This window comes from Balaenoptera physalus (assembly GCF_965194825.1).
Source record: "Balaenoptera physalus genome assembly, chromosome: 16".
Taxonomy (NCBI): domain Eukaryota; kingdom Metazoa; phylum Chordata; class Mammalia; order Artiodactyla; family Balaenopteridae; genus Balaenoptera; species Balaenoptera physalus.
In genome coordinates this window covers 35,548,167-35,692,345 of record NC_138898.1, presented here as the reverse complement: position 1 = coordinate 35,692,345, position 144,179 = coordinate 35,548,167, and the positions used below count along the sequence as shown (strand labels likewise).

The following is a 144,179-nucleotide window of genomic DNA, read 5'->3' as shown; positions in this document are numbered from 1 at the left end:
ATATTCTCAAACCCTGTCATACTGCTTTGAATGTATTAATTTTACTTATTTTTTAATTTTATTTCTTCCAGTTTTATTGAGATATAATTAACATACAGAACTGTATACGTTTAAAGTGTACAGTGTAATGATTTGACTTACATGCATCATAAAATGGTTTCTGCAATAAGTTTAGTGAACATCAATAATGTCACATAGATACAAAATTAAAGAATAGAAAAAAATTCCCTTATGATGGGAACTCAAGATTTACTGTCTTAATAGCTTCCATATATAACATAGAGCAGTGTTAATTATATTTATCATGTTGTACATTATATCCCTAGTACTTATTTACCTTACAACTGGAAGTTTTTACCTTTTGACTGCCTGCATCCAGCTCCCCCTTTCTCCACCCCCCTCCATTTTACTTATTTTAGATTCTTTTTCTGTCTAATACATTAATTCTATTTCATTTGCTATAAGCTGTTCAGGAGTTTTGCTTTTCTGGGTTTTTTTTCCATACATATAATCTCCATATATACATACACATATATTTAAGTATATATATTTCAATATAAGTTATATATATGTATGTATGTATGTGCGTGTGTGTATGTATATATATATATATCTCCTCTCTTCTGTGGTCATTTCCCTGGGGAGTATCAACAGTGTGTACTTAGGGGACGGGAGAAGGGCATGCCCTAGCTTGTATCCCTCCTAGTGATTTTAGAGTATGGACTGGGGGATGCATCTCAGAAAGGAGCCTGAAACCATGCCACCCTTCATTTGCCACCTCACCACCAGGTGATCTTGCCACTGGGATCTGCACTTTCTTTTCCAAGGTGCTTGTGAACGTCTGTTACTTCAATGTGTCTTGGGGGATGGGGGACAGGAGGAGAGAACATTCAGTGTCTGTAGGTCTGATTGAGGCTGCTATTAGTCATCTCTCATTTTGGCCCAGTTGAAGCCAATCTAGATTATGATGATGAGTTGTCCATTAATTTTTTTTAAATTTCTTGGTAAGTCAAGATTTTGGACTTTTTGGTGACTTGGTAATATCTTAGCAGGAAATTTGGAGAGTTTGCTTTAGGTGATGTAGTCAGAAACTAGAAGTATAGATACTTAGAATTTTCAACTACTTTTAAAATTTTGAAATCTGTACAATAGTTTTGCATATCTATGTTATTTAAATCAGATCTTTAGAATCCAGGAAAACATTGACTATTAAATCTTTTTCCATTAGAAAAAAAATTTTTATTTGGTGAAAACATTTTCAGGACCAGTAAATTAGTACATAGACATAAATTTCTCATACATGTCCAGAACAAGGAAATCAGTGAATGGGGAATTCCTGTTTGTGGAGGTGACAGGAGGGAGTGGTGGTTATTGAAGCAATGGAAGAATACAGATATGTTGGCATTATTTCCAGCCCTATTCCATGAATATAGGGCTAATCAGTTAACACCACTTTCCCTAACAGTGAAGCAATACAGACATAATTTATCACCTACAGGCTCATGCTGCTGTAATAGTTCTGATGACTTCTGGGAAGACACGGGAAATTGCTTAACCTTGTTAGTAAAGAGCTGATGCATATTTGATTCCCATATGTGCTTTGGACTTATAAATCACAGAAGTCCAAGTATCACAATTTTCTAATGGAGAACTTTGAAATGTTGCCAGACACACACACCATGATATTGAATGCAAGGGTGAATTCTCTGGGACAAGTGCTCAGGGCACCACACGCTCTCCGTTTAAACAGATTCATGATACAATGTTTCCTCTATCATATCAGGGCTGAGTGTGTTGTGTTTGTGGTAGATTGCAAAATCTTCTTCCACTTTGTGGTAGATGCAAAAAATAGCTACAAATTCCTCCCTGCTCCATATCCACATCTTTTGCAATGTTACTTTTGTAGCTCCTGCTATCAATGGTTGGAGTCTTCCATCAGCCCTGAAACTGGGATGGCCTCATGACTTGTTTTGGCCAATGGAAGAGTGGCAAGCATGATGCAAGTAAGGGCTTGAAAAACACTTATGCATTGAAGGTCGCTGTCTAGATTGTCTCAGCAACCCTGCCACCATGGGACCAAGACTCAGCTAGTCTACTGGAGAACAGGTGGCTACCTAGAGGAGAATTGAGGCACCCTAGCCAACAATCAACAAGGAAGTTAATGCACAAATGATCCCAGGAAGGATCAGCCAGACCTCATCCAGATCAATAAAACCAACCAGCTGAGCCCATCACAAATTTAAGACATGCAGAATCAGCTAAAAAAATAGTTTGAAGGCACTGTATTTAAAGTTATTTATTATGCAGCAAAAACTAACTGGGGACAGGAAAGCTAATATGGAGACAGAAATGTGCCTGTGAGAAATGTTTGAGATTTTTCTCCTTGGGGGACCCCTGAGAGCTCTAGGTTTTCTGAGAATATTGTATGTAACATTCAATAAATGCATGTCAACTAGAATGACATCTCTATGAGGATTGGATGCTTCCTTAATGTATAGGGCAAGGTTTTTGTGGGTCCTCTCTAAGTGTTTATTGAATGTGTATTAATGTGCGAATCTGTGTAGATATTGTCTTTTCCCTTACACTGTATAGAAGTTTCTTTAGTTAACCGCCCCACCCCCCCAACCTGCTGTAGCTCCTTGGAATTTAGTATTACCAGGCATACCAACCTAACGTCCAGCTGTCAGTACATGCAACTTTTTGCCTTAAGCTCTCTCTTGCCTCCAAACCTGCTCTGCCCATGTACAGGGAAGGCTAGAACTGCTGGGTAATCAGTGCCCCCAGAAGCACCCCTGTATGAATGATTAATGAGGGTTGGCAGGTAAGTATTCCATTTCCCCCATGGGAAGACTCTGAGTGCATGTTTTACAACATCTCCAGAATTCCCCAGGATTTTAATCTCGTTGCCCAGAGTATAACTTGTTTGATAATGTTTCCTTTATTGTCTTTTTTTTCTCCTACCAGTGTTTCTAGGGATCATTTCCAGATAAATTATTTGTGCTACAAACTTTGCTTCTGGATTCTACTAAACTAGAAACATGGAGACCCCTGGATCTCCAGGTTTGTTCTTTCCTATACTTAGGAGAATAGAAAGCTAAAGACTCTTATCTTTTGGAAATAGAAGGTACCTTAGGCATCTGTTATACATGGAAAGGATACACATCACAGGTATAATGAAGACATATAAAGGTCCCTCTGTGACCCCAGAAAACCAACAATGCAAAGACTCTTTTGTAATTATGAAAAGTTTGAAAGGTCCTTCAGGGGAAAAAGAAAGAAAGAAAGAAAGAAAGAAAGAAAGAAAGAAAGAAAGAAAGAAAGAAAGAAAGAAAGAAAGAAAGAAAGAAAGAAAGAAAGAAAGAAAGAAAGAAGGAAGGAAGGAAGGAAGGAAGGAAGGAAGGAAGGAAGGAAGGAAAGAAAGAAAGAAAGAAAGAAAGAAAGAAAGAAGAAAAAAGAAAGAAAGGAAGGAAGGAAGGAAGAAAGAAAGAAAGAAAGAGAGAGAGAGAAAGAGAGGAAGAGAGGAAGAGATAGAGAAAGAGAGAAAGAAAGAAAGAGAAAGAGAGAGAGAGGGAGGGAGGGAGGGGGAGGGGGAAGGGAGGGAGGGAGGAAGGAAGGAAGAGAAAGGAAGGAAAGAAAGAAGGAAAGAAAGAAAAGAAAAGAAACATTGATACATTGATGCTACCTAAAGAATATAGACTTTCAGAAAACAGTGATGTTTTCCAAAAAATATAGATCTCATTAAGAGAAAATAAGAGAAAGGAATATAACTTTATTGTATGCTAAGGTCAATGCAATAAAAGGCAACTGATTTTTTTCCTCAAAAAATTGTTTATAAGGTTCTTCATTTTATAATATATAGAACATCAACAATTTTTTGCTTGGTGGTGGTAGACATTTCATAATAGATCTTTGAAGATATACAGAGAGATGATTAGATATACCTATCGTATACAACAAGAACAAAAGTCAATTATAAATTTTTATTTTCGATTAATGAATTTGATGTAAGAGCTACTTTTTCCTTATCTCTCTAAAAAATGATCACCTGCCTGCCAATATCTTTAGTTTGTCCTATAGAGCTAAAATCCTCAAATGTTTTAATTAACCAGCTCTGATACTGATTTAAAGTTTCAGTTACTAAAGGAAAAAACAAATTGATTACTTTAACTTCATTGTGATTGTCAGATCTTAAGATCCCTAAACTTCATGCAGAAATAGGGAAGCCAAGTTGGATTTCATCATGGATCTACCCATATTGCTTTGGTTGTATAGGGCTGGAATCAGTAAACCAACCTTTGAAAGGCCTTAATTCCAAGGCCTCTATTCTCAAATAACATTATTTTTCACCAAATTGGCTATAATTAATTATTACCAACATGAGGGGTGAATATACTTTTCTTCCAAGGTATAATCTCTTTATAGATATAACCCATCTTTGTATTCTCCAACCTACCCATCCTCAGGCTCCAACAGAATTTATTTTCTACACACTCATTTGAGAACATAATCACTCATTACTTTATATTTTTATTCATCTCTTGCATGTCTAACCTTACCCAATGACATTTAAAGGTACTTAATAGAAAGACTATATTATATACATTTTTAAAAGTATCCCCTGATTGCACCATGAACAGTGCTGAATATACTGTGGTAATTCAAATTTTTTTCAATTGAGTTAAATAATATTTTCCATAATTCCCTGGCCAAGTGTGAAATATACACTAGGTGAAAAATTGCATTGATTGAATGATTGATTGATTAAAATACTGACAATATCTAAAAGTATTAACCTCATCATAATTTATCCCAGTGACATTTATTCTCATTAATTATAGCACCTTTCTGGGTAATGGAAATGTCATGTCCACTTCTTAAGCAATTCCAGCATAGCTGCATTAACTACCCTCCTTTAAATCATGCCAGAGCTTGTGTTGATCAAATAAATAATGGCCCACATGGACATGGCAAAGCAGCATGAAAATTCTACTGAGAAACACAAGTCAGTTATCAAATATTAGAAATGTTCAGTGAAGGGGAACAATGTTATGAAGCTACATATATGGCTTTTTTTAAAAGCAGAACAGAAAATTTATTTGTTGTTCAAGGAATGGGAAGGGAGAGCCCATGTCATCAGAATTGGGGAAAGGGGCAGCGATTTCCAGAAATAGCCAGAGCATGGGTAGTCCTTTGGGTTCCTTTGCATATGGCAATAATTGTGCCTAGCAAAGTGCAAGTCCCCTGTCTGGGTGGAGATCTCAGCATGCTAACAAGGCAAAGGTAACTTTCAGACACACTGGGTCTCATCTGTGCAGGTGCTGCCCTCTTGGTCAGGCTGGAACTGGTTCAGGGTCGTTGACTGTCACCATCTTGGCCCTATCTGGCTGTGGCTGGTTCTTCAGTTTTGCTTCTGTGGCATCTGCCTTAGTTTCTGTTAAGCCAGCACAGCTGTGGGCATGGAAGGACCAGCAAAGCCACTGCAAAGGACACAGAAGGGAAACAGGTAGGTTGTCCTGAGGCCTGACTGTAGAGACTCCAGCTTGGGCATACAGCAGGTGCTCACAAAGTGTCTAGGGATTTGGATGCTTTGACCTGAGCAAGTCTCACACACATTTTGATTTGCCTATCAATTTCTTTTTCAAACTCCCCTGTGAAGTGTTCAGTGTGAAAATTCTCTCTTTTTATGCTGTGTTTCAAGAGAATTTGGGAGGTGGGATGGAGAGACTAGGTGGAAGCCTACTTCTGAAATCTTTCGGAATTTCAAACTGCAAAAAAAAAAAAAAAAAAAATTGAATAAATTGACATCATTATACATCAGTATTAACTCTTCTTAAAAATACATAAAAACTTACAATCTTAGTAAGAATAGTGACACTCAGAAGCAGAAAATACATTTCCCTTTTAAACAAAAAGCAAAATTATTATCTAAACATTCAACAAATGACAATCTGATACATATACATTCTTATACAACTGATTATACAAGTAATTATAAATCAACTTAGCATTTCCAGATTAAGAACTGTCCAATAACAGTCCCTTTATTTCCTATACTAGTATTCTCTTTACTCAAACCATTAAATGTTCATTTTATAATAGTATGACAATATGAGCAAACATTTATTGTACAGTTATTAGACACCAAACTTTATTCTAAGTATTCTATAATGTATCTTAAATGAACATCTATATATATGAACACCCCAAGGAGGTAAATACTATTTTTTTTTAATTTTACATATGAGGAACTTGAGGCACAGAGAGGTTGGCTAATTGGCCCAAAGTCACTTAGCTGGTAGATGATGGAACCTTAGGGATATAATAGTCGGAAATCTATAAGCACTGCACGATTCAGAAACCAAGGTCTAAGGTCTAGTTAAAAACACTGAGCATACTGATGTGTAAACTAGGACAAGTTAACAACTCTGTGAAATTCATTCATCCTGCATCTACAGTTTAAGAGTGGGATGAGCTGAACTTCAGGGTCCATCTAGTACTAACATAAGATAAACCTCTATATACACAGTCTGTGCACACTGGGAGCATGAGCATCTACATCAGCAACAGTCACTGACCAGCCTTTGCATCCCTGAACAGACCCGCACTGTCCAACATGGTAGCCACGAGCCGCATGTGCTATGGAACAGTTGAAATGTGGCTAGTCTGATTGAGATGTGCTGTAAGTATAAACTATACACCAAATTTCAAAGATATATTACCAAAAAATGTAAAACTTCTCACTAATATTTTTATATGTTTTATGCTGAAATGATAATTTTTGGAAAAATCGAGTGAAATAAAATGTATGACTAAAATTAATATCTCCTGTTTCTTTTGACTTTATTATGAATTTAATTACTAGAAAATTTAAAATTGCATATGTGGCCCATGTTATCTTTCTGTTAAGCAGTAGTGGATTAGATGGTAAGTGATGAAGTGGAGGAGGGTCTGATGTATAAGTGTTACCACCGAGTCATTTTACTTGTGCTAATTTAGTTCAAGGTAAAATAAAGGGAGTTTTGGACTAAGAAATTCTGAGCGATTTCTTTTTCAAAAATGGCTTTTCTTTGGTAATAAACTGACTTTTAAAAGACTTGTGACAATATTAAGGCAATATAAAATATTGAGAAAGTATAATAGTCTCTCTCCCCCTCTCCTTCCTTCTCCATCTTCTTCTTCATCTTCTTTTCTCCCTCTCGCTCCCCCTCTCCCTCCACCCCAATTATCTTTCTTCTCTGTCCTCTGTCTTCTTCTTTCTTCTGTGTATGTGTGCTAATAAATATTAAACACTTGGCTCTGGGAAAAACCTGATTTATACAGTCTGCCAAGTTCCATAGTGTAAATACTCCCACCATGACAGATTTCAAACTGCCAATGCAATGTTGCTAAATGTGCAGTTGGGGAGAGATGTGCAGTATTGCACCATTGTATATCATTTCTACCATACAGATACAATAGATAGAAATAACCTCAAGAACACGTATAAAATTTAAATGTAGTAAATAATTATGAAGTGGTGAGTTATATGTATTTTGTAACTTTGTTTTTAATACAACTTATTTAATTGTAAATTTACCTAATTTAATTTTTAAGAACAGCTGTGTTTAACATTGACTTGCTAAAATAAAAAGAAAAGAAAAGAAAGAAATCCTAAACATTCAACAACTGACTGTCTTGGGAGCCAATAGCTGACTCCAGCCCATCACTGCTGTGGCATTTACTTGAAAATCAGATGCAAAGGAACAACACTTTTTCCAAGACTCAAAAAAATACCCTCAAATTTTCTTACTCCCAGTCACTCAACTATCCACAAAGGCCCAGCCTGGTTAATGGTTATCATTTATAGAGATACAGTAGTGGAAGGAACAGAAGCAAGTTGTTCAGCTGAGTCTAATCCTGTTAATCTTGGTCTCACATAATCCATCCCTGAGAGAAACAACAGCATACTCTTTAAGAGCCCTCCAGACCAGAGTCTCAGCCCTAGGTGGTAACTCTCTAAGGAAGTTCCTTCTTACAACTAACCCAAATCCTTTTTGCTGCAGTAGAGGCTCATTCACTCTTTAGTGAAGGTGAAAACAGCTGGTTGCCATCCCCTGTGTTATAACCTTTCATGTAAGGAAATGAAACACCCCAAACCAGCTTCCAAATCTGTTCAGCTGTAAAAACAGCCTCTTCTTGAGCAAAAACAAACAATAAATTAAATGGAATTGGGAGTTGAGAAGTGCTGCATATTTCACTCCAGGGAAACACCTCGGGCCAGGTTATACCCTCGTCAGCACCTAGTGATCAAAGGCACATTTTCCCTGGAAACAAGTTCAAGGAGTGAAACAGATGGGATTATTAATCAAGTTGCTGTTAGCCTTTTGGGCCATCTTAAAGAACATCCTTAAGCAGGGGGTGTCCTGGGCTTTATCTTGTAATAAGATTGTAAGATTGTAAGATCTTGGCAAGATGCATGTTGCCTTGTATGCTGATGCCTTGCTTGCTATGTCCAAGACATTTTTTACGAAAGAAAATGCAATAAATCAGAGTAGCTGCAGAAGCTACATCTTTGGCAGTACAAGTAGGCCAGTAGAAGCTAAAATTCCAACTAATATTAAAAGCTATGCACCTACATTTTAATGCTAAGGTTCTTATCTATCTGGAAGGAAGTAAAAAGGAGAGGCTGAAAAATTGATTCCGCAGTACAGAGCTGGCCTAGCAGGAAACAAAGGGGGCATCTGGAAAAGAAAGGAAACAGTAGCCGTCATTCATGTCCATTCATGGGAGAGCCATGGCATCAGGGAGAGAACAGAACCATGATGTTGTGAAACCAAGGACATACAGGAGATGAGTTTGTTGTTGTAGCTGCCCCGCACTCTGATCGCTGCCTTTGATTTCACTGCAACCTATGGCTGTGGTTATATTAGTGCCTGATTTATCTGCATGTTCTCAAGCAGATGTGGGCCTCTTTATTTTGTGCAACTCAAAGGGATCATGCCTTTTCCATCTCCACTTCTTACCCTACCTCATCATTACTTTTCTGGTCTGAGTCTAAAAGCTCAGATTTCAAAGCCAAAGTCAGTCCAGACCAGCCACATTTGTCCTTGGGCTGTGTCAAATCCACAGAAAGCAAGAATAGACGGAGTTTCTTTTGGTTGGATTCCCAAACTAGACACTGTTGGGAGTTGTTTACTGCAATCGAAGTTCAGCCCTGCTTCCATCCAAGGAGCCTGAGAAATTCTGTGATCCTGACCCACAGGTGACAATGTCACCTCCTCTGTGGACACTAATTTGCCCTCCATTTCTTGAAGGTTTCCAGTGTGCTAAGAGGAGGAAAGGGTGGAAACATCTTTTTCTAGGGCCACATAATTTAATGCCTGCTCAGCCACAGGGCACATCTATATACAATGAGCTAGGGTACCCAGCAACAGTTCCCACAGAAGTGCAAATCAAGCTCAAATGCTTCAATCAAGCACACACATCTGCTACAGCAGAAGTAAAAATGGCAGCCCACAGTCCAAGCCTGTGTTGGGTGGTGTTCACAGTATCTGTTTCTTTTTTTATTTGGATTCATTTAACAACATTTTAAAACTTGAAAGTTCCATTTATAAATCTCCATTTCTAGCTTCCCCAGAGGATCTTGCCACACTGTGCCACATTCCAACATAGTGAAAAGTGGTCACAGCTGAGTGGGCTTGCCCCCTCTAGACAGGATGTGCCTCGGTTCATTGCAGTCCTCACTGCTCCTTAGTATCAAAGTGTCCATTGCTATTTATCATTGCATTTGTTCTGCTAGGTCCCTGTTTCCAGACTTTCTTTAGTCTACGTATTTCCTACATGTGACTGGCCTGAACTATTTTAAGAAATGAGAAGCAAAGCCATGCCTTCTATGAGGCAATAATACAAACAAGAACCTGATTTTGAGACCAAAGAGATTTAATAAGGCCAACAAAGAAAGGGAATGTCCTGGAAATAGTGCTATTGCTTGGCCGTTGACTTTCTTGTTATCTCTGGAGTAAGGGTTGGCAGAATCTACTGATTATGAAGGTTTGAGGATTATGCAAGGAAATGAACTAATAGACTTGTCAGTAGTCTTCCGATGCCAGTCCAACGATGGCCTTTAGCTGCTTGTTTTTTCTTTTAGTATTTATTTTCCATCATTATTACAATGTAAGTTTGTTATAGAGTTTGGGGAAAAGAAAAGAAAGAAGTCTCCCTCTCATTATATCCTGCTACCTCTTCTTATGAACTACCATTGTCTGTTAATTATGAATCCTTCTGGAAAATGTCTAGTCATCTATATACATTTATATCCATTGTTTTACACAAATGGGTTTGTGCTGTGCTCATTTTTACTTAACAATATTAGTACATATATCCTTCATCATTCTCCTTGAAAGTGATCTTTATTGTTTTTGTAAAAATGGTACACATCTGTAGTAATTCATTCAAGTAATAAAAACAAAATAACAAAGAAATTTTTAAATTACTTATTATTTCACCCAGAAACAATGGTTACTAACATTTGAAGATCTTCATCATAGGCATCTTCCTACATATGTCTACAGGCTGAAGGATGGATGGACGGATGGATGGATGGATGGATGGATGGATGGAGAAATGGGAGGGACCGAAGAAGGAAGGCAGGGAGGAAGGAGGGCATCAGATTGGTAAATCAATCAATAGATAGGAAAATGGGATCATGTTATGATGGCATTTTGAAATAAAAGCTTTAACTGTAATTTTTCTTGATTAAAAAATGAAGAAAAACAAAGCTAAGGAACTATTTAACTTCAGAAAAGAATGTTTCTTTACAAAATGGATCAGTTCCTAAATTATTTCTCTAAAGAAACAATGTGAAAAACATTATGTTAGATAGTATCTATTGATTCTCCTTTGTGAAAAAATGTGGAAGCTAGCATTCCTAATGTTATTATGTACGTTGTTTTTTTATATTTGAGTTTTATAGTCTGTTCTGCAACAGTAATTTCAATAGTTGTTTAGTTTTATTTTATATTTAAATAGCACCAGTGCTCATCACCACCTATCTTTTATTGTGGCTGCTCCATTTCTAATTTTTTAAATATTGATTCTTTGATTTATTGACTGAATTAAATAATCCAATAGGTGGTCTTTTTTCAAGAAGGGCTCTTGGGTGTTCTATTATATGAATTATTGCCTATTTGAAAATGTTCCTGTGTTGACTTTATACTTGAAGGACAACTTCCTATAATTCTCAGCTCACATTTTTTTCTCAGAATCCTGTGGACTTTGTTCTACTATCTTCTGGCATTGAGCATTTTCTGTGTAGATTTTTTAAAATGATCTGACATCTCCCCAATTAGTGATTGCTTTTTCTGTCTAGATACCCATGAAAGTCTTTCCTTATATTTGTGTTTTAATAACTTCCCAATGATTTATCTTATTGTTGATTATTATATCATTTTTGTTTGGGACAATATGTACCCATTACATTTGAAGATTCAAAACTCATGGGAAATTTTCAGGAAACTAAAGACACACAGAGGTTAAGTAACTTGCTCAAGATCACATAGATCATAATAAATGGTAGGGTCTAGATCTAAATCCAGCTGTCTGATTCCAGAATCCAGTCCCCCAGCCACTACAGTACAGTTCATCCTGATGATGTAGTGTGCTGGATACGTCCTTTCTAAGCCAGTTAGTCAGCAGTTTACTTCAAGTATGTCTGCATTTGGCAGGTACTGAGCAACTTAGACAGTGCCCCACCGTTTGGAAGTCACTGTTTAGAGAAGGGATGGCACAGTAGGTTTCAATCATCGCAGTGCTTCCCCTCCCCCCATTTCTCTCACCCCAGCCTTGGGCAATGACAATTCTACTGTATTTCCACAAGTTTGGCTTCTTTAAAAAATTATTACATTTCATACCAGTAACGCATTTATTTTGCAACTGGAAGTTTGTACCCCTTAATTTCCCTCACCTATTTCTTTCCTCCCCCACCCACCTCCCTTCTAGCAACCACCTGTTTGTTGTCTGTATCTATAACTCTCTTTCTGTTTTGTTATGTTTGTTCATTTTTTCCCCCTCTTTTTGGAAGAAGAGAAAGGAGGTAAAGGGAAGAATGGAAAGACAAGGGTAACTGATCAAAAGGAAGCAGAGAGAAATAAGCAGAGGGGTCTGATGCAGACTGATACGGTTCCTGCTACTACACATGCCAAGGGCCGCAGAACAGAACTGGCTTCATCCTCTGACATCCCCTCCCCTGATCCCTAACAGTACCAGGTTTCCTTAAGTTCTGGACTCAGTACAGCAGCACCAAGAAGAGAGCAGATGGTGCATAGGTACCTGACAAGGTCAGCCCTCTAGAAAATCAGCCTAGGTGGCAAATCACACAGTGCGAAGAGCAGCACTGACCAGGTTCCACACCCTAACTCTCTCCTGACCTGTTTAGATGCCCTGAAACCTTGAGAATTACTCATTTGGGTTTACATTCTCTCTACAAAAGTCATTTATTATCAGGAAATGATAAACCTTTGCCACCCCTTGACCTATTAAAAGAACACATAGATTCACAAAGTTAGAAGAGGCTTTAGAAAACAACAAGTCTCTCCTCTCATTTTAGAGGCAAGGCAGTTGATGCTTGATTTTTAGATTAGTGAACTGTGAAATTAGAAAGCAAGGGACATAGAGGTATTGGATACAGGAGCCTGAAAAAATCTGAGTATGAACTGAGGAATAGCTGGTACAGGGTGGTGGTTGCTGTGAGTGCCCTAACCAGATCTCCTTTACTGGGTGGGCACACTCACCTCCCAGCTGCACTGAACATTGGCTGATAATGGCTCACCCTCTACCCCCTCATTCCACCTTCTCTAGAGAATTGCCATGAACCACAAGAAGCCACCTTGCCTAGGACACTACGTGCCCTTCCTAGGGCAGCCCACAGCTAATGACTGACTGACAGGGATACAAAAGATCAGCTTCCTTACATCAGGGTGGGAATATTTCTGTGGTATGATTGATGGCCCTGTTCTCCCCATGGAAAAACTGAATCAAAGCTTGTTCATGTCTCTGCTCAGCTCCTACCGCTGCCCATCCTGCTTCCTTTACTTTCTTTCTCTTCAGAGCACTCTCTCAGTAAATCATATGTCGCTGAATTTTTGTCTTGGACTCTGCTTCTAAGGAAGCCAACCTAAGACAAACAGGACACTGACAGGGAAGGGGGAGCAACTAAATTGTTGGCCAACTGAACAGTTATCCCGAAGGAAACTTACAGCTCCATCCAGTTTAGATTAAAATAATTCATTCATCTTTTCCTTTTCATTATCATTACTATCATTAATTCAATTCAATTAATAGCAGATCTTCTGACTCCAGACATTGCTACCAAAGATCACCATTGATTTAAGAGATAAGTAATACTGATCTTCTTTTTATTTTTTTGTATTTTGGTTACCAAGAATAAACATTAGTAAAATATAAGGTTTACAAAGCTAGAGCCACATCTCAAAACCCAATCTATAGTCAAAGAGCCATGCTCTTTTAGTCAGCAGGAGCAAGCACATATGGCAAGTTAGGGGCAAGTCAGCAGCATGTCTTGCTGCCATGACAAAGAATTCTGAAACCCAGTAGCTGAAAGCAACAAAGGATCATTTGTTGCTCAGGCTATGTGTCTATTGCAGGTCTGTTAGGGACCCAAGCTAACAGGAGCAGTCTCTACATGGAAGACAATTAATCAGTATGATGGATCACTCTGGAACTTAATTACTCAACTCAGAAGTGACAATGTCACTTTCACTCACAACTCATTGGCCAGAAATGGTCTCAAGGACAGTGAGACATATTCAGTGAGGAGACGTAGTAGCTACACCAAACCTACATTCTGACCCTTAGACCAGTCCCAAAAGAAATCTATCCATCTAGAAATTTCCCTGCCATTGAGTTGTACTCCACTAATAAGCACTGGTTGAATCCCTGTCATGTGCCCAGTATTGTGCTAGCTATAATATGGGTCATAGAAATGTTTAAAACATTTTATTTGTCTTCTAGAAGATCCCAGTATAACTGGAAGATGAAACAATAAAAAATATATAATAATACAAAATAGGGCAAAATTATATGCCGAATCATGTGATGCCCAAATCAAACCTATCACTTTGGCCTTTTTCTCCGCCTATATGTGGATAATTTGATCTACTACACCAGCACTGCCCAACAGAAATACAATGTGAGACATATTTGTAAATTTAATTCTTTTTAATCTTTTTTATTGAATTATAGTTGATTTACAGTGCTTCAGGTGTATAGCAAAGTGATTCAGAACATATATATATATATATATATATATATATATATAAAATCTGAAAAGGAATATATATATTCTTTATATCTATATATATATATATTCTTTTTCAGATTCTTTTCCATTATAGGTTATTAGAAGATATTGAATATAATTCCCTGTGCTACACAGTAGGTCCTTGTTGTTTATCTAGTTTATGTATAGTAGTGTGTATCTGTTAATCCCAAATTCCTAATTTATCCCTCCCTCACCCCTTTCCCCTTTGGTAACCATAAATTTGTTTTCTATGTCTGTGAGTCTGTTTCTGTTTTGTAAAAAAGTTCATTTGTACATTTTTTTAGATTCCACATATAAGTATTATCATATGGTATTTGTCTTTCTCTGTCTGACTTACTTCATTTAGTATGATAATCTCTGGGTCCAGCCATGTTGCTGCAAATGACATTATTTCATTCTTTTTTATGGCTGAGTAATATTCCATTGTGTGTATATGTGTGTGTGTGTGTGTGTGTGTGTGTGTGTGTGTGTATATGGAACATCTTTATCTGTTCCTGGACATTTAGGTTGATTCCATATTTTGGCTATTGTAAATAATGCTACTATGAACATAGGGGTGCATGTATCTTTTCAAATTAGTTTTCCCAGGAGGAGGATTTCTGGATCATATGTTAACTCTGTTTTTAATTTTTTTTAAGGAACCTCCATACTGGTCTCCATAGCGGCTGCACCAATTTACGCTCCCACCAACAGTGTTGGATGATTCACACTTGTAATTTTAAATTCTCAAATAGCCACTTTATAAAAAGCAAAAAGAACAAATGAAATCAAATTTAATCATACGTTTTATTTAACCCAATATATAAGAATATTATTATTTCAACATGTAATAAACATAAAAATTACTAATGAGATATTTTACATTATTTTTTTCATAATAAACCTTCAAAATCCAGGGTGTGTTTGACCCTGACATCATATCTCAGTTCAGACTAGCCCTCAATTGCTCACACAAATAATAGCTATTGTGCTAGACAGAGCATTTCTGTACAAAATCCAAAATTAACATAATTATTGCTAACCTGCTTGGCCAAGACTTTTTTTTTTTTAACTGCTGGTATATGCTTGACGATTTTTCTGGATGGGTAAAATGATGCTTTTTCTTTACGGCCTATATTTAGCTTACTTTTACTCTGCAAAGTGATACAGTTGCATAAACTTAAAGCAGTTAAGACCACTTAGATTGTACTGGGATGGGAACACTAATCCACCCAAAATTAAGGAATTGAAGCAACAAACCAAAAACATGTTCTACCAGGGCTGCAGGTGGGGGAAGGGGTTAAGAAGAAGGGCAGGCATGTCGAGGATGTGTTAATAAAAGGCTGCTTGTTGAGACTTGTGGGAGCGGAGCCCTTTTCTTAAAAGGTTAAACAAAAAGCAGAGCCACTGTATTTCAGCAGGCTAATTACCGAGGGTGACTTTGACCTTTTCCATTTCTGGAGATTTATGATAGAACATTTTCCTTTGACATGGCTCAGGCCCTTTGAATCCAGGTTGAGTGTGATTAGGTGTGCTGGTGGAACCCTTCCTTTGCATAAATGCACGTCTGTGTTCCCAAGCGTAGTTGGAGTATCCGCTATGGAGGACCTGACACCAGGGTGCTGGCCGTCAACTCCTTTGCAACAGCCTCACTCTTCTGAGAACCACGTTTACCTTCGAGTTGAAGAAACATAGAAATAGACCATTTTCACAACAGAAACTTTTGTTGACAATGAGGGCTGTGGAACATGAGCCTTGAAAATTCTACCAGAGGCCAGTTAATCTAATAAAACTCTTGACATTAATGGGCTTAGCTAGTGGGAAAGTCTGAAATTCCTTCTCAGAGCCAACAGGGTCCCTTGGTGAGTGAGTCTTTCTGGTGGTTTTCGCTTTGGGCCCCAACATGTAAATTTCACACTAGATGTTCCATCGCTTCAGGACAGTGATTTACACTTGAGTTTTTGTTAGTTCTGATCAGCTCACCCTTCCAAGCCACGTGTCCAAAGTCACTGGCCTTAGCTGGTCAGTGTTGCCTGTTGCCTGGCTCAGTTTCTTGGTGCCAATAGAGTAAAAGGTATCTTTATAATTCCCAAGCAGGGGTGCTAATTGACTGACTCCACTCACCTTGTCATGCTTGCGAAACTAACAAAGGAGGGGAATCTGGTAGAGAGGTCTCATTGACCCAAATGCTTTCCCACTCCCGAAAATACATCTTTATAACAAAAAGGTAGCACTATTAAATTTAAAGTCTTGCTTGCATCTGCCACTACAGATGCCAGATTTCCTTTTCTCTGAAAATTGCCCCTTTCAGATGGAGCCAGCAGATCTTAGTTTACCCTCATATACCTATAAACCATTGGTCAGTCTTGTCCCTTATAGCCACATTCTGAAACCCAGCCTCAGGTTAATTGGTTTGTATTAATAACCTTTCTTAGCCATAATGAGAAAGGTAAAAAATGCTTATTTGGAAAATCAGCTGGTGTGAGAGGCTGCCAATGGGTGAGTTGATGGAGGCAACAGTGATTTAGGATTCTTTTGATCCTCCTTACTTTTATTTTTTACTGAAATCCTGGGGTAAACATAGAACATGAAATAGAGCTAACTTCTGTGTTCATTATTCATTAATAAAGGGTCATCAAAGCTGATGGTAGGAAAGAAGCATGAACTTCCTTCTCTGATTTTGACTTTTAACATATCTAAGCTTTCGGAAAGATAAATGGAAGCAAATGTTACTTTGCTACTAGTTCCATTTCTCAGATCCACTTTTAAAAAGCTATTGAAAAGAAACTGAATCCAAATAAGAAATGAACGATGATGCCCGCATCCCCCCAGGGAGAAGCAGGGCATATGGCTATTTATAATAATGACAACTGACAGCAAGGGCTTTAGAAAAGGCTTTCTCTCCTGTTGTCAGTTTTGGAATGGAGTTGGAGGCAAACAAAGTCCTGATAACATTGGTGCATTGTTCCTATAGGTCCTAACCTCAGCAGGCTACATCAGTATCTTCTGTCTGAAGAAGTCACTTTCTTTTCATCAAACACATTCCAGAAGTCAGCGGTAAAAGCACTGACGGGGGAGAGCAGATTGATCCATTAACTCTCACCCAGTTCCTTGGCTGAACCCTCACTTTGCATTCCAGTTATAAAGACTTGGTAAGTTATCAAACAGGAAACAAGCTCTGAAAGGAATTGTGTCTTTCAAGCTTCTTGCCAAGGCTCCTTCTTGTTGCCTGTACATCCTGGAAAGAAAGAGAAACCTGCTTCCCAACAGTTCTCTGGTATTCTCAAACCTTGTGTGCCTAAATTATGAGGGACCTTGTTAAAATGCACATGCTGACTATGTTGTGGTGGAGTCTGAGAATCTGCATTTCTGTGCTTCCAATAAACTCCCAGGTGATACTAATACTTCTGGTACATGGGCCACATTTTGACTATCAAGGAGCTAAAAAACACTTTGGGAATCTGAAGTGTCAGAAGTCAAGATAGCTGAATTTCCACTCATTTGAGCTCTGGCTTCAAAAGTTATCCAACTATGCATTGCATATGCTTGCCCAATGACATCGGGTTGGATGCAGTGGGAATAAATACATAAGCAACTACAAAGTGGGTGGTTATTCAAACACCTACTGCTCAATTATTATGGCAAACAACACACTACAGCTTTAAACCCACAGGCCAAATGAGAAGGTGGAATCCAGGCAAGGAAGTTGCGTGTCTCCAAGGCGAAAAGATCACTTTTGTATGAGCTGTACTCAAATTCAAGGCTTAGAGAGGAATAATAATTATTATCTCTTTGCTAAACTCTGCTTCAGGGTGACTGGAAAGCTCAGGAGGTATTCCAGGTCCATCTGAGAGGACACCTCCACCTGGGGTGTAGCCTTTTAGGTGCCATTCCATGTGATGAAAATGAAGATCAAGTGTGATATTTAAAGCAAAACAAAGTTCTGCCTTAACAGAACCAAACTTGTGGCGAGTTGTAGCTCCTCCCCACAGTCCAGGGTGCACTTCTCTCTCGACTGAAGGGCCGGAGTGACTGCTGAATTGAGGTCTCATCTTCTCCAAGTAGAGTGATCTCCTTACCTTCAACTCTAAACTCGCTAAGAAGGTTTGATGTCAGACAGTCCTGGCCACAGTACCCTGCATACCAGCCATGTCATCTTGGACATCATACCTCCTTCAAATGTCATTTTCTCTTCTGTAAAATTGGAATGATGAAAACCTACCCCAGAACACAATTGTGAATCCTAAATAAACTAATGTACAGATCAAGTATGTCTAGCATAAATAAATTAATAAACCAATAAATGCACCTGTCCTCCAACTGTTGAAAAGAGGGGAAAATCTTTCAGTCTCCAGAGTGGCTTGAAATTCTGTTTGTAGTCCATTGCTACTAGGAGTAGAGCAAGGATTCGAAATGCTGAAGGATTCCATTCAGTGGCTAATTTGATGGCTGGGAAATATTTTTGGAGAGAGAAGACCATAATTTAAAGTATCCCGACATCAATAAATATTTCCTTAGCATTTAGCTGTAAGAGCTCTGAATCCTCCATCTATTCAGAAATTTCTAATTTCAAAATAATATAGTGCTTTGGGAGTTTGTGAATACACACAAATGTAAGAAAGACCAGGTGCCGTAGTAGTTTTCCACACTTCAGGGGAAGTGTACACTATTCATTTCTTTGTGAAATAAGGAAGACAGGTTGATCTCCAATACCCCTTCAGCCCTGCATCCCTCTGATTATATTTGGAAGAGGCTCCAAAAGGACATTAGTTCTGCCCATGGAGTGAGATTGGCATTAGCATGACCCACTGCCCACCCACCCAGATGACAACTTCCCTATTCACGAGGCTGTATTCCTAACTAGGTGCAACACACATCCACCTCGACCAACTGTTTTCAAGTTCAGATGATTCTGAGATTACAGAACTGGATGAAGGGCTAAATTGATATTGCTAAATTGATATTGCTAAATATCAATATTTGTTGAAGTGGCTAACAACTCCTCAAAATAACTTCCAGGTAAGTACTACATTGAAAGTAAAGTTTCACTTTTCTGCTCACATCTGACTCTGGCACAAACACAAATCCTTTGTGTAGATGGTCTGCCCCACCCCTTTTCACCCACTATTATAGAAAGATCCACTGTATTCACTCTACTTTCCTATGCCTACTCCAGACTTCACACTGAGATGACCAGGGGGACATCTGATTACCTAGGAAAAAGGACACTGAGATGATTTGCAAGTAAACATCTTAAAATGACAATAGCCTCAATTTTCTTCCACATAAACAGTCTCCTTACCTCCATTCCATTCCATCCTCCACCCTGTGGCCAGAATAATATTTTCAATAAGCAATGCTGATCATATCACTTTCTACTTAAAACCCTTCATTGGCCCCCTGGAATAAAGTTTGAATGGCACACAAATTTCGGCATGATCTGGCTTCTTTCTGTCTAGTCTCTCAAACACTGCCCACCCTTTCCCCTCCCCTGCCCAGCACCTGCTTCTCCACTGCTAAGCCCAGAGGCACTCTGGACTGCCCTCAACACACACCCAGTCTCCTGCCTGACAGAATCTTTCCTGTCCTGCCCTCTCCCCCAACATGGTCTTACCCTGTGGTTAATTCTGACTCATCTTTAAGGTTTCCCTTGGGACAGACATTCCCATTTCCTGGGATCAGTGCCTCTCCTATGCATTTTTTAATGTGTCCAGTGCTACCTACTTACTAGCTGTACACTCTCTTCCTATCTACTACTAAGGATCATGTCTTACTATCTATTATATTCCCAGCATCTAGGATGTTGTATGCCACATAGGGCTCTGCAAATATTTGTCAAATTACTGAATGAATGCATGAATGAGTGGAGTACTTTCTATAAACTAGAGCAGTGATTCTCAAAATATGAGCATCAGTTTCACCTGCATACTTGTTAGAAATGCAAATTCTCAGGCTCTGCCGATCTGGTGAATCAGAAATTTGGGGGGGTGGGGTCCAGCCATCTTTATTTTAACAAGCCCTCTAGGTGATTCTGAGGTGTGCTAAGGTGGGAGAACCACTGTTTGAGAGCAGTGGTACTCATGTCTGGCTGCACATTACAATCACCTGGGGTGTTTTGAAAAATGTTTGAACTGTCCTCCCTCAAGTTTTGTATTCAGTTAGGTTAGTGAGGATTCTAGAATACCTTTTTAAGGCTCATCAAGTGATTCTGATATGCAGATGGGATTGAGATGATCACTGTCCTAGATTTTCCCAGTTCCTCTTCTTTACACGAACATAAAATTACCTGTAAAATAGGCATTGGTCTGGTGCCACTCTGCCAGTGCCTCTGGCCTCCATCAAAACAATGCAGTGGCTTTCTGTGTCAGATCCAGCACAGCAGCCCAAATCTCAGGGTTCAAAGTGTGCTCCATGGGACCAACGTTTGCATACCGGGTAGCTTGTTAGAACACAGAATCTCAAGCTCCACCCAGACCTGCTGCATTTTAACAAGATCCCAGGTGATTTGTGTCGACATTAAATTTGAAAGGCACTCGCCTGAGAGAGGGTATTGAGCATGGGTTCAAGAGCACAGAATTAAAATCCCTTTCTGCAGGTCTGTGTAGTTCAGGTACACAAAGGCACATAGTCAAAGGTATTTTGTCATAGATTTTCAATAAAACTTCTGCTCAGGGCCAGAAATGAAACTCTCAAGGTCAAATGGCTTCACCAGTTAACAGCACGGAATGGACTTCATGAGTCATAGATTTTGTTGATGACTGTTGGGTAGAAAAGTCATTTCTACACAAGAGTTTTTGAAAAACTGGGTTATTTGGGAAGATCTACACATACACAACTCAAAATAATGAATCATGGGTGCTTCTAAACCAATCATATTTATTGAGTGCTTACTATGTACCAGGCGTCATACTAAGTACTCAACACATGTTAATTTATTTAATCTTCCCTAAATCCCCATGCAGCAGGTGCTGTTAATTATCCCCATTATGGAAATGAAGGAGGCAGAGGCATGGAGAAATCAAGCACAGCTTAGGAGTATAACCAGTATAACTGAAATCCAAACCCATCTTTGTCTGGAATCTGTGCTATTAACCACAACACTATGTTCAACAATTACTCTAAAGGAGAAGGAACAATGACCCCAAACAACTGCTTTTTTTTAAACATTAGTATAAAAGCCCCTGACTGTTCCTCCAACAATTAGAAGGGCCAGAATTAAATAGAATGGTTGCTGTGCCAACCCACAGAAGTCAAATATAACCAGGCAGCAAATTAGAGTAAACATTTAGGAATCCCTTGCATGTGGCACATGACTCCACCCACCCGTCTTGGCACAAGCAGGATGTTGATTATATGGATCCTGCTGGCATTTCATGTCCTCATGCGAGTCATACAGAGTATCCTCCTTACTGCTGAATGTGAACATGACCAGACTTATTTGAGTAATTTGGCACGTTATGCTGATGACTCAATAGTGCAGACCAGGGCAAGAGCTCCCACGCATGCATTCATTCCTCCATCCCCCTTACCCTTTTCATTCAGTCACCTGGTATACATGGATGGAAACAAGGTGTTTGGCATGATAGAGCTGAAGGGAATTTTCCCAAACCTGGGATTTCTTGAGGCTAGACGTAACCAATTGGCCTGGAGCCATCAACTGCAACTGGTGAATAAGCTCTGGGAATACAGCTCATCTAAACAGTTTTTGCCATGCAAGATAAGGCAGAGAAGGGAGGAGAAGGCACCGAGGTGCCTATATTTGGAGCAGAATTTATACCCTACATACGTCAATCAGTTTGTCTCATCTCTCCTAGCATTCCATTCTACTGACTGTCCCCCACTGATACAGTGGGGGTTTCACACGTTAACCCAATTTGTAAGCATGGGAGTTTCCCACGAAAACTCCCTGGGCACAGGCCAGAGGTGGGAGCCTAAATATTTGTATGGTCTTTCTTTGTATATGGTTATTTCTTTGTATTGGGTCGGAAACACTAAAGTTGCCAGGCAGCCTCTGTTAAGAGAACAGGGCTGTGGTCACAAGAACTCAGCTGATGTATGTGGATGGAGTAACTCAGACATTCATATCAGAGTTTGTGTCCCTGGGAGCATATTCTTAATTGAGAACATTATTATTAATGTTTCTAATTCATACCACAACTTTCTTTGGAATAACTGAAGGGATCACGTGTAAAATAATAAACATTATTACTGAAAGAAACAGAGATAATCTTGTCTAAGCCCTTTGTTTTGTAGATGAGGAAGTAGGGATCCAAATTACTTGGCCATTTTCCAATATTATGTCATAAATGGCATTGAGGGTAGAATTTGGGGTTTCTGATTTCCATGCCAAATACCAGTTTTTCAACTGGGTTAGACCAAATCTGGCTGCTCAGAATCATCTAGAGATCATTTCAAGGTACAGACCTCCTGGCCACACTTTCAGATGTGTTGATTTAGTAGGAATTTAGAATATGGTCCAGGAATCTGTATTTTAAGTAGCTTCCTGAATATTTTGTTGCACAGTCAAGAATGAGCTAGACTGTGCAAAATAAACCTCAGAATCAGACTTTTCCTAAATATAGGAACAAAAATCATGATGTATTCTTAGACCTTCAGGTTAGCAGCAGCTCTTTTGATTGGGTCTCCAAGCAAAGCTTCATAGAAGTTGACTTTCCCAACAGTGAATTTTTTTTTTCTTTTTATCAGAACATCTATGTGATCAACGTAGGGCCATTTCTGTACTCATAAGCTCAGAAAAGTAAAAAAATGATCTAAAATCCCATAGTTAATCAGCAATAAACCTAGAATTAAACCAAAATCTTCTGTGTATTCTTTTTCCCTCCCCTAAGCTAATTTAGAGGAGCCATCCTAGAGTTTATGATGCAAATACAAAATGGATGATAGAAGAAATCTCTCCAAGCCCCAGTGAATGAATACTCTCCAGTGTTAGGGACTTTCTTCCAACCCCCCTTTCTCCTTCCTCTCCCCTTCCTTCACAGGATGGTGAGGACTGCAGAAGGCATTCATAATAATTCTATTTATTTATTGGAAGGCCATAGCTCTGCCTTTAAATGACCATTGGTCAGTAAGTAGGTGGGTTAGGTAAAGGAGACCACCACCACTCATTGCCAAAAAGATATAATTTCAGTTTTCAAAGTCCAGAGACAACACTCCTAATGTCTTTAAGAAATGTAAGATCTTTAGTTATTTATTTCTATATATGATTTATGTGATAAACTTCACAGAGTTGGATTCTTAATAATGAAAACATCACACTTAAAAACAGAAGATTACACAATTAGTTCAGTAGTGTTTGTTATAGGAAAATATCTTAGGAAAAATTGTGGGATGTATAAAGCCTGTCTTTGGGGGCAGGGGCTCCAAATTCCCATTTCTGTTCAGGGAACTTCCTCTGCTCCATCTCCTTAGTCTTTAAGAACTTTTCCAAGAAAGACCAGAAACTCATTAACACCCAGGTGTCAGTGACTGACAACAGTTTGGAAGGCTATAGCACTTAAAGTAGCTTTGAGTTATGGATTATGAATATTCCATGCCCCTTTCTTTTCTGACTTTTTGCTTTCTTTTCCACTTCGGGATCCTATTGCTATTTAACAGTATCTTAGCAAGGAGTTAAAACCCAGCCTAGCTCATTTTTTCCTCTTTTGTTTCTGGTCTGGGGATTCAGGGGGCTCTGCCGACCCCAACTATCCATCCAGAGCTCCAGAATCAGAGAACACCACTGAAGCTGACCTAATCAGTTCATTCCCTTCCCTGGTCACAGTGATTGGTTCAGAGGTACTACTGCAACTAGGATGGGCCAAACAGAGTGAATCACAGGACTTTTTCGGAGGGCAGAGAGATGTGGAATTCTGGAGCAAAAGTCTTTCTCTTTTGTGCTGGACATGAATGATGAGGCATGTCGAGCTCCAAGAGCTGCTGGAATCCACTGGAACATATGGAGGGACAGAACACATCAGAATACAGATCGGTAGTAAACTTAACTTTTAAAAAACTCTTTATTTTAGCCTATTTGTATTATTATTTTTATTCTCTGTCTTTCTCTTTCTCCATCTCTTTGTCTCTCTGTCTCCCTTTCTCACGTCGTCTTTCAACTGCGTATCTATCCATCTATTTATCTATCTAACTAAATTATTTGAGAGTAGGTTATAGTCATGATGCCTCTTTACCTTAAAATACTTCATCAGATATCGCCTAAGAAAAAAGGCATTGTCTTATTCCCTTCTGTAACCACACTGCAATTAATAAAGTCAGGAAGTTTAACATTAATACAACACTAATATCTAAATCCACAGTTCATAATCAAATTTTGCCAATTGTCCAAATATCTTTCATAGATACATTATTTTTCCTGCTCTAGGCCCCAATCCAGGGTTATTGCACTTTATTGATATTGCTTTTATACTTCTTTCATCTGAAACAGTTTCTTGTTGTTGTTGTTGTCTTTTATAACATTGACATTTTTAAAGATTCTAGGTCAGTTTTTATTAGAGTGTCCCTCAGTTGGCATTTGAGGTAGGGATTATTTTAAACATGCATATGTTTAATGGAACTCAGTGCATTTGTGTATATTGCATGCAAGTTATGGATATAGGTATATTCTTCATGCACACTTTGATTATCAGCAGGATATACAGTTTGTAAAAGTAGGCATATTTTTGTAAAATATTACGTGAAGAAGGGAGAAACAAATTTGCAATTTTGAAAACAATGTAATTTGACAGCCTATTTTCTACATTTTCCCCCAAATACCAACAAATTGGGGAAGACCAGGAATAATTTAACGCCTATATTGAGTGTGACACACATTTACATGCAAATAATCAAGAAGTAGCTATAATTCACTGTACTCTCCAATGAAAGGGACAGGATCAAAATATTAGAAAAAGGGGATTATACAACCAAGAGGAGAGATCAGCAAGAAATATGAAACACAGGGAACAACATAGCATCCGAGTGGCCAAGTGGGAAGCGTTGTAGACTATGCGTCAAGAAGCCAGGATGCCGGTCCTAGCCTGGCCACTCACTCTCTGAGTGATCTTTGACAAGATGCCCTCACTCTGCAGCACAGCTTCTTTATCTAGAAAACAAGGGGGTTAGACTAGATGCTCTGTTATGCTCCAACTCAGTGGGTCCCTGACAGGTTCATATCTGCATTATTCAAACTCTGATCCAATGCCAGACTGGGCAGCAGTTCAGAGAAAGAAACTTATCAACGTGAGGAACAGTGATGGGAGGTTCCTGAGAGAGATGTGGGCGGGGACAGGGGCGGAGGCAGGAGGGGGCTCAGGAGGAATAGGAGGGCATTTGGTGAGTGGAAGGAGAAAGAGGGTGCGCTAAAATGGAAAGCAGTCCAAGTGAATGCACAGTCTCAGAAATGAGCACGGAATGCTCTTGAAACAGACCTGCCTGATTAGAGAATACGTGGGAACTAGAGACCTAAATGGACAGCCAGCTCACATTCAGCCGTCACCCTCTCTATTGTGACCACACATAGGACCAGGGAAATGTTCACTGATGCACTTTGTAATGATGCATATGTATGTAAAAGTGTCAGTGGATTCTGTATAACTATTAGCTTGCAATGACTTCATGAGAAATACTTTCACTACACTTTGTGCCTGTGTCTAAGTAGGAAGTTGCCTTATATGTAGATGGCAACATTTCCCACTACCCACGCCTCCCATCTGAGTCATCTATCTTTTCACTGATAAGAAATACAGTGCTGTCCAGACAATTTTGTCCTGTGCATTGTCATTGCTGCTGGTGATTGGTTTACTCAGCCATGGAGATTATGCCCTTTGTTGAAAACTGATCATAGGGACATTAGCTCCTGTAGTCTTTGTTAATTCTTTGAGAGTAGCTAGTATTTCCCCAATTTTACACATGCTAAAATTAGGCTCAAAAGGATTTTATGAACTTGCCAAGAGCTGAGATATGAATCTAAAATTATGCTTTTAACCTCCATGTTGATTTATATACAGTATTTCCCTTGATCCTTGTAAAAATGCTTTCTTTTGCTGAAATACCTTGATGGGGCGTGGACGCTGAGGAAAGGATCAGCTGTTCTCAGAGATGCCCTGTCTCCACAAGCAGGTCTGTCTAGCAGATTGTTGGTGCCAACTTCAGTCAAATACTGGGAAGGTGATTTCTACAGGGAAAAAGGTGATAATCAGAAAATGCCAATGAACTGGTTACAACTGTTGCCAACTAAACAATATTATCAAAACCGTTCTTGAAAACTATTTGCAGGTAGTTTGAGATGCCTTGACATGTATTGGGGACCAGAAAGGTGATTTTTATGTATCTTGGCAAAAAAAAAGTCTGTCCTACTTTACACAGAGATCATGAACCAAGGTTAGGCACAGGCAGCAGAAAGCATGAAGAAAAGGAAAGTATTTACTTAAAGGGGATAGGTGATAAATTCCACATGCCCCCTGCTGTAGTTTTTGAATGAGTATTATTTAATGGTTGCAGTGGTTATGGGCATGTGTGTACTTGGAGAATGTGCATGCATGTGCATACACTTGGAGGGCTTTTATTTTTAATGTTTCATATCCTTTGTAGTGTTTTAAACTTCTGTAGACTTAATGGAAGAAGATTATAAGTCTGCATGTATCTTGGGGTAGAGTTGTAAATTGTTGATGATGGTTGTAAAGTTTGTTCTTACTTGTAAACACTGTTCCCTTTCTTCCTTTCTCTTTCTTCCTTCCTTCCTTCCTTTCTTTCCTTCCTCCATCCTTCCTCCCTCCCTCCCTTCCTTCCTTCCTTCCTTCCTTTCTTCCTTCTCCCTCCCTTCCTCCTTCCTTCATTCCTTTTTCTTTGTTTCATTTTCCAAGGTGATGAATTCTATTCAGTGAAAGATAAAAGTGACCAGAAAGTATTCTGCAGTAATGCACAAAAGTAAAGCACCATTCAGTCTTTCAGAGGCATCAGACCAAATCCTGTGATGAAAAAAAAAAGGATTCAAAGATTTTATTTTATGTTTAATTAAATGGGGAAGACTTAATCATCTTCCCTATGGAACATTCTATTGTAATCAGAAGATGTGGGAATGCTATACTTATGTCTTCAATATAAAATGTCAACTTCAAAATACACATTACTGGGTTTTTAAAAATTTGATTTCTATCCACCAGAAACTGATGGGATTTTAAAAATGTATTTCAAATTGAATTTTTGTAAAAGGAGTTGTATTTTTCTACCGATTTTTATGGTAATATTGTAGATCTGTTCTTGCAGAATAATTTTGCCCATTATTAGGTGAACGTTATCAAAATCTGTATTAGTTTCCTATAGCTGCTGTAACAAATTACCACAAATTTAATGACGTAAAACAACATAAATTTATTCTCTTACAGTTCTAGGGGTCAGAATACCAAAAACAGATTTGCTGGGCTGAAGCTGAGGTATTGGCAGGGTGGCTTTCTTCTCGAGGCTCCAGGGAGAATCCGTTTCCTTGCCCTTTCAAACTATAACCTTTATACATCTCAAGTCATTTAATGCTCCCAGTAGCTGAGGTAGGTCAGTACATTTATTTCCACTGTTTACAGATGAGATAAATTAAGTACAAAATGGTAAAGTCACTTGTTCAGAGACATGCAGAAACGGGGCAGAGATGGAATTTGAATCCAGACAGCCAAGGTCCTAGAGTCTGTGCTCTGAACCCTACACCACACTTCCTTTTCATCATAAAATCTCACCAAATTTAAGACCATAGAAAACTTTTTAAATTGCTTATCTAAAGAAATACTACTTAGGACTAAATTAATATAATATTTTCAAATAATGCAGGGGATATTTTAAAATTTGACATAGTTGATTTAAATATGTAAGTGAAAAAAATCTAAATTCTAAAGGATAGAAAATATAGCAGCTGTAATAACATTAACCAACGAGTCATTTCCTCCTTAGCATCTATGATCATAAGAGTAAACTGCAAAAGGAATTTATTTGGAACAATTGGAGAAAAAATAAAAAGCTCCAATATAAAATATTGAAGGCATTACCTTCAAATAGACAAATGAGTGAGTAAATATAAATGTGCAAATAAAATTTGTGCATTATTATTTGTATACAAACTGGTACCATTAGTGTGTAATAAAGTACTTCATTTTCTTTACATAGGTCAGATTTTCTATATAAACCTGTTTTCACAGTTAATTTGACCTTGATTATTTTTTTTCTAAAAAGGATGGTAACATCAAACAGTGCTGGTTGAATTATCATGTATGCTAAATTCATGGGTCCTTATATTCTGGGTTACACTGAGGCCCTATTTGCCCATTGGGTTGTAAAGGAACTCTGATAAGGGCATCTTCAAACAACAACAAACCATGTAATCTCTTTGTTACTAAACTGGTTGACATAAAACGTTTTGGTTAACTATATATGTATATAGTTCTTTGTGAGGCAACAGTGGCTGTATTTGACTAAGTTCTCTGTAATAAATTTCTGAATCATCCCTTAGCTTCTTCATTTATGGCATTCTCTCACCTCCTAACAGTACAGTGCAACCCCAAACATCTTCTGCTATCCACTGATTCAGCATAGGAAGACCTGCTCTGGGGTCAGACACTAAGCTTGATGCTAAGGATGGGTAAGACGTGGTCTCTGTTCTCAAGCAACTCACAAGCAAGGGAGGAAGCTGGTGAGAAGACAAACACTGTGATATGGCCTATAACAGAATTATGCACAAAATGCTATGAATGTTTTCCAGGAGTATTGTTTAAGGAAAGTCCTGGAGCCATATTTTCCAGAATGAGTATGAATGTTGAGGGGCATGGCATCTTCAGTGGTATGCCAGGAGCACAGTGTACCCTCCAGGGTTTGAGGGGTCAAAGGGAGACAGATTATGAAGCTCCTTTATCTATGCTAATAAATCTGAACTTGATCCATTTGTCAATTAAGAACCATAAAAGTTTTTTTTTTAATTGGAATGTGACATCACCCACCCTAATATAACCCACACCAAGATAGCTTCTGCTACCCCAGATAAAAATTCCTCCCCACCTCCACTATATTCTCCTCCCTGAAAAATCTTCTCAAGGCAGCTGAAGAAAATCTGGTCTCAGGGGTCCCAGAATTCCTCGATGAGCATAAGTCAGTGCAGAACACATGAAGCTTCAAAGGCCCATTAGCAGGGCTGTTGCTTCCTCTCTCAGTGGTTTTACCCTGCTCCTTGAAGTCTTAGGGGCTGAGAGAGCTCAAGACTCTACCCTCCTTCAAACAGAGCAGCTTGCTTTGATTTGTTAAATGTATTGGTTTTCCTCCACAAGATTTCTTCTGGGAAGAAAAGAAACTTTGAGTGCTGAAATAGACCTTCTCCCACCATCCTCAGTCAGCAGCAAGGAGAAGTACCTTCCAGAGACCTGGTGTCTAGTTCTCACTCCATCACCAGCTAATGGTGTGTCCCTTGTCAAATGGTTTGAAAGCTACAACTGTAGATCATTTTTTTTTACCTGGATTCATAGAGTACTAGAGCAGGGAGGGACTTCAGAGACCCAGAGAAACTGAGAGTCTTGCAGAAGTTAGTGCACAGCAGTGGCGGGGGAGACTGTTTCGCAAGGTAACAAGCCTGAAGTGTGTCTACATCTCCCCATCTCCACACCACTTCTCCCCACTTCCACTCCCACCAGCCCATAGCCACCACCATCTCTTGCCTAGACCACTGCAAGAGCCTCCTATCTGGTCTTCCTGTTTCTAACCCTGACTGTTCTTAACGATGGCAGCCAGAGATATCCTATGACAACTTCAAGAGCTGAGATAAATGAGATCTGTATTATCAACCTCACAGGGTCAAAGGATCAAATGAGTTGGAATCATTCTTTGAAGTATGGAAAACACTTTCTGTTTTATCTCTAACCCATAGTTTAGAATAATAAAATAAACCTGCTTGAGAAGCAAGGGGAGGCTACTTGGCCTCCCCAAATGTTTCAAGGGGGGCCCTCTCATCACTCATCAGTTCTTTCCTTTATTTCCTCTTCTGTGATCACCTCTAGGGGAAAAAGGGACACAAGCTTTGCAGAATGGGTAGCAGACCAAGTCCCTCCAAGTAGGGGAAAGAATTATCACTGGGAAACAAAACTGAACACTGCCATCTACTGGGAAAAAAAGGCAGACGGTGGAGAAGGCTCATGAAGCAGGTGAGGATGAGAAGAAATCAGGAGAGAAAAGATATTGCTTAAGCTGAGTTGCTACAGGGGAACAGCCTGGAGAAATGAAAGGAAATAACAAAGGCACAGGAGGCACAGTGGAAGCAGAAAGTGCAATGGATAAACTTAAATGGTTCTTGGAGGGCACCTTTCCCACTTGTTTCATTTTGCAGGGGAGAAAGTAGAAGCCCAAGAGATTTAAGTGACTTGTTTGCAGTTATTCAATTACTAAGTAATACCACCAAGACTAGACCTTTTGCTCAATTGGTGCACTATTTTATATTACACTTCTAACTAAGCAAGCACATAAACAAATGCAGAGACTATTGTATCTACATTTATCTTACTTGGGAGTTATTCATCTATCTATCTATCTATCTATCATCTATCTGTCTATCTATCTATCTATCTATCAATCTATGTAATTACTCACATCCCAGTTTGTTGCAGAAGGCACTCAGTGGGTAAATGAGAAGTAGATGGTGACTGGCACCAAACTCATGTATGGATGAGATGTACAGAGAGGAACTGGGCATATAGACAGCATGAGTTCTGAGAGGGAAGGGCCACCTGAGCCTGGGAGTAGAGGAAGAGATGAAGAGCTGGGCCTCACACTAACCTCATAGTAAATAGTGTTCACTGGAGAAAGCAGCTTCCACTAGTTATTCTTTGTTCTTTGATGAGTACTAATGACTTGGACTAACCTCAGAGTGACTGCATTATCCCAAAGTGGAGAAAGCCAGAAAATTCCATTGAACCTATGTTCAGAATATATTCAGCTTCTGCCTACTTTTTCCCACCTACACTGTTACCACCCTGGCCTGTGCCACCCTTACCCCTTGCCTAGACCATTGCAATAGCTTCCTAACTGGTCCCCCTGCTTCTAATCTTGCCTATTCTTAACAATGGCAACCAGAGTCATCCTGCTACAACTACTGGGTTTAAGACCCTCCAGAGCCTCTCCCCTTCCACCTCACTCATCAGTGAGAGAAAGTTAAAGCCCTTATGAAGTCATGCAAAGTCCCACACATCTCATCCCCTATCGTCTCCTCATCGCTTACTCAGTTCCAAGTATACTGACCTCCCTGCTCTTTCTCTAACCAGATGAGCCCACAACTAAGGGATTTTGCACTGGTGTTTCCTCTCTCTGGAAGATTCTTCCCCTAGGTATCCACACAGGCAACCACCTTACTTTCTTTAGCTCTTCATTCAGATGTCATTTTTCTCAATAAAGCCTACCCACATTTAAAATTGCACACTCTCAATCTCTGTTACTGTGCTTATAGATTTTTATGGCACTTTCAAACATATAATTACTTACTATACTGCTTATTGTTCATCATCTGTCTCCCCCAGCTATAATGTCAGATTCTTGATGGGAGGGCTGTTTATCTCTTTTTTGACTAGTGTGTATCATGTGCTCAGAAGAGTGCCTGGCATATATCAGGCACTCAACACATTTTTGTTGAATGAATAAATGAAATATAACAATGATACTTGCATCAAGGTTAAATTTGCAAATGCTTCTCATCTACATCATTCTCCTCAAAGCTAAACTGTACAAGAAGTTATTTAATCAAAAGTCCTTTTATTTTGTTGAGAAGAAAACAGAGGCTCAGGAAGACTAAATGACTAGGATTCGGTGACAAGTCTTCTGACCCAACACCATATGTACTTCCATCCATTTTCCTTGTCTCTCCAATGATGTTATCAAGTTATGAAAGCAAAGATCACACATTTTGCTTTTGGTCCTCCATAGTATATACCAAATTCCATAACTTGGCCTCTAACAAGCTTGGTTAGTGGATACTCAGAAAAGTTTAAACTGTCTTCTTTATGTAATATTCCCATAGTCCAAAGGAAATACACCAGCAAAGTTCTTAGTATTGATCCCCTATACACTTGTCTTCCTCCTCAGAGGAAATGCTTCTTTCTTCAAAGCAAAATAATTTAAATTCCAGCCCAAACTCACAGGGTTGCTCTAGCCCCAGAGTTCATTGTCCTCCCCATACCAGGCCATCTGTGGTTTACTGCAGTCTTCAACAGGACATTCTACAAGGTGTGAGTTATTCAGTCAAGGGCAAGGTGGAGGGGGTGGTGAGGTTGGAGATTGACAGTCTAGGGTGGGCACTGGGATTCCATGTCTGGTCACTTCAAAATCTCTCAACCAATCAGAGAAGTCAAATAAGAATTACTTCTAGTCATTCAGGGATAAGACCAAATATCTCCCAAACCAATACCTCAGAGTTACTAAAATTATCTCTACATTAAGGAAGAAATACATTTCCCTAAATATAATGTAATTGGTCCAAGTGCTGCTCACAGTAGAAAGAAGCCTCCATCTGAAGATAAGTACACTCCATTTGTCGAGCCTCTGGCTTCTGGGCTGTGATCTGTAGCTGAGAATAAAGTCAGACTGCCTGGGTTTAATTCTTGTTTCTCAGTCTTACAACTGTGTGATCTTGGACAAGATATTTAATTCCTCTGTGCTTCAATACCTTCATTCTTCAGTGAGAATAAAGATGGCACCACCCCAAAGAGTTGTTGGGTAGATTAAATGAATTGATGCAGATCAAGTTCTTATGAGAGCAGCTGGTCACTGCTAAGTCTCCATAAATGTAGCCATTATTACAACTTGCATTAAGAAGTGGTAGCCCATTTCAGCACTGGTTCTCAAATCCTTTGGTTGATTCTTCTAAATTACCAGTTTTCTGCATTGTAGGCACAATTATATTCTAAATGAAGACTTCTCCTCATTATTCTCTGTAAGGAGAAGTGAACCCATAGGAGGATTCATGATTCTCCTTCATGAAGGGCAATTTTCTCTTTCAGTAATAATAATTTGAATAACAAAAAAGACAGTAATGCATCAAGCATGCATTGAGCACTTACTATGTATCAGGCCCTTGGCTAAGGGTATTACATTATCTCATGGCCTACGCTATGTAGCTTTATTACCCGCATTCCACAGAAAGGAAGACCAAGGCACACAGAGGTTATTCACCTAGACATGGAGTGGTGGGGCTGGCACTCCTGGAGCCTCAGGCTTCAGCTCCACAGGTACCGTTTAGTGACAAAGCTTCAGAAATGCTTCCAGATCTCACCCCTTCTCCTTAGGTTAGATAAAGGAGATTTCACTTTCTAATCATAATGAAAGCATTTTGATGTATGTCTAGAATTGATAGCCAAGAGGCCATTAATGAGAGTACTTGGAATTCAGCTAGTACCCCAACAATCAGTGACAGTTTTAGAGAGAAGCCAGGAGCTGGTGCTCCCCAGGAAAGCAAGAGAAAGGAGACAGAAGACCTGAGGGCAGAGAGCTTTACTGAGGTTGGAAACTGAGGCCAGTGCTGCTGAAACTTGGGTGAGAACTAGGGGGTACTTACACAGAGCCAGGTTCTGAGAGGTTCCCTGAGGGCTATCCCTGCCCATGGGAAACAAGAGGACAACAGAACTTCCTGGTCCCTGCCAACAACATAGTGAGAGCTGACTGCAGCCCAGAAAATTCAGTTCCCCCCCCCTCCAAAGCAGCCTAATCATGATGATGGTTGAGGTCCATGAAGACAAGCTCAAGGGGGCTTCGTGTTGGTGAAAAGAGATGAGTTTCAGTCTCAGGCCTCTTCTCCCTGGGCATGTAACCCAGGCTCTCAGTTGAGAAATAGATAGGTGAGGAAAAGAAAAAAGGGTCTGGGTTTCACCACCTTGAGTTGTGATTTTGGATGTATGAAGTTCCATGAGGGACTGAGCGTGTGTAATTAGTGACGGTCTGTGGCCTGGGTTGACTGAGTGTGGCTAAGGAGTAGTGACTACTCTGGAGAGAAACTATGAGCAGTAACAATGCCCTCCTCCAAGGGATGGAGAGATGGGGAGCCACTGAAATTACCTAGGACAATGAGGCAGGGCAGCTGCTCTGACTGTGGAAATGTAATGGGCCTTGGCCCATTTTCCTGGAGGATCTCTTCTCTACCTGAGGCCAAAGACTTCAAAGCCAGGGGCTCACAGCTCTTGCAGCAGAAGTGTCAGCAAGGAGAGAACAAATCCCTGTAGGCTTGGAAGTCTGTACTTCCAGGTGACTGATGTGCCCAGGAGAGGAAGGCAGAAACTGGATCAACACCATGACTGTCAGGAAAGACAGGAAAATATTACCTCCAGCAAGACAGTTACGACAAGTGGCTTTGACTTGCCACACAAACTCCTCTGTCCAAATTCCACTCACAATGTGGAGTAGAACTAGGAAAGCTGAAGGCTTGAGGGATGTCAGGTGACCTCCTCATTCTCAGAAGACACGGCAGCCACTTCAGGCATGTTTCTTTGCTGCCTGGGTCTTCCCTTTTAAGATCCCATTTTCTGGTCACAGAGTGTTCGGGCGTGGGAAGAAAAGGGTTTTGGAAGGAAGGTTGGTTTCAGATTGTGGATGGCCTAGTGGAGAAGCTGTGTTTCCATCAGAGGACAATGGGACCAATGAACACCTTTGATTGGATGACCCACAAATGACTTCAGTGGAAGAAAGAAGACACGAGAAACCAGGAGACCCCTTGGTAAGTTGGTGGTACCAAAGCTAGAGCAGGTGGTGGGTGCCTCGTCCTGGGTCCCCCCTCTTAAGGAGTTCAACTCTGGCCTTTCCCTGGCTGCACCCCTCGCCACAGGGCAAAGAATCTGCAGGCCAAGTGGATGTACCTTCCAGGGGCCTACACCCCTCCTTCTAGGCCACACCCTGAGAGGCATCGTGGGACCTGGGAATTCCCTGCCCAAATAAACCTGAGCCTGCATGTGAACCTGCAGGGTCTCTTTCTTGGTTCCGTCCCCCTGAGGGGTGACTGGTATGCACAGATACAGGACTAAGGAGTGGCAAGGGGCTGCTGTTTGTAGGGGGGATGGTAAAGTGGGTGGGGTGTCGATACATATTTGTGGTCCCTCACATGACGACAGAGCCAGGGGGGAGGAAGACAAGATGCCAGCCATGGGCTGGAGGGCTCCGTCTTACTCTTGCTCTGGGCCCAAAACTGTGAGGGGTAGGCCTGGCTGACACAGCCCCCTGTGGGAGGCAGTGAGTGGCTGATGCAGGATGGCCACAGTGAAGGGATGTTATAGAAAGAAACGCTAACAACTTGGCTGCCTGCTGGGGGCTGCCCTGCTCTGTGTGGTATCTCTGAGGCTGCTTTTCAGGTCCTGTAATTACAGGTCTGGCCAAGGGATGGGATGGGGTGGGGCTGAGGTAAAGTGGGTGAGGTACTTTCGGAAAAGGTGGTTAAGTGTCTGAGGCTGCAAAACACGGGCACTGGCCAGGTACACGGAACAATGTTTGGCAGAGAACAGGGGGTGGGGAGAGTCCGGGCTTCCAGCCCTGGCCAGGTGCTGGATCTGCTACAGACATGTGGGCATGCGTTCCCACACTTTCCATTCGTTGGTTCTCTGCGGGTGGGGGCTGAGGTAAGTGCACATCTGGGGATGCAGTTGACCTTTAGGGAGATGATCTCATCTCTGCCTCTTATTACTTGTGTTCAAAGCGGCTTTGGGAATCGCAGCCTTTTGCTCAGCAGCTATTTTAATAATATGATTCTTAGAAACATCCCTGGAGAATGCAACACACACCACCCCAGGCAAATTTCCCCTACCTTTTAGGAGACAAAATTCCTTACACCAGGGAGTGCAGGTTCAACGACAGTCCCTTGACTCCTTTCTAAGGATGCCAGGACATTGCTTTCTTGGCCTTACCTCCCCCACTGGTCAACATCTGTACAGTGTTTTTGTGCTGGATTAGCATGCTGCAGAAAGAGAGGAAGTCAGACTCTAGGAGTCATTGTGTTGCTGCTGAAAAAGCACCCTGATAAATCCTGTGATCAGAGGTGAAGTAAAATTTGGAGCATTTTTGTGGGTGCCAATTAGTCTAATTAGTACTTTTAGATCATTCTTTTTATTCATGACCGTGGATCATTATAATCATCTTCATTCTAGTTTGTGTTAAGATGCTGCACAAGGAGAAAATAAATTAAATCCTGAAAAATTAAGAACACAGGAGATTCTTTCTTTTGGAGAGATTATTATAGATTTGGCATTAAGTCATGTATTGAAACATCCCAGTGTCTTCAAGGGAGAATTCCCTGGGAACTCTCTCATTCCACGTGTGGCCCAGGATCCAAAAGCAAAAGGGCTAGCTGTATAGACTAACATAAAGACTCTGGTGAAGCGGGAGCAATAAGAGTATGCAGATTCAGCGTGGGGAAGTCCAACTTTAGGGGAGAGGACGGGGGAACAAAACTTCTCAAAAGAGGTAAATAGTGACAGGAGCTACTATCAGGTGGATGGGAAGGTTTTGGCCAAGCAAAGAGTTTCAGGGAGAAAGAGCAGGAGGTCTTAGTCACTAGAAGATAGCAAGATTGTTTCTTTCTGGTTCCACTAGATCTTCATGGTACAAATAAAAACAATAAAGAGATGGGGACACTGACCTAGGTAGCAGAGGAACAGTTGTTCCATTCCTGACACCTGGTACAGGCAAGGGGCAGGGGCTGCACAGTGGACCTGGGAAGGGACCAACAGAAGTCTTTTTCAGAGCAGTGGGGCACAGTGTAGCCTCCTCAGCAGCATGGTGGTAATTACAGTGTTCAAAGGAAGCAGCCATAGTGCATTGGCTGATAGAAGTTCCCAGAAAAGCACAACTGTGAGTGCACTGTGAGTTGTGCAAGGGCAAAGACTGTCTGAGTTTAGATTCCCTCAGAAACTGGTAATGAGAACAAGTAATTGAGTACAAGTAATTTATTTGGAAGATGACCTCAGAAAAGAGGAAAGTGATACAGGAAGGGAAGGTGGTCAGTTTGGGTGTGCTGTCAGGCCAGTTACCACTGTGGGCAACTGGAGCTCAATTCCACTGGGCATCTCTGGGATACAGTGCAGAACACAGGTCTCAGTGTTATCTTGCTCGAGGGGCAAGAGAATATCCACAAACTCCCATCAATTTTTGGTTGAAGGATTCTCCTAGAGAGTTTTGATTTCTTAGCACTTTTGCCCTGCTTTGCACAGGTGATATTTTTATCAAGCTCCTATGACCGCAGGCCAGAGTTCCCAGTCATGGTGGCATGCCTTCTTCTTCACCCAACACTTTCTCTCGCTCTCTCTCTTCCTTCCCTGCCTCGCCCAAAACAGATCTAATTTGATTTCTTAGGGATATCCACTCTGCCAAGTGAGTAATCATAATATTTCTGTAACTCAAAAAGGGTGCAGTCACAGAGACAGGGGCCTGAGGAAGGTTATTTTCAATTTCTCTTAGATACACAACTTTATTCTTGACCAAAAGTCCACCCCCACCTCCATGGGAACTCACAGGTATGGGCTAAGTACTTCAGATGGAGTCCCTTATTAACCCTCACTCACTTCTACAAGTTTTCTGCCACTGTAGTGATCACCTCAATTCAGATACGAGGAAAAAGCCACCCAGCAATTCACCTTCAAGGCTGTCTACTACCTGATCTGAGATTCTTAGTGACAACATTCTCCTGCCTCAAGTTACTCACAGAGAATTCACAGTGCCTTTGTAGGATGGCATAGACACATTTGATGGACTGACTCCAAACGAAGATGACAGAGAAACAATAAAAGAAATATTCTTCTTAATATTTCTTTTAAAGTAAAAGGTTTTATAAAACTGTTTACATAAGGAAAACTGCCCAAATCTCAAGTGTCCAGCAAGATGAATTGCCACAAAGCAAACACACAGTTCAGGCTTTGGCAACAAGGACAAGACCAGACCCAGTAAGACCGCTCCTTCCTCCTCCTATTTTCCATTGCCCTCAGAGGTAACCACTATCTTGACTTCTAACAAACACCATAGCTTACCTTTGCATGATTTCAGACTTTATGTAAGTGGGATATATCACACTCTATTTGTGAGGTTCATCCATGTTGTTGCCTGCAGCTATGATTAATTCATTCTCATCATCTCATGTGTGACTATACCACAATTTACTCATCCACTCTGTGATTTATGGACATTTGGGTAGTTTTCAGCTTAGGGCTCTTGAAAATAGTAAATTTATGAAACCCTTTGTACATGTCTTGGTGCATGTGTGAATGCATTGTTGTTAGGTATGTATATAAGAGTGAAATTGCTGGGTCATGGGTATGTTCACTTTCAGGAGAAACTTGGATGCAAAAGTTAGGCTTCCGTCAATGAGCTCCCTTCTTTCCAGGATCTGACTGCTTAGACAACCCTCAGAGACCTTAAAACATGTTTGTTTGTTTTTTTTGTATTTTATATAGCTTTTCCAGTTTTTCTGGGCAGGAGCATTTGTCTACTACAAGTTACTCTCATACAGGAAACAAAAGTGTATATTAGTGTATTTTAATAATCTCCTTATATACATTTATTTAATTTCATATCCTGCTTATTAATGTGAAAATAACTATATAGACTAGTCTTACAAGAAAAAAATCTGAGTCCAAGTGACATGACTATTATTGTTACTCTGTGACCAACATCTTTTCTAACTCTGGCTTGTTTTGTTTGGTTTGTATTGATATTTTCCACTGTCCTTAGAAGGAGTTTATAGTCTGTCTTTAAATTTCAGACTTAGACACAGATGCACATTGGAGTGTTAGGTGTTAAACATTTGATTAGCACCTTCCATAGTCACTTTTGATTATGAACTGTCCCCAAATCACTCCTTTCTGGCTTTTCAAGAGAGAAAATCCTGACTTTTCCCTCTCTCTTGCTACTCTTTCCCATGGCCTAGGTCTCATGTTTCGCCCCTTCATGTGTATCAGAATCCCTGGGGACTGCAAAAACACAGATTTCTGGGTGCTACTCTCAGAATTTCTAATTCAGTAGGTCAAGTGAGTCCCCAAAATTTGCATTTTGAACAAGTTCCCAGGTGATGCTGATGCTGCCAGTCCAGAAACCACATTTTGAGATATGCTGTTCTGGTGCCATCTCTATTTTTCTCAAGTAATTTTGAGCTGTCTTTTCAAAAGAAGTTATTGTGTCTACTCCAGCTGTTTCTAATTTCCTCATGCTGGATTGCGCCCATCAACTGGAGAGTGATAAAACATAGGGTTTTAAAGGAGCTGGACCCATGATCCTTCTGCATCAATTTTAGGAAAACAAAGCAATGTATAAATAGTTAAACAGGTTTTTCCCCAATAACTAGGAATCAAAAGCTCCTTTTCAACTGAGGGTTATATTTAGAGGAGTTTTCTTTAAATTTTGGACATATTTGGGAGGAAGGGAGTTAAACGGAAGGTTCCTGTACGACTCAATTCTCCCCCCTTCCATCATTTAAAGAAATGTCATTTATGACTGCAGGCCTGTGAAGCCAAATTTATTTATAATTCTCAGTAGCCCTCAGGTTCTGGGGCAATCTAAAGACACAAACCTTTCTTTGTTTTTAAGTGAAATATCTGTTGAATACACATTTTATGCATATTTGTCCAGATTTAGTCAAAACAACACAAACTTTCAGCTATCAGGAAGTGTACTGTGATGTACAGTAGGTAAAACAAACATGAGGTTGACTTCATACAATGGCATTCATGGCATTTTGTCAACTTTTAAACCTTTACAGCATGGAGTGTACAATAGCAGCCTGAGGTTTTTATATGCTGCCTTGTAATCAAAGCCCCTTCTACCTGCAATGGAAGGGGAGGGTGGAGGGACTTTTCCCTTGTGTCTGAGATGAACCAGGCAGGACTGTTTCTTGGTCTCACTGTGAATACTCAGGGCATGGCAGTTTCCATGTAAGGGCAAAATGACTGCTTTTCACAGAAGATAAATTAAGCACTTGGGTTAGAGTGAAAGCTTTAAGGTCAGAATTCAGATGATAAAAGAAAATGGAGGTTTCCCCAGTTGTGTTAGAGGCTGAGTAAGAGGTGAGGTTTATCAGCTTTCCTGCAATGGTGCTAATGAGTGACAAGGAGTCTCAGTGGAGACATCCCATGGCTGTTAAAGTGTGTGTGAAATGCAGACAATTCATCAGCAGAGTGATCATCTTCTCCCCACACAAATGGAAAAGCCATTTTGGTGTCTTTAGATTTCTGATTAAAGCCCAAGGGGAAAAAAATGAGAAAAATGAACTAAATTTTAGAACACCTAGTATGTGCCAGGAAATAATCTAATTTTTTGTCAAGGGTCATTCATCTGGTATAATTCCCATAATAACTTTCAAAACATGGTGCTTTGTTTTCAGGTGAGGAAACTGAGGCACAGAACAGTTAGATGACACAAGTCTGTGCCTTGGTTTCCTCATCTATAAACAAGGCTGATCAATGAAGAAATAGATGTTCAAACTCACAGCTGTCTGACTCCAACCCCCCACTTCCTCCGTTAGCATTGGCGATGTTTTTCAGGGAGTACACTTGGTGATTCTTTTCCCAAAATTGGTGATTTTTTTTTCAGGGAGTATATTTCAGAATTTCTAAGCCAAGCATATATAGATTCAGAAAAACCCAAGGTGATTCTGAACCAACCTGTAATCCAGGGCATGCCTTATTGTTTTCTTCTCCTCTGAACCAATTAAACAATCACTGGATAAATGACAAAAGTGCTTTAGCCTAGTGAAAAAACACTAGAGTGGGAATTTGGAGATTTGGGTCAGCTCCGCCACTGATAACTATCACTTTTAGACAAATGACTGAACATATGTCCTTCATTCAGTCAATATTCCTTTATTAAGCAAAAATTCAGTAATATTTCCAATGTTGTCAGCTCTGTACAGATAGAAGTTTGTCTAAACCATGCCCTCCACTCGGAAGTTGCCCACTAGTGAGGAATCCAGACCTGTAAACATGTTTGACATTCATAATGAAGTCTGATGGCATAAATTCCTATAAGGGGTTATGAGAATAAGGTTCCAAAAGCTCTTTCATCTGCCTAGATGGTCATAGGAGTCAGGAAAGCTTCAACAAGAAGGAAGAGGATTGAAGGAGTTTGTCAAGATAATATGTAGAAGCAGAGGGGAGATTCCAGGATAAGGGAACAACATATGCAAAGGCTTGAGGTTATGTTCATAGATCTGAATGTCTTGACTGAGCTGAATCATAAAGGACATGGCATGCCATGCTAAGGAGTTTGAACTGTCTTTTGTAAGTGACGGTGAGTTGTGAAAGGTTTTGTAGGGCCATCAGGTAGTTAAATTTTTGATTTAGGAAAAACAATTCTTAGTGTTATTTTGTGTGAAATGAGACTAGAGGCAAGGAAACCAATTTGAAAGCTGTTACAAAAGTTCAGATAAGAGATAATGTCAGCTTGATCTAGAAAAGGAGTGAAAGAGAGAAAGGTAGGTACCGCTCAAGAGACATTCTTAAAGCAGAATGAACATACAAGTCTTGGCAGTCAATATAATTAGAATTGTGAGAAAGATGATAGAATAAACTCCATGAGGACATGTATTATGTCTGTTTTGTTCACCATTATGTATGCTGTGATCCAGTGTGGAATTGCTCCATTAACAAATGAATGAATACATGAATGAATGAATGATGACTTCCTGGTCTTGGGCTTGAGTGACTTTGGTGAATGCTTGTACTATTATAAACAAAAAAAATTGGGTAATAACGGGGAAATTTGGAGGGTAAAAGAAATTGAGTTTAGTTTTGGATATTTGCAATACATATGTGAAATACACTTGGAAATTGTAATCTTGAGTTCCAGGGATGAAAATTCAAGACTGAAGATTATGGTTTGGAAGTCAGAAATATAGAGACAGTATTTCAATCCACTAGAAAAATGTATAATTACCCAGGCAAAATGCCCATCTCTCAAGCATTTGTTTAATGATCGACTCATTTATTCTACATATATTTACTGAGAGCCTACTTTGTATCGGGCTTTGGGCAAGGCTTAGGGAATAAATAGGTCTCATTTGTTCTCTTCCTTGAGAAGCATATCATACTTGGGGAGACACATAAAAAGTAAGAAAACAGACAAATGAGATAATTTCTGTTTGTCACAAGTACTATGAAAGAAACAAGTGGTTGAGCCAGAGAATAAAGACAAGAAGGCTTCTTAGAGGAGATGACATTTAAATTTAGCCTTGTGTTAGTCTGGGTTCCCCAGAAAAACAGAACCAATAGGAAGATAGAAAAATAGATGGATAGATAGATAGATAGACAGATAGATAATAAAGAATTGGTTCTCATATGGTTATAGATGCTGAGAAATCCCAAGATCTGCAGTTGGCAGGCTGGAGATCCAGGAGACCTGACAGTATAGTTCCAGTCCAAGCACAAGCTCAAAGGCAGCAGAAGACCAATGTCCCAGTTTGAAGACAGTCAAGCAAAGAGAGCAAACTCTCTCTTCCTCAGCCTCATTGATTTATGCCTTCAACAGATTAGATGAGGCCCACCCCCACTGGGAAGGGCAATCTGCTTTCCTCAGTATACTGATTCAAATGTCAATCTCATCCAAAAACACCTTCACAGATATACTCAGCAAGAATGTTTAATCAAATGTGGCTTTTTTTAATGAAAAATGTATCCTTTAAGTCTGTTCAGCAAGGCCTGTGGATTTTTATGAATGTTAGTCTCTATTTTACCCTCATCTTCAATAAGAGTTGTGGTCCAAGTAGAATCCAAGGTTAACAGTTAATTTTCTTTAGCACTTTGAATATATTACCCCATTATCCTCTAACATCATCTGTTGCTGATAAGAAATGCCTCTTATTTCATTTTTTTTTCCAAAACTAAAAACGAAAGTAAATCATAAAATTCTTTTGAAGATTGCCAAACTGGGCAACTGTGTCTTCTCTGAGCAAGGGAACAGTTATAATAAGTTTCAAAATTTATGGACTGCTTTGCTCAACCAACCTGCTGAGGGAAAACATGTGATTGTCTAAGATGCCTCTCTACCCTAATTGAAAGTCTTAGCAGGTGGTAGAATATGGACCTGGAGGTTTCCCTCCATATCACTGTGCTCACACCTTTTGAATTGGCTGCAAAACACTACTTGATCAAGCTCCCCATCACCTTGCACATCTAATCTTTGCTCCTCCTTGCTAACTGACCTTTAGAGAGTTCATCAAACTCATTAAACACGCTCCAACCCCAGGTCCTTTGCATCTGTTGTTTCCTCTTTTCTCTTTCCTTATCTTCACACCTTGCCCCATTAAGGTATTTTTTTAATCAAATTTACATTATCAGTGGGGCCTTCACAAAAAATCTCACTCCAGAATTTCCCATCCCCTCCCTCCCCAGTTTTAGTCTTCACCATAGAATATGAAAAACATACTGTATATTTTATTTAAATTGTCTCTTTCTACTAGAATGTAAGCAGACACATAGTAGGTACATGATAAATATTTGTTAAATGAATGGATAAATGACTGGATATTTTTTCCAAACAACACTGTGCTAAGTGGCTTATACACATCTCATTTAATGCTCAGAACAATTTTAACATGTAGACACTTCTATCTTCACTGTATAGATGGGGAAATTGAATAGCAGAGAAATCAAGTCACATCCCAAAATTCACTAAACCAGCAAAAGCTGGAGACTGACACCATGGCCCATGTTCTTCAAGTCTCTTCACCCTCATTTGAATTGAAAGGTTGAATGTCAAGGTTGTCCTCACAAACAGGGTGACACATAAAGCAAGACCAAATGAAGCACATTTCTAGAGGAGTATGTGAGTCTAAGAAACATGAATCATAGAACTCCACACTCAGCATAAAGGGAAGCAGATGTCTCTCCCTGGTTCTCAGTGCTATGCTGTAAAACTCCAAATATCCACAGTAATCTATGGTCAAACATTGACAGTGACATAAGTATATATTAATCATCTTAGAATTATATCAATTATAATATGTTATGTACACACTTTATAGTTGCATCCTTAGAAAATAACCATGAGAAATATATCAAATATTCACATTTCCCATATGTAACAACACACAGCCCTGATTGTGTGTTTTTTCTTCCATACCCATACACTATCTGTGATTTGATGGACACTTAATGGGGTCTTGCTCCTTGTTGAGGGAAAGATATCACAGACCTTTTCTAAGGTAGGAATGACCTTTACATCTTACCTGATTACAGACATCCTCTTGCCAACAATGTCTAAAGCTGACTCTAGGCAGGATGTGTTGGAAGAGGGGGGCAAGGGAGAGAATTCCTTTCCACACTTGGCTGTCCAACACCCTTGGGTCATACTGGGTCAAGGAAGTGAGCTGAAGAAGCGTATGACATTCCTGACCTCCTTTCATCTCAGAGACCCAGTAATGATGGCATCGAGGAAAATGAGATGTGCATTTATTCACACATTCAAGCGTATATCGAGCATCTTCTGTATGCTCTGCTGTGTGCCAGGCACAATGAAGGCTACACTGCAGTATATAAAACATGATCTATATCCTCAAGCAGTATGATTCTCAAACAAGAGTGTGATCTAGATAAGTTTGTCAACTGGTAATAGACAGAAATTAAGTGATAACTTGAATAATCCAATAACAAACTGCACAACCAAGATACACTTTGGGTAGTCAGAAAATAACAACATAATTGCAGAGTTTTTGGAAAAGTTTTCACGGTGAATGTTTGGCTGGAAAGACAGAAAAGTATGTGGATTTGCAAAATGGAGAAGTCGAGTTACTTCAAGAGAGAAATAGTTTGATAGGCAAAAATTTGATTATGAGAGGGAAATCCATTTACCTGCTGATGGAGAGATTATAGGGATGTTTAAATGTCTGCGTGAGAAACTGAACTCCCACATTTACACATTAATCTAGAAAATTATGAGAATTTTGTCTGAAGACAGGCAAAAGACTCATTAACCTTCACAATCAGGGTAGTTCTAAACTATGTTTCTAAATGTTTCACCTCAAGAAATAGTTCCATGTAGATATATCCACAGGAATTAATTAAAACACACCAATGATGTTATGTCTGATTCTTATTAAATATATTAATGAAACATTAATTCATTCCAGAACCTAAAGTGTTCTCATTGTCATAAGCCAAGAATGAACGTTATAAAAAACAAACAGAGGTTCCCTTTCTGACTGCACTCTAGAGATTCCTGTAGCAAACTGGGGGACATTCAGACTAAATCAATGGCATCCCAGATTGCTGCTGTGGGGAGTCATGATTTGAAGCTGACTCTGATGTTTTCAATCTTACTTCTGAGAAATGGGGCCAACTATGGCTCTCCTTTCCTATCTCAGGGGTTATACAGAAACAACAAAATCATAGGGGAACACTTTAGAATAAAAGTAAGAAAAACACAAACAGTTATGACCACTTTGCTATGTCCTGGACACTGAACTAACCTCCTGCTGAGGACCATATTTCATTTGATCCTCAGTTCACCTTGTGCTAATTGCTCATGGATGGGATGCTATGGCTCATTTGTATTTTTTGGTTAAGGAGGCTTCCCTGATGGTTAAAAATGTAAAAATATTTGCCCACCTCCCTCCTGCTTAGTATGTGGAAGAAAAAAAAAAACTATTGCTGACAATGGAGGATGACAAAAGGCTCCTAGGTACTTCTCAGTGTAAAGTCCTGAAATGTGGAAGATTTAGTAAATTAAAGAGTTTAACTGATGTGAGGAAAACTCTGGTATTTTATTTTTTGATGAAATTGCAGTTATGGCCCATTTTTTCACTCCTGAAAAAATGAAATACAGTAGAAGGGAATGCACGAAGATTACAGACAGTCTCTCAACTTTAGAAAGTAAGGTGACTCATGCTCTTAGGCCTGGTCCTTGAGAAGCAGAACCTAAAGCAGGGTTTCCAGTGCACAGAGTTTCTTGCAGGGTGGGGGAGGATGTGCTCAGAGAAGGAGAACGAGAGAAGCAGGACAGGGCAAGAAAGGAGTTGAGCTGGAGTTTAGCCTCAACCTAAGCCCATGGGGAGCTCTGGAGTGTGACCTGAAGAGCAGAGTTTGTCCTGCGTTGGGAATGGCCTCTTTTACTCACATGTCCATCAGTCATTGGCTGTCAGCTGTTCCCAGGGTCAGGGGAAGGTCCTGTAACCTCTAAGGTAAGGTGTCTCAATTTGGCTGAGGGCAGTTCCAGAGAAGGGAACAGCAATGAGCCTTTAGCTGCCAGTTCTCACAGCAACTAGGGGATGGGCACAGCCTGGTGATGGCAATCTGAGTGGGGAATGCACAGCACCCACGCAGTCACTATTCCCCAACAAGCAGGATGGGAAATACTTGTTGGGCCTAGGGAAGGCTCCATGGAAAAAGGAACACTTAAAAGTGAGTCTTGGGGCTTCCCTGGTGGTGCAGTGGTTAAGAATCCACCTGCCAATGCAGGGGACATGGGTTCGAGCCCTGGTCCGGGAAGATCCCACATGCCGTGGAGCAACTAAGCCCGTGCGCCACAACTACTGAGCCTGAGCTCTAGAGCCCACGAGCCATAACTACTGAGCCCGCGTGCCACAACTACTGAAGCCCGCACACCTAGAGCCCGTGCTCTGCAACAAGAGAAGCCACCGCAATGAGAAGCCCGTGCACCGCACGAAGAGTAGCCACCACTCGCCGCAACTAGAGAAAGCACGAGCGCAGCAACGAAGACCCAACGCAGCCAGAAATAAAAATAAAAAATAATTTTATAAAAAAAAAAAATGTGAGTCTTGATGGATAAGTAAAACTTCAGTAGGCGGAGATCTATCTGGACAGTTTCTTCCTTGTTCTTTTGACATTGGATGGTAAACCCCACAGACATCACACACGAAAATTCTGGTATTTGCAATTCCTCCTACGGCAGTGGCTAGTTACCCTCTTCTATCATTTCTCCTTTTCCATAGAACACAGTTGTAACCCGGAGGAGGCTGCCCGGCTGCAGGCCACATCCCTCCCCTTCCTTGCCGCTGGGTATGGCCACGTGATGAATTCTCATCAATGAGAAATACGTGGCAGTGATTTCCAGGCCAAGGCAGTTAGAAACAAATGTGCCTCTTCCATGCTCTCTTTCCCATTTCCCTCAACTGCCCTGTGGAAATTCAGAGCCGCAAAGTAGAGGGAGCCTGGTTCTCCATTCTCTGTGTTGAGAAGAACCAGCTGCTAATTAGAACCTTAGATGTGAGCCTTTATACATTCTATTGAATTTAAGCCTGTATTTGTCACATCAATATCTTAACTAATATTCCTCATCATTAAGAAATTAACAAAAATCATTTTGTCAGATGAAACTAGTTTCTCTTCTGATGCAATAGTATTTCTTTTCCAGTGGGATCTTGGATATTGCTCACTTTCTTCTGTGCATTTCCTAGAGTTTTGTCATGGACTGGTTACTTCCTTGTATTACATTTTAAGTTGCAGAAAATTCCATGTTCTATGTATGGTTGTTCACATTTTGTGATAAAAAGAATGACTATATCTATGGCATGTTAAGAAGGCTTCACTTTCTCTGATACCCTACAAATTCCTGTTGCCAGCCTTGGGGTTAGCCAGGCATGCATCGCTCTGTTTGTGTAGACTCGTAATGCTTTATGATACCAAGATAGTGGCTTCTGTGTTCTGACTCCAAGTTCTCCTGAATAAGGAGAGGATATTGGGAGACTGTCGAGGGGAGGGAGGCTGTTATCCTCTAGTATTTTGGCAAGAAGTGTTACTTCTTATTTGTGGATCCTACTAAAAATGCATGGCCACTTAGAGAGATGCATTTGGTCCATGATACTTGCAGAGAAAGAATTAGCTCAGGGATTTGACAGTTTATCAATTTCACACTCACTGTTGCACTGACCATGTTGACAAGCAGTGAATACTATCATTCTGTTAGACTTGATACAGAGTTTTAAAGTTCCTTTCAAATTCACAGCAATTCATCCCTATCATTCAGAGAAAGGAATGTGACAAAGTTGCCTTCAAGCTCAGGTACAAGCTAAGTAAACTGCATGCAAGAAAAATAATTAGAAATAGCTTAGAATGACAAATGTTTCACATTTATAAAGTTTGTGAGTAATTAAATGATAATGTCAATCTATCCATAAATATTAATTTTAAAGAATAGACTATACCTGTTATATATGCTCACTCTAATAAAACAGCATTTAATGGAGGTGGCATCTTTTTCCAGGTTTAGCTCAGATGGAAATGCAGTCAAAACATACTATGTAACACTAATAATCCTTGGAGATATAATTTCATATCTTATATTCAATCCTCATGTGAATTTCATATTTCATCCAGAAAGAGATAGGCACAGAGAAAGGAAATGAATCAAAGAAACCAAGCCAGTGCATATAACTGGAGTATGACATATACACATGAAAAACTGGCGATCCTGAGTCCAATGGATCTCAATTCCTACATTACTTTTAATATTTCTATTGGGTTCTAAAATATATCAATAAAATAAGCTACTACAGCTGACCTTTGAAAACGCAGGGGTTAAGGGTGCTGATCCTCCATCCAGTCCAAAGTCCACACAACTTTACAGTGGGACCCGCCCACCCCATATTCATGGTTCTTGCGCATCCACAGATTCAACCAAACTAGGATTGTGGAGCACTGTAGTATTTACTACTGAAAAAAATCTCCTTGGAAGGGGACCTGAGCTAGAAAAAAAGTCCAAAATCTTTTATAGTCTTCCAGGCTAGAAATTCTCAGTAAAACTAATTACATTTGAGTGACTTCTATTGAAGTTCTGAAAAAGAATTCTTTAACTGGAAGCAGATACTGTATTTTCTGCATCCCTTGAAGGAGGCTGTTATAATAACAATTTGCATTTCATAAGACACTGGAGTTTTGTCACAGTTTAACTTAACCACGAATCACTAAAAACAGGTTAATGTTCTTAACGTTCTCTCCCAGCTTCCACCCCTGCTTATCACATAAACCATTCCTTCAGACCTGTTTAGCTGTGAAAAACGTTTCCTAACACACAGCTTGTCTTCACAAAAGTCTCTCTGAGTAATCCGTGGTGTCTGAGAAATGTCCTATGACCGCTCTTTGACCCATTGACACAGCTGTAGGTTTTGCCATTTTCTTACTACAATGCCCTGGATAGCATTTCAAATGCACAGAGTCACGACCTCTATTGTTTGCCAGATGGGCTGTGAAATGTATGCTAATGTTCATAATAGGATTATACAAGGTTGTTTATTCTCTGAAAAATAATATGAGCATTATCCTCTATTTTTTTCCCCCAATGGGTTTGCCCTTTAATAGGAATTAGGAAGTCTAATTTTGATTAAGTAAATATCGGCTTTCAGCTTTACAAATGATGGTTCATACTTTAATGGTATTAAGGGTGGAAAACAAGAAGAATTAGCCAAGTAAACTAAAGTACAAAGAACACACTATAATACAGAACCATGCATGACAACTTGCAGCATGTACATATTTAATGCTAGACTTGTGTACAGTAATTCAACTTAATTCAAATATGGGAAAAAGAACTATATGTGTGCTGAGAAAGTAACACTTACAAATACAGAATACAGGGCATAACTATAGTGCCACTGTCCTTCAAACCTTCTGCTTTGTATATTCTCATTCAGGTATGATCCTATCTCTTTTCTTGGTCTGGGTCCCCACCAAAAACAGATGCTCAGTTTAGGATTTTGGTTCAGGCAGTTGATTTGGTAGGGGATCACAGGTCACACAGAAAAGGAGTGGGGAAGTAGACGGGTAAGAAAGACTGCCAATAAAGGGTGTGTGATGGAGTGGACACGGCTGTGGGCAACTGGGGTTCAATTTCACTGGCAATCATGTGAAAGGCTCTGTGCCTCCAATGCCTCCAAAGAGAGGACAGAAAAGGCAGGTATTTAGTCACCAATTACTTTGTCTCATTGTTTGAGGGCCTCATCTCCCCACGTGCAGTCCAAACATGGCCAAACTGCCATCAGGCCTAGAAATGCAGGAAGACACCGGCCTGCCTAGGAGCTCATGACAGTGAATGCGGTATGAGTTGAGGGGATGTGGGCAGGAAAACCACAGACTCTGCCACATATGCAATGGCCAATGTGTCCCCGGGAACGTGGCTACATCTTTGCTGTTGTATGCTGGAACGAGGGCTTGGGATCTCTTGCTACCATTCATTTATGGTGAAAGATTTTTGTATGCCTGGAGCTTTGGGCTGCACTTTATCAGTTTGGCCTCTTGGGGGCTGGAGCCTGGATATCCATTTTCTCTTCTGCAAGAGAGACATGAGAGATTTATTGCAAGGATTAAATCAGATAAAGCCTGCATGAAAAGCATCTAGAAAAGTGCCTGACATAATAAATGCACCAAAGACTTTCGGGTCCTATCCCCATGTTCCCACTCCTATTTCTGTGTTCCCTTTCCTTTATCAGTAACACTGTTGATGCATAATAGACAGTGTACCTATTTGGGTGTCACTCTCCCCAAATCACTCTCAAGTGGTTTGTGTCAGAGGTTCCCAACCACTCTTGTTTGATAAATTCACAAGAAAGATTCACAGAACTCAGAAAAGCTATTATACTCACGGTTATGGTTTACTATGGTGAAAGAATACAGGTTAAAATAGGCACAAGAAGAAGGCACATAGGGCAGAGTCCAGAAGAAACTAGTCACAAGCTTCCAGTTGTCCTCTCCCAATGGAGTCGTATGGACAGCACTTAATTCTCCCAGCAATGAAGTGTGGCAACATGTGAGAAATGTCGCTAACCAGGGAAGCTCACCCAAGCTTTGCTGTCCATGGTTTTTTGGGGGGAGGTCAATCACATAGGCATGGAATTGAACTTAGCTACTCCAAACTCCAGCCCCCAAGAGGTCAAACTGGTACAGTATGGTCCAAAGCTCCAGGCATATGAAAACCATTCACAATAAATCACATCACTAGCATAAACTATCTGGCATGGCCCAAAGCCTGAGATATGCAAAGACATTCTTATCAGGCAGGATACTCCAGGGACTCAGAGGTTATCTCCTAGGACCTTGTCAAGGGCCAGTGTGCAGACCCTTGGAATATGCAGGGTTTGGGTAATCCAAGTCTGCTGACTTGACCCTTTATGGCACAGGATGCCACATCTTCTCCCTGGCTCCATGGCATACTCCTTAATCCAGAGCCCATTAGTGCAGACAGTTCCCCAGAAGTCCAGAGGTCTCTGCAAAAGCCACTAGACTATGCTCCTCGGGTCATCCTAAGCCCTGTCTCAAGAATGACCAGAAGTATCTCAGCCCATAAGACCCTTATCAAGGCTCAGCACCTCTCACTGGTCCAACCTGCTCCACATCAAATGCAGCCAACCTGGACCGTCCTGGGATACAAAGGGTAGATAGATCACTCATGGACACACAGATGCTTCTAGGTCTACACTGTTCAAACAATAGCCACTAGCTATATGTCACTATTGCACACTTGAAACATCACTAGACTAAATTGACATGTGCTGTAAGGGGAAAATACACGCCAGATTTAAGACAGTACAAAAAAAAGTAAAATATATGAATAATATTTAATAGCGATTACATGTTAAAGTGATAATATTTCAGATAGATTAACTAAAATATATCATTAAAATCAATTTCACTTTTTTCTTTCCCTTTTCTTAATGTGGCTATGAGAAAATTTTAAATTACATATGGCTCACATTATATTTCTACTGGACAAAGTTGTTCTACATGAAAATATGAAATGTGGGATCCGAGACTCTAAGTACACTTACAGGTCTTTTGACTGCCTCTCTGAACGTGACCATGCAGCATGATTGTTTTACAGATATATCATGGAAAACCACAGGTGGAGACAAATTGTTTCAGCTGATGGCTCTCAATGGACACACTCCAAAATAGAAGCAGTTTTGCAGATTTGCGCATAGCTGACACATAGCAAGCACACATATCAGTTAGCATGATTCAGATCTTTAGCCCAACTATTGTACTCTAATGATTTCACAGCGGTTTCCACCAGGTATTTGTAAGGTGGCTGTGCATCAGGCCTCTCTATGACATCTGACTTTATTATTGCATAGCCTTGAGGAGCTCTTGAGTATAAAGCTATCACCAAAAAAACCACACTGCCAGCAAGATCCAGAGGCACTTCAGACTTCCACTTCCAGAAAGCTATTGTACTCTACTTGGTGCCATTTTTTCCCTTGTAAAATTAGATTGTTGCCATCCTGGTGGCAGTCATCCAAATCCCACATAGACACAGAACCACTCACTCTCCCTCAAGTATCCAATAAATTATAGGTAATATCTCAAATGATCCAGAGAGCAATCAAGGGTCTTTAAAAAGTGTCTTCAGTGAAAGAAGAAAAAAAATTGGAGCACAATCTGCCTTGTAAAATCTATCAGTTATATTGTTCACAATAAAGAAGAGTTTTATTTTATGAAAGAACCATGATGGTCTCTATTCAAGTATGCTTAATTTCTATAGCCCCAAACCAACACGGTTATAAGATGAAAGAAGTCCAAGAATGGAATCCCATATCATAGTGTCAGCAGGGCAAATGTATGAAAAAGCAAAAGACAAGGTGGTTTCCAGAAAATGTGATTTTTATGAGGTTTAATTTTTCCTATTAAATTGTATTTAAGATGAAGCTCTAGAACAGCACTATCAAACAGAAGTATAACACAAGGCACAAATGTGAGACATATTCAATTTTAAGTTTTCTATGAGCCACATTTTGTTTAAAAAAGTAAAAAGAGATATGTAAAACTAGTTTTAACAGTATATTTCATTTAATCCTATGAGTCCAAAATAAATCATGCAATCAACATAAAATGAATAACAAGATATTTTACATTCTCATTTCCATACTCTTTGAAATCCAGTGTATATTTACCTACAGCACGTTGTAATTCAGCCTAGTCACATTTCAAGTGGAGGGTGACTTCCATGTTGCACAGAACTGGAAAATAAGCACCCTTTTATCCTCTAGTCAGTGGATCTGGTCAGAGCCTTCTATCTATTTTAGTAAACACTATCATGTTTTTAGTTGAACACAGATTAGAAAAACTCTAGTTATCCTATTTGGTGCCATGATTTTCTTTCCCTAAATTGTGTTTGTTGAACATTTCATCAATTATTTTACATAAAACTTCTTGAATATATAGCATCTTATTAAACATTCTGATAATAGATTATCCCTACATTAAACACTAGGAAATGGGTTCACAAAAATTTGGCAACTTGCTTAGGGTCTCAGAGCTAGGAACAGGCTGAGGGTCAAAACTTTAGTCTGTTTGTCAGTTGAGCTTTCCTGTGCATCACCCCAAATAGTACAAGGGTGAAAAGAGTAGTGGCTTGCAGCCAAGGTGAATTGTAGGACCTAAAATGACTCAGAAAGGCCCAGAAATAAAGGAGCCAAGCTATAAGCCTTTCAGAGCTCTCTCCTCCACAGGGGAAAAGAATGAAAGCCCTAGGAAAGATTTGCACTTCCATCTGGGTCTTAGATCTTATGATGAGATGTAAGGCTACCACCTTACACTAGTGAAGAATTCCTGGGAACTTCAACCAGTCTCCAGTCATTTGGGGGAATTGCAGTTTTGGAACCTAGAACATCTCCTGAATCAGCCTAGTGTTCCCAGATATTTAAGGTCATCAATCCCATGGAATTTTTTTCACCCTTCACCAACCTGCAGTTCTGTGGCAAACTACTGAGGAAAGCAACTTGGTCACAGGCTTTGACTCTTGAAAATATGAGCAATTGATTGACTTCCCTGTAAACCTAGAAATAATAATTAAATTCCCCACTAATTTATCACACAGCCTATTGGTTTTAGTCACTCCTGGGCCCACTTTGCTGACTTCAGATATTTAATCAACTTCCCATAATACTAGCACTTTACATATTTATTGGTATATTATTTGATTGTAGCCCAGCACTTATCAAAATTTCCACTGAGAAAAAATGATATTTAAAAAGGGCAGACTAATGAACACAGTAACTACTCGGTCCTTTATATTGGTGGTTTTCAACCATGACTTCACACTGGAATCACCCAGGGAGCTTTAAGAAAATGCCTGGTCTCCCAGCAGAAATCCTGATTTAATTGGTCCAGGATGTGGTATGGGCATCAGGGATTTTAAAGCTCCCCAATGACTGTAACATACAGCCAGGGTTGAGAATCACTGCTCTATATTCTCTAAATATTATCCCTTAGTTATGTTAGCAATGTAAGCTTAAGCAAAGTAAATGGACCATATTTCCTAATATTCACATAAAAATGCCTTCAGAGAATAAATATGCAATGTTATGTCCTCAGGTTTAATGGAGAGTAAATAAAAACATCCAGTCAAACAATATTTCTGCTGTAGATGTTTTCTAACACCTTGAAGATATAAAATAACACATGATAAATTTTCCCTTTGATTAAATCCCAGGAAAAATTTTATTTTTTCCAGAAAATAGTATACTTTATTAAACAGATGAAATAAAATGAGTTTTCACTTCTGGCACTTGAAATATCTATACTTTTGCTTCTTGAAATTTTCTTCCCTTAGAAAAAATTGTCTTTACCACGTACTGTGCTCTAATTCATAAGCCACATCCACTTATTTTTGGAAGTGGATGGAGTATAATCAAGAATGAAAATACATGTTTTCCTCCACGGAATAGAATCATCTATTAACTTTTCACATCTGTTTTTTTCCTGACTTTTCCTGTGACCATATCTTTGTAACATTTTCTCCATCGTGCTGGAAGTTTACAAGGCCTAGTTCTTCTTCGACACTATGCCATGATCTGGATCTTTTTCTCTTTATCTCCCCCACCACCCATTAGAATTTATCTGTCCTAGATTTCAATTTCCTCCCTAATAGCCTCCTACACATTAAACTTCATGTCAGTCTGCTTTTTGTGGGACCCCATCTAAAGCACACCCATGAGGTTGGTTGCACATAATATACCCATTTTACAGATGAGTAAACTAACGCCTCGTGAGATGTTATCTCCCAAAGTCCTATAGTGAACAGATGAGAGAACCAGGATTTGAAGCCAGAAAGGTTTTACTTCCGAGCCTATAGCCACAAAAGCATCATTACCAAACCAAGACTACTGGATAGGGTGTTTTCGGATACTTTACAAATAAGCATCATTGTTTTGTTTTCACCTTTAGGAAACTTTTGGATAGCTCTTGGGAACCACACATGTAGAAGGAGGAGAAGGAAGCAGGATTGGACAGAAGGAGAAACCGAGCTGCAATGATGCTCTGACAGAGGTCTCAACCTTTGGGGATCTCAGGAGTTGAGGTGACCCTTTTGTTAGGGTGAGGGGTCTGGGCCCTTATTCCCCTCACAGTGATCAGTCATTGGATGCAGGCTGCCTTTCGATAGGGACCAGACCTTGGGAGAGATACCTAAGGGACCTTTTTTGTTATATCCCAGCAGCCAAGGAGTAAATTCCCCATTCCTGAAGGGGGTTGTTTGGGGAGGATCACAGCATTCACACCAGGTTTGTTCTAAGGTGACCACATCCCAGCGGTTAACCTAGAGATGCCTGCCCCAAAAACTACTGGCCAGGCTCAACATGATGAAGCCAAGCATATAGAACTTATAGAAAAACAGATCAATCCTGTTTTTAGTGGTGAGCTTGGTAGCAGTGATTCAGAGTGCCTGGGCATGCTGAAGAGACCCCAGGGAAAATGTACCACCCTACAACCTGACTGCCCATGGGCTGCCAGCCCCTTGTGAAACACCTGTTACCAAAGCACATCTATTTGTGATCTAGTCTCTCCCTAAATAACACACAACTATTCAAATAAGCAAAATATTTAAATGAATAGTAATGTTAAAAATATGTACATCTTATTTTTTTACTGTCAGCTCCCAATTCGTCTTACCAATGACCTATAAATTGATCCAGTGTGTGCTCTGGAGGTTCAGCCTCAGGACACATGTCCCAAGCTCCCCCATTCCCCTTTGTAAATAAAGAAGTAGTCATATCCAAGCATATCCTGATACCTGAAATAGCAGCTTAAATATGAAATAAATTTTTACTTAAATATTTAGTTTTCTTATTTTCCAGGAATATTTTCAACATCTGGCTCTTGCTGCTTCTGGGAATAAGAGTTCCAGGTAACAGCAGAGAATTTTGTAGACAGACATTTCATTTTTTGTGGAAGCAGCCTTGGGGGTCCTGGAAGACCACATCCCAGTGGGCATGAAACTTGCTTATCATTTGTCAAATGAAATTAGATAATAGGCTGCAACATTGCTTCTGGACAAAAAGCACACAGAGCCCCAGTTCCTTACTCATGAGCCACAGCACAGGTGGGCTTCCACAGTGATGAGTGATGGCCAGGAATTTTGGGGTGGGTGATGTGTATGGTCGTGGGGCAGCCTAACAGTCCACTGAGGGAGATTCCTGATCCCAAGGAGAGGTACTAGATGGGGGTGGCTTCTGGAGCCATTGCTACTATTCTTGGAATGGTGGTCAGGTTGATACTTGGGGAGGATAAAGTTAAACTATATGGATATGACAAAGCAAATGAAGATCATAAATTTAAAAAGATGTACTAAAAAGAAAATTTATGAAAAGATTTATAACCTACTGCTGTAGATAATGCGGTCCCCCTTCAAGGAAAGACTTGTCCAGCTCCTGGGAATGTGGTCATCAGAGGGTCTTCAGCTCTCTGGACCTTTAGGAATTGCCTCAGTTGCAGAAAACTGCCCTGTCCAAGGTCACAGTCCTTCTCAGGGCAGCTCACACCCAGTGAATAAACAATATGGGGGAATAAAGGCCTGGCCATCTCAGTTCAGTTTGGTACAACTCTGAATGGGCTCTCCAGCTCCAGAGTTCCCTGAAGGGTTGGCCAAGGCTGTTGCTGGGTCTGCATTACTCTTGACTCCTCCCTCTGCCCATTCCTGCTTCCTTCCCTTCCAATCAGAATGTCTGCTTCCTGGAAAACCCAACCTATGACAGGACCTAAGAAGATACAGTGCTCAGGAAAGGATAATTTCCTTTAGGTCATTTTCCAGCCAACACCAGAATCCCTTTTAACACTACTCTTGGGTGGAAACATCTCCATTTACCTTCTATCATTGGACAACTGTGATGAGACTGAATGCTCCCTGACAAGTTGAAATTGATATCCCTGACACTTTCAGCCCTTATGATCTGTTCTTCCTCTTGCAGTGATAAAGAACACAATGAATTTTTCTTTCAAAGCAATACTTCCTCAAACCTGTTGTGTAGGGTTTTCAACCTAAGTGTCACCATATTCTTTAAATCTTTCTCAAAGGTCAAGCTTTGAAAATCTATTAGCATCCTGGATGTTCTTTCCTGAACACACTCTAGGTGTTCCAAACCTTTCAGACAATGTACTGCTCAAAAAGAAATTAATGTCTCTCTGTAAGGTATAAACATCATAGAGAGGAGTGGGACTGTCACTCACTTTGTAATAATGCTATTAGTATGGATGCTTTGAATAGCATTAGCTATTTTAGCAACCACATCAAAATATTTACTCATATTGGCTCATGAAATTTTAAGAGTAAAGGAAAAATTAATAAATGAGACTGCATTAATATTTAAAACATCTGCTTGTCAAAAGACTTTATTAAGAAAATGAAAAAGCAAATAACAGAATGGGGCAAAACATAAATTATATATATATATATATATATATTACATATATATATATATACCTTATGTATATATGTAAATTTTATATACTGCTGATATGGTTCATGGTACAATCATTTAGGAAAGCTGAACATATATATGTCTATTATCTAACAACTCCATTGCAAGGAGTTTCTGTTCAACAGAAATGCATACATATGTTCATCAAAAGACACATATAGGAATATTTATAGAAGTACCATTCACAACAGCCAAAATATGAAAATAACCAAATACCCATCATAGTAGGATAGATAAATAAATTGTATAATTGTACCATGGAATACAACACATCAATGAAAATGAACAAACAATTGCTACACAGGACAGCATGGATGAATCTTATAAGCATAAGATTGAATGAGAGAAGCCATATTTTAAGTTCATACTGTATGATCCAATTATATAAAATTCAAAAACAGGCAAAACTAATTTATAGTGTTAGAGGTTGGGAGGAAGTAGTTCCTAGAAGGAAGTGTAAGAGGAGTTTCTACAGTATTAATAATATTCGGTTTCTTGATCTGGGTGCTGGTTACACATGTGTGCTCTCCTTGTGAAAATTCAGTGAGCTGTATTTACTATTATTATTATTTGTGCACTTTTCTGTAATATTTCAATAGAAAGCATTACTTCAGAATGAACTTGTAAGATAATTGATGTTTTGTTGCAGTGAATCTCTGTTCATTTCATAGCAATGGCTGTACCAGGTTGTTCCTCATTTGTGTTTCTTTCACAAAAATTGTTGATTTAATCAACACTCAGGTACTATAGTAACAAGAGTAAAGCAAATGGAGGGCCACTAATAATAAATAAATTCTTAGATATTTACCTATGCAGCTACCATTTCTGGTATCATTTTCCTTCTCATTTAAAGACTTCACCATTTCTCTTAGTGATGGGTCTGTTGTGTTGAATTAATTCAGCTTTTTTTTTTTTTTTTAAACATCTTTATTGAAGTATAATTGCGTTACAATGGTGTGTTAGCTTCTGCTTTATAGCAAAGTGAATCAGTTATACACATACAATATGTTCCCATATCTCTTCCCTCTTGCATCTCCCTCCCTCCCACCCTCCCCATCCCACCCCTCTAGGTGGTCACAAAGCACCGAGCAGATCTCCCTGTGCTATGTGGCTGCTTCCCACTAGCTATCTATTTTACATTTGGTAGTGTATATATGTCCATGACACTCTCTTACCCTGTCACATCTCACCCCACCCCCTCCCCATATCCTCAAGTCCATTCTCTAGTAGGTCTGTGTCTTTATTCCCATCTTGCCACTAGGTTCTTCATGGCCTTTTTTTTTTTTTTTTCCTTAGATTCCGTATATATGCGTTAGCATACTGTATTTGTTTTTCTCTTTCTGACTTACTTCACTCTGTATGACAGACTCTAACTCCATCCACCTCATTACAAATACCTCCATTTCATTTCTTTTTATGGCTGAGTAATATTACATTGTATATATGTGCCACATATTCTTTATCCATTCATCTGTTGATGGACATTTAGGTTGCTTCCATGTCCTGGCTATTGTAAATAGAGCTGCAATGAACATTTTGGTACATGACTCTTTTTGAACTATGGTTTTCTCAGGGTATATGCCCAGTAGTGGGATTGCTGGGTCGTATGGTAGTTCTATTTGTAGTTTTTTAAGGAACCTCCATACTGTTCTCCATAGTGGCTGTATCAATTTACATTCCCACCAACAGTGCAAGAGTGTTCCCTTTCCTCCACACCCTCTCCAGCATTTATTGTTTCTAGATTTTTTGATGATGGCCATTCTGATCGGTGTGAGATGATAGCTCATTGTAGTTTTGATTTGCATTTCTCTAATGATTAATGATGTTGAGCATTCTTTCATGTGTCTGTTGGCAATCTGTATATCTTCTTTGGAGAAATGTCTATTTAGGTCTTCTGCCCATTTTTGGATTGGGTTGTTCGTTTTTTTGTTATTGAGCTGCATGAGCTGCTTGTAAATCTTGGAGATTAATCCTTTGTCAGTTGCTTCATTTGCAAATATTTTCTCCCATTCTGAGGGTTGTCTTTTGGTCTTGTTTATGGTTTCCTTTGCTGTGCAAAAGCTTTTAAGTTTCATTAGGTCCCATTTGTTTATTTGTGTTCTTATTTCCATTTCTCTGGGAGCTGGGTCAAAAAGAATCTTGCTGTGATGTATGTCATAGAGTGTTCTGCCTATGTTTTCCTCTAAGAGTTTAATAGTGTCCAGTCTTACATTTAGGTCTTTAATCCATTTTGAGTTTATTTTTGTGCATGGTGTCAGGGAGTGTTCTAATTTCATACTTTTACATGTATCTGTCCAATTTTCCCAGCACCACTTATTGAAGAGGCTGTCTTTTCTCCACTGTATATGCTTGCCTCCTTTATCAAAGATAAGGTGACCATATGTGTGTGGGTTTATCTCTGGGCTTTCTATCCTGTTCCATTGATCTATATTTCTGTTTTTGTGCCAGTACCAAACTGTCTTGATTACTGTAGCTTTGTAATATAGTCTGAAGTCAGGGAGCCTGATTCCCCCAGCTCCATTTTTCGTTCTCAAGATTGCTTTGGCTATTCGGGGTCTTTTGTGTTTCCATACAAATTGTGAAATTTTTTGTTCTAGTTCTGTGAAAAATGCCATTGGTAGTTTGATAGGGATTGCATTGAATCTGTAGATTGCTTTGGGTAGTAGAGTCATTTTAACAATGTTGATTCTTCCAATCCAGGAACATGGTATATCTCTCCATCTATTTGTATCATCTTGAATTTCTTTCATCAGTGTCTTATAATTTTCTGCATACAGGTCTTTTGTCTCCTTAGGTAGGTTTATTCCTAGATATTTTATTCTTTTTGTTGCAATGGTAAACGGGAGTGTTTTCTTAATTTCACTTTCAGATTTTTCATCATTAGTGTATAGGAATGCAAGAGATTTCTGTGCATTAATTTTGTATCCTGCTACTTTACCAAATTCATTGATTAGCTCTAGGAGTTTTCCGGTAGCATCTTTAGGATTCTCTATGTATAGTATCATGTCATCTGCAAATAGTGACAGCTTTACTTCTTCTTTTCCGATTTGGATTCCTTTTATTTCTTTGTCTTCTCTGATTGCTGTGGCTAACACTTCCAAAACTATGTTGAATAATAGTGGTGAGAGTGGGCAACCTTGTCTTGTTCCTGATCTTAGTGGAAATGGTTTCAGGTTTTCACCATTGAGGACAATGTTGGCTGTGGGTTTGTCATATATGGCCTTTATTATGTTGAGGAAAGTTCCCTCTATGCCTACTTTCTGCAGGGCTTTTATCATAAATGGGTGTTGAATTTTGTCGAAAGCTTTCTCTGCATCTATTGAGATGATCATATGGTTTTTCTCCTTCAATTTGTTAATATGGTGTATCACATTGATTGATTTGCATATATTGAAGAATCCTTGCATTCCTGGGATAAACCCCACTTGATCATGGTGTATGATCCTATTAATGTGCTGTTGGATTCTGTTTGCTAGTATTTTGTTGAGGATTTTTGCATCTATGTTCATCAGTGATATTGGCCTGTAGTTTTTTCTTTGTGACATCTTTGTCTGGTTTTGGTATCAGGGTGATGGTGGCCTTGTAGAATGAGTTGGGGAGTGTTCCTCCCTCTGCAATATTTTGGAAGAGTTTGAGAAGGATAGGTGCTAGCTATTCTCTAAATGTTTGATAGAATTCACCTGTGAAGCCATCTGGTCCTGGGCTTTTGTTTGTTGGAAGGTTTTTAATCACAGTTTCAATTTCAGTGCTTGTGACTGGTCTGTTCATATTTTCTATTTCTTCCTGGTTCAGTCTCGGCAGTTTGTGCATTTCTAAGAATCTGTCCATTTCTTCCAGGTTGTCCATTTTATTGGCATAGAGTTGCTTGTAGTAATCTCTCATGATCGTTTGTATTTCTGCAGTGTCAGTGGTTACTTCTCCTTTTTCATTTCTAATTCTATTGATTTGAGTCTTCTCCCTTTTTCTCTTGATGAGTCTGGCTAATGGTTTATCAATTTTGTTTATCTTCTCAAAGAACCAGCTTTTAGTTTCATTGATTTTTGCTATTGTTTCCTTCATTTCTTTTTCATTTATTTCTGACCTGATCTTTATAATTTCTTTCCTTCTGCTGGCTTTGGGGTTTTTTTGTTCTTCTTTCTCTAATTGCTTTAGGTGCAAGGTTAGGTTGTTTATTCGAGATGTTTCCTGTTTCTTGAGGTAGGCTTGTATTGCTATAAACTTCCCTCTTAGCACTGCTTTTGCTGCGTCCCATAAGCTTTGGGTCATCGTATCTCCATTGTCATTTATTTCTAGGTATTTTTTGATTTCCCCTTTGATTTCTTTAGTGATCACTTCATTATTAAGTAGTGTATTGTGTAGCCTCCATGTGTTTGTATTTCTACAGATCTTTTCCTGTAATTGATATCTAGTCTCACAGCGTTGTGGTCGGAAAAGATACTTGATACAATTTCAATTTTCTTAAATTTACCAAGTCTTGATTTGTGACCCAAGATATGATCTATCCTGGAGAATGTTCCATGAGCACTTGAGAAAAATATGTATTCTGTTGTTTTTGGGTGGAATGTCCTATAAATATCAATTAAATCCACCTTGTTTAATGTATCATTTAAAGCTTGTGTTTCCTTATTTATTTTCATTTTGGATGATCTGTCCATTGGTGAAAGTGGGGTGTTAAAGTCCCCTACTATGATTGTGTTGCTGTCGATTTCCCCTTTTATGGCTGTTAGTATTTGCCTTATGTATTGAGGTGCTCCTATGTTGGGTGCATAAATATTTACAATTGTTATACCTTCCTCTTGGATCGATCCCTTGATCATTATATAGTGTCCTTCTTTGTCTCTTGTAATAGTCTTTATTTTAAAGTCTATTTTGTCTGATATGAGAATTGCTACTCCAGCTTTCTTTTGATTTCCATTTGCATGGAATATCTTTTTCTATCCCCTCACTTTCAGTTTGTATGTGTCCCTAGGTCTGAAGTGGATCTCCTGTAGACAGCATATATATGGGTCTTGTTTTTGTATCCATTCAGCCAGCCTGTGTCTTTTGGTGGGAGTATTTAATCCATTTACATTCAAGGTAATTATCGATATGTATGTTCCTATTCCCATTTTCTTAAATGTTTTGGGTTTGTTATTGTAGGTGTTTTCCTTCTCTTGTGTTTCTTGCCTAGAGAAGTTCCTTTAGCATTTGTTGTAAAGCTGGTTTGGTGGTGCTGAACTCTCTCAGCTTTTGCTTGTCTGTAAAAGTTTTAATTTCTCCATCGAATCTGAATGACATCCTTGCTGGGTAGAGTAATCTTGGTTGTAGGTTTTTCTCCTTCATCACTTTAAGTATATCCTGCCACTCGCTTCTGGCTTGCAGAGTTTCTGCTGAAAGATCAGCTGTTAACCTTATGGGGATTCCCTTGTGTGTTATTTGTTGTTTTTCCCTTGCTGCCTTTAATATGTTTTCCTTATATTTAATTTTTGACAGTTTGATTAATATGTGTCTTGGCGTTTTTCTCCTTGGGTTTATCCTGTATGGGACTCTCTGTGCTTCAAGGCCTTGATTAACTATTTCCTTTCCCATATTAGGGAAGTTTTCAACTATAATCTCTTCAAATATTTTCTCAGTCCCTTTCTTTCTCTCTTCTTCTTCTGGGACCCCTATAATTCGAATGTTGGTGCATTTAATGTTGTCCCAGAGGTCTCTGAGACTGTCCTCAGTTCTTTTCATTCTTTTTTCTTTATCCTGCTCTGTAGTAGTTATTTCCACCATTTTATCTTCCAGGTCACTTATCCTTTCTTCTGCCTCAGTTATTCTGCTATTGATCCCATCTAGAGTATTTTTAATTTCATTTATTTTGTTTTTCATCATTGCTTGGTTCCTCTTTACTTCTTCTAGGTCCTTGTTAAATGTTTCTTGCATTTTGTCTATTCTATTTCCAAGATTTTGGATCATCTTTACTATCATTATCCTGAATTCTTTTTCAGGTAGACTACCTATTTCCTCTTCATCTGTTAAGTCTGGTGTGTTTTGACCCTGCTCCTTCATCTGCTGTGTGTTTTTCTGTCATCTCATTTTGCTTATCTTACTGTGTTTGGGGTCTCCTTTTCACAGGCTGCAGGTTCGTAGTTCCCGTTGTTTTTGGTATCTGTCTCCAGTGGCTAAGGTTGGTTCAGTGGGTTGTGTAGGCTTCCTGGTGGAGGGAACTAGTGCCTGAGCTCTGGTGGATGAGGCTGGATCTTGTCTTTCTGGTGGGCACGTCCACGTCTGGTGGTGTATTTTGGGGTGTCTGTGGCCTTATTATAATTTTAGGCAGCCTCTCTGCTAATGGATGGGGCTGTGTTCCTGTCTTGTTAGTTGTTTGGCATAGGGTGTCCAGCACTGTAGCTTGCTGGTCGTTGAGTGAAGCTGGGTCTTGATGTTGAGATGGAGATCTCTGAGAGATTTTTGCCATTTGGTATTACGTGGAGCTGGGAGGTCTCTTGTGGACCAGTGTCCTGAAGTTGGCTCTCCCACCTCAGAGGCACGGCCCTGACGCCTGGCTGGAGCACCAAGAGCCTTTCGTCCACACGGCTCAGAGTAAAAGGGAGAAAAAATAGAAAGAAAGAAAGAAAGAGGCTATAATATAGTGAAGTAAAATAGAGCTATTATAAAGCAAAGGTATACAGACAAAATCTCACCCAGAAGCATATACATATACACTCACAAAAAATAGGAAAAGGGGAAAAATTAATATATCCTGCTCCCAAAGTCCACCTCCTGAATTTGGGATGATTCGTTGTCTATTCAGGTATTCAACAGATGCAGGCACATCAAGTTGTTTGTGGAGTTTTAATCCGCTGCTTCCGAGGCTGCTGGGAAAGATTTCCCCTTCTCTTCTCTGTTCGCACAGCTCCTGGGGTTCAGCTTTGGATTTGGCCCCGCCTCTGCGTGTAGGTCGCCTGACGGCGTCTATTCCCCGCCCAGACAGGACGGGGTTGAAGGAGTCACTGAATCGGGGGCTCTGGCTCACTCAGGCCATGGCGAGTGAGGGGTACAGAGGAGGCGGGGCGAGCCTGCGGCGGCAGAGGCCGGCGTGACGTTGCACCAGCCTGAGGCACGCCGTGCGTTCTCCCGGGGAAGTTGTCCCGGGATCACGGGACCCTGGCAGTGGCGGGCTGCACAGGCTACCGGGAGGGGCGGTGTGGAGAGTGACCTGTGCTCACACACAGGGTTTTTGGAGGCTCCAGCAGCAGCCCAAGCGTTTCATGCCCGTCTCTGGGGTCCGCGCTGATCGCCGCGGCTCGCGCCCGTCTCTGGAGCTCGTTTAGGCGGCGCTCTGAATCCCCTCTCCTCGCGCACCAGGAAACAAAGAGGGAAGAAAAAGTCTCTTGCCTCTTCGGCAGCTGCAGACTTTTTCCCCCAGACTCCCTCCCGGCTAGCTGTGGTGCACTAACCCCTTCAGGCTGTGTTCACGCCACCAACCCCAGTCCTCTCCCTGCGATCCGAATGAAGCTGAGCCTCAGCTCCCAGCCCCGCCCACCCCGGTGGCTGAGCAGACAAGCCTCTCGGGCTGGTGAGTGCTGGTCGGCACCGCTCCTCCGTGCGGGAACCTCTCCGCTTTGCCCTCCGCACCCCTGTGGCTGCGCTCTCCTCCGTGACTCCAAAGCTTCCCCCCTCTGCCACCCGCAGTCTCTGCCCGCGAAGGGGCTTCCTAGTGCGTGGAAATCTTTCCTCCTTCACAGCTCCCTCCCACTGGTGCAGGTGCCGTCCCTATTCTTTTGTCTCTGTTATTTCTTTTTTCTTTTGCCCTACCCAAGTACGGGGGGAGTTTCTTGCCTTTTTGGAGGTCGGACGTTTTCTGCCAGCGTTCAGTGGGTGTTCTGTAGGAGCAGTTCCACGTGTAGATGTATTTCTACTGTATCTGTGGGAAGGAAGGTGATCTCCGCATCTTACTCTTCCGCCATCTTCTCTCCTCCCCCCTATTTCAACTTTTACATGTCGGATAGAGTCTTTATTTAACTTTCATTTTTGGAAATAATCTCCTTTCCCTTCCACAGTATTTGACCCCAAATTTCTGAATAAAACAGAAACTAGGAGTTGACAAAAAAAGAAAAAAAAGACTGGGCAATATTTAAAATGCCTTCTTTAAATAAGAGAGGATTATGCAGTAAGTGACCTAGAATTTTCCAGGTTTTCACACCTGCCTACTGACTAGAAAGTAATTGTGTGACACATTTATAACTCAGGAAGATGATGTAATGGTTGTGCCTCTAGACCTAGGTCTATCTCATCTTAACCTCCAGCTTCTAGACTATGGAAACAGCATGTGTGCAGCTCCAAGAAAATAAGACAGGTTCATCTAAAAGTCCATGCAGCTGGACACCCTAGACTGTGGGCAGGAATGTCTCAAAATTATTTCAGGCAGAAAGAAAATATGGAAAAAATAATGAAGTAGATCCTGGGATCTGTCTGTAGACTGGGAAAGAGTATGGTCGTCTAGGAGACTGAGTCTAGTACTTCATGTCCAAAATGCTAATGACCACCAGCAGAAGTTATCACTCAGGGAAATATGGCATAAGAGCAAATTACATGGTGTGGGATTCACAGGATATTTTTATATAAATGAAATGTAGTTAAAATCAACAGCAGTGACTGTCTTCATAGGAAAAAAGGAGCAATGCAAAATAAGGCTGAGAGATGTCTTTTATCTGATTATAGTGAAAGAACTGTGTCTGTTCCTAACCAAGAATAAACCCTCTGTCCTCTGGCTCTCATCCCATCCCTCTACATTTTCCCTCAAGTCTATATTTTACCTTTTAACAGCTTGGAGATATAATTCACATACCATAAAAATCATTCATTTAAAGCATACAATTAAATGTTTTTAGTACATTCACAAAGTTGTGCAAATATCAGCACAATCTAATTTTAGAACACTTCATCACTCTAAAAAAGAAACCCCATGCCCATTGGCAAGCACTCCCTAAACCCCTTCACAAGCCTCTGGCAACACAACTAATCAACCTTCTGTCTTTATTGATTTGCCTGTTCTGGACTTTCATACAAATGGACTCATACAATATGTGGTGTTTTGTGACTGACTTCTTTCCTTTAACATGATGTTTTCAAGATTCATCCATGCTATATATGTGAACTCATATATCTCACTCTTTGATGATGTATGTACTTTATGATGATGTGTGTATGATATATATGTACATCAAATATGTGATGATATATGATACATATATGGCATATGTAATGATGAATTTATATATATATCTCATGTATATATGACAGTATATGTATATGTATGTTATAATATGTATACTACAGTTATAGATGTACATTACATATCTCACACTTAGCTGATGAATGTATTCTGTATGGACATATGTGAATTCACTTGACCCTTGAACAACGTGGGGATTAGATGAGTCAACACTCCATGCAGTCAAAAATCTGTGTATGACTTTAGAGTCAGCCCTCCACAGTCATGGTTCTGCATCCACAGATTCAACCAGTTGGAAATCATGTAATGTTGGAATATCTATTTAGTGGGAAAAAAATCCATGAGTATAAGTGGACCCACACTGCTCAAACCCATGTTGTTCAAGGGTCAACTGTACAGATACTTACCCTGCCATACCATATTCTGATATGATGGCAGGCTGGGTATACATATTTACCTCTCATCACTCCCAAGTCTCCAGGGAAATAAGACCGTAGACATGTAATGTAGAACAAATCTAAAACAATAAGGAGAAATGGAGATGAGTGAGTGGAGCAGTCATTGAAAGATAGATTTCAACACATTTCTGGAAGGAAAGAAGACAAAAACAAGTTTAAGACAATTAGAATGGGAACAACTTAACCAAGGTAGTAAAAAACTTACACACTGAAAACTACAAAACATTGCTGAAAGAAGACACAAATAAATGTAAAGACATCCTGTGTTCATGAATTGGAAGGCGTAATATTGTTATGATGTCAATACTATCCAAAGTCAACTACAGATGTAATTCAATTCCTATCAAAATCCAATGGCATTTTTGCAGAAACAGAATATTCATGCCAAAATGCATATGGGATCTCAAAAAACACTAAATAGCCAAAATAGTCTTGAAAAAGAGGAACAAAGTGGAGGTCTCACATTTCCTGATTTCAAAACTTATTAAGAAGCTACAGTAATCAAAACAGTGTGGTACTGTCCCAAAGACACATATAGACAATGGAATAGCATAGAAAACTCAGAAATAAACCCTCATATATCGGGTTGGCCAAAAATTTTGTTTGGGTTTTTCCGTAACATCTTACAGAAAACCTGAACAAACTTTTTGGCCAACCCAATATCTGTCAAATGATTTTTTATAAGGGCTCCAAGATCATTCGATAGAGAAAGAACAGTCTCTTCAAAAATGGTGTTGGGAAAACTAGGTATACACATGCAAAAGAATAAAGTTTGACCCTTTCCTTATACCAAAATTACCATATACAAAAATTAAATTAGATTAAGAACCTAAATGTAAAGCCTAAAACTATCAAAATTTTAGAAGAAAACACAGGATAAATACTTTATGACATTGGATTTGGAATGATTTCTTGGATATGACACCAAAAACACAGGCAACAAAAGTAAAAATAGATAAATTGGATTACATCAAAATTTATAACTTCTGTGCATCAAATGGCATGATCAACAGAATGAAAAGGCAGCTTACAGAATGGGAGAAAATATTTGCAAATCATGTATCTAATAAAGGAGTAATATAGAGAATATATAAAGAACTCTCCAGCTGAAAAACAAAAATAAAATGGGCAAAGGACTTGAATAGACATTTCTTGAAAGATAATATACAAGTGACTAACAAGCATATGAAAAGATGCTCAACATTACTAATCATCAGTGAAATGCAAATCAAAACCACAATGAGATATCACTTCACACCCATTAGGACAAGAAAGAAAGAGAGAGAGAGAAAGAATGGGGAGAGAGAGGGAAGAAAGTGAGGAAGAAAGTGGAGGGGAAGGGAGGGAGAGGAAAAATGTTGACAAGAATGTGGAAAAATTAGAAGCCTTGTGCACTGTTGATGGGAACGTAAAATGGTACAACAGCTATAGAGAAGAGTATGGCAGTCCCTCAACAAATTATAAATGGAATTAATATATGATTCAGCAATTCCACCTCTGGGTATATATTCAAAAGATTTAAAAGTAAGGTCTCAAAGAGATATTTGCACACCCATATTTGTAGCAGCATTATTTACAACAGCTAAAGGGTTGAAGCAGCCCAAGTTTCCATCAGTGGATGAATAACATATTAATTGTGATATATACATACAATGGAATATTATCAACCTTTAAAAAGAAGGAAATTCTGACACATGCTACAATATGAATGAACCTTGAGAACATTATGCTAAGTGCAATAAGCCAGTCACAGAAAGACAAATATTGTATGATTCCACATATATAAGGTAACTTGAGTAATCAAATTCATAGAAACAGAAAATGAATGGTGGTTTCTAGGGAGTTGGGGGAGGGGAAATGGGGAGTTGTTTAATGAGTATAGAGTTTTAGTTTTGTAAGATGAAAAAGTTCTGGAAATTGGTTATGCAACAATGTGACTGCACTTTACACTACAGAGTTGTATATTCTTAAATGGTTAAGATGGTAAATTTTATGTCATGTGTATTTTATCAAAATTTTTTAAAAATTAGGATGGGAGCAAGTGGTACAGAACAGGCTATGAAAGGGCTGCCTGAAAGTGGAAGACAGTCCATCAAGGGATCCGACAGAAACCCCAGTGCAGAATCAGTACTTGGGTCAAGAAGTATACTGAAAACAAAGGAATTAACATGATTACTATAATTCTGTATGCATAAAGCTGCACATATTGTCAGCCTATCACAGGAAGAAAACTCAGTATTTAGCCCCACTGAAATAAAGGGGACGGGTTCTCTGTAGAAATTGAATGGATGCCCTGGGGAGAGCTTGACCTTCTCTTGTGGATGTTGTTGCCCAAGATGAAAAATCTCCCATGCACACTTATTCTGGCATTTTGGTTGTTAGGAGCTTGAGAGCTGGCTGTCCCCTCACACGAGGACAGAACCACAAAATTAACATAACCTACAGATAGATGTAGAATGCTCCAACTTAGTCTCTACAATCAAGAGGCATACAGAGGATGCTTACATCCAAGCCTAGAATCATAAACCCAGGCTTTCACTTTACAAAGTGAAAACCAACATCACAAATAACAAAGACCAAGACAAAACACAGAAATTACAACCCTGGAGGACCAGATGTTACTATAAGAACAAAGCAGAATTTATCAACAACACTTGAATTGATATTGATAGATAGATAGTTTGGCCATAAGATAAGAACAAATGCTATGGAGAAGAAATGATCAAAAGCAAAGAAAAATGCTTATGAATAAAATTGTGACTTTTAAAAATAGAAACAATGGAAGAAGTTAAAGATAAGGTTGAGAAAATTTCAAAGAATGAAGAGCAAAATAAAAGTCAAAGTTATGAGTGAAAAGAAATGAGATATAGAGGTCCAATGGCCAACAAATGAGTCCAATAGAGATAGAGAAAATAGTAAAAGGAAATTTTCAAATAAACAATAGGAAAATCCCCTGGGTTGAAAAAAACTGAAGATTAAGAGAGTCCAATAAACCCCCAGAAAAACAAATGAGTAAAACCCCACACAACAAGCCCTGACTAAGGTATATTTTCAAGAAATTTCAGCACATCAATGAAAAAAAGATCCTAAAATCTTCTAAGTGGGAAACAATGCCCAGATCACCCATAACAGAAATAAACATCCTGAGTAATAAAAAACGGTGCCTTCAAGCCCCAAGCAAAACGACTTTTGATCTGTAATTCTACAGCCAATTTTATTCTCAATTGAGTGTGAGATCAGAACAAAGACATTTTGAACATATAAAGGCTCAGGAAGCAAATAGTTTCCATGTTCCTTTCTTAGGGAGTTACTTAAGGGCCAGAAGACCTAGAAAGAGAATACGGGATCCAAGGAACTATAGGACAATCCTGAAGAGAAGAAGAAAGGTAACATGATGAAATCTCTGAGCAGATCTAGAAAGATTTTCTTTTTAAAAAACAGAAAGATCTTTAAGGAACGTCCATACTGTTCTCCATAGTGGCTGTATCAATTTACATTCCCACCAACAGTGCAAGAGGGTTCCCTTTTCTCCACACCCTCTCCAGCATTTATTGTTTCTAGATTTTTTGATGATGGCCATTCTGACCAGTGTGAGATGATATCTCATTGTAGTTTTGATTTGCATTTCTCTAAGGATTAATGATGTTGAGCATCCTTTTATGTGTTTGTTGACAATCTGTATATCTTCTTTGGAGAAATGTCTATTTAGGTCTTCTGCCCATTTTTGGATTGGGTTGTTTGTTTTTTTGTTATTGAGCTGCATGAGCTGCTTGTAAATTTTGGAGATTAATCCTTTGTCAGTTGCTTCATTTGCCAATATTTTCTCCCATTCTGAGGGTTGTCTTTTGGTCTTGTTTATGGTTTCCTTTGCTGTGCAAAAGCTTTTAAGTTTCATTAGGTCCCATTTGTTTATTTTTGCTTTTATTTCCATTTCTCTAGAAGCTGGGTCATAAAGGATCTTGCTGTGATTTATGTCATAGAGTGTTCTGCCTATGTTTTCCTCTAAGAGTTTGATAGTGTCTGGCCTTACATTTAGGTCTTTAATCCATTTTGAGTTTATTTTTGTGTATGGTGTTAGGGAGTGTTCTAATTTTATACTTTTATATGTACCTGTCCAGTTTTCCCAGCACCACTTGAGGATATGGGGAGGGGGAAGGGTAAGCTGTGACAAAGTGAGAGAGTGGCATGGACATATATACACTACCAAACGTAAAATAGATAGCTAGTGGGAAGCAGCTGCATAGCACAGGGAGATCAGCTTGGTGCTTTGTGACCACCTAGAGGGGTGGGATAGGGAGTGTGGGAGGGAGGGAGATGCAAGAGGGAAGAGATATGGGAACATATGTATATGTATAACTGATTCACTTTGTTATAAAGCAGAAACTAACACACCACTGTAAAGCAATTATACTCCAATAAAGATGTTAAAAAAAAAACGGAGAAAGAAAAAGGGAATGAATAAAAAAAGGAGAAGAGGGGAGAGAAAGACAAAAGAAGAGCGTGAAAGAGAGTCTATAATATCCAAATATCCTGTATGATTAAAAGTTTACATTAACTTGAAGATATTATAAAGATACATTCTTCTCAAAAAATAATAAAGGAATTTAGAAGCTACAAGAAAAACAAAACACAATAATAAAATAATTATCACAATAATAAGAAAACTTTAAGTGGGTGATTTTAATTAATTAAATAAAATAAATAAAATATATTTGAGCTTGATGTTGAAAATATTCTCCTTTAAGTGACCCAACAGTAATACATGTTCTGAGATCTTAAATACAATGGAATTGTACTTGCTGTCACACTTGAATTATAGTTTAGTTATGGCAGTCTATATCCAAAAAATCCATTTTTCTTAGGTCTTTCAGGACATTTAAAATTTTCTCTTCCAGTTCTCATCTATTTCATATATTGTTTCTGCTTCATCCAGAGTCAGTTGTCTCACTCAACTATTTTTTCAGAATCCTCACCACCAGCTACCATTTTGTATTTTATTTGTCACCCTTGTCTGCAAGTAAGGCTGTAAAACATAGAATTTTCTGGGTACATTTCCACCATCAATAATATAAAGATTCTATTAGTCAAAAGGAAAGGGAAAATTAATATGTTTAGGCAGATGAAAGTTCACCCATCTATACACCACAAAATTAACTACAGATGTAGAAATAAAACTTACTGCATTACATTATAGTTTTTGAAAATTATATGTGCCATTATGAGCCTAGACCTTAAGTTTCAGAATCAAATACCATTCAGTGACTTGTCTCTAGTTCAGTGGCTTTTACATACATTATCTCACATAATCATTAAAGTAAAATAGTTCTGCATACTAGATATTATTACTATCAATTTACAGATTAAACACAGAGGTATAGCATGATAAAAGAACTTGTCCAAGGCTATAAGGCTAGGAAATAACAGATTTAGGACCCCAATGCAAATCACCTGATTCTGATTCGAGGGCTATTTCCTTGTTATCACCCCCTCCAGTAACGCTTCCTGCAACAGGTTAAATTTCCCTTTCAGGGTCAGTATTGCAAGGGTGATTATATATATATTTATGTCCAACTGCCGTCTTGTCCACCTGCCTTAGTTAGCTCAAGCCCATTAGCCAAAACAGAAAGTTTTCATCGATTTTACCCAATATTAAGAAAAACAATCAAAACGTCCATGTATCAAAATGGAGAACAATAAGCAAACATAAGCAGGAAATTAAAATTATGTCCTATAGCACTGAGAAATGCAGGAAGTAAGCACTTAATTCTTATTGACTTAAATGTCCTAGGTAATTCATTTAACATTTTTTATTCATTTATTCAACACATACTGCCTGTAAGGTGAATCCTTGTGAAGAAGCAGCCAGATATAAAGCAGCATGTCTCTGAAGTTTCTAGATATACCCTGAATGAATAGAGATTGAACTCCTTGCTCTTTAGTACCGAGAAGCATCTGAGGACTCAGATTTCATGAACACAACTTTCTTTGAAGCATTCCAATTTTTAACTCAAAAACCAAAGAGTCATGAGTATTTAGCCTGGTGCAGTTGTTGGGGATCATTAATTAAAGAAGCATATTAGATACAGTAGAATCCAGTCTCAGAACAGCTGTCTGTGAGGTTTGCTCTAAGATAGATCTAGATGTTAACTACAGGTGACTGCAATTAAATATGGGAAGCATGGCAAGATCTTAAGGGAAGGAGGATAATAATGTAAGATTGCTAGAGGCCTTGTCTCTTCAGAGATGTAATTAATACTGATTAACCTAAGATCAATAAGAAAAGTGTTAAGCAACTTAAGAGCAATGTCTAAGACAAAAGAAACAGAAAGACAGATCTCAAACACTAAACAAATACTGAATCAGCTGTTAAAGATAGTATAGAACTATCAAGAAAAGAGAGCAAATTTTAAAACTACAAACAAGATGTTAGAAAAGTGATCAAATATATCAGTTATAAACATAGATGTGATATCTATTGATATCTGGTTAAATATGGAAGATGAAAGACATTTTTACTTCTTGATATATGCTCAAAACAAGGAACAATAAAACATGTTTTTAAAAACTACTTTATCTTTAATATAATAAGAAAAAGGACACTACCAGAAATGAAAACTACAAAGCATATATACCCCCAAACAGTGATATTTGGATTTTAAGGCAGAACATTGGTGAGGGGAACACAGAATCCCTCAGACACTGATCAGGAAACAGGTTTCTTGCTTATTATGGCACAATATTGGAAGGCTTGTCCAGTGATTCTTTGTTAGCAATGAAATTGAAGTCTGTGGACTGGGCCTGGGAAAAGGCAGATAATATCCCTCAAGAGACCCAACCTGAAACCAAAGAACAGCAGGAGAAGTGAAGTTGAAGGAGAAATAGCCATTTCTAATTGTGTATGACCTATCCTGGGAGTCTGGGGAGACTTTTGGAGGTAAGGCCCAGCCAAGAAGGAAAAGAGAAAGTTATCCCCAGGTTACCAAACAGGGAGTGTGACTTGATGGACATTGCTCTGAGCCACACAGAAACTGAGATGTGCTCCCCAGCAAAAGATTTTTTAAAAAAGATCCAGTGAAGAGATATTCAGGAAAATAAATCTAAATAGAAATTTAAGGCTCTTCTACCTTCCTGCCCACCCTCAAAACACACTTGAAAATAGCCTCACTATTTCAGAGAGAAGTAATAAGGAGAAAAGAACCAGCTATGGACTTATGAATAGAAACTGTGGAGAACAAAAAGGAAAGGAATATAAATAAAAGACAGAGGAAGAACACACAGCCCAAGAGAAACTATTTAAGGAATCAGACAAATAATCTCTATACTCAAGCAGATTATAAACATAATTTCAAAAATTCAGAAAGGCACAAATTGTACATACAGGTACTCAAATAATAAGAGGAAGAAAGAAGAAAACCTTCCAAAAAGAAGATAAAGAGAAAAGAAATAGAATAAAAGAAAATGGAGCCACTCCCTAGCTCTATATAACTGAAACTGTGAAAAAAAAATTGTTTTAATTAAATTCTTTGGAAATTATCCTACAGGCATACAGCAAATGGCAAAACATTTATTCAAGAAAATCTAAATACTGATAAGCACAGTGAGAATTTGTGGCACTTGAGCCATGACCTGCTACCTTTCTACCCACCCCCAGTTCAATGTGACTGAAGCTCCACTCCAGCTCACAGTCAAGAACTACAGTATCTCTCAGAAATGTTGAAATATTGATGGCCAGCCCATCAATATTTCTCATCCCCTCCCAATTTCACATATCAGAAGCTAAACTGCAGGTGATTTCAGCCAAGGAGTCAGGGGTTTCCCTTGACTCCTCCCTGAGTAGAGAACTCAGCCACCAATCATAGGACATAGGCTCTTATAGAGTGTATCCAGGGACAGCAGGCTGAGAGTACTGGGACCCTGATCACTCTCATCCCAGTTCACTCATAGAGTGGAGGTTCCAGAGAAGCAAGCTGAGAAGACCAGATGCTACTGCTCTACCTAGTGTGCCACTGACAAATCACTCTAAGAAGAGAAAGACACTGTTCCCACTACCTGCTCTGGAGCAGTGGCTCAGAGAGTTACCACAGGGGAGAGACAAGCTATAAGAATAGAGAGCTTCTTGAAAGAGAGTATGGGAAAATTCAAGCCTAAGGTCACTCTCAAAAACAGTGGAAATTTTACTAGTAGACAATTCGGGGGAAGCTGATAGCTTCATGAGAGCAACAGGTCAGACTGTAGGTCAGCTGGATCACCAGAGAGAACCAAGGAAATAGCTAAGAAGAGCCCTCCTGCAGTCAGAACAACCTCAGAGACTGGCCTAAAAAATACTCCTGAAGTGGAGCCCAAAATTAATTGAATGAGACTGTGTGCAATTTATGCCCTGGGGCATTATTGAAAACAATATGGCAATCCCTCAGCAATTAGAGGAGCCTAACAACGGTGCATGACAACAATAGTTTAAACAGATTAGCTTAACAGAGAGACATAGTTGAAAACAGCCCTCCTAAAACCACCTGTCATCAGAGGGTAACTGTGTGCATACCCGAGGCTGTACCTTTAACACCAGAGGCTTCACACTGGGAGTAGGGGGAAAAAACTTCACCAAAATTGCCCAGCCAAGTCACTAAATAAATGAACACTCAAACAATAACAAACTCTGGAGGGGAATCAATATCCAAAGTTGCTAAAATATATTATCTAAAATGCCAGGTTTTTATCAAAAACTTATGAAACATGCAAAGAAACAGGAAAGTTTCTTTGTATGTACCCCAAACAAAAGGGGAAAAAATAGGCAACAGAAACTGCATGCAAAAGGGTCCAGATGTCTGACTTAACAAAGACTTCAAAAGTTTTCATAAATATGTTTAAAATGTATATAATATATTAATGTGTATATGAAGATTTAAAAATGTGCATTACAATATTGAAAGCCACACTTGAGACAAGAAGCAATACCAAAAAATCCTAATGTTTAAAATACTGTGGATGTACCGGACAACCTGATAAAATCACACTAAATGAAGAGAAAAAGAACAAAGATTAAAAATTAGGGCTTCCCTGGTGGTGCAGTGGTTGGGAACCCGCCTGCCAATGCAGGGGAGACGGGTTCAATCCTTGGTCCGGGAAGATCCCACATGCTGCAGAGCAACTAAGCCCATGCACCACAACTACTGAGCCTTGCAAGCCACAACTACTGAAGCCTGAGCACCTAGAGCCCATGCTCTGCAACGAGAGAAGTCACCACAATGAAAAGCCCGCGCACTGCCAGGAAGAGTAGCCCCCACTCGCAGCAACTAGAGAAAGCCCGTGTGCAACAACAAAGACCCAACGCAGCCAAAAATAAAATAAATTTTAAAAAAAATTAATAGAAGTAGAAGAAAGACAAGAGGTCTATTATACATACATAATTGAATTATCTGAAGAAGATAATAGGAAAAAATCAAATAAAAAATAAGCAGAGATATAATAGAAGAAAACTTGACTGAAATAAATTAGATGTGAATTTGCTGTTCAAAAAAGACATGTCATGTTCCAGGAAAAACTGATACAAGCATCAACAGTCATACCTGGAACAGTTAATGAACTTCAAGGAAAATGAAATGATAGTATGGACATCCACATTCTCTAAACCAAGTGAAAGCAAAATATAGTTTAAAAATAAAGATATTACTTGTAAAACCCTTCAATTTAAAAATTTTTAAATAATTTCTAAATAACAGGATAAAAAGGAACTCATAACTGAATTTCTAGGTACTGGTGTAAGGATAGACAATGATTAATAGAATGGAATTTTCAAGAAATAAATAAATATTCAAGAAATAAACCCATACATCTATAGTCAACTGATTTGCTACAAGGATGCCAAGACCATTCAATGGGGGAAAGAATATTCTTTTCAACAAATAGTTCTGGAACAACTAGATATCCAAATTCAAAAAAACAAATTCCTTACCTCACAGTATATACAAAAATTAACTCAAAGTGTATCAAAGATCTATATATAAAAGCCAAAATTATAAAACTCTTAAAAGAAAACATAAGGTCAATCTTCAAGACTATGGATTTGGCAATGGTTTCTTAGATATGATATCAAAAACACAGGCAAAAAAAGAAAAAAATAAATTGAACTTCATCAAAATTAACAATGTTTGTGCATCTAAAGACATTACCAAGAAAATATAAAGACACAGCATTAGAGAAAATATTTTAAAACAATATATGTGATAAGAGTATAGTACTCAGAGAATATAAAGAACTCTTACAACTCAACAATAACAAAAAAAGTCGAAGAACTTAATTTTAAAGTGAGCAAAAGACTTTAGACATTTCTTCAGAGAAGATATACAAATGGCCAATAATGCATGAAAAAGATGTTCAACGTTATTAGTCAGGAGGAAAATGCAAATCAAACCCACAATGATGTACCATTTCCAACGCATTAGGATAGCTAGAATAAAAAAGACAGACAATAGCAAGTGTTGGTGAGAATGTGGGGAATTGGAACCCTCGTACATTTGCCAGTGGGAATGTAAAATGGTGTGCAAGTTGTGAAAACAGTTTGGCGGTTCATCAATAAGTTAAACATAGAATTATCATATGACTCAGCCATTCTACTTCAAAAGAATTGAAAACAGATGTTCAAAAAAAAGCTTGTATATGAATGTTTACAACAGCACTATCCACAATAACCAAAAGGTGAAAACAATCTAAATGTCCATCAACCAATGAATGGATAAACAAAATGTAATATTCATACAATGGAATATTATCCAGCCATAAAAGGGAATGAATACAGATACATACTACAACATGGATGAACCCTGAAAACATTATGCTAAGAGAAAGAAGCTAGACACAAAGGCCAATTGTATGATTCCATTTCTATGGAATAGCCAGAATTAAAGGGTATGCATTGAGGTCAGAAGGGAAGTGACAGAAGCCTAAGCAACTTTGTTTCATTTTCTTTGCCTAGAAAATCAGACATTTGGAGCAGTTTGTATGAAAGGTCCCTTTCCAGGTCTAGCATTTGTCATCATTATATGAGTTAGCACCACTGCCATTAACAACAGTTGTTTTTTTCTTTATTTTAGGAAAGTAAGATTGCCTCATACAAGAGTTCCATTTCATGTTCTCAACCTCAAAGAAACACTGGAGGTGTGGGCAGACTGGAAAGATGAATCTCATCCATTATTAGGTAATCACTAGGCAGAGTAGTTGGTAATTTTTCTCATACGGTTTCTTCTTTCCTCATGCAAGTGCTTCAAAAAATCAACCTCTGTCTCTCTGTATCTCTCCATATATATATAAAATATATATAGTATAGTATATATGTATATATATATATGTGTATATATATATATATATATATATACTCTAAGCACTAAATTGGCATTACATATTACCTAATTTAAGAACCTTTATATAAGAAACTTGCCTTCTTTCTCTTCTTAATACTATTCCTTACTCTCTAAATTGCTTGAATAAAAAGGGAATATGAGCTCTGACTTGAATGGTGAAAAAAAATCACTGTTGTCTTGTTTATGCACTGACTGCATAGTAGTGCAAAAGGGGAGACAGATAAGGTAACACATTTTAGCTAAATCAGAAAGTGCATTTTTACCAATTTCACTTTGATGAGGTTTCCCCAACAACACTTATCAGGTACAAAGATAGCTCTAGATTTAGGCAAAAGAGATTGTGTGCCTCTGTTTCACCCCCAAATTATCAAAATCTCAGCGAAATTGTTGGCTTTGATCAAACATAGAATGTTCACTTTTGGCTGCCTCCCGGGAAAATGACCTAGTTTGTATTTGTGATGAAGCCATGGAAAGAGCTGTGGCTTCCCCACTTTCACTTTTCAAAGGCTCTGATACTCACCCAGCTCCACAATAGCTCTCAGTTCCAACCCATTAGTTCTGAGACAACTTTACAAAGCCGCATGCGGAAGACAGAAAACAGCAGTCCAACTTTCCCCTTTGCACTATGGACAAAATAACATAGAATCATCTCAGAGGGTAGATAAACCACATGGGCTCAGACTACTCAAATGATCCAGTGCATCCCAGACAACCTGAAACCAACAAGCATCATGCTACACTGGTTATTTATAAGACACTGTCAGGAAAACAACCACCTAGAGCTCCTGGAGAAGCCCGCACCCCTGCTGCTGCCAGACCCATGCCTCACTCCACCACGTCCTCGCACCATTGTTTTGAGCTGAATGCACACAGCTCGCCGAGCTTTTCATCGGCTCTTAAATCCACTGCTGCTCATGCATGAAATATCTTTGGGTTCCATTAAAAAAATAAATGTGCTAACAAGCTGTTAAACCACATTTTACAACAAAAGCATCAAACTGATGACTTAGCTTCAAAAATATGGACTAACCGGAATAATAAAGTCTTTGTAGAACTTGGATAAATGAAGTGATTACCTCACAGTGAGGGAAATCTGTGGGGCACATCCACGTAATCAAAAAAATAAGTTCCTGATCCTCAGAGGAGAATTCAAAACACTCTGCCTTGCCTCCCAACAGTCCTGAGCCCAAAGGGTTTGGACAGGAGGAAAAACAACACAGGTACAAAAAAAGCAGCAGGCGGGGGGTGGGAGAAAGAAAGAAGTTCAGTCAGTTCTTTGATTAACAAGGCTTCTTGCTGGACTTAAGTACAAACAGCTGCCTGGACTCCAACAGCCAAACCTAAATCTAAACACTCCACTGTTTACATAACCCAAACTTAATCAAGCGACCATATAATCCACCAATTTAAAGTATCCCGAAGAGTTTCAATGTAATGTTGGTTTTCTCACAAGCCAGTCCATCAACAAGCTGTTTAAAATGCCAGCTATTCCAGCTCAGTTTCCAATCTTGCAGCATCTCTTGCTTTGCTCATACTGCAGGGCTGTTCAGGGAAGAATACTTAGATGATTTGGCATTATAAACCATTTCCTGTTATTCTTCTGTTGGCACAGTACACAGTATTTGTTTAATAAATCCAGAATCCAGATTGTATTTAAGTTTGGTTTGATAGGGTTTAGTATTACAGCAATATTGTTACTAATAAAGAAACATATTTCTTTATTCTTCTATGGTATTCAATACCACAGAAGATGTGCTCTGAGATGGATAGATGAAGGTAATTTTCATGAGAGAAAGGAACTTATGAGAAAGATACTAGAAAAAGAAAAATGCTCATGATGTTAAACTAAGGCTAAGAAGTCGAATGCCAACAGAGGACAGTGATATAACCTAAATGAGAGAAACCAGGTGGGCCCTAGGGTCGTGGAATCAGCACAGAATATTTAGGACCACGTGGCAAATTGGAGTTCATATACTCCATCTAAAGAAGGTCTATGCTATCCAGCGCCAGCCCATTTTAAAAAATAACACCTGTATTGAGATATAATTCATATAGTATGTAATACACATATTTAATGTGCACAACTCCATGATTTTTTAATATAATCACCGATTTATGCAAACATTACCTCAATAGCTTTTAGAATATTTTCATCCTCGCAAAGAAACCCTGTACCCTTTAAAATCACTCCCCATTTCCCTCCAACCCCCCTAGCCCTGGACAACGACTAAGGTTGTGTCTATAGATTTGCCTATTCTGGACGTTTCACATAAATGGGATTATACAATATGTGGTCTTCCGTGAATGGTTTCTTTTATTTAGCATAATGTTTTCAAGGACTCCAACCCATTTTTGCCACAGATATGGGCCCAATGTGGCCAGATCTTCCAAATTTTGAGCGAAGTTGGAAATCTAGATTCTTAACATGAATTTTCCCAGTGTTTCCCACTAATCCAAATTAAACGTAAACTGTAAAGTCTTCCCCATAGCACAGGCCAGACAAATACATCTGCAGGCTGAAATCACACGTGGGACAACATTTTGTTTCCTTTGGGGTTCCTAGGACAGAGGGAGGGAAAAATAGAGAATGAGTCAAGATTAAAGAAAGCAAGGAAGGGTCAAACTCACGTAGGCAAGGAATGAAGTTGGAAGGTCTGGGGAGAGGAAATCGGAGGCTTCCTGTAGGGCAGAGAGAGTCTGGATCTGAATCTGGTCAGCAGCCCAACAAGATTCCTCGACCTTCCACATCCTCAACTGGGCTTCTCTGGCTCTGCCCTGAAAGCCCGCCATCTGGGACGTCAGAGAGAACTCACTGTGTCTGCAGCACTCATGGGCCTGGAAAGAGCTAATTCAGATTGTTTCTAGAAAGAACTGAGAGAATCTATCACATTTAAGATAATTCATTGAGATACTCATTTGTGTTTCCCATTCTCTCTCTCCCTCTTTCTCTCCCGCTCTCTCTCTCAATTCACAAGTGCACACACACACACACACACACACACACAACCCTCTCTATTTGACCAGCCCTTTCTACTCTCTTGCCTTCAGGGATGTTTAGGTTTATGTGGCAGCTGAAAAAAAATTTCTTCCAGATCATCTTTCTAATTATCCTTATAAAAACTAAATTCTTGAGGTAATAATGCTAGACGTTCAGTACACAGAGAAGAGAGAAGAGAGAGTTCCTAAATAAGGGAGACGCAAAAGGAGTGGAGGAAGAAACCTTTCCCCAGACTGGGAAAGGGAGCTAGTTGGTGGGTGGCAGGAGTGGCCCACATCACCCACATGCCGAGAGCATCATGGGAGGACCTCAGAGAAGAATGGCTGCTTATCTAGAAAGGCTGAAGCTGGATATTGGGGGTTACTAATGTGGGTAAAGAATTATATACTGAGCTTCCCTGGTGGCACAGTGGTTAAGAATCCGCCTGCCAATACAGGGAACAAGAGTTCGAGCCCTTGTCTGGGAAGATCCCACATGTCGCGGAGCAACTAAGCCCATGCACCACAACTACTGAGCCTGAGCTCTAGAGCCTGCGAGCCACAACTACTGAAGCCCGTGTGCCTACAGCCCGTGCTCCTCGACAAGAGAAGCCACCGCAATGAGAAGCCCACACACTGCAAAGAAGAGTAGCCCCACTCGCTGCAACTAGAGAAAGCCCGTGTGCAGCAACAAAGACCCAACACAGCCAAAAATTAATTAATTAATTTTTTTTAAAAAAAAATTATATGCTTAAATTTATTACAGAAGGGGCAGAAGTGTGTCTTTCAAGTCCCATGAGGGCTTGCCCAGATGAGGACATCAGCAGTGATCTTTATTGTCTGGAGTTGAGAAGGCTCTTGGCTCTACCTCTGGGTTAATGTACAGTTTTCGGGGAAGGTTACCTCAATAACAGTACTATAGTTGATTTGATGAACATCTATTTTTCTAGGAAGAGAAATTCCATATCTGAGGCTAACCAAATTCAACCCACTGTTAAGACTGAGTTCTTCATAGGGCAACCTTATGGGTATAGACAGAATACCTGTGTGTGTTTGGGGAAAGAAACAGTGACCAGAACCATCTCTGAAGGACTGTCATTTTCTACTCAATGACCATTAATCTAGCATCAAGGACACAATGATTTTCTTTACTATTTCTGGGTTTTACTCTCTTTAGGAATTTCCTCTTGCAGGATCGCACTGAGTTTAACTTGGGTAAAATTCAACTGCATTTCAAAAGTGTTTATTGCTTGCAAATAACGTACCAGCATAAGGTCAAGGAAGGCATGAATTTTGCCCCCAGAGAAATCACAGTGAGACAAGAACTGTATACATTTCATTACAATTTGATTAGTGGATACCATTAACACTAGCCATGTGCTAATAAGGTGCATTACACTAGAAAAAACCTTGGATACTATCCCTAAATAAAAATCTTACCAAGTAATTTTTTAAAGTTTATTAAACTTAACCATTAAACTTCCTTTAATAGGGAAAGATTGGATTTATTATATAGATAAGTTGAACAATAAAATAAATAGAATTGAATGAATAGTAGTGTCTTTAAACTATATAGGTATAGTATGTATCTTCATTGTAAGAATATATTGAACATTGACTAAACTTTAGTTAATATTGAGTTATAATAGACAAACTCAACAAATGACAAAATATGGAAATTGCAGACGCCATAGTCTCTGGATACAACAAGTTTTTTACTAAAGTTTAGAAATTCAAAAGCACCTTCTTATTTAAATCCTGTTCAATGAAGGCTATCAAAACTATAATTTACAATATGATAAAGTGGGAGTTTAAATTAATGGAGGAAATTAATGTCATTAATTAACTGTATGGAAACATATAAATTTGGATTACTACCTTATAATATATACTAAAATTTATTTCAGAATGATTAAAACTTTAAATGCAAGATTAATATGAAAGAAACAGAGGAAGATATTAGTGAATATTTAGTTCCTCACAAACTGGGGGAGATTTCTCCAAGCAGGAAAGAAAAAGGAAGAAACAATTTTAAAATTGATTACTTTTGTTGTTTAAAAATTTTTAATTTCTTCACATTTTAACAAAATTTTTAAAATTTCTTTAATATATTTGTAACGTAATGACAGAGTTAACATCCTTTATATATAAAATATCATATAAATTTGCCAGAAAAACATGAATGCCCCAAAAGAAAGCACATAAAAAAAGGCACAAACATAAAAAGAAAAATCAATAATCAACAAACATAAGAAAAACATAATAAAAATCACTAGTACTAAAGATCAAATTCAAATCAAGACAAGATGGTACCACATGACACCAACCAAGCTGGCAAAGATTTTCTTTAAACTGTTCTCCTGGATATGAAATGCACATTCTAACATGGACAGCTGGTGGTTGCATTATTTGTACAACTTTTCTATAGGACAATTTAATCTTATATATCAAAAGCCTTAAAAATGTTAATCTAATTTTGTCTGACAATTTGTGTCTAGAAATTCGTTTTAAGAAAATAATCCTAGGTGTATACTAAGATTTATGTATAAGGACATATATTGTTATGTAATTCATCATAGCAAAAATATTAAAACAATCTAGATAACTGAAAAGAGGGGATTGATTTAATAAAATACATGCACATGATAGACAGATATATAGCTATTAATACCATTTTCTAGAAGAATATATGATGACATACAAAAATACTCATGATGTAAATCAGAATACAAAACCTTAATGAGATCTCAATTTTATTGAAAACAAACATAAAAGTTTATGTTTTGTGGATAAAAAGACTAGAAGAATATACATAAAAATGTCAATGGTAATTCTCCAAATGGAGAAAGGGCTGGAATAATAATTAATGTTTATTTTCATATTTTTGTATATTTTATATTTACCCATATATACAGAATATTATGGTATGTGCATTTTCATATTTATCTATATATACACCAAAGTTTCCAAATGCATATACTTTTATTATGATTTTACCACTTAAAAATTTATAAATAAAATACTATTTAGAAAAGATGAAAATCATTACAATACTATCAAAACTTCTAAGAAGTAGCCAAAGTTTGATTTGGAGAAAAATGTGTAAGATTACTTATTTTTAAAATAAATTAAAAAACTAAAATCAGTATTTATAAAAAGAACAAGCCCTACCAAAACAGCAAGAAAAAAAGAGAAAAAAAAAAAAAAAGATAAAGCAGAAATCACAAGTTAAAAGATAGAATTAAAGAAAGAGAAGCAGTAGAATTAATAACTACCAAAGCTCCTTCTTTGAAAAAGAAAGTAGATTATTCCTATTCTATAAAACATCCATCTCCATTTTTTATTTTTATTTTTTTTAGTTAAGGGATATCTAGAGTCAATTTAATCTTTTTAAAGTAATTTAATTGCATTTCCCCAACTTTTTATTTGAAAATTGTAAAACCTACAGAAAAATTCAAAGAATAGTGCATGACATCATGAACCCAGACACATGCTGATGGCTATTTTGAGGGCATCTTCCAATCCCTGGTTGTCTCCTGTTATCTGGTTTTGTGGGCTTTGGGAAGGAAGGTAAAGTCAGTGGCCTCCACAATGTGGTAAGTCAGATGGAGAACTCTGAAGCGAGCTGATATTCCAAAAGGCATCAAGAATTTCCATAAATAGAGCTTCAAGTATTATGAAATCACAATCAAAAATCACAAAACACATAATGAAATAAACCACCCCAAGCAGAGAGTTAGCAAGGGAAACACACACACACTTACATACACACACAAAATCTGGCCCATAAAGATGAAGGATGTTGAAATTATCAGGAAAGAAAAAATACGTATATATTTTTTAAATGCTTAGAGAAATATAAGTTTGTATCAAAATTATGATCTGGAGTGAATGACCAGTTGAAGTTGAAGAAGAAACAAAAGAGTTGTAAAAATTAAAAATATTATCACTCAAATTAGAAAACCAAAGGACACATTAACTTAATAGAAAATAAATTAACTAAAACATAAACCTAAAAAAAAATCACCAAGAATGCAGTACAGAGAGATAAATGGTCAGAAAATGGAAAGAACTGCTAAGACCCAGGGAAACTATAATGAAAAATCTAACATACATTTGATCCAAGATCTAGAAAGATATGATAGAGTGAGAAAGAGTTAATATTCAAGAAATAAAATCTGATGCATTTCCAAAATAAGTGAAAGACACACATCCTCAGCTTCATGAAGCTGAGAGTATCCCAAGAGGAATAATTAAATGAAATACACACTCAGATCTATCATAGTTAAATTGCAGGTCACTAAAATTAAAGACTTTAAAGCAACTGGGGGTGGGTGGGGTGTACTGTGAGTGGGAAAGACAGCTCATCTACAAAGAAATGACAATTGCACTCCTACCTGGTTTCTCAATAACAGCAACAGAAATGCAAAGCAGAAGACTTTTATCTTCAGACTGCTGAGACAAAATATCTGCTAACCTAGAAGTGCTTTCAAATAAGCCTTTTATCAAAAACACCTCCACATGAAGCGGCAGTCATGGAGTCACCTGATTCACATTGGACTTCGCAAGGCAAAGAATAAACTTTCTTTGTGTTAAGGAATTGAAATTTACAGGGTTTTTCTGACTGTGACATAGCTTCACCTATCTTAACTGATACATAGAACATTTACTACCAACAGACCTTCTATCCTAGGAAGACAGAAAATGAATCCAGAAGAAAAGACTGCAAAAAATATTAGGAAAATCTATATAATAATTTTTCATAACTAGGAGGTAGCATTTGAAGAAGAAGGAGGAGGAGGAAGAAAAGGAGGAGTACTGGTGGTGGTGAAATTTGTCTATAAGGTATTAAAATGTATTATAAAGCTATAAATAATGGCAATAGTTTGGAGCAGAGGCAATAATCAACATAGTATTAATATGAAAATGTGTTAAATATTCTTCCTTTGCTGTACCAGATCTACTCTTCAGCCTTCTCCATCTTGCTAGGGGCCTCAAGGGACTGATCTTTAAGCATTGCATCAATGGCTCCCTTTCCCTCTGGTTTATGGTTAAGTTCAAGAAATGGGAGGCACCACTGGAGATTCAAGTTGGGGCATTTTTTCTCCCAGTTATCTCCTTGCCAAACTTTTAGTGGCCAGTTTGTCACTTTACAGAAGGCACAGCTTCTGCCATGTAGTCCTGTCTTATACTCTTTCTGTGTTCTGTAGTTTCTCCCATCCCTTGCCCTTCAGGCCCAGATATGGTAATCTTCCTCACTCTTACCAGCCCCGAGGTGCTCCATTGCCCCTTACTGAATTTCCTTATGCCTGTCCGTACCTTTACAGACAGTTCCCTTATTACACTCTTCATTTACGCCATTTAAGTGCACCATCTGTTTCCTGTCAGGACCCTAACTGATGCAGTGACTTAATGCTTATTAAGAGGCCTCAGGGCACACTTGGCAATGTCTGGAGACATCTTTGCTTATCACAGCTTGGGGGATGCTATTGGCTTCCAGTGGTAGAGCCCATGGAAGCTGCAAAACATCCTACAATGCACAACAAAAAATGATCCAGGCTAAAATGTCAGTAATGCCAAGGTTGAGAAAATGTGCATTAACTGAAAATATGATTAAGAAACAGCATAAATCCATGATATATATAAATGGCCTCTTCAACAAAAGACATTAGGGAGAGTTAGAGCTTAACCATTTTAAACGAGTGTAACTTTATATCACATACCAAAATAAATTTCAGAGAGATTCAAACGGTCACAGACTTCGCAGAAGTGAGAACTTTAGGCATTAACATTTTATCACAACTCAAATTAAAGTTTTAGTTACTGTAACTTATTATTAATTTACTCTTATAATTACAGGCAACTCTTGCTTAGCATCAATTATGTGTTTCCAAAAATGAGATGTTCTGTGCAAATATTTAAACGGTAAAAATTTATGTTAATGTCAACCTGAAACCCCCAAGCATAGTAAAACATAGTAAAATGCCAAGATATATGTAGCAAATTATCATGTTAAGACGGAAATGCTTAAAAAATGGTTTCCCAATCCCAAAACAATTCATGTGGTTGTTAACAAGAAGTTTCTGTGCCTGGAGTGGCACAGCTTCTCCTAGATATAGCACCTCCATCGTATCTGTGGACATTTGGTGCAATTTCTAAAATGCCCACATGTGCTTCTGGCATTCTACCAATTGCATCTGGAATATAATTCAAAACTTCTCTTGTCTAATTGTATTGTTAATGTTGTATTGGGCTTTGGGAATATAAGTATAATTTTTCCTATAAACAGTTACCTGAAAAATGTTGTATTGAGAAATTTGTATATCCTATTACATTTGACTGTTTAAAACCAGGAAAATGTTAACTAGGTAGGCATGCTGTGGATTACAATTGTTCACCTCATGGTTCACCTCCCCTGTTTGCTGAGGCAGTCAGTTCTAACAGACCAGGAGCAAGTGGCACAAGGAGCCCCTCTGGATGTCAGGGCATGGCATCTAATAGTCCTATTAGAATTGCAATACACTGTGGGGATTTGCTTAACTTTTCACTTGTAAGAGACAAGAGCCCAACTAGAATGTGCTTTATCTTCAGGGCCAGTTCATTAGAGTCCCCCTTTGCCTGTGGGGCTGCAAGGGGAAACTCGAGCACCTGCATAGAAGAGAAGGTTAAGAAGAACAATATTACAAGGGAAGCAGAATCCACCTGCTAGATTTGATAATCTAGCTAAACATGAAATTTCAGGATTGTTAGCATACTGCCACCAAAGCACCAAGATTCATATATTAGCACTGTAAACCAGTGAGTTATTTCGCTTTACTGTAAGACTCATGTCCCAACATTTTCTCAATTATCACATAATTTCATCTTCTTTTCACCTTGTTGAGCAGTGCTATATTTAATTTTGACGATTTCTTTTATGCCTTCAAGGCCCACATTCAACTAATTAGTGATAAGCGGCCAGGAGTTACATTAGAATCTTGGTTCCTGTGGTTTACTAACTAATCCAGTTTATGCCCAAACATGCAGTTTGTCAAACTGGGTCCAAATATTCCCCTTAGTCAATCTGAGGTGATCTACATCTGTTAGGTCAATTTCTCCTCCAAGGAAAGTCTTTCCTAGCTGAATGTAATAAAAGTCAATCAAGAGAGAGTAGTTCTCTGTACATAATTGTCACCTGAATGATGATTCTTAGCTTGTCTATATCACTATGCCACTTATTCATGAGTTTCAAAATAAATTTAAAGGGTTGCTGACCAGCATTTACAGCTTTTTAAAAATGAAATAGTATTGCATAGAACAGAACAGAAAGTATCAGATTGTATTCAAGGAGTAAGATGAACATTAACTCAAGAAACTTTTGTTTCAGTTTATACACACACACACACACACATATATACGCATACACATACCACACACATATATATATATAAAAAGTATTACATATTGCATTATATATATACATATATGTATATATAAATATATAATGAATTTTTAATTCTAGATTACAATCATAGAAATTTTGAAAATCACTGATCTAAATATTTTTTTTTTAATTTTCTCCTACACTATGACATCTGATACATTTCCCTACATTTTCAACCGACAACAGCCTCATCCAATAAACCTGCACCCCACTTCTGGCAGACGTCCAGAACATGGTCTGCACATACTATGTGCTCAATAAATACTAAAGAATTGAAATTGAGTAGAAGTTGCAAATCTAGTCAAGTAAAGATTTGGGGAAAATTCTTGACTTTCAAAGGTTAGTATTTTACTGATATGAAACATTTTCTGGATATTCCTAGTCTTAGATGAAAAGAGAATGAACTAATAATAGTAAAACCTGGGTTAAAATAGTACCCAACTGGTTCTGGGCCCTCTACCAGAATTCTGCTTTATTACTTGCTTTCATCAGAAGCAAGCAAGACACACTAATAAAAAGTCCTATTGCAATTTTAGTTTAGAAATATTCCATGGTTTTGGAATACAGGAGTCATGAGAGATTTTTGCCCAATAATCCACATCTATGACACTATAAGGATTATCATCTGCTTCTGAAAGCAGTCATGCTGGGGCACAGCGACAGATCCTTACTCATCAAAGAGATATTTGTTAGTGTTTAACATATTCAACTGTAAGACAAGAAGTTGAACCAACATAATCTATAAAGGTTTCCAGCAAAAATGTCAAAGCACAAAGGGGTTTTTGTTTAACATTAACTTAATCAGGAGATGTCATTCCTCCAGTGACAAGAATTAGAAGTCAGTATAAATCATATGTTCATGGAGCACCTCTCCCTTGGGGCAGGCAGGAGCTGTTTTAGGAGCTCACCATATTTAATTTTAATTTAATCTTCAAAAAATCTATAAAACATAGGTAGTTTTATACTCATAGCAAAGAACGGAAAAGTGAGTTTCAATGAGTGTAAGTAACTGCCCAGGGTCACTGCTTAATTATTGACATATCCTGGATTTAAACTTTCTCTCAAGCCCATTTTCTTTAAACCGTACCATGACATCCAAGAATATAACAAAACTGGCTGGTCCAAGCATTACTGTCAGAGAGTTAGAAGCTTTGGCTGTGATGATAATACATTGTCCAAAAGCCTTTTCATACATATGTACCTTAGCCCTGCTCTTCTCTCTGCCTTAGAAGACTGCCTATTTCTGAATTTCCTCTATTCCATCTCCTCCGGTGACATTAGAATCAACCCATACAGAACATTTCTTAATTGTCCGTGTAAAATTAGTTATTACACATGCCAAGACTTTCTTGATTGCAAGCAATCAAAAACCCAACTCATGCTGGCTTAAGCATAAAGACATTAATAGCTGTAATTTTCTGTGTCATCAGGACCTGGTCTCTCCATCTGTTCCATAGTCCTTTGTATTATTTCCGTTGACAAACAAGATTTTGCTTCATCACAGCAATATGAATGCCAACAATGCCAGGCTTCCAACCTCACAGTTAAGAGTCCAGGAAAGAATAAAAAGAATCTCTCCCAAAAGTTTAAACCAAGTCCTACACCTGATTTTCACAGTCATGTGTTCCTCTCTGAAACAATTACCATGGTGAGCAGGATACAATGCTCTAATTGGCCAGACCAGGGTTAAGTCCCCAACTTTGGAGTCAAGGGTGAAGTCAAGATCCTCAGAGGAACATATAGGCCCTATTCCCCAAAATAAGTCTTGAAAATGATAGATATCCACAATAATCACTAGGTACCCCAGACATTTGTTCATACCTCTAAGAGAGTACTTATCTTATTGCATTGTAATATTTTATGTGTTTGTCTTCCTCTACTGGCTATAATTACTTTGATATATAAAATAGTAATTGGAAACATTTTTCCTTGGGTTAATTTATAAGCATTCAAACTTTAATTCAATTACCTTCTATCACAGTCAATAAATTTCAATAATTAGTTCTACTGAAAAACTCTGAGGTCCTATATCAATAATAGTAATAGCAGTAATTATTATTATTATAGCTAGTATATTTAGCAGTTATTATATGCCAGATACTATGCTAAGTGTTTTACATGTATTCCCTTTTTTAATCTTCTTGACAACCTGTGAGATAAATATTACCATTATCTCCAAGATACAAATGGGATAGCAGACTTTAAAATTTCAACATACCCAAGGTCACTGAGCCAGTATGTGGTGAACTCAGAGTCTAACTTAAGTCTAAGTCCAGGGAGCCCTTTTGTTAACTAGTATGTGACACTGCCTTAACCAGTATGTAAACTTCCTTTGACCCATTCCTTTGATATTGTCATCAGTTAAATCTAAATAGTCCTTTCTTTTCAAAGATACCCCACAGTCATCATGCTATTAATTTCACAATGTCAATAAAGAGTTACCTTCTTTGACTTGAAAATGATGCTGCTGAGACTTTCAGATAGAAAAAACTTAATATTGCCCTGTTTAGACTTTATCTGAACCAAATCCCATATTTTCTGCCTCTCATTTCTGTCCTCTTCATTGGAACATTAAACATACAATGTTTATTTATATGTTTAATGGAAACATTATAAATATTATGTTATGGAGAATAAAACATTAATGAGGTAAAAGTGCATTTAATATACTAACTTCTATAAAGCGTTTCCTACCGTGAAACCTCACTCTGTTAAAAGACCAAATGCTAGAAATGAGAAAAAATGATTCAATTAAAATAAGAACATAGTACAGGAGAAAATAAATCTGGGATCAATAGGTTGAGGTTTTTCTACAGTATTTCAAAGATCCTGGTAATTACCAAATGTTTCAGTAGCAACAGAGGATAGAAGTGTACCTTACTCTCAAAATAATCTGAACAATTATGACTCAGAAAAGAGTCATACTGTTGACTGTAAGAAATGAGCACAAAGTGCTCTTGTGGCTGAGAAGGCTACAGAACCCTGAGCATCATTAGGAAGAGTATGGGAAACGGAGCAGAAAACTTTATCTGTCTCATCTGTGGAAACATGGTTTACCCACATCTAGAGTCATGAGTATCATTCGGTCATTATAGCTCAAGAAAACTGAGAATTGGCATAGAGACAACCAGAGAAGAGCTATTAAGTTGGTCAAGGAGTTTCTTTACGAGAACAGACTAAGAAATAGTATTCTTCAGTTTGGAAAGACAAAAACTCTAAAAGAATATAGTCTAAAAGCATAATATGTTTGGTTAGCAAGAACACAATTTACCCTCAACATTGAAAAAAGTCAAATTTAAGAGTAATAGAGAAAAATTTTCTGTGATTAACAAGCATTTCAAGTTTATTATCCCAAGAGATGCACAACAATAAATAATTTCACAAGATTACTTCATTGATAACAGATGAGTTTAGTCAGAAGGGCAAGAAGCAATTAATTTGTAGATAATAGATTGGCAATAGGTTACTAAGTGGACCAGAGATTGTTGGCCCAGGTTTTTAGTTCTAACATTAACATGGAAAGCAATCATGAAATTGCTTTCTTACTTACTTTCTTTCTTTCTTACTATTGATAAAAACAGAAACTATACTCTTAGATTAGAGAACTAAGTCAACTAAATTAAATTAACAAGCCCTGAGACTCAGTCAGGGTCCCTCTGAGGACTTAAGTCCCTCCACCAAACCAGTACGATCTGCCTGTAACTAGATCCAGTTAGCTCTGGATGCTCCCTTTCCAACTATCATTCAGAATTATATGAATGGAGCCTGGACCTCCTTCATTGTAGTGTGAAGCTTGATGAGCAGTCACACAGAAGGCATACTAAAAGGCCATCTGACAAGTTGACTTTGTTGGAACCTCCTATGGTTCCCAGTGATGTCTCCTCACTTCTGTTCATGTTCTCCTCATTCCACTGTTCATTTCTTGGTGGAAGTATAAGAACAATAATAAATATATTCAGTGTCCTTTCACAGCATTATAAAAGTTATCTCAGAAGAAAACTCATAAAAGAGATCAAGGAAATATATTCTTGATAGGCCAGTTATTCAAGTGTCACTGTGTCTTGGGTTATGGGCTAATGCTTCTTTTCACAACCCAAACAGAGGAGTGAGAATCTTGAAGGTAGATCCAATGATCAATTTATAGTGGACTTCCTCTGTAACCTGAAATATTATTGTTCCAGTAGAAATTTAATGAATTGAATTAAGAATGGTTAGAAGTGAAGCTAGCCAGAAAGTCTGAAAGAATCATAAAGAAGCTACAATAAAGAAGCAGCACAAATAGAAGGAAGACTAGAATGGACTTACATGAATTGTTTAGCTTGCATGCTATTTTATTTTGAGTACCCTTGTCTTTTGAAGATCACCTGCTGGCAATTTAAGGAAATAAGCAACCGTTTAGTTCCAAACATTCTTCAATAAAACAAACTCCTGGTTTCAGGGCTGTGTTAGCTACTGCTATCAAACAGAAGGAACAAGCCTGCTTGAGGAGAAATCGTGAGTTTGGCTAATATCTACATGTGCTCTTCAGTATTCTGTGATTTAAGTGACATCTCCAAAGGTGGACTTGTTTGTTTGTGAGACTGTTTCTGTGATTTGGTCATTACTTCTAAAGTTTTCAGGGAAAAATCCCTAAGGATAGTTTTCCTCTTAAATATAATGTGTTTCACTTTTAAACATTTATTGCTACTAGCCCTGGAATCTGGTTTCTCTGTTATTTGGGGGATAGTTGGCTGTTTCCCAAGAAGGCAGTTTGATGACTCCAGGACACCAAGTACCAGAATGGTTCTACTGGGTCATTCAGTAAGTGCCAGGCATTCTCCCTCAAGACTATTAAACATGAACCTTGCATTCTAATATAAATGGACAGAAGCTATTTTAATAGTGGACCCTTAATAGTGAAAATTGCAGCCACACAAATGGAAGAGACTGACAGTCCAATAACCAATTATATTTAGTTTTGAAATAAGTTACATATTCATTTCAAGTAAATTGGCCTTTCTGATTATGATTGCTTGAGAAAGGGACCATAGAGGGGTAGAAAGTAAAAGATCTCAGGAGGATTCTAGGCAATGAAACCAGATCTCAATCCACTAATTGTGCTCTTAGGGGATGAAAGCACAAATGCAGTAGCTTACATTCCCAGTTATTTCAACCCTTGTGTGACTATGTACATGGCCATTATTTCCAATGTTTTGGCCCATCAACTTACCATGGAAAGTTCTTGCTAAGGAACAATAGTGGCTGATTAGACCATTGCCTTTCCATTTGTTGACCTACCTTATGAAGTAAAGATGCTACTAAAGAGTGACAAGCCCAGCCAAAGAAAGTCAAGGCAGCCATCTTGTCTTAATGAATCTATGGGATCTTGAAATAATATCATCTGGAAAATTCAGAATTTACTCTAAACCCTTTGTCACTGTTTCCTTAAGAATAGTGGGTAAATAATCCCAAGCTTCAAGTTAAAATACAAAAAATTTAAAACACAAGTAATTTATAATACATATATCTAACTTCTACTTCTGCTCAAAGTAGAAGCTAAGACTACTTCATAATAAACAACTCTATGAGGCAAGTATTATTCATAATTTTATGAATACATATGAAAGAACTGAGGGTCAGAGATACCAAGTAATTTATCCAGGGTCATGCAAGTAATTAAAAGCAGGCTTAGGAATTGATTCCATAGTTATTCTCACCGTCAGAAAAACCATTGATTCTTGTCAGTAAAGACCTTTGTATGAAGTACATTCCCAACAGTTTAGTGTTCCTTTTAAAAAATTGTGGCCTATCCAAAGAGATCCACATTTGCGTGCCCTTGACAATAATGAACAATGTTTCAAAAGATTTTTCAGATGTTTATTGAATTCCTGCTACGTTTAAGGAACTGTTCTAGGCACTGAGTTGGGTGCTGTGTAGGACACTCCAGAATTAAAGGGACTGTGAAAATTATCACATCCAAACATCATATTTTCTATATTGGAATATTCAAAACTCAATACACTAGATTGCTGGCTTGTAGACACAAAGCCAGTTAGTTGTAGAACTGAGACTAGAACTTAAACTCCCGAAATCTAGAACAGCGCTTCTTCCATGATACAATTTTGGGAAGTCAAATACAAGACTTTTCCCTGAAGGAACTTGCAGTCTAAATGGGAAAACAGAATTCAAAACCATGAAATGATAAATGATGGCACAAATTCAAATTCCAACAAAGAACAAGTCCACTCCTGGGTATATATCTGAAAAAAACAAAAACACTAATTCGAAAAGATGTATGCTCCCCAATGTTCATAGCAGCATTATTTACAATTGCCAAGAAATGGAAGCAAAATAAGTGTCCATTAACAGATGAATGGATAAAGAGGATGTGGTGTGTGTATACACACACACACACACACACACACACACACACACACACACACCAATGGAATATTACTCAGCCAAAGAAAAGAACGAAATTTTGCCTTTTGCAGCAATATGGATGGGCTTGGAAGGCATCATGCTAAGTGAAATAAGTCAAACAGAGAAAGACAAATACAAACATTGCTTATATGTGGAATCTAAAAAATAAAACAAACTAGTGAATATAACAAAAAAGAAACAGACTCACAGATATAAAGAGCAAACTAGTGGTTACCAGTGGAGAGAGGGAAGAGAGTAGAAACAATATAGGGGATATAGGGGTAGGGGAGTAAGAGGTACAAACTATTAGGTATAAAATAAGCTACAAGGATTATTGTACAACATGGGGATATAGCCAATATTTTATAATAACTATAAATTGAGTATAGCCTTTAAAAATTGTGAATCACTATATTGTACATCTGTAACTTACATAATATTGTATAGCAACTATACTTCAATAAAAAAAAGAAAAAAAATTTTTTGAAGAATTCCAATTCTACCTAAAAAAGAAAAAGAAAAAGAAAAATTCCAACAAAGATACTAAGGCAGGTTGCCACGAGAATACATTATGGCCAAATAAGTGTTGTTAGGATTCAAGAGTGAAAGCTTAGTGTAAGCTGGAAAGTCATCCTCAAGGAGAAGATAAACTTGACCATGTGGAAAGTCACTGGTAGAAGATACATGGGGAATTGCTCACCTGCTGAAAACTATATATTAATAAGTAAAAGTATAGAAGCAGGAAGACTAAGACAGAATAAGGATCCAAGTAGAGCTTCTGTGAGCCTCCTATCCTTGATAATTACATGTATCTCTCCAGTCTGCCTGGTTTCTATAGGCTCCATCCACCAGTGAATTCTAAATCATTATAGTGCCTGGTACATAGTAGGAGTTCTACAGTATCTTTGATAATGGAAGGAAGGAAGGAAGGAAGGAAGGAAGGAAGGAAGGATGGGAGGGAGGGAGAGAAGAAGGAAGGAATAGAAGTTATAATTACAGAATGAAAACACTAGAAAAGATAAGAAAATAATCCCCTTGGGATTGAAAAAAAAGACATAAAGGACTTCACTCACTCTGTTCACATCCAAAGTTAAGTTATCAACAGTCCCAAAAAAGCATAGCTAGAGCCTGCTATCAGCACAGTACTAATAACAGCCTACTTATCAGCCCACTAGCATCGTCTAGTAATGGTAAATTGCTTTAGATTGTGGAGGGCATTCACCAGTTAAAAGGCCCTTTCCAATTTGAGGTAGGGAAGAGGTGTTTAAAAGAAAAGAAAGAGGAAGGAGTTGGAGGATGTGTGTTAATGAGGGATTTTTCAAACATCCATACACACTTTGTGATAAAATGCTTCTAAAGCTAGGGTCATTTCCTGTACAGACAATGTAACTTTTATTAGACCCACACCAAATTGCTGCCTGGCTGAATATCTAAGTTAATTTAAGGCTATGTCCCCTCAGGAGCTGAGGGACAAGCTGAACAGCAGTTAATCAGGCATAATGGAAGGTTGAGTCTATGAAGTGGTGCATGATTACACATGTAGTGGCTCCTGCCAAGGCCAGGGTGTAGTATAGTTCTTCCTCTATAGCAATTCACTGGTAGGTACTTAATGCTGAACTATACTGAAAAGTTGTTGAAGTTTGGTATTAAATAATTAGTTTTATCTTACATAGCAAGACCAAAATAATCACCTTCCTTTTAACAGTAATATTTAACAGCTCACGTGCTGATGGTTAGAGAAATCTTCATGTTCTGCCAGCTGAAGTGGGGATGGGACAGAGATAGCCCCTCTGAGGCTCTTAGTTAAGTAGATAGTGGAGGAAGCAACACCTAGATACTCTGCCTGTGTGGAGACACTTACACAGATGGCAACCCAGACAAAGTCTCTTTACAAGTCCTGGTAGCTCTGACCTGTAGTCCCGTGGTAACATGGAGTCTTGTCCAAGCACGTCTCAATGGACGCCATCAGGGGACCAGAGAGGAAAGTGTGAATGTTGATCGCAAATGTTGAACAGGTCAAGACAATCATAAAGTGGAAAATGAACCAGTCAGAGGGAGCAGGAACAATTGTGCATAAAGATAACTGTGCCTTTTTTCTTAGAAGTGAAGTTATGAACTCCAGATGGATGAAGCAGGCTGAAATAGTGACTCCTAAATCCAGCAATGCCCTGGAAGTTTGGGAGTATTTGCTGGAAATTTTTTATGAAATTGCTTTCTTAACGAAATTCTTAAAAGTGTATGTGGGGAGGGGTAATTTATTTTCAGGTAGTGCATTTCATCTACAGACAAAAACTTTTTTTTTTTTTTCTGAAAGTAGCCAGGGATTTATGTTACATGGATAGATTTTCCCTAGAGAAATACTGAGTAAGCACTTGAGAGATCTAAGGTAGAACCAGCCGGCACTGTGTGAGGAGAAAAGACATGTGACCTCAGTCGTAAAACACTCATGTAATCTGTGCACACAACCACCCCAGCCTTATTGGTTGGTAGTTCTTTGTCCCAGGAACAATCCCCTCCCACTATCACCCAAGTCAATTGTTTTTTTTCTTTTATGCCCAGAAATTGCCTCTATCTTCAAAATTGGGTACAGTCATCAACGCCCAGCTCAGGAAACAAATGTCTTTTCAGGTACAGAGACCCTCCCTCACTCCCATACCTTTAGAATGCAGAAGGTATTATAAAAATAAAGTAAAATGTTTTGTCTCCTCTTTGCACAAGGACTTAACCTGAGTACCTGCTGAGGACATCTGCTGAGTCAACATGTGGTCTGTGAGGATGCTCTCTGTCCTCCTAAGAGCCTGGATTTCATGCACAGTCAGGGAGGAGGCAAGTGCATAAGGACAAGCAGTCTGAGAGGACAAACCTCTGGATGCGGGAGCTTAGTTAGAATCAATTCTTGTGTACAACATTATAATGCCTTAGCTATAATTAATACCATGTACTCTTCTCCCGGAATGACTTCCCCTGGTATGACACGCATCTACAGTTACCATCAGAGGGGCCCCACTCCAGCCTCATACATGGAGCAAAATCCCATAAAGATTTTTTAACTAAGCAAGAAAAAAAGTGCATCAGAAAAGTTTTCAGCAAATACCAACAGGTATCCAAGAGATTACTTAAAATGCTTGCCTTTTTTTAGATTGTAAACCCAAAGCAGAGAACCATTTCTCTTCTTTAGTAATTGAGTAATTCTCCACAGGTCTTTGACTATCAGGGTAGTTCCTGAGTATCTACTAAATTTCCAAGTTAATCATCCGGGTTCATGCTGGCCTTAGGAGTTGAGTAACAAATGCCCTCTTTTTTGGAAGTGGAGAGGACAATATATCTTTCCATATTTTTTCTTTTTCAACCTTTTAAAATTTTAATTAATTTCAAGTTTACAGAAAAATTGCAAGAGTAGTACTAGGAAATTCTATATCCAGATATTTATATATTTCACCCAGATACACCATCATCAATATTTTGCTACATTTGCTTTGTAATTCTCTCTCAATGCATGCATGCACACAAACACACAGAGTAATTTTTTTTTGAACCCTTTGACAATAAGTTGCAGACATTCATCTCTACCCCTAAATACTTCTGTGTGTATCTCCTAAGAATAGGGACATGCTCTTACACTGTATAATTATCAAACCACAATATAGTTATCAAAATTAGGACATATAACATTGATAAAATAGCTCATAATCCATATTCCAGCCAGTTCATAATCCATATTCAAATTTCACCAATTGACCCAATATGTCCTTTATAACAATTCTCTTCCTCCCCTCACCAAGTACAGAATCCAGTCCAGGATCACCTGTGACATTTTGTAGTCATATCATTTTAGTTCCCTTTAAGAGACTAACTAGGAAAATTTCCTCAGTGTTTCTTTGCTGACATGATATTCACACCTTGGATGAATATGACTGTCATTTTATAGCTTGTCTCTTAGTTTGAGCTGATCTGATGTTTCCTAGGATTAGGTCAATTTATGAAAATTTGTCAGGGTTACTATACAAATGATGTGTTCTTCTCACTACATCCCATCAAGACATATATAGTGTTAGTTTGTTTTATTGCTAGTGATGTGAACTTTAATCACATAGTTACCATGGTGTTTACCAGGGTTTTTCCACTGATAAATTACTATGTTTCCATTTGTAATTAATGTGCAAAATCTAGGGAGATAATTTGAGACTGTAAATGTCCTCTTTCTTATCAAGATTTCACCTTTTTTTAAAGCATCCACTGATGAGTCTTACAAAATTGTGAGAGTCAGACTCCTTCACTCTAGAGAAGAGAAAGCTCTTCCTTACAATAGAATGTCAACTAGCAAATTCACTTTTACATGTTAGGGTTGGCAAATGACCTGGCATCTGCTTTAGTAGCTAACCTGTTATACCAGGATATTCTGGCTGGCCTCTGTTATTTTTCTAGAATAATAATGGGGCCTTTTATAGAGGATTCTCCAGGATATAGCAGATTACTTTTGTGCTATAATGGGGCTACTGATATATTTTTTTAATCTATTTATTTGTTGTAATTTAATAAAACATAGTATATACTAAATCCTAGGCACTCTTTCAAATGCTTTACAAATATTAACCATTGTAACCCAATGAAGTAGGTACTATTATTATTCCCATTTTACAGATGAGGAAATGGAGGTGGTGGACTTGAGTAATGTGTTTAATTTTGAGCAGCTTATAAGACAATGTATTGGACCAAAGCAGTCTAGCTCCAGAAATGTGTATTCTTACACCATTATAATATGTTACCTCAGCACAGGTGCAGAAATTCTTTCTCCAATTCTAAGATGTTTTGACTTAATATCAGTGAAAAGAAACTATTGTTTTCAACAGCAAACAAATGACTTGTCATATACCCGCATTGCCTTTCTCCAAGCAGAGTAACAGCTATTGCGACCAGATCAGATAGGCTATATTTATTCAAAGCAAGTTTCTTAAAATGTTTTAGATCACAAGTTTGCTATGTTCTGTGGTCCCTTTATGCATGAGTTTGGAGGACAAGGAGAGCAAGGTACCATCTCCACTTTAACCACTCCAGCTGGACTTTTAATTGCTTTATATTCTGGGATTCTCTGGGGACTTTCATTTGAAGAAAATGGGATGAATTAATAAAATATCACCATGATGAAGCATTAGCACTTATTTAATAAAGAATAAAAAATAGCATGCAGAAGAATTTGAGGACATTCTCTGTTCTAGCTATGAGTGGCCTCTCCCAAGGTGAAAGATGACAGATAAATGGAAAATTCCCTCTGGGCTTCTACCATCTGCAGCCAACTCTCCAAGCTGTGAATGTTTGGTATGGTACACAATGTTCACGAAATGGTCCATATGCTTCCTGATATTCTGCAGGCCCCTTGCAGTTGGGAAGAGCCATGTGACTAGATCTCATCATGACCTGTGGATGGATGACAGATGTGTCACTTCTGGGCCAAAGCATGTAAGAGCTGGTGTGAGTTCTCTGTGTGTTTTTGTAATATGTCTCCACAATCACAGAGGCCTCGTGTTGTGATGAGGGAACTCACATGGAGGCAACATGGGCCATTCAATCACCATGTGGGGGACAACTGCCTTGGAACAAGAAATAAATTTATTCCATTAAGCTATTGACATGTGGAGATTGTTACTATAACCCTGACTAATACAACTGAAAAATACATTGATTTAGGGCAAAGAGAAGCATTCCATTCAAATAACCATATACATGTGCTTAAAACAGTGGTTCTCCGCCAAGGGGTACATGTATCCCCTGCCCTGGGATATTTGGTAATATCTGCTACATTTTTGGTTGTCACAGCTGGGGGTGGGAAGATGTGCTACTGGTGTCTAGTGGGCAGAGGAGAGGGATGCTGCCAAATATCCTATAATGCACAGGACAGCATCCAGAACAAAGAATTATCTGGCCCCAAATTTCAATCATGCTGGGGTTAAGAAATCCTGGCCTAAAGAGAAGGGCTAGCACCTTCATTTTATGCAGGAAATTATTTACTTGCTACACAAAATCTACCAAAAAAAGATATACTTATGCCTATTATCTTTTAAAGGCTGGCCAAAAATCATGTATTTAATAGAATTTTGAAATTCACCTCAATATAACAAATTTCTATTTGTTTAAAAAAATCACTACACTGCCTTTTTCCCCATTTTCATAAAATAAGGAAATATCAAACAGCAGTTTAAATAGATCTGTTCTGTATACTTAGCATGTCTTCACTTCTTCCTTTTCATAAATTCATACATTCTTAAGAGAGATGTCGTAATCTAATCCCCTCAGTTTTTAGAAAAATAAACCATTGGAGAATGTCTATACCAGAACTCATCTCACTGTTCTTTCCACTACATCACAATAATGGATGTTCTCCTTCATTACAAAGCACTAGGTAGAGGTCTGAGGAAGGTAAACAGCCTCTCGGCCACAGGGAGTGTGGGATGAACATCATGTCCAAGGGTGATGCATAGTTTCCAGGTGAGAGCGTTTGGTTTCAACAGGAAGGGCAGAATCAGAAAGGCAAAAAGAAAGGCTTCCCAGTGAGCTCACCAACACAGCATGTGCCTGTTCATCCACTGCTCACAGACCCACTTGGCCAAGTCTGTCTGCATCATCTTATCTCCCGGGTAAGCATACAGACGTGCAAGGTAGAACTGAATCACAGCTTGGCAAGCACTGTGAGAAATTTCACAAAGTAATTGAGTGAAAGCTGGATTCAAGGTTGGGATATCTAATGCCAGCTCTGACTCTAACTAATTAGTTATGTACCCTTCGTCAAGCCAGCATGGGCCTAAATTTTCTCACTTTGAAATGAGGAGCATGAATTAAATCACAATAATTACATTATCAATAATCAAAGAAGAGATACTATTGTTGAGTGCATTCTATAAGCTAGGGAATGTGCCAAATGCATTTCATTACATTCTCAAGACCAACCTAGGCATCCTTACCCTCCCTTACAGATGAGGAAACTGGGACTCAGAGAGGTAAACAACATAATGAACATGATTAGTAAGAACCAGGATTTGAACCATGATCTACTTGACTATAAAGCCAACGTCCTTAATGACTACATTTGCTGCCCCCAGTTCTCCAGCCCTGCATCTCTAGCATCCCTCCCCAAGTTGTTTAAGTTTTGTTGAGTGATTTGTGGTATCTCAAACAATTTGGAGCATAAGCCGGGGTCTTTTGGCTGGAATTAACTAACCCAGACATTTTTATTACTCATCCACAAATCCCAAAGATGAACCAGGTTGTTTGTAAAATTCACTAGGTTTGGTTCTCACTCTAACAATAAAAACAAAAAAAAATGCAAATAAAAAACTGAGAAGCCAGAAGCCCACAGTATCCAAACTTAAATTGACATTTTGCAGAACATCCAGGTGAATTTGAAATATATAGTGTAAGTGAATTACCAAAAGTAGTTCTACTAGATGGTCTTTGTTTGCAAGCATAGCCAACAGAGTTTATTTTATATTGTGTTTATTTTATATATGTGTGCATTCTGTGTCTTCAAAAATAAAGAAAATGATGGCTTAACACAAAAATAAAGCTGATATCACCTCTTGGATATCCTAACTCTGCCAGACTTCAATAAGTCATCCTGTAGCACAATATTTTAAAAGGATGTCCAAATCCACAACTTTTAAAAGGATGTCCCAAATTCAAATTCCTTTATCCCCATCTTCCATATATTTGAAGATTCCTCCATGGCAATGGGAGATGGGGAGGAGGTGGTTTAGGGTATCTTTCTCCTAGTCATCTTTTGTCCCAATGTTCTTCTTCTGATGTATTCTCAAACTCTATTATCTCATGGCCCCCAGCTGCCATTCGATTCTCTCCCATGTTGACCCAAATGCTGATCTACTTTATTGATTTCCTCAATATGTCACTCATAAGAGACGGGATTTATGTAACAGAATTGTATCAAAGAGTGAGGATAATGGTAGGAGAGGAGGAAACATGGAACATAGAACAGAAAACATCTTAACATTGGTATAAGCCAGCTGTGTTCTTAAAAATACACAAGCCATTCTCACATCCTGAATTATCCATCTCTCACCCTTGGGGCCCCAGACCCCTCTAATAATCCTATCTTCCCCTAATTTCATGAACTGTGCCCACTCTTCCCTTATGGGTTGCCTATGAAAACTATAAAAATTCCTTTTATTTTATTACATGGTGCAATTTTGTTCTTTCAGTCTCAACCTAACCTATCTGGAGAAAGCTTGAGGTTGTGAACTTTGTTAAAAAAGTTCAAGGTTGTGAAATAGGTCACCTTCCTTGGGAAAAGTCAGGCTCCATGGCTGGAGGATGTTTGTGGTTAAAGTGACAGTTATTATTACAAAGCCTTCCAGAGATAAGTGTGACAGAGGGGCTATGTGGGAAACCAGGCAGCCTCTCACTGCTTGGGAAGTTCCCTGTTTTTATCTAATTCTTTCATCACTTTGCTGATGTTCAAATGACATAAAGCCTCGCCCAGCATTAGATTCCTGTGGGAGGGATTTGACTTCAGAGAGTAAAAGCAGTCCAGTAATAAGAATATACATGGTCTATACCAAACACTAACTGGATTGACTTTCATCATTTAGCAGAGAATGTACATTCTGGTTTTTACTTACTGGACCATAAATATAATTGGAAGTAGGTGAGAAGAAAAGTAACATAAATACTTACATAAATAAGACAAAGCAATCACTGAAATTATTTTATTCTGAATTAGGTGAATTAAAAAGTAGATACATGTACATGCATATACATGAATACAATCTGTGCCTGAGTCAGGAAACCCTATGTTTTAGGCAAGAACTGTTTGGCTGAGACAAATGATCTTGTACACCATACCCATTCATCCCTTCTACTTTTGATGACTTCCAAACTTTGTAATCTTACCCTCTGAGCAAACGCAGGGAAAAAGAGAAACCAGATTTCTGGTGAGAGGCCAAACTTTTTGGAAGGGTGGAAGAGAGGAGACCCTGAGGGGCATTGGACTACCTGGTGCCATCTCCCTCAAGGGTGCTCTCAGTAACTCTCCTCCTCATCTACTCCCCTTTTTTCAGCCAGCTTCTGACATACAAACTCACTGATAAGCACAGGGGAAGCCAGCCAAATTTTCTTTTTATCCACGTCAGTGACTATGAGGCATTCATCATTTACAGCAGTTCTCTTGAGACCTGAGAGCTGACCTCACGCTTGTAATCTACTGGGAGGCTCCTGACCTCATCTTGCTCTTCATTCCAGCATGGTTTCCCCAGTGATAACCAGCAGTGGCTGAGATAACTCTTTTATTCTATAGCTGATAAAGTCTGAGTTGTAAACTCAATGGCTTTCTCTTCTCTAATCTATCTTCTCTCCCCAGTGCCCAAACTATCTAGCTTTTTCTCTTAGTTAAGGGTCCCAAACAGGCACTAGTGTAAACAGCCCTCATTGCACATTCAGAGATCTCTTGAAGAAGGTGTTTTGGGAACCAAGAGCAAGAATGACCCACCTTTACTAGGAGATGGTAGAGCAGGAGGATGTGGAACTCACCTCCCCCCATGAACACATCAAAAACACATCTACATATGGAGCAATTTTCACTGAAAACTAATTGGAGACTGGCAGAAAAACACTTGTACAGCCAAGGCTGTAAGAAAGATCCACACAGAATCAGGTAGCAAGGGAAGAGAAGTGATGAGGTTGGGACGTTTGCCCTTGGGAGAGGACTCAGAAGAGGAGGGAGATTACATTGGTGGATATCTCACCTGGGGAGTGAGCAGTTCAAGCCACCTATGGTCACCTAAGCCCTGAAGTCCAACACCAGGAAGATGGGTACCCTTAGCTGGTTGGACAGCCAAGAGGACTAACAGGAAGGTTGTGGGAAGCCTGAACACAACTCATGAGGAGTGCACACTCGTTTGCTTACACCCAAAACAGGGCAGAGAGGGCAGATTGAAACTTAATGGGGTGCTGGCTTGTTTCCTGCAATTGTTCCAACACGTGCTTCAGCCTGAGCCAATTGCCCACTAGAGACCCACTTGCTTCATGACACAGCTCCACACTAAGGCAAGGGCTACCTTAGCTTTTCAAGGGAAAGTTCAGTAGAGAGGGACAAAGGCAGAACCAGAGCAACATCTGAGCAGAGAAGGAGCAGCCATTACTGAGGATTATGGAGGCAGCACTGGGAAAGAGTCTGGGAATCTGACTGCAGCTGGGGCCACCACAGCCCACACCCAGATCCATACCAAGTGCCCACACCAGCCCCTTGTGCCCCAGCACTGTTCCCCTCTGGGGCCAGGGTGCTGATGCTGGGATGGGGGGAGAGCTTAAAGGGAATAGAGCCAGCTCAGACCTGACCCTCAGAGCTTCTGCTCCAGCAACGTGGGACTCATCCTCATCCCCAGAAGGCTGGTGCTGGCCACTGAGCAGAGGAGAAGCCCTGGCTTGCACCTGACTCTGGCTCTAGCACTGCCTCCTCAATCTCCAACCCCATCTCTTACTAAAGTGATAGCTGCTAGCACAACCTGGGGAAAGACCCGACTTATGCTCACTTCAGATCCAGCTCTCCCATCAAAGCCACTGGGCACTCACAGACTATACAGGGATGCTCTCACACAAGGACACCGCTTCAAGACTACAATAGGTAACTGTTTCACCTAATTTCATAGAGACAGAGAAAGTTAAGCCAAATGAGTTGACAGAGGAATTTGTTTCAATCGAAAAAAACAAGAGAAAGCCCCTGAAAAAAACAACTAATTAAACAGAAACAAATAATTTACCAGATAAAGAGTTCAAAGCTAGAGGAGCTTCAAGACGTGGAGATCACCTTCCTCCCCACAAATACATCAGAAATACATCTACGTGTGGAACAACTCCTACAGAACACCTACTGAACGCTGGCAGAAGACCTCAGACCTCCCAAAAGGCAAGAAACTCCCCACGTACCTGGGTAGGGCAAAAGAAAAAAGAAATAACAGGGACAAAGGAATAGGGATGGGACCTGCACCAGTGGGAGGGAGCTGTGAAGGAGGAAAGGTTTCCACACACTAGGAAGCCCCTTCACGGACAGAGACTGCGGGTGGCGGAGGGGGGTAGCTTCAGAGCCACGGAGGAGAGTGCAGCAACAGGGGTGCAGAGGGCAAAGCGGAGAGATTCCCACACAGAGGATTGGTGCTGACCAGCACTCACCAGCCCTAGAGGCTTGTCTGCTCACCCACCGGGACGGGTCGGGGATGGGAGCTTAGGCTCTGGTTTCAGAGGTCAGATCCCAGGGAGAGGACTGGGGTTGGCAGTGTGAACATAGCCTGAAGGGGGCTAGTGCGCCACAGCTAGCTGGGAGGGAGTCCGCGGAAAAGTCTGCAGCTGCCAAAGAGGCAAGAGACTTTTTCTTGCCTCTTTGTTTCCTGGTGCGTGAAGAGAGGGGATTAAGCGTGCCGCTTAAAGGAGCTCCAGAGATGGGCGCAAGCTGCAGCTATCAACGTGGACCCCAGAGACAGGCATGAGATGCTAAGGCTGCTGCTGCGGCCACCAAGAAGCCTGTGTGCAAGCACAGGTCACTATCCACACCTCCCCTCCCAGGAGCCTGTGCAGCCCACCACTGCAGGGACAGTGCAGGGACAACGTTCCTGGGAGAACACCTGGCACCTCAGGCTGTTGCAACGTCACGCTGGGTTCTGCCGCCGCAGGCTAGCCCTGCACTCTGTACCCCTCCCTACCCCTGGCCTGAGTGAGCCAGAGCCCCCGAATCAGCTGCTTCTTTAAACCCACCGTGTCTGAGCAAAGAACAGACGCCCTCAGGAGACCTACACACAGAGGCGGGGCCAAATACAAAGCTGAACCCCAGGAGCTGTGCGAACAAAGAAGAGAAAGGGAAATTTCTCCCAGCAGCCTCAGGAGCAGCGGATTAAATCTCCACAATCAACCTGATGTACCCTGCATCTGTGGAATACGTGAATAGACAATGAATCATCGCAAATTGAGGAGGTGGACTTTGGGAGCAAAGATATATATATACTTTTCCCTTTTTCTCTTTATGTCAGTGTGTATGTATATGCTTCTGTGTGTGATTTTGTCTGTATAGCTTTGTTTTTAGCATTTGTTCTAGGGTTCAGTCAGTACGTTTTTTTGTTGTTGTTGTTTGTTTTTTGTTAGTTTGTTTTGTATAGTTTTTGGCACTTGTTATCATTGGTGGGTTTGTTTCTTGGTTAGGTTGCTATATTCTTTCTTCATTTCTTTTTCTATTTTTTTATTACTTAAAAAAATTTTTTAATAATTATTTTTTATTTTAATAACTTTTTAATTTAATTTAATTTAATTTTTTCTTCTTTCTTTCTTTCTTTCTTTTTTTTCTCCCTTTTATTCTGACCCATATGGATGACAGGCTCTTGGTGCTCCAGCCAGGCATCAGGGCTGTGCCTCTGAGGTGGGAGAGCCAACTTCAGGACATTGGTCCACCAGAGACCTCCCAGCTCCATGTAATATCAAACGGTGAAAATCTCCCATAGATCTCCATCTCAACACCAAGACCCAGCTCCACTTACCAACCAGCAAGCTACAGAGCTGGACACCCTATGCCAAACAACTAGCAAGACAGGAACATAACCCCACCCATTAGCAGAGAGGCTGCCTAAAATAATAAGGCCACAGACACCCCAAAACACACCACCAGACGTGGACCTGCCTACCAGAAGGACAAGATCCAGCCTCATCCACCAGAACACAGTCACTAGTCGCCTCCAACAGGAAGCCTACACAACCCACTGAACCAACCTTAGCCACTGGGGACAGACACCAAAAACAACAGGAACTACGAACCTGCAGCCTGTGAAAAGCAGACAACAAACACAGTAAGACATGCAAAATGAGAAGACAGAGAAACACACAGCAGATGAAGGAGCAAGGTAAAAACCCACCAGCCCTAACAACTGAAGAGGAAATAGGCAGTCAACCTGAAAGAGAATTCAGAATAACGATAGTAAAGATGATCCAAAATCTTGGAAATAGAATGGAGAAAATACAAGAAACATATAACAAGGACCTAGAAGAACTAAAGAGCAAACAAACAGTGATGAACAACACAATAAATGAAATTTAAAATTCTCTAGAAGGGAACAATAGCAGAATAACTGAGGTAGAAGAATGGATAAGTGACCTGGAAGATAAAATAGTGGAAATAAGAACTGCAGAGCAGAAAAGAGAAAAAACGAATGAAAAGAATTGAGGAGAGTCTCAGAGACCCCTGGGACAACATCAAATGAAACAACATTCGAATTATAGGGGTCCCAGAAGAAAAGAGAAAAAGAAAGGGACTGAGAAAATATTTGAAGAGATTATAGTTGAAAACTTCTCTAATATGGGAAAGGAAATAGTTCATCAAGTCCGGGAAGCACCGAGAGTCCCATACAGGATAAATCTAAGGAGAAACACACAAAGACACATATTAATCAAACTATCAAAAATTAAATATAAAGAAAACATATTAAAAGCAGCAAGGGAAAAACAACAAATAACACACAAGGGAATCCCCATAAGGTTAACAGCTGATCTTTCAGCAGAAACTCTGCAAACCAGAAGGGAGTGGCAGGACATATTTAAAGTGATGAAGGGGGAAAACCTACAACCAAGATTACTCTACCTAGCAAGGATCTCATTCAGATTTGATGGAGAAATTAAAACCTTTACAGACAAGCAAAAGCTAAGAGAATTCAGCACCACCAAACTAGCTTTACAATAAATGCTAAAGGAAATACTCTAGGAAGGAAACACAAGAGAAGGAAAAGACCTACGATAACAAACCCAAAACAATTAAGAAAATGGTAATAGGAATATACATATAGATAATTACCTTAAATGTAAATGGATTAAATGCTCCAAGCAAAAGACATAGAATGGCTGAATGTATACAAAAACAAGACCCATATATATGCTGTCTATAAGAGACGAACTTCAGACCTAGGGACACATACAGACTGAAAGTGAGGGGATGGAAAAAGATACTCCATACAAATGGAAATCAAAAGAAAGCTGGAGTAGCAATTCTCATATCAGACAAAATAGACTTTAAAATAAAGACTATTACAAAAGACGAAGAAGGACACTACATAATGATCAACAGATCCATCCAAGAAGAAGATATAACAATTGTAAATATTTATGCACCCAACATAGAAGCACCTCAATACATAAGGCAAATACTAACAGCCATAAAAGGAGAAATCGACAGTAACACAATCATAGTAGGAGACTTTAACACCACACTTTCACCAATGGACAAATCAACCAAAATGAAAATAAATAAGGAAACACAAGGTTTAAATGATACATGAAAAAAGATGGACTTAATTGAAATTTATAGGACATGCCATCCAAAAACAACAGAATACACTTTCATCTCAAGTGCTCATGGAACATTCTCCAGGATAGATCATATCTTGGGCCAGAAGTCAAGCTTTGGTAAATTTAAGAAAATTGAAATTGTATCAAGTATCCTTTGCGACCACAACGCTATGAGATGAGATATCAATTACAGGAAAAAATTTGTAAAAACTACAAACACATGGAGGCTAAACAATACATTACTTAATAACCAAGAGATCACTGAGGTAATCAAAGAGGAAATCAAAAAATACCTGGAAACAAATGACAATGAAAACACGACGACCCAAAACCTATGGGATGCAGCAAAAGCAGTTCTAAGAGGGAAGTTTATAGCTATAAAATCCTACCTTAAGAAACAAGAAACATCTCAAATAAACAACCTAACTTTACACCTACAGCAATTAGAGAAAGAAGAACAACAAAACCCCAAAGCTAACAGAAGGAAAGAAATCAGAATGATCAGATCAGAAAAAAAATGAAAAAGAAATGAAGGAAACGAAAGCAAAAATCAATAAAACTAAAAGCTGGTTCTTTGAGAAGATTTTAAAAAAATTGATAAACCATAAACCAGACTCATCAAGAAAAAAAGGGAGAAGACGCAAATCAGTAGAATTAAAAATGAAAAAGGAGAAGTAACAACTGACACTGCAGAAATACAAACGATCATGAGAGATTACTACAAGCAACTCTATGCCAATAAAATGGACAACCTGGAAGAAATGGACAAATTCTTAGAAACGCATAACCTTCCAAGACTGAACCAGGAAGAAATAGAAAATATGAACAGACAAATCACAAGCACTGAAATTGAAACTGTGATTAAAAATCTTCCAACAAACAAAAGCCCAGGACCAGATGGCTTCACAGGCGAATTCTATCAAACATTTAGAAAAGAGCTCACACTCATCATTCTCAAACTCTTCCAAAAGACAACAGAGGGAGGAACACTCCCAAACTCATTCTACGAGGCCACCATTACCCTGATACCAAAGCCAGACAAAGATGTCACAAAGAAAGAAAACTACAGGCCAATATCACTGATGAACATAGATGCAAAAATCCTCAACAAAATACTAGCAAACAGAATCCAACAGCACATTAAAAGAATTATACACCATGATCAAGTGTGGTTTATCCCAGGGATGCAAGGATTCTTCAATATATGCAAATCAATCAATGTGATACACCATATAAACAAATTGAAGGAGAAAAACCATATGATCATCTCAATAGATGCAGAGAAATCTTTCAACAAAATTCAACACCAATTTATGATAAAAATCCTCCAGAAAGTAGGCATAGAGGGAACTTACATCAACATAATAAAGGCCATATATGACAAACCCACAGCCAAGATCGTCCTCAATGGTGAAAAAGTGACACCATTTCCACTAAGATCTGGAAAAAGACAAGGTTGCTTACTCTCACCACTATTATTCAACATAGTTTTGGAAGTTTTACCCACAGCAAGCAGAGAAGAAAAAGAAATAAAAGGAATCCAAATTGGAAAAGAAATAAAGTTGTCACTGTCTGCAGATGACATGATATTATACATAGAGAATCCTAAAGATGCTACCAGAAAACTACTAGAGCTAATCAGTGAATTGGTAAAGTGGCAGGATGCAAAATTAATGCACAGAAATCTCTTGCATTCCTATACACTAATGATGAGAAATCTGAAAGTGAACTTAAGAAAACACTCCCATTTACCATTGCAACAAAAAGAATAAAATATCTAGGAATAAACCTACCTAAGGAGACAAAAGACCTGTATGCAGAAAATTATAAGACACTGATGAAAGAAATTCAAGATGATACAAATAGATGGAGAGATATACCATGTTCTTGGATTGGAAGAATCAATATTGTGAAAATGACTCTACTACCCAAAGCAATCTACAGATTCAATGCAATCCTTATCAAACTACCACTGGCATTTTTCACAGAACTAGAAAAAAAAATTTCACAATTTGTATGGAAACAACCCCGAATAGCCAAAGCAATCTTGAGAAAGAAATACGGACCTGGAGGAATCAGGCTCCCGGACTTCAGAGTATACTACAAAGCTACATTAATTAAGACAGTATGGTACTGGCCCAAAAACAGAAATATAGATCAATGGAACAGGATAGAAAGCCCAGAGATAAACCCACACACATATGGTCACCTTATCTTTGATAAAGGAAGCAAGAATATACAATGGAGAAAAGACAGCCTCTTCAATAAGTGGTGTTGGTAAAACTGGACAGCTACATGTGAAAGAATAAAATTAGAACACTCCTTAACACCATACACAAAAATAAGCTCAACATGGATTAAAGACCTAAATGTAAGGCCAGACACTATCAAACTCTTAGAGGAAAACATAGGAAGAACATTCTATGACATACATCACAGCAAGATCCTTTTTGACCCACCTCCTAGAGAAATGGAAATAAAAACAAAAATAAACAAATAGGACCTAATGAAACTTGAAAGCTTTTGCACAACAAAGGAAAACATAAACAAGACGAAAAGACAGCCCTCAGAATGGGGGAAAATATTTTCAAATGAAGCAACTGACAGAGGATTAATTTCCAAAATTTACAATCAGCTCATGCAGTTCAATATTAAAAAAACAAACAACCCAATCCAAAAATGGGCAGAAGACTTAAATAGACATTTCTCCAGAGAAGATATACAGATTGCCAACAAACACATGAAAGGATGCTCAACATCATTAATCATTAGAGAAATGCAAATCAAAACTACAATGAGATATCATCTCACACTGGTCAGAATGGCCATCATCAAAAAATCTAGAAACAATAAATGCTGGAGAGGGTGTGGAGAAAAGGGAACACTCTTGCACTGTTGGTGGGAATGTAAATTGATACAGCCACTATGGAGAACACTATGGAGGTTCCTTAAAAAACTAAAAATAAAACTACCATATGACCCAGCAGTCCCACTCTTGGGCATATACCCTGAGAAAACCATAATTCAGAAAGAGTCATGTACCACAATGTTCATTGCAGCTCTATTTACAATAGCCAGGACATGGAAGCAACCTAAGTGTCCATCAACAGATGAATGGATAAAGAAGATGTTGCACATATATACAGTGGAATATTACTCAGCCATAAAAAGAAACGAAATTGTGTTATTTGTAGTGAGGTGGATGGACCTAGAGTCTGTCATACAAAGTGAAGTGAGTCAGAAAGAGAAAATCAAATACAGTATGCTAACACATATATATGCAATCTAAAAAACCGAAAAATGGTCATGAAGAACCTAGGGGCAAGATGGGAATAAAGACACAGACCTACTAGGGAATGGACTTGAGGATACAGGGAGGTGGAAGGGTAAGCTGGGAGAAAGTGAGAGAGAGGCATGGACATATATACACTACCAAATGTAAAGTAGAGAGCTAGTGGGAAGCAGCAGCATAGCACAGGGAGATCAGCTCGGTGCTTTGTGACCGCATGGTGGGGGGGATAGGGAGAGTGGGAGGGAGGGAGACGCAAGAGGGAAGAGATATGGGGATATATGTATACGTATAACTGATTCACTTTGTTATAAAGCAGAAACTATCACACCATTGTAAAGCAATTATACTCCAATAAAGATGTTAAAAAAAAAAGGAAAAACAAAAAGAGTTCAAAGCATTACTAATATGAATGCTGACTGAATTAAGGAAAAGAATAGATAAAGACAGTAAGAATTTTAATAAAAACTCAGGAAATATAAAAAAGAACACCTCAGAACTGAAGAATACAGTAACTAAAATGAAAAAAATATACACTAGAAGAATCTAACAGCAGACTAGGTGATGCAGAAGAATGCATAAGTGATCTGGAAGATAGAATAATGAAATCAACCAATCAGAACAGCAAAAAGGAAAACAAAATTTTAAAAAAATGAGAACAGTTTAAGGGACTTCTATGACAACGTTAAGCGAACCAACATTCGCATTATAACGTTACCAGAAGAAGGAGAGCGAGATAGGAAGGGGTCAAAACTGTATTTGATGAAATTATGGCTGAAAACTTTCTGAACCTGAAGAAGGAAACAGATATCCAGGCACAGGAAGCACAAAGGATACCAAACAAGATGAACCAACAGAGACCCACACTAAGTCATAATTAAAACAGCAAAAGTTAAAGATAAAGAGAGGATTTTAAAGGCAGCCAGAGAAAAACAAAGACTCATATACAAGGTGACCCCCATAAAGCTATCAGCTGATTTTTCTGCAGAAACTTTGCAAGCCAAAAGGAAATGTCATGATATATCCAAAGTGCCAAATTGGAAATAGCTGCAACCTAGGATACTCTTCCCAGCAAGATTATCATTCAGAATTGTAGGAAAGATAAAGAACATCTCAGACAGCAAAAACTAAGTGTTCATCAATACTAAACCTACCCTAAAAAATGTTAAAGAGTCTTTTCTAAGTGGAAAAGGAAAGGCTATAACAAAAAGGAAGCATCTCTAATAAAGAAAATATACCACTAGTAAGGGCAAATATATAGTAAAAGTTGAGGATCAACCTCTTAAATAAGCTAGTACAAAGATTAAGAGACAAAAATGTGTAAAATCAACTAAAACCACAATAATCAGTAAAGAAATAAACAGGAATATGTAAAATATGACATTAAAAACACAAAATGTAGGGGAGAGGCGTAAAAAAAATGTAGATTTTTTGGAGTGTGTTTGAATTTAAATGACTACATATTTAAAACAAGTAGATATAATTATAGGTCAACATATATTAACCCCATGGTAACCACAAATCAAAAACCTACAATAGATACACAAAGACTATAGAGAAAAGAACACAAGCATACCACTAAAGAAAACATCAAACCACAGGGAAGAAACTAAAAGAAAGGGAAAAGAATAGAGAACTACAAAAACAGCAAGAAAACAAGTAACAAAATGGTAATAAGTACCTATCTATCAATAATCACTTTAGATGTCAATGGACTAAATGCTCCAGTCAAAAGACATAGGGTGACTGATTGGATAAAAAAGCAAGACCCATCTACATGTTGCCTATAGGAGACTCACTTAAGAGCTAAAGACACACACAAACTGAAAGTGAGGGGATGGAAAAAGATATTTCATGAAAATGAAAATGACAAGAAAATGGGGTTAGCAATACACATATCACACAAAACAGACTTTAAAACAAAGTCTATAATAAAAGGCAAAGAAAGGCATTACATACTGATAACGGGATCAATACAAGAAGATATAACACTTCTTTATACATATACACCTAATATAGGAGCACTTAAATATGTAAAATATTAAAAGACAGAGAGAAATTAACAATAACACAAAAATAGTAGGGGACTTTAACACCCCACTTACATCAATGGACAGATCATCCAGACCAAAAATAAATCATTAAGGAAGCAGTGCTGTTAAATGGCACATTAGACCAGTGGGACTTAACAGAGATCTACAGGATAGTCCATCCAAAAAACATCAGAATACACATTCTTTTCAAGTACACATGGAACATTCTTCAGGATAGATGACTTGCTAGGCCAAAAGACAAATCTCAACAATTTTAAGAGGAAAGAAGTTATATCAAGAATTTTTTTTCTCCCAACTGCAATGGTATGAACCTAGAAATCAATTAAGAGAAGAAAAACAGGAAAAATACAAATACGTGGAGACTAAATAACACATTACTCAAAAACCAAAAGGTCAACGAAGAAATCAAAGAGGAAATCAGAAAATACCTTCAGACAAATGAAAATGGAAACAAAACTTTCCAAAATCTATGGGATGCTGCAAAAGCATTTCTAAGAGGGATGTTTTTAGCAATACAAGCTTTCTTCAAAAAACAAGAAAAATCTCAAGTAAAAATCTAACCTCCCATCTGAATAAATTAGAAAAAGAAGAGCAAACAAAGCCCAAAGTCAGCAGAAGGAAGGAAAAAATAAAGATTAGAGAGAAAATAAATAAAATAGAGACCCACAAAACAGTAGAAGAGCTCAATGAAACAAAGAACTGTTTTTTGGAAAACATAAACAAAGTTGATAAACCTTTAGCCAGTCTCAAGGGAAAAAGAGAGAGGACACAGAGAAGCAAAATAAGAACTGTAAGAAGGGAACTAACAACTGATATCACAGAGATACAAAAAATCATATGCCAAAAAATTGGACAACCTTGAAGAAATGGACAAATTTCTAAAAACACACAACCTTCCAAGACTGAATCAGGAAGAAACAGACAGTCTGACCAGACCAATCACTAGTAGTGAAATTTAATTTATAATTTAAAAATTCCCAAAAAATAAAAGTCCAGTACCAGATAGCTTCACAGGTCAATTTTACCAAACATATACAGAAGAGATAACACCTACCCTTCTCAAACCATTCCAAAAATTTGAAGAGGAGGGAACACTCCCAAATTCATTCTATGAAGCCAACATTACCGAAACCAAAGACACTTCAAAAAAGACATTTATAGGCCAATATCTCTAAAGAATGGAGACGTAAAAATCCTCAACAAAATATTAGCAAGCAGATTTCAGCAATATGTACAAAGGATCATGCACCATGATCAAGTTGGATTTATTCCAGGGTTGCAAGATGCAGACGTTCAATATCTGCAAATCAATCAATGTGATATACCACATTAATAAGAAGAAGGATAAAAGTCACATGATCATCTCATAGATGCAGAAAAGCATTTGACAAAATTCAACATAAATTCATGATAAAAACTCTCATCAAAGTTGGTAGAGGGAACATATCTCAACATAATAAAGGTCATTTATGACAAAACCACAGCTAACACCATACTTAATGGTGAAAGGCTGAAAGCCTTTCCTCTAAAATCAGAGAAGACAAGAATGCCCAGTCTCACCACTTCTCTTTAGCATGGAATCAGAGGTCCTAGCCACAGCAATCAGATAAGAAAAAAACACATCGAAATTGAAAGGGAAGAAGTAAAACTGTCACTAGTTGCAGATGACATGATACTATATATAGAAAATCCTAAAGTCACCACCAAAAAACTATTAGAACTAATAAATGAATTCATTAAAGTTGCAGGATGCAAGATTAACATACAGAAATCGGTTGCTTTTCTATACACTAATAATGAACCATAAGAAAGAGAAAGCAAGAACACAATCCTGTTTAAAAATCACATCAAAAAGAAGAAAGTACCTTGGAATAAACTTAACCAAGGAGGTGAAAGACCTATACTCTGAAAACTATAAAACATTGATGAAGGAAGTTGAAGATAGTACAAAGAAATAGAAAGATAACTCATACTCTTGGACTGGAAGAATTAATATTCTTAAGATGTCCATAGTATTCAAAGTAATCTACAGATTTATTGTAATCTCTATCCAAATACCCATGACATTTTTCATAGAACTAGAACAAATAATCCTAAAATTTATATGGAACCACAAAACACCTCAAATTGCCATAGCAATCTTGAGGAAAAAGAACAAAGGTGGAGGTATCATGCTCCCTGACCTTAGACTGTACTACAAGTGACAATAATCAAGACAGCATGGTACTGACACAAAAACAGACACATAAATCATTGGAACAGAATAGAGAGCTGAGAAATAAACTCACACACTTATGGTCAATTAATCTATAACAAAGTAGGCAAGAATACACAGTAAAGAAAAGACAGTCTCTCCAATAAGTAGAGCTAGGAAAATTGGGCAGCTACATGTAAAAGAAGAAAATTAGAACATTTTCTTACATGATAAACAAAAATAAACTCAAAATGGATTAAAGAAATAAAAGTAATACCTGAAACCATAAAACTCCAAGAAGAGAACAGAGGCAGAACTCTCTTTGACATAAATCAAAGCAATATTATTTTTTTGGATTTATTTCCTATGGCAAAAGAAATGAAAGCAAAAATAAACAAATGGGACCTAATTAAAACTTAAAAGCTTTTGTACAGCAAAGAAAACCATGGACAAAAAAAGATAACCTACTGAATGGGAGAAAATATTTACCAATCATATGACCAATAAAGATTAATATCCAAAATATATAAACAGCTCATATAACTCTATATAAAAAAACAAAAAAACAAACAACCTGATTAAAAAATGGGCAGAGAACCTGAATAGACATTTTTCCAATGAAGATATACAGATGACTGACAGGCACATGAAAAGATACTCAACATCGCTAATCATCAGAGAAATGCAAATCAAACCACAATGAGATATCACTTCACACCTGTCACAATGGCTATCGTTAAAAAGTCTACTAATAACAGTGGAAATGTAAATCAGTTCAGCCACTATGGGAAACAGGATGGAATTTCCTCAAAAAAGTAAAGATAGAAAACTACCATATGATTCAGCAATCCCACTCCTGGGTATATATCTGAAAAAAACAAAGCAATAATTTGAAAATATACATGCACCCCAATGTTCATAGCAGCATTATTTACAATTGCCAAGATATGGAAGCAACCTACATGTCCATCAACATATGAATGGATAAAGAAGATGTTGTATGTGTGTGTATATATATATATATATATATATATATACACACACACATATATATACACAATACATATATACAATGGAATATAACTCAGCCATTAAAAAAAGAATGAAATTCTGCCATTTGAAACAACATGGATGAACCCAGAGGGTATTATGCTTAGTGAAACAAGTCAGACAGAGAAAGACAAATCCTCTACGTTATCACTTGTATGTGGAATCTAAAAGATAAAACAAAGGAATGCATATAACAAAACAGAAACAGACTCACAGATATAGAGAACAAACTAGTGGTTACCAGTGGGGAGAGGGTAGGGAATTAAGAGATACAAATTACTATGTATAAAATAAATTAAAAGGTTATGTTGTACAGCATAGGAAAATATAACCATTATTTTGTAATAATTTAAAGGGAGTATAATCTATAAAAATATTGAATCACTATGTTGTACCCCTGAAATTAATATAATATTGTAAATCAACTATACTTCAATTTGAAAAAATAAAAAGAATGACACAACCTCTCTTTCTGTTCTGGTTCCAAGCAAACACACCATCTAGTGTGTGTTAAGAGTCCTGTAATTGTGACATGGGGCTTGGATTCCAGGCCAGACTCTGTCACTTATTTGCTGTATAGCTATGACATGGTCACTTAACTTTTCTAGATTTAGATTCCTAATGTTAAAAATAACAAATAAGAGTAGAAGACTTATAAAGAACTGACCAGGGCCACAAGTATTAACAGCACTTGCATCTATTACTTATACAACTCCCTGTACAGTGAATCAGAGCCATTCGTTATCACAAGCAGTGGGAAGCACCTAAATAGTCTCAAGTCCAAATTAGAATAAATAACTATGATTCACCAGAAAACTCCACTAAACCCTCAAAGCCCTCAGCCATGGACAACTGGAAAGACTGTTGGACTTCTGATATGAAATGAAATGGTTTATTGATTCTCTGTGACTTTACTCACACTGTGAATCACTGAACCATGTTTCAGTTGGGCTCAGGAGTTTGGCAAAGAATGGCAGGGCAAGGAAGGATGTTTTTCCCTCTCTGCCCCAGGATTCTGAATTATCAGGTGTCTTTCCAGGTCCATTTGTCTCCTGGGAATGACTGTGCTCTCTGGTGTATGAAGCCCTATTCTTTGGGGCATGTTAATAAAATTGGTCTTTCAAAGACCAATTATTTAACCCATCTGAAAAGTTCAGGATGAGCTAGGTTATGCTGCAGTAACAAAAACAAAGAACACTCAGTGGCCTAAAACATCAAAGGTTTAAATTTATTGTTCATGCTGCATGTCCATCATGGGTCAACTGAGGGCTATGTTCAGCACTGTCCTCATGCTGGGAACCAGGCTGACAAAAGAGCCTCTATTTGGAATATTACTGATCACCATGGCAAATGGAAAGAGAGAGCATGTGAATTACACACTGACTCTTACAGCTTTCCCCAAGAGGTAATAATGCAATCACTTCTGCTCATATCATTGGCAAAAGTAAATCACAGTACTGTGCCTAACATCAAGACCTGGAAGGAAAATGAGAAAAATTTACAAATAGCATTAATGATGACCTCAGGGTTTGTTTTTTTTCTTTTTCTTCATACTCAAGAACCTTGATCTTGACAAGGTCTGTGGTGACAAACTGGTGTAGGCAGTGGCCACATATGTCCATGTCACCCTGCTGAAAAGACCCAAGAGATCTTCCATATCCTTGCGTATTCTTCCATAGCCCTCAGTAGACCTAGAGACCATGCCTCCTGACAAATGGTAAGAAAAAGCTAAGGGATCACTCTCGAGTTTCTAAAAAGGTATACCTGGAAACAGCTTGAGGAAAATGAAGCTGACAAATTTGCTTAGCCAGACAAAGAGAGACAATCACAAATCTCAAATAAAACTTTCTACTACCTTTGAAAATCAAGTTCCTAGAACACTATGCTTAAAGATTGAGGATTTCACCTAGTAGAAATACACCAGACACTAATGGGTTCTACTTTTATTATTTAACAGCAAGTACATTTTGGTTTTTACTTAATGAACCATAAATATAATTGGAAGTAGGTGAGAAGTGATGTAACATAAATAAATAATTAAGACCAAAATATTGGAATTATTTTATTCTGAATTAAGGTGAATTAAAAAGTAGATACATATACACCTATAAATGAAAAACAATTTTAAAAAGGAGCAGGAGTTTATAGGCATTCCAGTTGCTTCATATCATTGGCACCATAGTGCTGTCAGACTTTTACATTTTGGTCATTTTCATTTTGTCTTGCATTTCTTTGGTGGCTAAAAAATTTCAGTAATCTTTTGTTGAATGAACTAAAGAAGACTAGAGCAAAAGATTCCTAGAGAGTGAAAGGGCCAGAAAAGTCTTCTCAAAGGTGGGGTATGATGTTTGAATCTGGGACTCTCAGAGCTGCCTTCAGTTTTCACTTCAGAGTATGGCAGCTCTTTTTGTGCTGAAGCTTTTCCTAATCCAGAAAGAGGTAGAGAGCAGTGGGGAGTATGTGATTGTCCCAAGTCCCATATGTAGACTCCTGGGAATGGCTTGATTCCTGCCACCATCATGAAAATGTAGAAAGCTTGATAAGAAGTAAAGTTTATGTCAGCAGCTGAAACAGAGCTGATGGTGCCAGCATCTTCCTTTTGGCCCTCTCCCACCCCTGGTCTGCCTCCCCACCTGGTCACAGCTGAAGCCCGACAGGCTAGTTCATTTGGAGGATCAGAATTTATTTAGGAAGCCTGGGCTATGAGAATATCATGATTTTCAGAATTTTGAAGTCAAAGGAGTTCTTATAAAGCAATAGCAGAGAATCTTCTGTTTTTAGAGTAGTGATTCCTCCCAGAAATGATAGCTTTGGGGAGATTTAACAAACAAAATTGATACTCAATTTCTTAGGAGTAATACGTATGAACTTTTAAAATAGAGACTGAAATGTATGTGGATAATTTATTATCATGAATATTTGGGGCATAGCAAATCAAGAATGATCTAAAGAAAATTGTGGGTACCATTTTATAGATGTTCTAATGAATGCCTGCTTATTTCCATTTTTTAAAATATCTTTATTGGAGTATAATTACTTTACAAAGTTGTGCCAGTTTCTTCTGTACAACAAAGTGAATCAGCTATATGTATACATATATCCCCATATCCCCTCCCTCTTGCATCTCCCTCTCACCCTCCCTATCCCACCCCTCTAGATTGTTGCAAAGCATCAAGCTGATCTCCCTGTGTTATGCAGCAGATTCCCACTAGCCATCCATTTTACATTTGGTAGTGTTTACATGTCAATGCTACTCTCTCACTACATCCCACCTTCCCCTTCCCCACTGTGTCCTCAAGTCCGTTCTCTATGTCTGTGTCTTTATTCCTGCCCCACTGCTAGGTTCATCAGTACCATTTATTTTTAGATTCCATATATGTGCATTAGCAGACAGTATTTGTTTTCCTCTTTCTGACTTACTTCACTCTATATGACAGACTCTAGGTCCATTCACATCATTAAAAATAACTCAATTTCATTTCTTTTCATGGCTGAGTAATATTCCATTGTATATATGTGCCACATCTTCTTTATCTATTCATCTGTCGATGGACATTTAGGTCGCTTCCACGTCCTGGCTATTGTAAATAGTGCTGCAATGAACATTGTGATACATGTACCTTTTTGAATTATGGTTTTCTCAGGGTATATGCCAAGTAGTGGGATTGCTGGGTCATATGGTAGTTCTACTTTTAGTTTTTTAAGGTTGTTTCCATTCTTAATGACTCCAAAATTTATAGAATTTGGGCAACTTAAAGAAAAAATTTCCTTGTTATGCAAATGTCAAAGATTCCCAAAGTTCTTCTTTTGTAATTTTAGTAACAAGGTTAACATAAAAAAAAGTCATATCTCTGTAAGCTTAATGTAAGAAAAGTTATCTCTCTTCATTTTGAAACAAATGCAAATTTGTCATTCCTGTGAATACAGGCTTTAGGGACAATAAGTTGGAACAACATTTAAGCATTTCCAAAAGCCAAGACTAGCCCTACTTTCAGTTGACAACTAAAGAATTCTCCAACATAGACCTAACTAACTCACCTACAAAAATCAAATATTCAAGGAAGAGAACATTGTATTACAAAACTAATAACTGAGCAAGCATTTATATTTTAAAATAGAAGTAATCTAATGCAAATATAGACACAGGCATAACTCTGGTTGTGGCTATAGATACATTAAAACATAAGAAAAATCAAACTGAGAAATCTGTTTTAATTGAAGGTGCATTACATTTATAAAATTAGAAAAGTGTCTAATACAAATTTAATGTAAAAGAGCTACTACTAAATTACACTTTATTTTAGTTAAAAGGCTTTTAATTAAAATTCATAAATAAAGGTTTGAATGTTATAAAAAAGTAATTTTTATATCTCCCATCCATTCTGGCCTCTGATTAAGTTCTAAAGTATTTTATTAGTTTTGCATTTTCTAATAATTGTTGGTGGACAAGGTGTCTCATTATTTAATGATCCACAAATGTTAGGTAGTAGACAAATATCAAGGTCAACTAAAACTGAAATAAGTAATAATGGTGGGAGAGGAAGGCAGAGGGTAGAAGAGGACAATGAGCCCTTGAGAAGGTCAGGTGTCTCTGCCCATATCCAGGAACAACTCCCAGAGGGCAGAGAAAGGCCAAGTGATCCTTCAAACACTCTTTAAAGTGCCACTTTCTAGGTTGACCCATCCATCCAAAGGGCAAGGTACTGCTGAGCATTATCTGCTGAGATGCCCTCCTCAAGAAGCTGTGTGTCAGGAAATATCATCAGGCAGTTTCTAAACTAGTCCATAATCGCTATTCCTTTTAACTCTGAGACCCAAGTAATCTACATCATTGAACAACGTTAAGCATCACCATAAGATACCGAACAAACAAACACAACATACTGGGTGAGTTAGTGTCCTCTGGAATTGCGAATATGTAAGCGAGGCATAGTAGGGAATTCTCTTGGTTTTGACCTTGATGGCTACCCAAAAGATGTTCTAATATTTGGGGAAATTTAGGATTCATAGTTTCAGTTTGTATAAATGATTATCACTAGTAGTAGAAGTGAGAGACAGAACAGGCGGCAAAAGCAGAGGAGAAGAAATGGGATGAAATGGGGGTCTCAAGTGAGCAGGGTGAGGGTCAAGATATCAGCACTTAGCAAATTCAGTGAATCTAACTTTTCTTCACTATCCTGTAGAGTATAGAAAAATGAAGAGTAGCTATTCTTGGTAAGAAGTAGGAACAATGAAACATATATCTTCTTAATAAATGGCTTAGCACCTCATAATAAGGCCATAGTTCATTTAAGGTATTTTCAGTCATTTTAAATGTGCTGTAATACCAGTGATTTTCTGGACCTTACTGATTTCTATAATGGAGAAAGGGGTAAAGGGAATAGAAAGCCAGGTCTGGCCAAATTTCTTTCCAAGATGGAAAAGTAGGTGCCAGAGGAGTTTTGATTTACATGTATGTATATGGGGATCCAGATAAAAAAGATTGGTAGTAGTCATCTTGGGGAATGGAGGTTTCAGGTACAAGTGGATGGATAAAGGGGATCTTGAGAGCACAGCTCAAATAACATGCATTGTAATACTGTTCAGAGCCTCTTCTAGGGAATCACATAAATATTTTGTGTTGTCGGGGTTATATTAAACTTTAAACACATTTGGAAATCTATCTTGGTCACTTACTAACAAGATTACTTTGATTAAGTCACCCATCCTTTTTAAGCCTCCGTTTCATTATCTGTACATTGTAGTAATAATAGGGCCAATTCCATACAGTTTTTCTGGGGATTATGTGTGATAATGTGTTAAAGGCTTTGCATATGTAAAAAATTATTCCTATTTCTTCACCCCTATCTGTATCCAGACCCTTTCCCATGTGACTTGGCAATTCTTCCCACTAGAGGCAAATGTATTTCCCTGTACTATTGATGTTGGCCATGTGGTTTATTTGACCAGTGGAATGTGGGTAGAAGTTTCCAGCATATGTTCTAATGAATGCCTGCTTATTTCCATTTTTCCCATAGAGGAATCCCCTATGGGAACTTGCAGCCTCTGCCATGAGAAGAATATGCACCCAGTGGCTTCTGCCTCTTTGGTCTGGGTCTCAGAATAAACATACATGGGGCACAGTTGAGCCAAACCTGCATAACTTTGAGTGTGGGAATAAATGCCATTGTCATATGCCATTGAGTTCCGAGCTGGTTTGTCATCATGCAGCAATAGGTGACTGACACAACACAGTCCTGGGGCATGACCTGGGAATCTGCATTTCTCGGGTTGTGCATAATAATAGGACTTATGAATAACTGCAATAACGCCTTTGCCCACAGTTTAATGTGCATGGAGATAAGCAGAAAGATGTATAGCTGATTCTGATTCATACACAACTTTTATCTTCTTTATAGTTATCTTTCTTTGAATCAGATGGACAACTATTTATGAAACATGGCATTCAGTAATCATCTAATTTGCTAACCATGACTTTTGAGATTGCTTGGGAATAAATATCAATCGAGTGGAATTTTCCTCTCATCTGATACTGTGGATAATCTAAATGTTTTAAATTGATTATTTCTTATGTCTAGATTAAATTTACATAATAACTTCTTAAAAGAATACTGAACTGATAGACAATATCTCCTAAAGCTGAACAAATGTGTCTACCTTACAATTCAGCACTTCTGAAACTCCTGGGTACATCCAACAGAAAGGATAGTGCATATTCACCAAAAGACTTGTATAAGAATTGCCAACTCAAGCTGTAAACTGGAAATGGTCCAATGTCTTTCAACAGTAGAATGGATCCATAAATTGTAGTAAGGTAGTATATTCATTCAACAAAATATTACACAACCATAACTAAGAATGCAATAGCAAGGATGAATGTCATAGATGTGATTATGAATTTTTAAAAAATAGACCCAGAGTAATAAATTCTGTATTATTCCATTTGTGCAAAGTTCGAGAAGAGGCAAAATTTATCTATGGGACTTGAAGTTAGAATAGTGTTTCTTGAGGCAGGGGTAGGTATTGCCTGGGAAGGGCCAGAAGGAAGCCTTTTGGACTGCTAGAAATGTTCTACATCTTAATCTGCTTGGTGGTTGTGTTATCAGTCTTTTGGAGTTGAACTCTGACAAGGGTCCTCCTGCCCGGTGTCACTTGCACAATAGAAATAGACTGAGTTGGGTTCAGAAGCAAAGGAAAGGCTTATCATTTGATCAGAGAGTGGAGAGGTAGGAGCTGGGGATCTAGAGCACATGCTCTCCCAACAGGCTGTGTGTGGGGCTGCTTTATAAGGGTCCGGTCAGCAGGCAGGGGGCAGGCACTGCTGCTCATGTTCCAGATCTCAGTGCCTGACGCAGCATCTCTGCACATGATCCACCAAACTGAATTGTCTGCACAGCAATTTTGCACCAGGAACTCTAGTCTAAAGTGCCAAGTGCAAGGCCTTTGCATGCAGCACCCTATGAGAAGTGAAACTAGACTAAGCACAAAAGGCAAGAATAAAAGACAAGGTTAGACTTTATTACCCATATTCAGTTTTGTTTTGTTTTTTTGGAGTCTGAAAAAACTTTTTTTTTACATATCTATTTTCTTTTTTTAAATTTTATTTTTTATTGATGTATAGTTGATTTACAATGCGTTAGTTTCAGATGTACAGCAAAGTGGTTCAGTTATACATACATACATATATACATATACACACACACACATATATATATATTCTTTTTCAGATTTTTTTTCCTTATAGGTTATTACAAAATACTGAGTATAGTAGGTTCTTGTTGGTTATCTATTTTATATCTAGTTCTTGTTGGTTATCTATTTTATATCTGGTAGTGTGTATATGTTCATCCTAAACTCCTAATTTACCCCTCCCCCCACCATTTCCCGTTTGGTAACCATAAATTTGTTTTCTATGTCTTTGGGTCTATTTCTGTTTTGTATATAAGTTCATTTGTATCATATTTTTTCTTTTTCAGGTTCTTTTCCATTATAGGTTATAAAATATTGAGTATAGTTCCCTGTGCTATACAGTAGGTTCTTGTTTTTTACCAATTTTATATATAGTAGTGTGTATATGTTAATCCCAAACTCCCAATTTATCTCTCCCCACCCACACCTCTAGATTCTATTTTTATTTCCCAGGAATTGTTCATGGGCTTTGCCAGTGCTAGTTAATTGGCTGTATATACTACAAAAATTCATCAAGCTATAGACTATAAATATATGCACTATGTATATCATACCTCAATTTTTTAAAAAGATAAAAAAGAAAATCTCATCTGGAATTAGAGAAAAATGAATATTTTAAATGCCAGTGTTTATAACTTACCAAGTTTAATCTGTCAAGCCTCTAGGTTTCAGCATAGCCTGATAGTAAGGAAAAGAGGTATAACTAGTTGATAAAGAGTTAAACTGGACATCATGAAACATGTACCTGGTGAAAGTTTCAGTTACTTATATGCCTAGTTCAAGAATGGACAAAGGTACATACATATACCAACAAGGACAAGCCATTTGGTACACTGACTGGCTAAATACCCATCAGTAGTTATGCCCTATGCCAACCTGTCTCCAGATTGACAAGATAGTGTTGATGCTGCAGCAAGGGAAACAGAAACAAAGGCAGGGCTGATGCTGCCTTAACAATGAGGGCCTATTCTCCCCCATGCACCTGAGAACACCAGTGAACTTGGTCATTGTTCAGCAGCAGAAACCTCAGGGTTTCTCTCATCCTTAATTCTTTGTCATGTGACCACATTATTTCCTTAGGAGGTGATCCTACCCTGTGTCCCTTGACAACGGAATCCTCCAAATGTATAAACTGTGTCATCGTGATTGACCAACCAGAGGTCACCGCTCCTCACCAACCCCCTTCATCCCAAGCTGTTTGCTCTTATTGTTCATTAAAAAAAGAATGAAAGGGAGGAAAGACAGCAATCCAAGTCCAGTAATAAGCAGCACAAAAGATTCATTCGTGAAGGGCAAAGATTAACAGGACTAATAGCTCCAGGGGTTTGGGGAAAGCCTGTCTGATTCAGGGAACCAACTGGGAAAAACTGAGTGCAGACAAATTGCTTGCTACAAAGGGAATACTATGTGGGAGAGTATGGAAATAACTATGTTCTGCGAGCATGTTTTACTTTCTGTGTTGTTTCACCAGCAAGAGCTACAAGGACAGCCAGAGTAGCAGAATAATACACCTGTGATAAAAGCAGCTGCCTCCTTTTCTCTAGACACTGAAAGTTTACCTTTGGTTCAGAACTACATATGGGGAAGCTTCAATTTATCAGACTTATTAGTTATTAAGTCTTTATCAAATTGTTTTTCATAGTGTACTTTCATCTAAATGGGAAGGAAAAAAAGCTTTCTCAAGAGGTTACACAGACCTTTCCTTCAGCTATAACTTGAGCCCTAGCATTTTATGAGAATTTGTTCTCCAAAAGGTGACCTAGAGGCATTATAAGTTCCTTCCTAAAGTTTTCTAGATTAATGCTTTGGAGAAATGCTTAAGAGCAAGGGTTAAAACAAGAATAGTTTGCTGATTAATGTTTAGTTAATTTTAATATCTTCACTGACACAGCCCTCTGGATAAAAAAAAGGAAATTATTCTTTTCACCATTTTTTTGTTGTTGTTATATTTAAAATACTAAATGAACAGAATTGCATGGAGATAAAAGTAAACAACACATGAAATGAGAACATGGTCAACTGGTCTTTTCAAACTTGTTTGGGAGAGAAAAGCTTGCCCGAACAAAATCTTTTCATTATATTCCTCCAGGTAAACTATTCTCATAGATAAGCATGGTTATCCTTCCTTGCATAGTTAAAACAATACATTTTACTGATCAAGACAGAAAGAAATGTTTGATCTCTGCTGATTCCACTCAGAATTACCATTTGGCCTCTAGAAGAGCTATTTGCAAACTTTGGTGTGAGTTAGAATAGCTGGAAGAGCTTATTAAACTTGCAGATCTGGAGGGCTTTGTTGTGATATTGTGAATCAGTCAGCCTTGGATAGGCCTTGGAAATTTCATTTCTGTGAAACATCCCAGGTAATTCTGAGGCTCACAGATTGCACTTTGGGTCTCCATAATGCTTTCCCACATTCCGCTGGTGCTGAACTGCTAAGTCTTAGTTTGAAAACTGCAAGACACGTAAGCCTTGTCCTATTTTTCTAAAACTAAGCTAAAGAATGTTCTAGCACACAAACAGAAGCATGCTCAACTTGTCATCAGAAACAAACTTACATAAATCACCCACCATCCTGCCTGCTGTCTGGAGTCAATTCAAACCTTAAAGAGCTCCTCTACAGTAAGCATCTGATCAAGGACAAGCAAGTAACTTAAGTGCATAGGGATAGAGAAAGGGTTTAAGAATTATCAAGACAAGGTGAAAATCTATTTTTTTTTTTCAGTGCCTATTGCTCCAGGGTTAGGAACAGCCCACAAATACCCACATGTTTAACAGAAGTTTAAGAGGGCACCATCATCTTATTTAGAACATTTCATCTTCCCTGCAAACAACAGGTTTCTACAATTCACCTTTGCTTTGAACCAAAGAAAGTCCACTTCTACAGTGAGTGCTATCAAAATAGGAATGTGAAATTATGGCCCAGGGAAGAACTTCATATCAGTACGAGCCCGATCAAGGTATCAATTAAAATGTACTGAACTGAACACAATGGTTCGGTTTTTCCTCCCGCTCTCCTACTTTTCCTGTGCAAATTGTTCAACAGCCTTTCCCAGTGAAAGGACTTAAGAAAGAGGAGCTGTCTTCAGGAGAGGAAGAGTGAGGTGTTGATATGCTGACCCACAGGGCACAAAAGCCCACTGACAGATGGGAAAGAAAAAAAGGAAAGTGCCGGGAGGATTAAAAACAAAAGGATTTTATAAGCAGTAAAGGCAATAACGAGCCCTCTGGAAGGAGGCACCGCATATTAATAGGGGCCATTCGATCTGCTAGAAGGCACAATGGACAATGTGAGGGGTAAACAACAATGCCCAGAACACATTTGGGTAAATAGGAGAGATGGTGGTCTTTGAACAGCCAAGTGTATGCACTGCCAGCTGATCTGGGCTTCTGGAGGTCGGATTTTGAAAGCCTAGGAGGGTTATGCTGATTTCAACATACACTCTTATCCTTGGGATCTGGAAGGCAATTATAAAGTCATCTGTCATGAGCGGGCTATCCCACAAACATTACTCGGCTGCTATTATGCCTGACAGTTGGGCCACTTCTGGTTCAAAGATAGTCCATTTGTCAGTTTCCTCTACTCCCTGCTATTGTGAAAGAAGCAGAATTAGAAGGTACTGCTGGGACGCCAGTTGAATCACTTTGGAATTGTGGCACTGGTTTGCCACAGGAAGGGGGAGACTTGGGGCTTAGGGGCCCAGAAACGATAGTGAGTTGTGCAAGAGGAAATGTCCACTTTGGGAAGCTGTCTGTGGAATTCCCTGAGCTGATCTGCACATGGGAGCGACGCAAACACTTCTGAGATCTTTTAGCGTCATCACCCCACACTCTGTCTGGTTTTGCCAGTCCTCACTGCCAGACAGGAATCTGCACCACGGCCCTCAGGAGAAGCACAATGGCCATGGACAGGTGTTCACAGAGCCTTCACGTGGCCTGTTATGAGCACACCATGTGCCTTTACTGATGACTTACAACAGCCTCTGAATCACTCCCCATAAAGAAAACTCAAGCTTCCCTTTCCCCTTTTAGACTAAGAGAGCCCAGCCCAAAATGCACTCAGGTAACCAAACACAGACCAACAACTGCCTTTCTGAGAGACAGCAACTCTACACTAAAACATCATGACAGCCCTGTAGCAGCAGCAATTGTAAGGGACCTCAAATCCTTAAAGGAACTACTCCAAAGGTCTGGGTTTCCTTTCCTAATCTGGATATGGAGGTGTCTTTAAATCAGGCCTTCATTTCTGGAACATGCTCACTGTGGACCCTGAATACTCATCAGGTCATGATCAAGGCAGAAGGATGATGAATCAATGATGTACCAATGAAGGGAAAACACTGCAACAGTAAAAGGCATTATGCAAAAACATGCCAGCATAATACCATAGAGGCCCAGGATAACTGCCCCTTATTGATAGGTTGGGAATACCTGTATCTATATATATACATTCTACCTCATTCAGAGAATGACACCAGCTTCATCTGACATAATTGAGTGTATAAATAGCTCCCTCCCCTTTAAATATCTGTTTGATTATATGTGTGTGTATATATATATATGTTTATAAGGTGTGAAAATTTATAAACACATGAAATATATTTGAATTATATGCAGTATAACGTGTATATGCTCGTATTAGTTTGAAGCATATGAAATTGCATTTTTTGTAGATTAAAAATTATGTTAGTTGAACATCAGCAATTTCACATTGTTCAATCCAATACGGACACATGGTTGTCATTAAGCGTCTGTCATTTCCTCTCCAAGCTCACTTTCTAAACACTGATTGGATGGTGGGACTGGGACGCTGCAGTCCATATTTCTGTGTTGCCTCTTGCTAAATGCTAAACTGGGCCAGTAAAGGGCACTAGAGGGAGTGCCCTTTTCCTGTTGGCTTGCTGTTCCAGTGAACGTTTCTCTAGCCTTGTTTCTTCACCAGGTACTGGCTTTTGAGTCCAACCTCCAATCCTATGGTTTTATGTATTTATTTTTGCCCCATGCTCTAAGAACTAGTCACAGTGCTTCCCCTCAGATGCTGCTTTCCAGGGTCCCTTCTCCAAGCTTCTTATAACCCCAGCTCCTTCTCTTTGTTCCTGCAGCCTAAGAAGTAGTAGCTGCTTACAATATCTATTTCTTTGGCAAATTTTAGTCTTCTAAATTTATTGAACAAATTCCATATATTAAAGTTTCTCTGTTAAAATAACTGACATGGTTTCTGCTTTCCTGATTGGATCTTGACTGAATCGGTATGTATACATATTTAAAATGTATATTTTATGTATATATGCTTATTTTATATATATAGAAAGAAACATAGGGACAGAGAAATGGAAAATCTTGAAATGACAATGATGCCACACACATTTTAATATACTCAGACAATACTGGGCTATTAGAACTATACATTTCCTCAAGGCTAATGTCCCCACAAGCTCACAGAAAATGCATCAAGTGTCAAGAAAACCATGTGCAGCCTATGTACCAACACAGTTTAAAAATCATTATGCTGTCAACCTGCCGAACCAGAAAGACTTTGGTGACAAATAGTGGAAAATGATGAGCCCATCTTTTGTCTATGGGTCATTTGAAAAAATGGCTTTGATGGCTGATTCATTCTAATATTTCACCCATATTTTTTTTAAAAATCTGCCCATTTTGACACAAATGGCTTTCTAAGATGCCCACCCTGATTAATGGGCCTGTTACATTCAACATTATGTTCTCTGGGGTGTCTGCTCTTCTTTCAAGGTCACGTGGAGAAGAGGAGTAGACTTTAGCACCATGGTCCATGTCAGTTCTGACTGTTACAAGGGTCTCAGATTCCCACCATGCAGGGAGGTCTTTGGTGTGGTCAACCTTTCTGTTCCTAATTTTAACACATAGACCACTCAGGAAGAAATAGAGTTTTTAAAAAGGCCCAAGAAAAGCGCATGGTTTCCATCCAGCAGTTACTGACCTCAGATCCATTTCAAAAAAACATTTCATATTACACATATCACATTGGGTAGAAGGGAAATTTTCTAATCAAGATGTTTTGTCATTTCTTCTTAAGTTCACATGCTCACAATAAGCATGGTGTTTTATATCACATATGCACTGACACGTACAACTGATCCTCCTTCAGTAACTAAGACTTATGCATCCTCTCTAGTATGCGAGCACACACACACAACACACACACTATAGCCTCCCAACATGCACACTAACTTTAAAGTATTAAATAAGCTTAAGGGTTTTTTTAAAAATTAACATACAAAAAAATTTTCCAATGTCACAATCATCTGTTGATAATGACAGACATCAGCAATGTACAAATATTTGGGCAGGTTGGGTAACCCACCATCCTCAACTCTGCAATGAGCAAAGTAGCTAAGCAGTCTGCCTGGCATATCACAGGCACATCTGGGTTTAGAGTCTATGCCCTGAGGACTCTGCAATGACATCCTTAGCAGATGCCTTCAGCCCACCCTGGAAGGCACCTGAAGCTCCCACAGTTCTTTTTTTTTTTTTTAATGTATTACTTTAATCTTGAGACTTTTTTTTTCTTTTGGCCGCACCGCATGGCATGCGGGATCTTAGTTCCCTCACCAGGGATCAAACCCACACCCCCTACAGTGGAAGGGTGGAGTCTTAACCACTGGTCTGCCAGGGAAGTCCCTACTCCCACAGTTCTTATAAGGGCATCTCTCTGTCTGAGGGTGAATAAGGGATGAGATTTGGGCGGTAAGGAACTCAACTTCTTTGCCCCTTGGTTGAGCAATTCAGAGGGTCCGCAGTGGGAGTGAACCCTGTTGCTCAGCCTAATAACCCACTCGTGAATATGCCCTTTATTGGTTTTCCTCTTACACCCCACTCCCACACCGTTCTTCCTGGCATCACCTCCCAAGTAAACATTCCGACCCAAATTCTTGTCTCAGACTCTGCTTTCGGGAACTGTGAACTGAGAGAGACACTTAACCTCTGTGTGCTGTCTTTGGCCCAAACACAGCAGCATCACACATTAACTGCGGTCCTCCTCAGGCCAGGACAGCAAAATCCTGAAGGTCTCCTCCTCTTTCCTGAGAGGATTGTTTCTTGATTCCCTTACAACCACCTCATCTTTTGTGTGAAAGAGATTAGGTTCCTAGTGTGCTCCTTGCCTCTAAGTTCTGGGGGTATAAGTACAATGTGGTGATGATAGTTAACAATACTACATTGTATATATGAAAGTTGCTAAGAGAGTAGATCTTAAAACTTCTCATCACAAGGAAAAGAAAACTGTAACTATGTAAATGTGAGGTGATGGTTGTTAACTAATCTTACTGTGGTAGACATTTTGCAATGTATACATACATCAAATCTTTATGTTGTACACTTTAAACTTATATAATGTTATATGTAAATTATATCTCAATAAAACTGGGAAATTTTTAAAAATTATTTTTTTTAAATACATAGCTATGACAAAAAAAAAAAATAGGTGATGGTAACCCATGAAAGAACATTTGTTTCCCTACTGTAGTGAGAATTAAATATAAGAACCACATCCCCAGCACAAGGAAAATACCCACATGACAGATGGAAACATGATACCATCTTTCTCAAAAAATGAACAAAATACTCACAAAATATTATACATGGTGTATACACACCATTCAAGAAACTGCAAGTGTTAACCAGACTTTGAGCTACCTAATTATTTCCAAATTGTGGAATGAAATAATATAGCTGGAGTCCAGAGAGTGTTGATATGTTTTCTATACTTTGTAACAAGTTCATTAAACATAAGGAGTGACAGACAGTGGGTACTATAATCTCAATCTGAAACAAGCCAAGGACCTCTATCTCATGCTGGTATTCAGACATATTTCCTAGAAGAGCTACCAACTTAAAGTGTCATTTTTTTGTCACCTCCAAATATATCAAAGAGTGTCAGGGTCCTCCTGTTTCCTTGGCAGGTGACAGTTAACATCTGCTTCTCACAAGACCGATTTTAAACTCGATCTTCCGGGATCATTCTTATCTGTGTGGCCAAGCTGGTGCTGTGCTCTTAAGAAGGTGAATTTGACAATGTGCTGCCCAGTTGTGATAAATGAAGCTCAGTCAATGGGATATGCTTTGGGGAGGGGGTTCTCAAACCTGAGTGCACATGAGAAAATCCCAGTTGCCCAAATTTTTCTCAGGGCTCAACAACAGAGAATCTCTGGGTGTCAGGCTGACCCTGTGATTTTAAGATTTTGAAAACTCTTCATGGAAAATTCTTCACGCATCACAACCTCCATGCACTGCAGAGAACTATGAAAAAAAGACCAGTTAACTGTACTGCAATTTCGATTCTCATAGAAACCACTCACATGTCTTTAGATAAATCTTTGTCTCTATCTCGTAGATTCTTTATCTGTAGAATGGACTTAATACCACCTTACTGCATGGCAAAGGAGGGGAAATCTTACACAACCTTGTTTAAAAAATAGGAAAAAAAATTAAAAAGAAAGAAATCGTTACTGGGGGTACAAGGATCCTGAGGTGCAGAAATGCTGAATAGCTTAAATAAAACATTTTAGAGGCCCTTTCCAGAAGAATAAACATTTAAGAAAAAAACGATAAAGAAGGAAGAAAGAAACAGAAGAATAAGAAGGATAATCCGAGTGATTTTGTTTATGGGAAAAAGAAAAGATTGCATAGGAAGTTTTGAATATTTTTCTGTAATTAGAAAATAATTGAAATTTTGAAAAACTCAGTGAAATAGAAAGAGAATAATAGCCATAATGCTGTAGTACACTTAGAAACATGAAAAACACTGCAACAATATCACATCACACTACCAAACTGATACTATTTGACATTTGCTGGTGTTTCTGTTAAGTTATTCTTGGGAATACTGGAATATTTATGGGACAATATCAATAGAATCCAAAATACCAATTGAACACATTTATTTTATTCTAATTGTGTTTTTATATTGATTTCTAACATTAATCAATTAAATAGGTGAGCACTAGGATTTAATTTCATGTAAATTGATGACTGCAATTTCTCAGCTGTGTCACACAACCCATCTTCAAGTTGAGCCCCTCTGCTGGTGCCCAGGCCAAATCGTGGTTGTGGGCTTTTTGAGAATGAGAAATCTTAGTCCTACAATAAGTATCTTTAGTCTGCTACTTGGCTTTTACTTATTCTACAAGAACCTGCCACTGTTTTACTTACAGTAGTGCTGGGGTCAGGAGCCCAGCCTTAGCTTTCTGTCCAATCCCTTCCCAGAACTGGAATTCCAAGCTTGAAATTCAGTCCTCACAGTGTGCCCCTCATCACCTGACCCAGGTCTTTCTGGTGAGGGCAGGCTTTCCACCAGCCCCTGCTGCTGGCACAAGCTTCGCTGCTCTGCTCTCATTCTGACCCATGCCTCCCTCTGCCACTGGCTCTACCTGCTGACCTCCCATCAAGCCACCTGCATACCAACCACTGCCTTGATTTCCTCTGTCACCTTTCTGCACAATTATCTGGAATATTAAGCCCAGTCATGCTCAGAAGAAGCCTCTTAGTGTTGACTTTGAAAACACAGTGGGCCCCAAAATAACCAGATTTCTACGGGGGGCATCAGCAAAGCCTTTATAAAGCCACTAACCTCTATGTTCCCAATCCAGACACAGCAAGATAAAAGCCAAACTTGTATTCCAGGGTCTTTAAATATTCAGTGACAGAGGATTTTGTCAGAGCACAGGAGCCAGGTTCCTTGGTTCCTTGGTGGAATTCATGTAAACCTTGGAGTATAACCACAGACACGAGTTCACATGTGAATGTCTTCTGACATATATTCTTTTATTAAAAAAATAAAAAAGTTGAGAAAAATTACACTAGCTAACTGGTAGCCCTTGAAATTTAAAGCTGAGCAACGGCAAAAAATATCATCTTCTCCCTCCAAGGCTTTCCTACCCAGACCTTAAATGACATTGCTTCAGTAAGTCCTGAAGCCAAAACTCACTTATAGGATCAAGATCTACTTCAAGCATATTAATATTCATAAAGCTCCAGAGGAACCAGATTTCCCTTTCTGGTCTACCTGGACTCTTAAATTTGGGGATCAGCCCTAGATCACCATGTGTGGCAATCTTATGGTTCCCCTAAAATAATTCAATGAGCTATTAATAAGTAGGTAAAGAACAAAAAACTCTTTTGTGGCCAAATATCTTAGGGGATCTCAGGTTAAACAATGTTAAACCAATTTATTTCTTGCAAACTTTCAATACATTTTCAGATGATAACATGACTTTCCACAAAGAAAATAAAATGGAACTCTTTACTTTTGGAGGGGCTGTTCACAAGATTAATCCCCCCATGAAACATATTTTGTGAAACTTCTTCTGAGTCAATAGTTTGTCTATTCATCTTTGGACCCCTCCACTAGCACAGTTGTAGCCCTGAATAGAAACTAAATAAATTAAAATAAAATGACATGGAGTGGAATCAAATTGAATGAAGTGGAGTGAAACGCCTCAGAACTCTGGTACTTCCCAGAAGAATACAAGAGAAACCCAGCTGTGACATTTTCTGATGTTATCTTTTAAGGGTAGTTTTAAACTGCTTTTTCTAAAATTTAAATGTCCCATATTATGGACCCTTAAGTTAATGTAAATCACTTCTCTAGGGCAGGAGTCTAAAACTCCTGAATCACAACATTCAACACTGGAATTTTGGAGACCTTCAAGATGGTGGAGGAGTAAGACATGGAGATCAGGTTCCTCCTCACAAATACATCAGAAATACATCTACATGTGGAACAACTCCTACAGAAGACATACTAAACACTGACAGAAGACCTCAGACTTCCCAAAAGATAATTTTTTTTTTTCCTTTTTCTCTTTTTGGGAGTGTGTATGTGTATGCTTCTTTGTGTGATTTTGTCTGTATAGCTTTACTTTTACGATTTGTCCTAGGGTTCTTTCTGTCCATTTTTTTTTTTTTTAATAGTATAGCTTTGTTATCATTTGTGGATTTGTTTTTTGGTTTAGTTGCTCTCCTCGTTCTTTCTTCCTTTTTTTTTCTTTTTTTATTACTTTTACATTTTTTATTTTTAATAATTTTTTAAATTTTTTATTTTAATAAATATTTTATTTTATTCTTTCTTTCTTTCTTTCTTTCTTTCTTTCTTTCTTTCTTTCTTTCTTTCTTTCTTTCTTTCTTTCTTCTTTCCATTATTCCCCCTTTTATTCTGAGCCATGTGGCTGACAGAGTCTTGGTGCTCCAGCTCGCTCTCAGGGCTGTGCCTCTGAGGTTGGAGATCTGAGTTCAGGACATTGGTCCACCAGAGACTTCCCAGCTCCACATAATATCAAAGGGTGAAAACTCTCCCAGAGATCTCCATCTCAACACTAAGACCCAGCACCAAACAACAATCAACAAGCTACAGTGCTGGACATCCTATGCCAAACAACTAGCAAGACAGGAACACAATCCCACCCATTAGTAGAGAGGCACCTAAAATCATAATAAGGTCAAGTACACCCCAAAACACAACACTGGACATGGCACTGCCCACCAGAAAGAAAACATCCAGCTTCATCCTCCAGAAAACAGGCACCAGTGCCCTCCACCAGGAACCCTACACAACCCACTGAATCAACATTACCCATTGGGGGCAGACACCAAAAACAATGGGAACTACAAATGTGCAGGCTGTGAAAAGGAGACCCAAAACACAGTAAGTTAAGCAAAATGAGAAGACAGAGAAACACAGAGCAGATGAAGGAACAAGGTAAAAACCCACCAGACCAAACAAATGAAGAGGAAATAGGCAGTCTACTTGAGAAAGAATTCAGAGTAATGATAATAAAGATGATCTAAAATCTTGGAAGTAGAATGGAGAAAACACAAAACGGTTAAAAAGGACCTAGAAGAACTAAAGAGCAAACAAACAATGATGAACAACACAATAAATGATATTAAAAATTCTCCAGAAGGAATCAATAGCAAAATAACTAAGGCAGAAAAACGGATAAGTGACCTGAAAGGTAAAATAGTTGAAATAACTACTGCAGAGCTGAATAAACAAAAAAGAATGAAAGAATTGAGGACAGTCTCAGAGACCTCTGGGACAACATTAAATGCACCGACATTTGAACTATATGGGTTACAGAAGAAGAAGAGATAAAAAAGGGACTGAGAAAACATTTGAAGAGATTATAGTTGAATATTTCCCTAATATGGGTAAGGAAATAGTCAATCAAGTCCAGGAAGTGCAGAGAGTCCCATACAAGATAAATCCAAGGAGAAACCTGCCAAGACACATATTAGTGAAACTATCAAAAATTAAATACAGAGAAAAAATATTAAAAGCAGCAAGGGAAAAGCAACAAATAACATACAAGGGAATCCTCATAAGGTTATTAGCTGATCCTTCAGCAGAAACTCTGCAAGCCAGAAGGGAGTGGCAGGACATATTTAAAGTGATGAAAGGGAAAAACCTACAACCAAGATTACTCTACCCAGCAAGCATCTCATTCAGGTTCAATGGAGAAATTAAAACTTTTACAGACAAGCAAAAGCTAAAAGAATTCAGCACCACCAAACCAGCTGTACAACAAATGCTAAAGGAACTTCTCTAGGCAGGAAATGCAAGAGAAGGAAAAGACCTACAATAACAAACCCAAAACAATTAAGAAAAAGGTAACAAGAACATATACATCGATAACTACCTTAAACGTAAAGGGATGAAATGCTCCAACCAAAAGGCATAGACTGCCTTAATAGATAAAAAAACAAGATCGTATATATGCTGTCTACAAGAGACCACTTCAGACCAAGGGACACATACAGACTGAAAGTGAGCTGATGGAAAAAGATATTCCATGGAAATGGAAATCAAAAGAAAGCTGGATTAGCAATTCCCATATCAGACAAAATAGACTTTAAAATAAAGACTATTACAAGAGACAAAGAAGGACACTACGTAATGATCAAGGGATCCATACGAGAAGAAGTTATAACAATTGTAAATATTTATGCACCCAACATAGGAGCACCTCAATATATAACGTAAATGCTAACAACCATAAAAGGGGAAATTGACAGTAACACAATCATAGTAGGGGACTTTAACACCCCACTTTCACCAATGGACACATCATCCAAAATGAAAATAAATAAGGAAACACAAGCTTTAAATGATACACTAAAAAAGATAGACTTAATTGATATTTATAGGACATTCCATCCAAAAACAGCACATTACACTTTCTTCTCAAGTGCTCATGGAACATTCTGCATAGATCATATCTTGGGTCACAAATCAAGTCCTGGTAAATTTTAAAAAACTGAAATCCTGTCAAATATCTTGTCTGACCACAATGTTATGACACTAGATATCAATTAAAGGAAAAAATCTATATAAAATACAAACACATGGAACCTAAACAATATACTATGAAATATCCAAGAGATCACTGAAGAAATCAAAGAGGAAATAAAAAAAATACCTAGAAAAAAATGACAATGAAAACACGATGACCCAAAACCTATGGGATGAAGCAAAAGCAGTTCTAATAGGGAAGTTTATAGCAATACAATCCTACCATAAGAAACAAGAAAACTCTCAAATAAACAACCTAAACTTACACCTAAAGTCAATTAGAGAAACAAGAACCAAAACACCCTAAAGTTAGCAGAAGGAAAAATGTCATAAAGATCAGATCAGAAATAAATGAAAAAGAAATGAAGGAAACAATAGCAAAGATCAATAAAACTAAAAGCTGGTTCTTTGAGAAGATAAACAAAATTGATAAACCATTAACCAGACTCATCAAGAAAAAAAGAGAGAAGACTCAAATCAACAGAAAAAAGGAGAAGTAACAACTGACACTGCAGAAATACAAACGATCATTAGAGAGTACTACAAGCAACTATATGTCAATAAAATGGACAACCTGGAAGAAATGGACAAATTCTTAGAAAACCACAACCCTCCGAGACTGAACCAGGAAGAAAGAGAATATATAAACAGACCAATCACAAGCACTGAACTTGAGACTGTGATTAAAAATCTTCAAACAAACAAAAGCCCAGGACCAGATGGCTTCACAGGCGAATTCTATCAAACATTTAGAGAACAAATAATACCTATCCTTCTCAAACTCTTCCAAAATACAGCAGAGGGAGGAACACTCCCAAAATCATTCTACAAGGTCACCGTCACCCTGATACCAAAACCAGACAAAGATGTCACAGAGAAAAGAAACTACAGGCCAATATCACTGATGAACACAGATGTAAAACTCCTCAACAAAATACTAGGAAACAGAATCCAGCAGCACATTAAAAGGATCATACACCATGATCAAGTGCAGTTTATCCCAGGAATGCAAGGATTCTTCAATATAGGCAAATCAATCAACGTGATAAACCATATTAACAAATTGAAGGAGAAAAACCATGTGATCATCTCAATAGATGCAGAAAAAGCTTTTGACAAAATTCAACACTGATTTATGATAAAAATCCTCCAGAAAGTAGGCATAGAGGGAACTTACCTCAACATAATAAAGGCCATATATGACAAACCCACAACCAACTTCATTCTCAATGGTGAAAAACTGAAACCATTTCCTCTAAGATCAGGCACAAGATAAGGTTGTCGACTCTCACCACTAGTATTCAACATAGTTTTGGCAGTGTTAGCCACAGCAATCAGAGAAGAAAAAGAAATTAAAGGAACCCAAATTGGAAAAGAAAAAGTAAAGCTGTCACTGTTTGCAGATGACAAGATAATATACACAGAGAAATCTGAAGATGCTACCAGAAAACTACCAGAGCTAATCAATGAATTTGGTAGAGTAGCAGGATACAAAATTAATGCACAGAAATCTCTTGCATTCCTATATACTAATCATGAAAAATCTGAAAGAGAAATTAAAGAAACACTCCCATTTACTGTTGCAACAAAAAGAATAAAGTACCTAGGAATAAACTTACCTGAGGAGACCAAAGACCTGTATGCAGAAAACTATAAGGCACTGATTAAAGAAATTAAAGATGATACAAACAGATGGAGAGATATACCATGTTGTTGGATTGGAAGAATCAACATTGTGAAAATGACTCTACTACCCAAAGCAATCTACAGAGTTAATGCAATCCCTATCAAACTACCAATGGCATTTTTCACAGAGCTAGAACAAAAAATTTCACAATTTGTATGGAAACACAAAAGACCTCAAATAACCAAAGCAAACTTGAGAAAGAAAAACGGAGCTGGAGGAATCAGGTTCCTGTACCTCAGACTATACTACAAAGCTACAGTAATCAATACAGTATGGTACTGGCACAAAAACAGAAATATAGATCAATGGAAAAGGATAGAAAGCCCAGAGGTAAACCCACATACTTATCATCACCTTATATTTGATAAAGGAAGCAAGAATATGCAATGGAGAAAAGACAACCTCTTCAATAAGTGGTGCTGGGAAAACTGGATCGCTACATGTAAAAGAATGAAATTAGAACAGTCTAACACCATACACAAAAGTAAACTCAAAATGGATTAAAGACCAAAATGTAAGGCCAGACACTATCAAACTCTTAGAGGAAAACATAGGCAGAACACTCTATGACATACATCACAGCAATACCCTTTTTGACCCACATCCTAGAGTAATGGAAATAAAAACAAAAAATAAAGAAAAGAGACCTAATGAGACTTAAAAGCTTTTGCACAGCAATGGAAACCATAAACAAGATGAAAAGACAACCCTCAGAATGGGAGAAAATATTTGAAAATGAAGCAACTGACAAAGGATTAATCTCCAAAATTTACAAGCAGCTCATGCAGCACAATAGCAAAAAAACAAACAACCCAATCCAAAAATAGGCAGAAGACCTAAATAGACATTTCTCCAAAGAATATATACAGATTGCCAACAAACACATGAAAGGATGTTCAACATCACTAATCATTAGAGAAATGCAAATCAAAGCTACAATGAGATATTACTTCACACCAGTCAAAATGACCATCATCAAAAAATCTACAAAGAATTAATGCTGGAGAGGGTGTGGAGAAAAGGGAACCCTCTTGCACTGTTGGTGGGAATGTAAATTGATACAGCCAGTATGGACAACAGTATGGAGGTTCCTTAAAAAACTAAAAATAGAACTACCATATGACCCAGCAATCCCACTACTGGGCACATACCATGAGAAAACCATAATTCAAAAAGAATCATATACCACAATGTTTATTGCAGCTCTATTTAAAATAGCTGGGACATGGAAGCAACCTATGTGTCCATCGACAGATGAATGGATAAAGAAGATGTGGCACATATATACAATGGAATATTACTCAGCCATGAAAAGAAATGAAATTGAGTTGTTTGTAGTGAGGTGGATGGACTTAAGGTCCTTCATACAGAGTGAAGTAAGTCAGAAAGAGAAAAACAAATGCCGTATGCTAACACATATATATGGAATCTTAAAAAAAAAAAAAGGTTCTGAAGAACCTAGGAGCAGGATGGGAATTAAGACACAGACGTAGAGAATGGACTTGAGGACACAGGGAGGTGGACGGGTAAGCTGGGACTAAGTGAGAGAGTGGCATGGACATATGTACACTCCCTAATGTAAAATAGATAGCTAGTGGGAGGCAGCCACATAGCACAGGGAGATCAGCTCGTTGCTTTGTGACCACCTAGATTGGTTGGATAAGGAGGGTGGGAGGGAGATGCAAGAGGAAGGAGATATGGGGATATATATATATATATGTATAGCTGATTCACTTTGTTATAAAGCAGAAACTAACACACCATTGTAAAGTAATTATACTCCAATAAAGATGTTAAAAAAAAAAAAGAAGAAGAATCCCAGCTGTAATCTAGTTCCAAAAAAAATTTTACAAAATCCTATCTGTTCCCTGTCCTTGCTGTCAAAGAAGTCTATATCCTCCCTGGCTGAACAGATAAACGTTTGACAAACATATGCACTAATATAACAGATACCCAACAAATGCAATACTGTGTGCTGGACACCCAGCAGGTTGATATTGCTAGAATCAGGAAGCCTTCTGAGATCAGCTTCCTTAGAAAACGGAGACTTAGCCTTGCTTTGTTCTCAGTTTCCCTGGGTTTCCTTCAGTTTCCCCTGAGGGTTGAAATCCAGTGCCACTCCCCTCTGAAGCCTGACGGTCTCCTCCAAACCAGTCAATACTTGCTCTGCTCCAATCGGTCCTCTTCACCCTTGGATTCCTATTCTTTTGTTCTCACTGGGACTACACTAAGATGCCCTTATTGAAGCCCAAGCTCTAGAAACTTCTCCTTCTCCTGTTGTGTCTAGTTTCAGCCAATCCTCTGACTTGTTCAGGGTTAGATTCAGCTATCCCTTCTAGACAAGGCTTACAGTCAACCATACCACTCTATTAAATGAACTTTTGCTTGTTTATTCTAGAAGACAGGAGGCCAGGAGAAGAGACAAGTCTTCCTAATCCAAGATAGTTCTTCACTAAGGTAAGTCTCCCGGAGGCTACTTACCCCATGACCTTGCAACTTATCAAGATAGTAGGTCTAAACCAATTTGTTTCCAATGTCTTGGAAATAGACACACTTACTACAATCCAAGAATCAAGGTTGTTTGGCAAGAATCCATGATTGGATCTAGCTGCATACTCCAAGTTCAAGAGGTCTTTTTTAGCAGTTCCTTCTTGCCTGTTAAAAAAATAGTATCTGCCACATACCTGATTACTCAGAAGACCACCTGAAATAACATTGCTCTCAGACCTAAGGATGTAAGAACTCTTATATTGAGATCCTTGGGTTCCTAACTGCAATCAATTCTGGTCACTGGGCTTTATT

General features: G+C 38.4%; 1 long non-coding RNA gene across 1 annotated transcript; it reads right to left on the bottom strand.

The window, feature by feature from the left end:
* Positions 1 to 45,780: 45,780 nt before the first annotated feature.
* On the bottom strand, positions 45,781 to 85,162 carry LOC309644515. The gene is made up of 3 exons (XR_014254472.1): positions 79,488 to 85,162; positions 67,613 to 67,672; positions 45,781 to 50,536 (listed from the first exon to the last, which is right to left on the bottom strand). It is a non-coding gene; the product is annotated as an uncharacterized lncRNA (long non-coding RNA).
* Between the last annotated feature and the right edge of the window lie 59,017 nt (positions 85,163 to 144,179).